The sequence below is a fragment of the Antechinus flavipes genome, chromosome 1, assembly GCF_016432865.1.
Source record: "Antechinus flavipes isolate AdamAnt ecotype Samford, QLD, Australia chromosome 1, AdamAnt_v2, whole genome shotgun sequence".
NCBI lineage: Eukaryota > Metazoa > Chordata > Mammalia > Dasyuromorphia > Dasyuridae > Antechinus > Antechinus flavipes.
The window spans coordinates 634987445-635131623 of NC_067398.1; positions in this window are offsets into that span (position 1 = coordinate 634987445).

Here is a 144179-nt window from a genome sequence, read left to right on the forward strand (position 1 = left end):
TAGAACATTCTTCAGCCAAAAGCAACTTAGGAGCTTAGCAAAAAATATTTGTGACACCATGGTGGTGTCCAGCCTTGGACCCAGTCCCAGCCCTGTCCTGGCCCAATCTCTGAATTGGGGGCAGTGCTGGTGACTTCCAGAAATCTCAGTCCAGAAATTCCAAACAGGGCCTGGAAGGTCAGCAGAAAAGGTCTGTGGAGCCAGAGTGGGAACCCTGTGCACAGTCCAGGAGCAGGCTGGCCCTGGCCGGAGCTCTGACCCCAGCATCAGAGAGGCAGGCCCTCTGAATCAGCAGCAGTGCTGGAGGCTTCTGACCTCTCAGCCCAGGAGCACCAGAGAGGACTCAGACAGGGTCTGTGGCAATTGTCCTGGTGCAATCCAAGCCAGGGGAACCTCAGCCCTGGCTAGGACACTGGTTCTTACAGCTATAATGGGGTAGGGGAACACCTGAGGAAACTCTTTACAGCAAGCCAAGCGAATACTGCTTTGCAGTTTCCACTCTTAGAGATAACTGGATTATTGAGAAGGTAAGAAACTTGCTCAGGAAGCTTGGGGAGATTTCTATCCAGTTCTACCTGGTTTTAAACCTGGGTCTCCTTCCCCTCTGCTAGGTTGAATCTCTTTGGACATTTATATGCACTAGATTTCAGGTTTTAAATCTTCCCTTCAAGAAGCAATTACAGATCTGAGTTTGGGGAATAAAATCAGTTTATTATGGAAAAGAGATGACTGAGAAGTTTATTAAATATTAATTTAAATAAAGATTTAGAGAAATAATCATTGATCTTGATTTTATTGTTATAAGAAATTCCTTTTTTCTAGATAATTTATATATTTTAATACACATTATTTATAAAACTTGTTGAGAGAGAAAAATCAGAGCAAAAGGGAAAATTCATGGGGGAAGATTTAAAAAAAAACATAAAAAAGAAGTGAACATAGCATATGTTGACTTACATTTAGTCTCCTTAGTTATTTTTCTGGATGTAGGTGACATTTTCTTTCCAAAGTCTATTAGGATAGCTTTAGATCAAAGAGACATCTAGAAGAACCAAATTTTTCATTGTTGATCATTACTATTCAATGCTTGCTGGTGTACAATATATTGTTGTTGTTGCTTGTTTCATTTAGCATCAGTTCATGAAACTCTTTCCAGGTCTTTTTATACTCAGCTTGTTCATTATTTTTATATAATAATAATATCACACTATTTTCATATACCACACTTATTCAGCCATTCCCCAATTAATGGACTTCTATTCATTTTCCATTTTTTTGCTACCCCAAAGAGAGCTGGTACAAACATTTTTGCACATGTGGATCCTTTGCTCCCTATAAATAGATTTCTTTGAGATACAGACCCAGTAATGGCCTGCTGGGTTAAACTGTATGCACAGTTTTATACTCCTTTGCCCATAGTTCAAATTACTCTCCAGGAGCATTGGATTGTTTCACAATTCAACCAACAATGCAGTAGTGTTTCAGTTTTCCCACATCCCTTCCATCATTTACCATTATCTTTTCCAATCATCTTAAACAATCTGAAAGGTTGAGGTAGTACCTCAGAATTGTTTTAATTTACATTTCTCTAAACAATAGTGATCTAAAGCATTTTTTCATGTAACTATAAATTACTTTAATTTTGTCACCTGAAAATTGTCTGTTCATATTCTTAAACCATTTATCAATTGGGGAATGACTTGTATTCTTGTAAATTTGACAGTTATTTATATATTTTAGAAATGAGAACTTTATCAGAAATACTAGCTATAAATATCTTCCCCAACTTTGTACTTACTTCTATTTTAATTTTGTTTCTGTTGGTTTTATTTGTGCAAAAACTTTACAATGTAATTAAAGTTGTCCGTTTTGCCTTTCATAATGTTCTTGAGTTCTTTGGTCATAAATTTCTCCCTTCCCCAAAGACCTCATAGGTAAATTGTTCTCCTAATTTATTTATGTTATCATCCTGTATGCCCAAGTCACATGCCCATTTTGACTTTATTTTGGTATGGAATGTGAGATGTGAGTTTCTCACATATTATTTTCCAGTTTTCTCATTAATTTTTGTCAAATAGTTCTTATTCCAGAAGCTGAAGTATAGTTTTTAATCAAATAACTAAGTTGTTATAGGACTTGATTATTGTGTCATATATAGATTATATATACTATATATATGTATATATAATCTATATATGTTATATATATAGATTCTATGCCACTGAAATATCACTCTATTTCTTAGCCAGTACCAAATGGCTTTGATGACTGCTGCTTTATAGTATAGTTTTATAGCTTCTTTATAGAATTAATTACATTTCTATACTTTACTTATTTTATTTTACCAAATGATTAAATTATTTCCTCTTAGAACAAAAATTGATGAGATCAAACTTTAGACAAAGCTCATTCCACTCGCTTTTTCCCTCAATTGTCATGTCTTTTGTCCCCTCATGTGAATTAATTATCCTATTATATATTTTATTTCCTCTTTCTCAAGTACAGACCATTTCCAGTACCTTTATGTCTTTTTATTTGATGTCGTAACATCAAAGAACATTCAGAATCACACGTTCAGTCCATGTGATGCCTCATTTTGTTTGCCTCAATTACAAATACAATTCTCAAGAGTTACAAATATTGGTTTCCTTTTTAGGGATGCAAACAATTTACCCGTTCATAGGTGTGTGTGTGTGTGTGTGTGTGTGTGTGTGTGTGTGTGTGTGTGTGTGTGTTTTCTCCATTTACTTTTCTATGTCTCTCTTGAGTCTTTTGTTTATAGATTAAATTTTCTGTTTAGTTCTAGTTTTTTTGTTTTTTTTTTTTTAATAGAAATAATTGAAAGTGTCTTACTTTGGACCTTCATCACCTCCCTTGAATGATTACGCTCAGTTTAGCTGGATAGTTAATTCTTGTTTGTAATTCCAAGTCCTTTGCCTTCTGGAATATGGCATTCCAGACCCTCTGATTCTTTATTGTAGAAACTGCCAGATCCTGGGTACTTTTGACTGGTGCTCTTTTATATATGAATTGTTTTGTCTGGCAGCTTACATGATTTTTTCCTTGAGATTTAGTTCTGCAGTTTCACAAGAATGATCCTTGGGTTTTCCTTGTGGTGTCTCTTTCCAAAGGTGATCAGTAGATTTTTAAAAAGATATTTCCTCCTCAGTTTCTAGAAAACTGGTATGGTTCTCCTTAATGAACTCTTGTAGAATGCTATCCAGGCTCTTTTTTTTTTTTTTTTTTTTTTGTCATAGCCTTCGTGTAGTACAATAATTTTTTTTTTAATTTTTATTTAATAATTACTTTATATTGACACTCGTTTCTGTTCCAATTTTTTTCCCCTCCCTCCCTCCACCCACTCCCCTAGATGGCAAGCAGTCCTTTATATGTTGGATATGTTGCAGTATATCCTAGATACAATATATGTTTGCAGAACCGAACAGTTCTCTTGTTGCATAGGGAGAATTGGATTCAGAAGGTATAAATAACCCGGGAAGAAAAACAAAAATGTAGATAGTTCACATTCGTTTCCCAGTGTTCTTTCTTTGGGTGTAGCTGCTTTTGTCCGTCATTTATCAATTGAAACTCAGATCTCTTTGTCAAAGAAATCCCCTTCCATCAAAATATGTCCTCATACAATATCGTTGTCGAAGTGTATAATGATCTCCTGGTTCTGCTCATTTCACTTAGCATCAGTTCATGTAAGTCTCGCCAGTCCTCTCTGTATTCATCCTGCTGGTCATTTCTTACAGAACAATAATATTCCATAACATTCATATACCATAATTTACCCAGCCATTCTCCAATTGATGGGCATCCATTCATTTTCCAGTTTCTAGCCACTACAAACAGGGCTGCTACAAACATTTTGGCACATACAGGTCCCTTTCCCTTCTTTAGTATTTCTTTGGGATATAAGCCCAATAGAAACACTGCTGGATCAAAGGGTATGCACAATTTGATAATTTTTTGGGCATAATTCCAGATTGCTCTCCAGAATGGTTGGATTCGTTCACAACTCCACCAACAATGCAATAGTGTCCCAGTTTTCCCGCATCCCCTCCAACATTCATCATTATTTTTTCCTGTCATCTTAGCCAATCTGACAGGTGTGTAGTGGTATCTCAGAGTTGTCTTAATTTGCATTTCTCTGATCAATAATGATTTGGAACACTCTTTCATATGAGTGGTAATAGTTTCAATTTCATCCTCTGAAAATTGTCTGTTCATATCCTTTGACCATTTATCAATTGGAGAATGGCTTGATTTCTTATAAATTTGAGTCAGTTCTCTATATATTTTGGAAATGAGGCCTTTATCAGAACCTTTAACTGTGAAAATGTTTTCCCAGTTTGTTGCTTCCCTTCTAATCTTGTTTGCATTAGTTTTATTTGTACAAAGGCTTTTTAATTTGATGTAATCGAAATTTTCTATTTTGTGATCAGTAATGGTCTCTAGTTCATCTTTGGTCACAAATTTCTTTCTCCTCCACAAGTCTGAGAGATAAACTATTCTATGTTCCTCTAATTTATTTATAATCTCGTTCTTTATGCCTAGGTCATAGACCCATTTTGATCTTATCTTGGTATATGGTGTTAAGTGTGGGTCCATGCCTAATTTCTGCCATACTAATTTCCAATTATCCCAGCAGTTTTTATCAAATAATGAATTCTTTTCCCAGAAGTTAGGGGCTTTGGGTTTGTCAAACACTAGATTGCTATAATTGACTATTCTGTCTTGTGAACCTAGCCTTTTCCACTGATCCACTAATCTATTTCTTAGCCAATACCAAATGGTTTTGGTGACTGCTGCTTTATAATATAATTTTAGATCAGGTACAGCTAGGCCACCTTCATTTGATTTTTTTTTTCATTAATTCCCTTGAGATTCTCGACTTTTTATTGTTCCATATGAATTTTGTTGTTATTTTTTCTAGATCAATAAAATATTTTCTTGGAAGTCTGATTGGTATAGCACTAAATAAATAGATTAGTTTAGGGAGTATTGTCATCTTTATTATGTTCGCTCGGCCTATCCAAGAGCACTTAATATTTTTCCAATTACTTAAGTCTGACTTTATTTGTGTGGAGACTTTTTTATAATTTTGCTCATATAATTCCTGACTTTCCTTTGGTAGATAGATTCCCAAATATTTTATGGTATCAACAGTTATTCTGAATGGAATTTCTCTTTGTATCTCTTGCTGTTGGGTTTTGTTGGTGATGTATAAAAATGCTGAGGATTTATGGGGATTTATTTTGTAGCCAGCTACTTTGCTAAAATTTTGAATTATTTCCAATAGCTTTTTAGTAGAATCTCTGGGGTTCTCTAGGTATATCATCATATCATCTGCAAAGAGTGATAGTTTGGTTTCCTCATTGCCTACTCTAATTCCTTTAATTTCTTTCTCGACTCTTATTGCCGAGGCTAGTGTTTCTAATATGATATTAAATAATAATGGTGATAGTGGGCAACCTTGCTTCACTCCAGATCTTACTGGGAAAGGTTCCAGTTTTTCCCCATTGCATATGATGCTTACTGATGGTTTTAAATATATGCTCCTGACTATTTTAAGGAAAAGTCCATTTATTCCTATGCTCTCAAGTGTTTTTATTAGGAATGGATGTTGGATTTTATCAAATGCTTTTTCTGCATCTATTGAGATGATCATATGGTTTTTGTTTGTTTGGTTATTGATATAGTCAATTATGCTAATAGTTTTCCTAATATTGAACCAGCCCTGCATTCCTGGTATAAATCCTACTTGGTCATAGTGTATTATCCTGGGGATGATTTTCTGTAATCTTTTTGCTAATATTTTATTTAAGATTTTAGCATCAATATTCATTAGGGAGATTGGTCTATAATTTTCTTTCTCTGTTTTCAGCCTACCTGGTTTAGGTATCAATACCATGTCTGTGTCATAAAAGGAGTTTGGTAGGACTCCTTCAATCCCTATTTTTTCAAATAGTTTATATAACATTGGAGTTAATTGTTCTTTAAATGTTTGGTAGAATTCACATGTAAATCCATCTGGTCCTGGGGATTTTTTCTTAGGGAGTTGATTGATAGTTTGTTCTATTTCTTTTTCTGAGATGGGACTGTTTAGGATATTTACTTCTTCCTCTGTTAGTATGGGCAAGCTATATTTTTGGAGGTATTTTTCTATTTCATTTAAGTTGTCGAATTTATTGGCATAAAGTTGGGCAAAGTAACTCCTAATTATTGCTCTAATTTCCTCTTCGTTAGTGGCGAGTTCTCCCTTTTCATTTTTAAGACTAACAATTTGATTTTCCTCTTTCCTTTTTTTAATCAGATTTACTAAGGGTTTGTCTATTTTGTTGGTTTTTTCATAGAACCAACTCTTAGTTTTATTAATCAATTCAATAGTTTTTTTACTTTCAATTTTATTGATCTCACCTTTTATTTTTAGAATTTCAAGTTTAGTGTTTGACTGGGGGTTTTTAATTTGTTCCTTTTCTAGCATTTTTAATTGCAAACCCAATTCATTGATCTTCTCTTTCTCTATTTTATACAAATAGGCCTCTAGAGATATGAAATTTCCCCTTATTACCGCTTTGGCTGCATCCCATACATTTTGTTATGATGTCTCATTATTATCGTTTTCTTGGGTGAAGTTATTAATTATGTCTATGATTTGCTGTTTCACCCAATCATTCTTTAGTATGAGATTATTTAGTTTCCAATTATTTTTTGGTCTACTTCCCCCTGGTTTTTTGTTGAATGTAATTTTCATTGCATCGTGGTCTGAAAAGGATGCATTTACTATTTCTGCCTTACTGCATTTGAGTTTGAGGTTTTTATGTCCTAATATATGGTCAATTTTTGTATAGGTTCCATGAACTGCTGAAAAGAAAGTGTATTCCTTTCTGTCTCCATTACATTTTCTCCAGAGATCTATCATATCTAACTTTTCTAGTATTCTATTTACCTCTTTGACTTCTTTCTTATTTATTTTGTGGTTTGATTTATCTAATTCTGAGAGTGCAAGGTTGAGATCTCCCACTATTATAGTTTTACTGTCTATTTCTTCTTGCAGCTCTCTTAGTTTCTCTTTTAAGAATTTAGATGCTACCCCACTTGGTGCATATATGTTTAATATAGATAGTGCTTCATTATCCATGCTACCCTTAGCAAGATATAGTGTCCTTCCTTATCTCTTTTAATTAGGTCAATTTTTGCTTTAGCTTGATCTGAGATCAGGATGGCTACCCCTGCTTTTTTGACTTCACCTGAAGCATAGTAGATTTTGCTCCAACCTTTTACCTTTAACCTGCATGTATCTCCCCGCTTCAGGTGTGTTTCCTGTAAACAACATATTGTAGGATTCTGGCTTTTAATCCATTCTGCTAACCGCTTCCTCTTTATGGGGGAGTTTACCCCATTCACATTTATGGTTAGAATGACCAATTCTGTATTACTTGCCATCTTGTTAACCCCGGTTTATGCTTTCCTCCCTTCTTTCCCCTTTCCCCCCCTTCCCAGTATTAAGCTTGTGAGCACCACTTGCTTCTCACAGCTCTCCCTTTTTAGTATCCCTCCCCCCACCTTAGAGTTCCTCCCCCTATCTTACCCCTTTCCCTCCCAGTTCCCGTATTCCCTTCCGCTTAGCTTATTCCTTCCCTTTTCACTTTTCCCTTCTCACTTTTCAATGAGGTGGGAGAAGTTTTACCATAGATTGAATATGTCTTAAGATTTTTCACTTAAAGCCAATTCTGAAGGCAGTAAGATACCCACTATATTCATCCCCCTCCATTCTTTCTCTCAGATATAATAGGTTTCCTATGCCTCTTCATGAGATGTACTACCCCCACTTTACCCTTTTTCTGATACAATGTCCTTTCCACATCAATTTCTAGAACAAGGTATACATGTATTCTTTATACATCTATATAGTCCAAATATAGTTCCCAAGATTAATCTTTACCTTTTTAGATTTCTCTTGAGTTCTATATTTGTAGATCAAACTTTTTGTTAAGTTCTGGTTTTTTCATCAGAAATAGATGAAATTCGCTTACTTCGTTGAATGTCCATCTTCTTCCCTGGAAAAAGATGCTCATTCTCGCTGGGTAAGTTATTTTTGGTTGCATACCAAGTTCCTTAGCCTTTCAGAATATCATATTCCAGGCCCTTCGATCTTTTAATGTGGATGCTGCCAGATCCTGGGTGATCCTTATTGTGGCTCCTTGATACTTGAATTGGGTTTTTCTAGCCACTTGCAATATTTTTTCCTTCATCTGAGGGTTCTGGCATTTGGCCACTATATTCCTTGGTGTTTTGATTTTAGGATCCCTTTCAGTGGGTGATCGATGAATCCTTTCAATGTTTATTTTTTCCTCTGTTCCTATGACTTCTGGGCAGTTCTCTTTGATAATTTCCTGGAAAATAGTGTCCAGGCTCTTTTTTTCATCATGTTTTTCTGGGAGTCCAATGATTCTCAGATTGTCTCTCCTGGATCTGTTTTCCAGGTCTGTTGTCTTCCCCAGAAGGTATTTCACATTTTTCTCCATTGTTTGATTTTTTTGGATTTGCTTGACTGATTCTTCTTCTCTCCTCGAGTCATTCAATTCCACTTGTTCAAGTCTGATTTTCAGTGAAGTGTTCTCTTCACTCACTTTTTTAAGATCTTTTTCTAATTGTCCAATTGAGTTCTTTTGTTCTGTGGAATTTTTTTCCATTTTGCCAATTTTGTTTTTTAGAGAGCTGTTTTCTGTTTCCAGTTCACTAATCCTATTTTTCAAGGATTTTACTTCTTTATCCACTCTCTCTTTAACTTTCTCCAGGCTCTTTTGCCAAGCCTCCCTCTCCTTTTCCCAAGCTTCTCTCTCCTTTTGCCAAGCCTCACTCTGCTTTCCCCATTTTTCTTCTAGCTCCCTTGTGAGAGCCTTTTTAATCACTTCTATGAGGTTCATCTGTGCTGAGGAACAGATGGTCTCCTCCTTTGGGGATTCACCTGGGGACTGACTGTTTTTAGTCTCCTCAGGATTTAGAGTCTGCTCTCTATCTGTGTAGAAGCTGTCAAGGGTTAAAGTCCTCTTCAGCTTCTTGCTCATTCTGTCTAATAATCAGAGACAAACTAGCAAAGAAAAACAGAAAAAACTGGAGTCTTTCTTTGGGGGAGGGGTTGGGTATGTTATCGAGCTTCCTCTACAGACTGCAGGGGGCAGCAGTGAGACACTAGCAGGACTGTGCTGCGCCTGCGCTCTGAGATCCCAGAGCGTGCTGAGTCACTGTGGGGGGGGGGGGGGGGGGAAGGGGGGGGGCGGCCAGGTCCCGAGAGACTCCAGCTGTTTGGGGTTGTGTTCTTCAGCCCCGGTGTTTTTAGCTTCTCTGCTGGGCTGCTGACTTGCTGCTGGAGTAAAGTATCCAAACCTGTAGCGAAGCTCTCCCCGCAGAGACGGCTGCGATCACTCCCCACCCCCTCTCAGCTCTGCTCCCGTGCTCTCACTGCCGCTGCCCTCAGCCTGCGCCCGATCTAAAACCGCCCCAGCCCTCCAGTAAAGACAGACCTTTCTTGGCGGATCTCAATGATGGCTTCTCTTGGTAACTATATGTGGGTTTTTTTCAGTCAAGCATTGATTCAGAGGCTTGTAATGAAGTGGATAGTGAGAGAAAGCGCGGAGCTTATGCAACTGTGAGACTCCTCTCCGCCATCTTAACCGGAAGTCAGTACAATAATTTTTAAATTGTCTCTTCTGGATCTATTTTCCAGGTCAGCTTTTTTCCAATGAAATATTTCACATTTTGTTCCATTTTTTTTCATTCTTTTTAGTTTGTTTGACTGATTTTTGCTGTCTCACAAAGTCTTTAGCTTCTATTTGCCCTGCTTTAGTTTTTAATGAATCATTTTCTTTGGTTAGCATTTGTGTCTCTTTTTCCATTTGGTTAATTTTTTCCCTGTTCTTTTCCATGCTGTTGACTCTTTCATGCATACTTTCATCCAAGTTTGTGTTTTGGTCTTCCTTGTCACCATAGTAGTTTTCTATGATCAAGTTTCTTTTATGGTTTTCCTGATTTTCTTTCCTTTTCTTTTGGTATTTCCTCTTTACGGATGAGCTCTGCTCCTAAACTTCCTAAGCATCTCTGAGTCTTGGCTGTGAGCACAAGGGATCCCTTCTGTTTACAGCAGTAGCTTTGCCTGCTCTTTACAGGACAGCCTGGTTTCCCAGAGTTTGCTTTCTGAGATGGGACTAGAAACTGCCCCACTGATTTGCTCCTCTACTGCACAAGAACTGTGGGTCTTAGTTGCTGATTTACTGTGGTTTAGACTCTCTCACCAGCTTTCCCAAGGTCTTTCTAACATGGGTTAAACACCCTTTTCACCCCAGTGAGATTGATCTTTCTTGATGTTTTTCTAGTCTATCTTAACCTGAAGAATGGCTTCATTCAGTCAGACTGTGTTCAGAGGTTTGGTTTCAAGGGAATCTGGGGAAGCTCAAGCAGCTTCCTGGCTTCATTCCACCATCTTGACTCCCCCTGTTTTTTGTTTGTTTGTTTTTTAACATAGAAGTGTATACCATATGTTTGTGATTGATATCAATAATTGGGTAGCACAAAAGAAAGACTGGGATAGAGTTGAGTATGATTTTGATTCTAAAACTCAAAAAGTCTAGGAAAAGGTAAAAGTAATCATTAAATTATATAAATAAGGTTCAGAGAACAAAAGACATAGAAGCATTAGAGGGGATGTGGGCTAATTATTCTGAAAACCTACTCGCATCAGGAATGGATTGAATGACAGCACTACATATATACTATGAAGAGTATGGCATCATCCAAAATATATAAACAAATAATAGGAGAAAGATGCAATGATGGAAAAGGATAAAGTGGGATATAGAAGAATGTATAGATTTATGGCAGGTGGGAAATTTTTGTAGATCAATGGGCAAAGAATATGGTGGAGGATAGAAGAGTGTGTGGTAACGAGACAAGGTAAGTAGATTAATGGGAGAATGATAAAGAGAAGGGACAGGGTAGCGTCAGATATAGTGGAGATACAGGAGGGTTTTACATCAACTGGAGTAGGGTAAGGTATGAAGTAGATTAATGGGAACAGGATAAAGAAGGAAGAAAAGAGGGGTGGATGCAAGGAAATTAAGTAATAGCAAGGCAAGGTAAGGAGCAGAATTAAAGTAGAAGAGTTGGCAGAAATAGGAAATAAAAAGATAGAGAAATGTTATAACACAGAGCAGGAGTACTAGAAAAAAGTAGAGCTTGTAATCACTAATCTTAGACAGTCAAACTTAAATATTTAATCAAGAGAGAATCTACATTTTATGTCAACCATATTATTGTGGTTTTAGGAGAATGTTTACATATGGCTAAAGGCATATGCATATATGTGTGTGGGTATGTGTGGACATAAGTCTATGTATGTATTTATGTATAGATATACACATATATATATATATATGTTGGTTTGTGGGTAGGTGTGAAAGTGTTTATGCACATGTATATATACATATATGTGTGTGTGTGTATATATGATTTGTATGTATGTATATATGTGTATATAAACATATCTGTGCTTAACTATAGCCTGCTTGGAGGAGATGAAGAGGATGAAAGGAAAAAAAATAAAAAAATAAAAAGTGCTCAGCAGAGAACAAAATAATAACCTACAAGAAAGCAAAAAAAAAAAAGATAAATACCCACTAATATAATTTATTCTATTATTACATATGATTTCTTGAAATGGAAATTTATTGTTATATATTTTGCATCCTTCCCAGTGTTCTGCTGGGCACATGACAATGTTTTTTGTTTGTTTGTTTTGATTTTCCTCATCTCTTTGTTTTTCTATAATGTTTTTTTCTTATTTTATATTTAGTTCAATTAAAAAATGGGGGAAAAGAAATTCTAAGAGGTGAAGAAACAATTGAAAGCATTTTAGGCATAACAGACGGATCATAGAAAAGCATATAGAAAAGTTATAGAATGTTATGTGTGGAGTATCAAATAGTAGGAAATCTGATTTAATATGAACCCAAATGACATCAAAAATCTATTCAGAGACAAATCTAGCAGATTTTCTACCTAAAGTAAGTGGTACAAGGTAGGAAAAAAGTCTAAAGAGCAGCTTACTTTAGATAATTATATAATTTCCTATTTTAAAATACCTACATATATATAAGTATATAAATATGTCTATGTAAATATATGCATACATAAATATATCTAAATATATATATATATTTATATATATGTTTCCTTAAGGATCTTCATATATATATGTGTGTGTGTGTGTATGTATATAGATAGACAGATACACATAGATATATATATAGATACATATGCATATATAAACAATGCAATATGTTTATATTAACATGCATATACACACATATACACACACACACACATATACACACAAATATTTACCTAGCGATTTAATCACACAGTAAAAATATACTGGAATATATGTGGGGGAGTGTATGTATATATACATACATATACATTTATATATGTAAAAATATATTGTGACATATTATTCCTGAAGTATGTTATAACACTCAAAGTATGACAATATACAAAAGTATTTGCATTTTAACAAGTTCCAGTGTTATTTTTTAAGTATGATGATGACTACCACCGTCATCATATAAAGCAATGTTATTAGGGACAGTAAATTGTTAAAGAAAATAGGTTTTAAAAAAACAACATTTCTTTTCTAAAAATAGCTTCTATTCCTATTAATATAAGCCAAAGAAACAAGGTATTTTTGATGCTCATTTTTTTGCTGAATTATTTGTCTAATATGAAAGATAATGCAAGGTATAGAGACTCACCCACATTATAATTAATTCATTTTTAAATGAGAAATCAAAAATTGTAAAGAACACCAGCATGCAGACTTATACCTATAGATGACTTGACTTTTTCCACCCAAGGTAGGTTATCATTAAACTATCAGAAAAATGCAGCAACAATAAATCATAAAAAAAAACCCATGGTGACACTGGAAATGACAAGATTTCCTGTGCATGTAAATATTTCAATTTACCTTTTGTCTTTGCCAGGCCCTCAGAAAGACATATTTTCAACTATATAAAAATTGGTATTTGATACTTAGAAATATAGACATTGGACATAAATTTTACAAAAAAAAAAAAAAAAATTACTCCAAGCAGGAAAGTGAATCTGCCATCAGTTCCTCTGTCAAGGATGGGTGAGAAAGGAGAATTAGAACTAGAACTATTACTAAAAACTATAACTAATACATAGTATAATAACAGGAACACTGGATCTGAGAGGATCTGGGTTCCTCTGCCACTTAGTATTTGTGTAACAAGTCAATTTTCCTCATTCAGCCTAATTTTATTCATCCCTAAAAAGAAAGAGTTTTGGTAGATGATCTGTAAATTTCTTTCGAGCTCCAGATGTACATCCCCTAGGATCTTTGATTTCCTTGATTGTGGGCTTCTAATTTTTAAATGAGGGAACTGAGGCCAAAAGAGAGAAGTCTCTTCTCTCATGAACTGAGAGAAGATTCAAATTCAAGATCTCTGACTTCAAATCCAGTGCTTCATTTGGCAAATATACAGTTAATGACCTACTGTTATTTCCTGAGATAAAGCAAATCAGTTATAAGTTGGAGGCAAAGCTTGGAAAAATTAGAATGAACAAAAGAGGTTTTCTAGTTTAGACAATTGTAATATCTTAATAATTATCAAATCCCTTTCTAAAACCAATAAATATAAAATAAAACTTCGAACTAAAAAGTATATCACCACCTACAGTTTACAGGTGAGAAAACAGCCTCATAATGGAGACATGGTTTAGCAAAGCAATTTGGAAATTTATTACATTTGCTGATGTATTCAGTAAGGGTGTGTCAAAGAAATGGCAAACCACTCCAATATTTTTGCCAAGAAAATTCCATGGACAGCATTAGCATACTACGGTACACATGGTCACAAAGAATTGGACATGATTAAATGAATAAACAACAAAAATATGTCAAGGTGAAGGATTGAGCCCAGATCATTTGATGTGAAAACTGAACCTCATCTCTAAACATTTCATTGTTGGCTCTCTTTTTTATTTGTTGGCATCAGACCTTGGCTGCTCTCTAGTGGATTTGATTTCTTTCTTTCTTTTTTTTTTTTTTTTTTAATTTTTACTGTTGCCAAGGTAGACAAACTCCTTGTTTTCCATAATTCACTTAAAACAACATTTAGAATTAAAAAAAATAAAAGAACTTTCCAAAAACCAAATTTGTTATGTTTAAAATGAAACATCTTTTCATTTAATAATTGGAACAAAATATATTAAAATAATATGAATTTAAATTATGTGAAATACTTTATATTATTATATTTCAAATTGACAATAAATCCTTGATATAAATATTATAGATACTCTTATTCTCAATTTATAGATAGGAAAATTCTGACACCCAGAAAATCTCATGCATTAAAGTCTACATACATAGAATACTAGCATTCAACATAAGAGAGGATATTTCTGCCATTAACTTTGTTTTGATCAAACATCAATTGGAGTATTGATTTCCATTTCAATGCATTATCTAAAGTATTATTTTCAGCTCTGGGCACTAAATTTTAGGAAGGCCATTGCCAAGCTGAAACTTGGCAGCAGTTGGTAACCACAATGAAGTAAAAAGTTGAAATTAGGTCATATGAGAATCAATTAACTGAGTACCTCAGTATGTTTAATTTGGGAAAGAGAATGCTTAAGGAGAACATGAATCTAAAAAAGGCACTGACTCTCATATTTGGATATTCATATACTAGTTCTGGTTCAGTTGCTATTTTTCCAAATGATGTAGGTAGATAATTTTATTTCTCTATTTACTCATCTAGAAAGTAAAGGTATTAATAGAATTAATGAATCTTAAGATTCTTTTCACAATCTATATTCCTTGTTTTTATGTAGAAAAAATCTGTAATATAGATAAGGAATTAGATTTATTCTAGATTTGTTTGGGGGAAAGATTAGGACAAATAGAAGCTATATAGCATCAATTCCATTTAAGCATAAGAAGTGATTCCCAAAATTTGAATTTTTTTTCCCCAAAAACAGAATTGGATTCATTAGATAGCATTCTCTATCAGAAAAGTTTTCAAAGTGTTCAATCAGTGTCTGGGTGACAACTATTTGGGAATTTTGGGAGGATATTTCCTCAATGAGAAATCAGCTGGGAACTCTGAGGACTTTTCCCATTCTAGAGTTCTATGTAAATAGAAAAATACAAATCAGCAGTACACCTAAAGATTTCCACTACCTTATATAACCTGCCAAGCATCCCTGCTGCTGCCCTGCTGGAAAGAGGAAACAAACTAGGTATGTCCAGGTTGTCAGCCAGTCAGCCAGAGTAGGAGGGTCATCCACCAGAAGATCATAAAAAACAAGAACTCGAAAGCCAAGCAACATGTTGTGGATTGATTTTATTCCCAGCAAGTATCTGACCTTTGAATAGATGAATAGATAAGGCCACAATCAAAACATACCTTTCTTACTTCATCTTCTCTCTTTTAACAAACTCTGTCCTAGTAGTTTCTGCTCAAAAGTGTTTTCTTTTTCTTTTTTCATTTGATCAAACCTCCATGGAAATCTATCTTCAGTAACCATAATTCTGGTTTCTTGGCCAGCTCCCTAATTACTGTAACTAACTTGGCCCTCTATTTCCTCTTTTATGTTACATTCCATTAGAGAGGAAGATCATATTTTCTGAACTGATGAAATTAAACTCTCCCATATTTCCCAGTCATCATAATTTTTATAAAGAGCCCATCTAATCAATTTTTGGCAAGGAGAACGACAATGCAACACGAGATATCACCATTAAGATGACATAGTCATGCAGTGGAATTAGAGATAGTTAAATTAGGTAGACTAAAATTTAGCTGGTCTTTTATTGTCTTCATTCTTCTAATCCTTAAATATGTGTTTTGCAATATGAGCCATTTAACTCCCATCAATATTTCTTTCATTGTGAACCAAGAAAATTTCATTCTGGAAACTTGAAAAGTGTGATAAAACCAAATTTCTAAACCTAATGAAATGTGTTGCAAAACTAGCTAATGGGATGTAATGAGAAAGCTATCCTTGCCTCAGCAGACTGTTCCAACTGGAGTCAATAAACATTTTGCAAAATTCAGAACAGACCTAGAGAGTAGGAGTGGGAGGTTGGGGAATCTACATGTACTACTACATTTCTTTCAGAGGCTTAACTTGCCAGGCATTTCTGAATTAATCAGAAAGAAAAGAAAAAAAAAAAAAAAACAAGGCACAAAAACATGTAGAGTGGGCCAACTTTTAATATGCTTCCAGAGTCACTATCTAAGAGAATGATTACAATTTAGGTGAGTGTTTTATTGCACTGAAAGCATAGGAAAAATGTCACCAGGAGCTTGGAACAAAAATTACTCCTTTTCTTAAAGTCAAAAGACCTGAGAACTTGAACCCTAGATTTGTCACTGATAAGCTTGATGAGTCTAGTCAAATCACTGTACTGCCTTGCAAATTGGTTTCCTGAGTTTTAGAGTGACTGACAGTAATTCAGTATTTGCCCAAGGTCACACACATAATTTGTGACACAAATGGGATTTCAGGTGGAGCATTGTAAATTTAAATCCAAACATAAGTTTGGTCCAGACATAAGCTCTACCATTTTCCCAAAGATGTTTTGTTAAATTTTGTGTTGCATAAAATTTGTAGTATATATATACACATATACATGTACATATACATATATATATATATATATACACAAACATATTATTTCTCCATATATTGATGCTGAGAATTGGAGAAATTAGAGAAAATTTTAATTCTAGGGAAAAGATACATAAAATTTGGAAAGAACTTCAGTACTCAATAAATATTCATTATTGTTCATAGGAAGTTTGGTTAATATGTATAAATATACATGCCCAACTAAATATAAAATATACTTTTATAAGTACATACACATATATATATGTACATATAAATATGTAAAATGATTTGCCTATATAGACATGTACATATATTTTTGGATATACATATATGCATATTAACGAAAATCTAAGAGTTTTAAAAAGCACAATTCATTTGAAATTTCACAATAAAAAGCCCACAGAAGACTGGTCCAGAGACCTCCAGAAAACCAACCAAGAACACACACCCATATGTGTGCACACACATATGCATGTATATGTATCAATATTATATGTACACACACACACACACACACACACACACACCCCTATATATGAAATTTTGTCTTTTTTATTTCTTTTATTTTTTCTGGTTACATAAATTAAAAAAAATAAATAATAAATATGGTTACACAAATAAATACACAAATAAGCATCTCTTTACAAATCATGTTGGAGGAGAAAAATCAGTACAAAAAGGAAAAAATATATAAGAGAGGGAAAAAGTAGAAAAAAGAAGTGAATATAATTTATGTTGATTTATATTCAATTGACATAATTTTTTTTTCTGGATGCATATGGTGTCTTCTATCCAAAGTTTATTAAGATGATTTTGGATCACTGAATTACTGAGAAGATCCAAGTCTTTCATAGTTGATCATCATACAATCTTGTTGTTACTGGTTCTGTTTGTTTTGTTCAGCAGCAGTCTTTCTAAAATCAGTTTGTTCATTTTTTATAGAACGATATTATTCCATTAACTTCATATACCATAACTTATTCAGTCCTTTCTCATTTGATGGGCATCTATTCATTTTCCAATTCTTTGTTACCGCAAAAGGACTGCACATATGGGTCCTTTCTCCTCCTTTAAGATTTCCTTGGGATACAGATCCAGTAATGGCACTACTCAGTCAAAAGGTATGCACAGTTTTATAACCCTTTGGGCATAGTTCCAAATGGCTCTCCAGAAAGGTTGGATGATTTCACAACTCCACCAATAATGCATTAGTGTTCCAGTTTTTCTATATTCCCTCCAACATTTATCATTAACTTTTCCTGTCATCATAGCCAACTGAGAGATGTGCAGTGGTACCTCAGAATTGTTTTAATTTGAATTTCTATAATCAATAGAGTATTTTTTCACATAATTATTGATGACTTTAATTTGATCCTCTGAAAATTATCTATTAATATCCTTTGCCCATTTCTCAATTGAGGAATGACTTGTATTCTTATAAATTTGAACAATTCTTTAAATATATTTTAGAAAGGCGATTTTTATCAGAAAAAAAGCTGGCTGTAAAAATTTTCCCCTAGCTTTGTACTTCCCTTTTTAATTTTGTTTTTGTTGGTTTTCTTTGTGCAAAACCTTTTTTGATTTAGTACAATCAAAATTGTTCATTTTGCCTTTCATATGTTCTACAATTATTCTCTAATCATAAGTTCCTCTCTTCTCCAAAGGTCTGAAAAATAAATTATTCCTTTCTCTCCTAATTTGCTTTCAGTATCATCTATTATACTCAAATCACATACCTATTTTGATCTTATTTTGTATAGCTTATGAGATGTAAGTCTATGCCAATTTTCTGACATATTATTTCCCAGTTTTCCCAGCAATTTTTTTCTAATACTGAGTTTTTAATCCCAGAAGCTGAAGTTTGGAAGTTTATAAAATACTAGTTTATTGTAATGACTGATTATTGTGTCATATGTATTTCATTTATTTCACTGATTCATCACTTATTTCTTAGCCAGTATCAAATGATTTTGATGGCTGATGCTTTATATTATACTTTTAGTTCTGATACTGCTAAGTTACCATCCTCTGTATTTTTTTTATTAATTCCATTGATATTGTTAATCTTTTGTTCTTTAAGATGAAATTCTTTATTATTTATTCATGTTATATAAAATATTTTTTGGCAGTTTGGTGTGACATTGATCAAAAAGATATATAAATATATACTTTCTATCTCTTGCTTATGGGCTTTGTCAGTAATATATAAAAATGCTAATGATTTGTGTGGATTTATTTTATATCGTGCCATTTTGCTTAAGTTGTTAATTGATTAGAGTAGGTGTTTGGATGGTTTTATAGTGTTCTCTAAGTATATCATCATATCATCTGCAAAGAGTGATAGTTTTTTTTTTTTTCAGAATTGCTTATTCTAATTAATTCCTTTTGTTTTTCCTTGTGGAAAAAGCCAACATTTCTAGTACAATCTTGAATAATAGTGGTGATAATGTACATCTTTATTTCATCCCTGATCTTACGGGGATTGGATCCTGCTTTTCCCCATTACAAATATTATTTGCTGTTGGTTATAGATACTGCTTTTTATTTTAAGGAAAACTTCCTTTATTCCTCTAGTTTTTATAATAGGAATGTTTTTTTCTTCCAAAACCTTTTTCTGCATTTATTGAGATTATCATATGATTTCTGTTGTTTGTTTGTTTTTTTTTTTTCTTAAATTGAAATGGTCTATTATGGCAAAAGTTTTCTTGATATTGAATCAGCCCTGCATTCCTGGTATAAACTCTACTTGGTCATTGTGTATTATACTACTGATAAGTTGCTGTAATCTCTTTGCTAATATTCTATTAAAGTTTTTTTGCATCAACATTCATTAGGGAGATTGGTCTGTAATTTTCTTTCTATGGTTTGGCCCTTCATGAGTTAGTACCATATTTGTGTCATAGAAGGAATTTTGCAGAACACTTTCTTTACCTATTTTTATAAATAATTCACATAGTATTGGAATTAATTATTCTTTAAACATTTGGTAGAATTCACTTGTAAATCAATCAATCTACCATGGAGATTTTTCTTAGGGAGTTCATTAATGGCTTGTTCAATTTCTTTTTCTAAAATGGGATTATTTAAATAATTTTTTTCCTCTTCTGTTAGTCTAGGCAATTCATAATTTTTTGTAAATATTCATCCATTTCCTTTATATTGTCTGATTTGCTGTCATATAATTGGGCAACATATTTCTTAATTATTCTTTCCCATTGGTGGTAAATTCACCCTCTTAATTGTTGATACTGGTATTTTGTTTTGTTTTTTCCTTTTTCTAATCAAATTTTAAATATTTTGGCTATTTTGTTGTTTTTTTTTTCACAAACCAATTGTTAGTTTTATTAATTAATTGAATAGTTTTTTTTTTTAATTTCAATTTTATTAATCCCTTTTTTGAGTTTCAGAATTTCTAATTTGATTTTTAATTGGGAGTTTAAAATTTGTTCTTTTTTCTGGCTTTTCTAACTCTTTGGTCGCTTCTTTCTCTATTTTATTCATGTAGTTATTTAAAGAAATACAATTTTTCCTACGAACTGCTTTGGCTGCATCCCATAGGTTTTGGTATGTTGTCTCATTATTGTCAATCACTTGGATGGAATTATCTATTGTTTCTGTAATTTGTTATTTGACCCAATCATTATTTAGAATTGTTTAATTTCTAATTGGTTTTTAGTTTATCTTTCCCTGCCCCTTTATTGAATATTATTTTTATTGATCTGAAAAGGAAGCATTTACTATTTCTATCTTTCTGCATTTGATTGTGAGGTTTTTGTCCTAATATATGATCAATTTTTGTGTCTGTGCCATGTACTGCTGAGAAACAGGTGTATTCCTTTCTGTCCCTCTTCAATTTTCTCCAGAGGTCTATCATATGTAGATTTTCTAGGATTCTATTAACCTCCTTAGTTTCTTTCTTCATTATTTTGTGGCTAGATTTGTCTGATTGTGAGAGGAGAAGTTGAGGTCTCCCATTTATAAGTTTTTGTTGACTATGTTTTCCTATAACTGGCTTAAAATCTTCTCCAGCAATTTGGCTGCTCTTGCAGTGTGATGTATACACATTTAGTATCATTACTACTTCATTGTCTTCAGTAACCTTTATCAACATGTACTTTCCTTCTTTATCTCTTTTAGTTAGATCTATTTTTAATTTTGCTTTATCTAAGATAACAATTGCTTTTTTTTGCTTCAGCTGAAACATAATGAATTCTGCTCCAGTCTTTTACCTTTACTTGGTATGCATCTCTGTGTCAAATATGTTTCTTTTAAACAACATATTGTATCATTCTGTTTCTTAATCCACTCTGCTGCTACTTGCTTCCATTTCATGGAAGAGTTCTTTTCATTCATATTCACAATTATGATTATCAGTTCTCTATTTCGCTCCATTTTTATTTTCTCCTCTGTATATATTTTTGTTCTTCCTTTTAGTAGTGTTTTGTTTTTAATCTATTCCATGCATTACTTGCCCTATCTTCTCTCATCTCTTCCCCCTTCTCTTACCCTTTCTCCTGGTATTTTTGCCTTCCTTTCCATTCCATCCTTCCCTTTTCTTTCTTCTTTTTCCTCCTACATTTTTATAGGGTTATATACATTTCTATAACCAACTGAATGATTGTTATTCCCTCTTCAAACCAAAACTGATGAGATCAAGCTTCTGACAATGCTCATCCCTTTCCTTTCTTTCCCTCCAGTGTTATCAATCTTTTGTGACTCTTCATACTATCAAATTTATCCCATGATACCTTCCCTTTCCTCTTCTCCCTTTTTCTACTCTTTAATGTCTTTTTCTTTGATAGCATTGCATTGGAGTCCATTCACATCCACACTCTCTATTCATGTGATGCTCCCCTTTAACTGTCCCAATAACAGATACAGTTCTTAAGAGTTACAGATATTTTCCCATATAGTGATGTAAACAGTTTAATCTTTAAATTATATATATTTTTTCCCTTGTTTACCTTTCTATGCTTCTCCTGAGTCCTGTGTTTGAATATCAGATTTTCAATTTAATTTTAGTTTTTTTCAATAGACATGATTGAATTTCTCATTTCATTGAAGATCTATCACTTCCCCTAAAAGATGATAGACAGTGTTGATAGGGAGTTAATTCTTGGTTATAACACCAGGTTCTTTGCCTGCTGGAAGATGGTATTTCAGGCCCTCTGATCCTTCACTATAGATGTTGCTAGATCCTGGGTAATTAAGACTGTTGTTCCTTGATACTTAAATTGCTTTTATCTGTCAGCTTACAGTATATTTTTGCTTAAGATTGAAGTTTGACAACAATGTTCTTTGGGATTTTCCTTGTGGGATCCCTTTCCAAATATAATTGATGGATTCTTTCAATGACTCACTGAAAGTCATTTTCTAGTGTATTTCTAGTATATTGGGGGAGTTTCCTTAATGATCTCTTGAAAAATGCTATCCAAGCTCTGTTTTTTTTTTTTTTGGTTATGGTCTTTAGGTAGGCCTAATTTGTCTTTTCTGGATCTATTTTCCAGGTCTACCATTTTTCCAACGAGGTATTTCACATTTTCTTCCATTTTTTCATTCTTTTTAGTTTGTTTGACTGAGTATTGATATCTCATAGAGCCATTAGCTTCCATTTGCCCTATTTGAATTGTAAATGTGTCATTTTCTTTAGTCAGCTTTTGTATCTCTTTTTCTATCTGATTAATTTTACTTTTGATGGTGGTGTTTTCTTCAGTGGATTTTTTTTTTTAATTTGGCCAATTGTATTTTTTAAGAAATTGTCTTCCTTTTCTAAGCTGTTGACTCTCTCTTGCATACCTCTTATTTCTTTTCTCATTTTTTTCTATCCCTCTACTTTGCCTTTTAAATTCTTCTATAAGCACTTCCAAGAAGCCTATTTGGGCTTTATACTAATTCATATCATTCTTTAAAATTTCCTCTGTGGGCATTTTGTCCTCATTTGAGCTGGTGTTTTGCTCTTCCCTGTCACCTTATTAACTTTCTGTGGTCAAGATTCTTTTCTGTTTCTTGCTTGTTTTCTTTTTTTTTCCTTTTGCATTTCTTCTTTTGTTACTTTTATGGTTGAGCAATGCTCCTGAGGTAAAGGAGGTGCTATTCCAACATTTCTGTGCAGTTCTGAGTCCTAGCTTTAAGCATAGGGACACCTTTTGTTTTGTGTTTTGCTCACAGCTTTACTGCTCTTTCTAGGAAATAGCCTAATTTCTTAGAATTTGTCTTTGGAGCTGGTGCTTGGGGCTGCCTTACTGGTCTGCCCTTCTATTGAGCCAAGACTGAGGGTCTTTGTTGTTTATCTTCTATGTTTAAGACTCTTTCACTAGTTTTCCAAGAATCCTTCTGAGCTGGAATAAACACCATTTTTTTCCCTAGTAAGTCTGACCTTTCTTGAAGTTCTTCCAATCTATTTTGAATTGGAAAGTGGTTTCATTCCAATAGACTTTTCAATGATTTTGTTTCAGGGCAAATTGGGAGAGCTTAAGCAGCTTCCTGGCTTCACTTTGCCATCTTGGCTCTGCCCCCAGAAGTTGAGTTTTGTCTTTTACATGGATAATCTGTATGCCATTGAATGATATTAATAAGATCTATCAAGTCTATGTATTAGAATCTACCTTAGTTACAAAAGATGCAAGGTAGATTCACTTTTCTTTTCAGCCATAATAAAACCACAGTCTAGAAGAGTATTGTGACTCATGTAATGAGTTAAAAAGGGGAATTTTCTGATGTGTTTGCTAAGTTTTCCTGAGGACATTTGCCTGACACTCTAATCAAATTGGAATCAGATCAATTTCTTGGGCTATTATGGAACAACTGGAACTCATTATGGGCTATCTTGATGAAGTGGTTAGAACAGCAGATTTTGAAATCATGAATTTGGCATTTTCATATTGAATAACATTGAGTGAGTATTTTAACTGCTCTGGGATTCATTTCCTCATTTATAAAATGAGGAGATTGAATTCAGTGACCTGATCTTATAAAAAGAAATCCTGGAGAGTTGTTTAAGTACTGTGGATGGAGCCAGAATTGAAAGCTAACTAGATTCCTGAATTCCAGGTTTAAATTCCTGATGCTAAGACCATTGTGTGTCACTTCATAATGATTCTATAGAAGGGGCTATAATATAGTTTATTCCTGGTTGGCCTTTTTCCTTTATTAAATGAAATTGTCTGAGAACAACAGAGCTAAGAATAAAAGCTAGTTCAGTGAGGTGTGGGAAAAGGTAGTCTGTATATTTACACAGTTCTTCAAAAAAAAAAAACCTCTTTGCTTTGCCAATTCCCTTCTCCCCTCTCCAAAAATTGATTCACTAATGTCTTCTTTAGACAGAAGCACAAGGAAATTACATGCTCTACTTCAACATGAACCAAGAGGAGAATTTCCCAAGTTTTGAAAACTAAACTCCTGGAAAGAATTCCTGGATTCAAATTTTGATCCTTAACCTGCTAATAATCTTGAGCAAGTGATTTTCCCCTCTGTGATTCTCTGTCCAGACCCATCTAAAATGCGAAGAAAATAAAATAAAAGGAGCAAGCAACACAATTGGTGACTTCATACAATGGGAGCTTTTCTCAATTTTTGATGTAATATAGACATGTGTATGTATATATGCATGTGTGTATATATATACATATATATACATGTACATATGTGTAAAATTTTTCTAGATATACATATGTGCATGTAAATAGGACTTTTCTTTTCTTTCTTTTTTGGCAAGGCAATCAAACTTAAGTGACCTTCTCAGGGTCACACAGTAAGCATCAAGTTTCTAAAACCAGATTTGAACTCAGGTCCTTCTGACTCCAAGACCAATGCTTTATCTACTATGACATTTAGCTGCCCCTTGTAGGATCTTTAAAAAGCACAATTCAGTTCAAGTTCAAAAACTCTTGGGAAACTGAAATTCCCATTTCCTAATACCTTGAAAATCTAAAATATGTGCATATATGTGTACATTTATAATTATATGTATATATAAATATGCACATGCATACATATATGTCTATGTATACTTATACATAGACATATATGTTTGTTTTCCAAAGATTTATATTCTAGGAGTGTTGTCAGTGTTGTCTGTGTTCAGAATGGCTTACAGTCAAATCAGTTAGTTTAGTGTAATTATAGCTAGGAAATGGCTACCACCAAAGAACACATATGCTGGCATACAAGAGGGACCCTACACATGTTGAGGCTCCAGACTTCCAAGGCGTCTTAAAAGAATCTGCAGGCTTTGACCCATCTCCAAGCCAAGAGGCAAAGTTTATTATAAGTATAATGACAATTACATCCAACTAAATTCCAAAAGAAGTTAGCAAAAGAGCCAAGAGCAAAAAGGTAAATTTACAAGGAAAAATAAGAGAAATAGCACTTCATGTCACTGATGTGCTAATTCTATGGCTTAGAGATAGACTTGAGGAGTAATCTCATACTGACTTTGTGCACAAGTGCTGTACCCATAGTTCCCTGGGCACAGTTGGGGGAGAGACTGAGAGATGGCCTTCTGGAGTGGTTTTAGTCCTGAAACGTCATTAGGTCAAGCAGCATGCATGTTATCTGACAACCAGCATTTTTGGGGGGCTTACCATCCTGGCTGTAAATAGTAAACTAAGGCAAGATAGTTTAAGAGAAGAAATGCATTGTTCCTAACTCTATCATTCCCAAGGCCCGGTAGAATTGGAATTATTACTAAGGATTATACCACATTTCATAAGGGCTTAGAAAATGAAATATTAATATTATATATAGGTAATTGGTTTGGTACAGTTGTTAAATATTTTCTAATTACATTTTAATCAGGTTTTAACTTATAAGTGTTGTGGACTGCTTGTGGGACTCACATTTAACCCCTCTGCTTTGGTAACTAAGGCACTGGCCTAAAAGCCAGGAAGAATTGGGTTCAAGTCTTCAACTTTGATATGGATAATGCATAAGTCTGGGCAAGTCACTTAAACTCTCAATGTTCTAGACCATTCTCAGTGATTATAATTTTAGAAAACATGGTGTTTTTCTCTAACAGAGAGAGCATACTTATCTGGACATATTTTTAAATCAATTAAAATTACAAATGCTCTCCCTCCCCTTACAGATAGTTTTCATTTTCTACAAGACAGTACATTAGCATATAAAGAAGTTGGGATAGGAAGTCTAGGAATTGCTGTGACCTTTTCTACAAAGAGGCACAATAGATAAGATGTGAGAGAAGGAAAACAGAGCCTTTATTTCACCTGGACCATTCTCTTGTCTGCCCTTTTTCAGGTCTTTCTTGTGCCAAATTCTGGGGCTGCCTTTCTCTCCCTTTGCCCTGAGGAATCCCAGCCTGATCATTCTCTCCCAAGTATAGCAATTGTTTCATGCAAATGCCTCCTCTGAAAGTCAGGGAATCTTACTGGAACAGGTCAGAGTTCAAGGAGATTCAGTATCATGAGGTTTAATTATAGAAAATCAATAAGTTCATTAAAGCCCTCCCTCCTCATTGTAACTCTAAAAAATATACTATAATAGAGAAGCACTGGCTTCCTTGATATTCTTCTCACAAGATCCTGGGTCTCTTGACTCTTACCCTTTTTACTGCCTGCAATACCTGTAGTTGTTCTCCCTGCTTGATTTTTCTTGCATTCTCAAATCAAATCTTACCTTTTGCAAGAATCTTTTTGATGTTTAATTTATTGTTATTATGATTATTAAATATTATTCTGAGGAAATTGTGGTTAAGTGACTTAATCCCGGTTAGGTAGTGTTAAGTGTCTGAGGCCAAATTTGAACTCAGGTCCTCCTGACTTCAGACCTGGTGCTCTACTGTGCTACCTAGCTGCCCTCTTTATTTATTATTATTATTATTACAAGAGCACTTTATTCATTCTTATAAATAAATGTTTGTTGTTAAACCTCCCCTGGGAGATTTTCACCATTTCATTATGTCTGTGGGAATATATATATATATATATATATGTATATATGTATACACACACACACACACACACACACATACATACATATATGTGTCTCTCTCTCTCTCTCTTTCTCTCTCTCTCTCTCTATATATATATATGTATATATATATATATATGTGACCTATCAATTTATGTTGTCTTCTAGGTTCATAGTTCTTTGCATATCATCTCTTCCATTAGACTGTAAGCTCTTTGAAGACAGAATTTTTTTTTTCTTCTTTCTTGGTATCCCCATACTTAGTACACTGCCTGCCATATAGTTAATTCTTAATAAATATTAATAAATGTGGACTGGGCTTCTTCTAAGACTCTAAGAATTAATTTCCATCTTCCTTCTTTGTATTTTGAATGGTTAAGATTATTTTTATGCCTTCTTCTCCATTAGATTGTAATGTCTCAGATGTGAAAGATTATTTTACTTTGGACTTTCTCTATATATCCAGTACTTAGTATATAGTATCTGACACATAAGTTCTTAGTAAATGCTTTTTGTTTGATTGATTAAAGTAGAGCTTGCTTTTAAGCCTAATTGCACAGTGCCTCAAAATGATACCCTTTTCTGATAAATGCTGACTCACCCTGTTAGCTGAATTGTGCTCTGCCTTCCCTTCTGAATTGTATATTCCTGCAGACCCTTTAGAAGCTATTCACAGAATTCAGTTCTCCTCGTAAAAGATATTAAGCAGGTTTTAGACTTCCCAGAATTCTCCTCTTCTTCTTTAATCTAAATGTGAAAACTTGGTCATTAGGAGGTAGAATGTTGTTTCCTGGTACCTATTCTGCCATTTGGAGCAGGATAGAATGGAGTGAATCATATTTTATGGTTAAAGTTCTCTTCAATTGCCTCAACAAGACAGGTTTATGACATGCATATACTGGAAGAAAGAATTAGGCTGATTGTCTTGACAACACAGAGTATGTACCTGGAATGCCAAACTGGAGCAGAACTGTGGTCACAAAATCCAGAGCTTCCGGATTTCTCCATTAGATAAGCTATATTTCTAAAAAGAGTTTCAAAATCCTTTCCCATCCACTGCAGGCTCCTACTAACAATGTGTCAATTGTTTCCAACTGTTTTAGATGAGCACAAGGGAAGAGTCTTATACATGCCTTACAAAGTTTATCCCAACTGTCTTTTAAAATCAAAATTTATGATTTCAATTATAAGGAGAACTTTTTCTATAGAAAAGTTTCTGGGACTAGTCTATCTATAGTTTAAAGTCTAGAAAAGTTGTCTGGTTCACGTGAAATTAAGTGCCCTGACTTGTTCAAAAGTCTATTCAGAGCCATTTTACTGGAGCCTAGGTGGTACTGACCCCAAATCTGACCCTTAAGTCATTATTTCATTTTGCTCTCCTTCATACTTCATGTTTAATTCAATTCTGTGGTGAATTAGAATGAACAATATGGAAATCAAAAGTCCTAGGTTCACATCCCTAGTGTGCGACTTCCTTGCTGGTTACTTTGAGTTAGGACTTCATTTCTCTTATCACTTATCTGTGAAATAAGGAAGACAATACTTGATAGCTCTTAGTTAAGATAATGAGATTGTCCAGAGACTCAATGGAAAAGATGTATCTGTTATTTAGGACATTCTGTCTCTTCATCAGAGAATGTCCTTTTCTCACCACTGCCCCTACTTTCCAGTCTCTAAACATTAAAATTCTACCTATCCTTCAGTATTTAATTCCAATGTCACCTTCTTCAGTGATTTTTGTCAGATTTTTCACAACCCTATCTTCCAGGCTTTTCTTTTATCCTTGCTAGACAAGATATGATCCTTGTTAAGTAATGTGTTTCATTTTACTTTATGTTATAATTATTATTCAATATTACAACAAATATTATTTGTTTCTCTATTATACCATAAGCCCTTTAAGGGAAGGTGCCATAAGCTATTTGTCTTTTCATCTCTACAACCCTCAGACCATATTGATTCTCAGTACACAGGAGTTATTTATGAGAATAGGCAAAGGATGTGGGAATTCAGGTGTAGGAGCTCCTTCTACCTAATCTGTTAGCAAGTAGCCTCTGACTTCATCCTAGGGAGTTAACTGAGAATCTGATCATTTAAGTGACTCTAATGGAGCACATTTCTAGTAAGTATAAGAAGTAGTATTTGGGGAAAAAAAAAAAAAAAAAAGAAGTAGTATTTGAACAAAGAACTCTAGGCTGAGGCATTTGAGCCATAAGAGTGATGTAAGCATTGGACCTAAACTTGAGTTCAACCTACTATCTGTGGAATTGTGGACCAGGCACTTCAGACTTCCTCATTTTTGTCACTCTAAAATAAGTGTAGTAAATAGCACATACTTTAGAGGGTTGTTGTAAGGATCCAATGGGAGAGAATTTATAAAGTACTTGGCAAAACTTCTGGTATATGAGATATATTTAATAAATGCTTGTACTCTATTCTCTTTTTGAACCCCAAATCAGCACTCTAGCCAGTAAATATGTTGCCTCCAGTAGGTATTGAATACTATCAATATGGGATGTACATATGGGAAAGTACTTTACAATTGTGAAGCATTCTACATAACATATTATAAATAAATATACATATATATAATACATGTTATTTGTAGTACTACTTTTCACTAAAAAAAATTGATGAATACTTATCGAACTCATCACATTTTAAATCAATTAACAGAACTGTTTTTTTCACTAGAATTAATGTTTTCCAATAATTTTTCTAGATATTAATATTCATATTTTGGCAATTTTCCTTCTGCATGTCTTTCTCCACATGGGATCCAATTTTATGGTTTCCAACTTGTATTTCAAACCTGTTTCGATCACCTTCTATTATTTGTCTTCCTTGGTGGGCATAATTCTTTCAAATTAAATACCATCGACACATTTAATTTAGAAGGTAGCTCCTTTATTCTTAGTATAGTCTATGTAGTAGAAAAGAAATGTCCATTTATTCTCAAAGCCAGAATAAATAGCACATTAATGAAATCTGCAAATTATCCTAAAATGGGAGATGCTGCAAGCAACAGTGAATGAAGACATAATATAAATGGACTTTGAAGGGTTATAATCTTTGAAAGAAAATAACAAAATGAGATTCAATTGAAAACAAATAAGTAGAGAAACTGTAAACAGATAAATGTTCTGATAATACTCTCAGGATGGGGGGGGGGGGTTGGGAGTGGGAAGAGATAAAGAGTAGGAATCTAAGACAATAGCAACCTTACAAAAAGGATTTGGGGATTTGAGAAAAACTAAGAAACCAGGAAATAAGATAATGTAGATAAAGACATAAAAGGTTAGAATTAGAAGGGACCTTAAATTTTTTAAAATAGCTTTTTATTTACAAGTTATATGGGTGGGTAATTTTACAGCATTGACAATTGCCAAACCTAGATGGCAAGATGATCAATACATGTTAAATATGTTAAAGTATAAGTTAAATACAAAATAAGTATACATGGGACCTTAAAATTAAAAAAAAAGTTAGATTATTAAAAAAGAAGAAATTTTATTACACAGATCATAGGCCCACAGAACATAGAATCTTTGAGCACTGAAGAAAATCTTGAAGCATACTTTCTCAAAATTGGATATTTGGAAGATACTATAGCACCCCGGTATAGGATGGTTGCCAAATGAATTCTCCCAACACTTCCCTCCAAACAGCATTAACATAATGCCTCAGGGGCAGCTAAATGGTATAATCAACTGGCCTGGAGTCAGGAGAACCTAAGTTCAAATCCAAGCCCAAAACATTTAACACTTATTAGCTATGTGATCCTGGGTAAGCCACTTAACACCAATTGCCTTGCCAAAAAAACAAACAAAATAAAATTTTGGAGTTTCAGAACCAACAAAAGATCAAAGAGAGACATTTGTGCAGTCTAAGTGGAATCTGTAATAGCAGAGTGGAATCAGGCCCAGAAAGCAGTAGAAGCCCCAGTGTGAACCTTGGAGACACCTGAATACCACCATAGCAGCAACTTAGGGAGCTTTCAGTCCAGAGACAATGGCCAGTTGGGCAATTGCTCAGAAAGCAATTATAGGAAACTTATTGAAGCCACTAGGTACAGTTTGCACTAATTAGCAAATATACTGTTCATAAGCAGTTCTGGGCTGGTCCAAGAAAAAGAATACTGTAATTAGTCCCAAGGGAAGAGGGGCTTTGGCCACAGTTTCAGGACCAAGAGAAGTTCTAGCACTTGCAAATGCAGGGAAGGAAAATACTCTAGGATAAAGAGCAAAATTCAGATCAGGAAAACAGTGACCACATCTCTCCTAAGATAACCCAATATTGAAAGCACTGAAAACTATTGAGAAATATTTCTGAAAATATCAGCACAAAAAAGCCTAAAACTGAGGACAAAACTTCCTCAACCCCAGGTGAGAAAAGCCCAATTTTAACTAAAAAGTTCAAAATGAAGAAATAATCTAGGAAAATGAGCAAGTAGCAGCAACCACCAAAAAAAAAAAAAAAAAAAAAAAAAAGATTTAACCTTAAAAATTTACTGTGATGGCAGGGAAGACCATGACATAAACTTAAAACAATGTGAAAACAGCCACAAGCAAAGCATAAAAGAAAAACACAAATTAAATTCAAGACCAGTAAGAATTCATGTAAGAGATTTACTAGGGAAAATAAGAATGGGACAGGAAAAAACAAAAACAAGAAATGAATAATACAAGAAAATTAAAGTAAAAGAGGCAAAAAAAAAATATTGGGAAAAATTAACCTTAAAAACAGAATTGGGTAATGGCAAAAGGCCCAAAAAATTATTGAATAACTCCTTAAAGATCAGAACAGATCAAATAGAAAAGTATACAACTCAATAAATGTAAATTAGATTATGCAATTAGGAGATCCATGAAATGATAACAAAATGATATTGAAATTGAAAAAAATAAGGAAAAAACCAAATATCTCATTAGGAAAACAATGGACCTAGAAAATACATCAATGGGAAATCATTTAAATATTACTGGACTACTTGAAAGCCATGATCAAAAAATAAAATATCATTCAATATCAAAAGACATTCAATAAAATAATCAAGAAAAAATGACCTGATATCTTAGATCCAGAGGGTAAAATTAGAAATTGAAAGAATTCACTGATCATTTCCCTGAAAGAGATTCCAAAATGAAAACTTCCAGGAATATTACAAACAAACTCCAGAGTTTTCAGTTCAAGGACAAAATATTGCAACCAGACAGAAAGAAACAGTTCAAATATCGTGGAGGCATAAATCAGTATTTCAAAAGATAAAGCTGCTTCCCTGTGGGGAAAAACAAAACTAGAGGATTTAGTATATGAAATTTTGGAAGGCAAAATGACCTAAGATTACAATGAAGAATAATCTAGGATTATTCCCTTCATAGGGAATTATAATCCTTCATAGGAAAAATGACCATTTAAAAAAAATAGAGAGTTTCCAAGCATTCCTGATGAAAAAGCACACAAACAACAATACCTAAAGCATAACAGAAAATATGACATTCAAACAGAAATCTTAAAGGCTCAAGGTAAACATAAAAAAAGTAAACATAAAATAATAATCATAAAGAGATTCAATAACATCAAATGTTTTATGTTCTTACCTATAACTCCTAAGAATTTTATGACAACTAGGACAGTTGGGCATGAAGGTAAGTTAATTATGTTAGAATTATCTCCAAAAAACCATGTATTGTTATGCCACAGTTTTCTTTAACTGTCCTGACTCAGTTTCCTTGTATAAGTTTCCCTTGTCTCAGTCTTCCTAATTACTCCTCTAAGCAGTAAATCTCCCTCTGGTCCATGAAGGCTGAGGACCAATTAGTCTAAGGATATAAATTGTTAGCCCAAGTAAGATAAACAAGAGAGTAGACTTCCTGATTATCTTCTGTCCTTGAGAAATTTACAACATCCCTTAAAGTATTCCAAGATATTTCACTTTCATCTTTATCATAGCTTTTTCCAGCTGGGCTTTTCCTGCTCTTTTCCCCTCTTCTTTGTCTCTAAAAGGTATATAAAGGTTAGAGATTCTCCATTCATTGCTGGAGAATGGCGGCTGGCTGTGGATGCTGGACGCTGGATTCTTTGAGATGATAGTCTCCTCCAGACCTGGGACCAACATGAATTCCTTGGTCCCAGTATATCTTTATCTCTGTCTGGCTGGACAATTTGAGACGAGAGTCCTGTCCAGTCAATCTTACTCTCCCATTAATAAAATATTAAAAACTCTCTAATCTCTCTCCTGCCTCAGTTTCTCTGGCATTACAGTATGAATGAGAAAGAATAATGCACTAGGAAAAAATAAAAAGGAAGGGAGAAGAAGAATGGGAGGAAAGTTCTCATATAAAAGAAGTAATCATAGAATTTATAGTGGAGGGGGATATGGGGTTTGGGCAGGCAAGGCTTAAAGTTCATTCTCATCATAATGGGTTCAAAGAAGGAGGAAAAGGAGTATGTGTATGTGTGTGTGTGTGTGTGTGTGTGTGTGTGTGTGTGTGTGTGTGTATGTGTATTTTACTCAATAAGAAAATTAGAGGGGAAGAGGATAAATGATATGTGGAAGGGGATGAGGTAAAAAGGGAGGCCAGATTAAGGGAGGCAATAATGAGAACCAAAAGAGACTTTTGAAGAGAGACAAGGATAAAAATAAATACATAAATAAACAGAGTGGAAGATAAATAGAACAAAATAAAATGGAGGAAAATAGACTATGTCTGGGATTAGCTAACCCATGAAATAGAAGTGGCTAGCGGAATGAATTAGAAAACAGATTCAACAATATGTTGGAATAAAAGAAGAGACATACCTGAAACAGAAAAATACACAGAGTTAAAATAAAGTGTTGTGACAAGATCTATTATACTTCAACTGAAATTTTTTTTAAAAAAAGGCAGAGGTAGTAATCATAACGTCAGATAAAGCTAATGCAAAAATAGATCTAATTAAGAGAAAATCAGGAAAACTACAATTTATCAAATGATATAAACAATTCAGAAACACCTAAAGAAAATTTACAGTAAGTTTCTCTGATAAAAGCTTTATTTCCCAAATATGTAGAGAAATAAGTCAAATTTATTAAAAAAATAAGTGCCACTCCATAATTTATAAATGGTAAAAGACATGACCAGGTAGTTTTCAGAAGAAGAAATCAAAGCTATCTATAGCCAAATGAAAAAATGTTATATATTATGATTGATTAAAGAATTGCAAGTTGAAAAAAGTCTGAGGTAGCACATTAAAGCTTTTGGAAATGACAGATGCTAGAGGGTATAAGAAAAAACAAAAGGTATATTGATAAAATATTGATGTAGTGACTAGTCTAATCCTTCTGGAGAATAATGAAGAATTATGTCCAAAAAGCTGTTAAACTGTAAATAACCTGTGATCCCCCAGTACTATTACCAAGTTTATACCCAGGTTTATACATAAAAAAGGATAAAGAAAAGGTTTTTTTGTTTGTTTGTTTGGGTTTTGTGGATTAAATACTTATAGTATCTTTTTTTGGGGGGGCAAAGATTTGGAAATTGATGGGATGCTTATTAATTAGAGATTGATTGAATAAACTATGTCATATGATCATGATGGAGAACTACTGAGTTATAAAAATACAGAGAGGGTTGATTTCACACACACACAAAAATTGTGAGATTTATATTAACTGATACCAAGTAAAGTCAGGAGGAACATCATTTTGCATACTAACAGCAATGTTGTAGTAATGATCAACTATGAAAGACTTGGCTACTTTAATTAATACAATGATCTGAGACAATTTCAAAATTGATCATGATGAAGAAATTCTATCCAATTCCAGAGAGAACTGATGAACTCTGAATGCAAATTGAATGGTGTTATTATTTTTTGCTTGGTTTTGTAATTTTGCTAAAATGGAAATATATTGGCATGAATTTATATTTATAATTCATATCATATTATTTACTTTTTTGGAGGGGAGGGCAGGGAGTATGGAAGGGAGAGAATCTAGAACTCAAATTTTAAAATGAAAAGAATGTGAAATAATAAAGTGTATGGGTACGCATATGTGCATGTGTATTTGTGTGTGTACATATCAATCAAATTAAACTGTCAATGTAATTTAACCTAACAATCTATTTTACAGATGGAATAACTGGAGTATATAAAAGTTTGGTAAACTTCTTGAAGTTACAGAGCTCTTTAGCTTTTTAACTTTAACACATCAAGAAACCAAAAATTAAAACCTTAATAAAAATTGTATTCAAGTATATAAAGCCAGAAGCTTATAATTAAAAGTATTATCAGAAATTATCTTGTATGCCTCCCTTCTTTTACAGATGAAGAAACCAAGGCTTTGGAATAATACTAAATGACTTTTCCCAAGATCACAGTTGTCAAAAGACTCAAAGAAGAACGTAATTCCCAATTATCTGATTCCAGGTTCAATACTTTTTTTATTGTAAAAATATGCCTGTTTAAAAAAAAATAGCAATACAATTAGCTACCTAGCTAATTTGTAAATTGTTTATTATATGCCATGCAATTCAGCAAGTGAAATGAAAGCAAAGGCAAACAAACAAAACTAGCCCTATCCTCAAACAGCTCACATTTCAACAGGGGAAATGAACACATAAATGCAAGCTAGAAATGGAGGTGATGGAAAGTGTCTACATAATATATAGGTGGCAAATAAGAAGAATAGAGAACTGGTCAAGGCAAAATAAGTCCAGTGATGGAGGGGGAGATGAGGATGATGGCCAGGGTACAGAAAGCATGATATGGTTAGAGATTGTCAGGAAGATTTGAGAATCTTGTTTGATCTGATTCAGCATATTTTAATATGCTTTCCCTTTTCTTTCTTGCCTCATTCTCATCAATTTCACACTATTCAATGACTTCTATAATTTTATGTCAATTATTATTTTATTATAGTTTAATCTCATTATATAGGGGCCTACTTCCCATCCATATTAGGAAATGCTGTCTAATAAACTGAGTTATGAAGATGATTATCAAAGCTTCATTAAATTAGGCTATATTTAAAACATCAATTTATAACAATTTATAAGTTAGCATTCAAATGAAACTAGAATAATTTCAATGGTATTAAAAGGATAATCCATATTTTAGGTCTTCAAGGTCACACTTCTGCTCTTCCAAGAAGACTTCTTTAAATTCTGCAGATAATACCGATCCCTTCTCTAAATTTGCCAAGTCTGAACCTTCTAGTTTAGCCATGCATTATATAGTGTCTTGTGAGTGCTTGCTATTCATATTATATGTTTTGGCCTCAACTTTCAAAAAATGTCCTCGGATCATTAAAAAATTACAACTGCTTTTTCTTTTTAATTACAATTAGAGTCCAGAAAGAGTACTTTGGTGAAAACAGCTTCAAACTTTAATTTAGGAAACCAAATTTCCATCTACATCTCTTTCACCTTTGGCTAGTCACTTCAAATCTTTGAAACTCAGTGTTGCTTATCTCTAATTTGGTAGTGATAAGTGCAACTATACTTTTATCACAAGACGGCTATAGTTTTCAAAAGAATACAAATAAAAGTACTTTCTAAATATACTATATATAAATGCAAGGCATATAAATGCAGGATAACTGCATGTATTTGTGTCAATATATTTTCCATGAAAAAAAATATATATGTATATATATATATATATATATATATATTTAATATCATCTTTCTTTTATTCTTAATGAATTAGAGGATAGCTGAGAAAGATAGAATTCACAATGGAAAATTAAAATGTAAAATATAAATAAAATGAAAAATAAACATGTATGTAGGTATGGAGAAGAAGCTCAGAAGAATTTGTTGACCAGTAATATGAACTTATACAGCATAATACTTTGTAGTATCAGAAAGGTCTCATTCCATATTGAGTATAGTTCAGTAAGAGGACAAAGAATTCTCTCTGATTGGTTTCAGGTGCTAAAGTTTCTCCCAAGGTGACTTGTTGGGAAATTTTTTCCCTTTAGTAAGATCAAGTGAGTCCTCCATCAAAGAAGTCAAGATAATATACACCATGGGAAAATTAGCTGGCTCTAAAAACCTATGTAGTGTCCCAGAAGTTAACCCTTTAGGAAGAATTTGAATGAGGTACCAAAATCTACAAAGGAAAAAAAAAAAGATTAAATATTGTTTTGTTTCCATTAAATGTTGAATGTTTCCAACATTCCAAAATGTTGTTTGCCCCCAGCTCAGGGGGTTGTAAATCCCTAAGGGCTGGGTGTAAATTCAAAGAAGGCTTTAATACTGAGGGAGAATGGCTGTGCAGGCTTGTGATTACAGAGGACAAGACAAAGCTCCCCAAGTCAGCTGGATGGTATGGTTGCAGCTCCAGAATTCCCCTCCTTACTTCTATTCCAAGAAGGAGAAGAGATTGGGAGCTTGATTGATTCATAAAAAAAGTGTGTGTGTGTGTGTGTGTGTGTGTGTGTGTGTGTGTGTGAGAGAGAGAGAGAGAGAGAGAGAAGAGAGAGAGAGAAAGGTATGTTTGTGTCTTCTATATTTTTCTAAGTCAAATGAATTAGAAAGGAAAAGATCTGTCCATGGGGATTTAAAAGCACTTGTTTTGTACATAATTAGACTTATGCAAGTAGCTTTTAGCTAGAGAGAGGAAGAACTAGTTCTGAAATAGGAAAAGTTTTTAACTGCTACATCCAAAAGAAAAAACTGAAATGTTTCTGTGGACCTAGACCTGCAATTTGGATTTGCAGAAATAGTTATAGAACTGCTAAAACATTATAGCACATTCTGAGGGTTTGGGGATTAATCATAAAGTTGCTTAGCACTGTCCCTCTATCAGTTAACTTAGCCTATTGTACTTTAAAGTAGGCCTAATTTAATTAACTAGAATCCTTCTCAAGGTCTGAACCTGAGTTTTAAAACTGAAAAAACAAAAACAAACAAACAAACAAAAAAAACTGTACTCTTTGAGATTTTCTGTTTTTCTCTCCTTTGGAGAGGCTTGTGGAATGTGTCTGGCTAGGCTGGCATCTTTAATTGTCCTGGATTCTTCTGGAGTTTGCACAAGTGTCCCAACATTTTCAATATGCTGTCTCCTTGGCATTTCTGGCATGGAGGTTGAATGAATCACTTGTCCATAGACTCCCAGTCTGACATCTAGGTCCAAAATCCTCCTACCATCTCCCCCAGAGTCCTAAAGTCCACCAATTTCTTTACGGCCTTTGTCAGAAGTGGGAACTCTTCATGTTTCCCTGGATCATTATTATTAACTAGTGCATGCTAAAGTTATGATTTTATTTATTCTGGTATAAGATTTTAGAAATATGTGAGCATTAATATTGAAGTATTGCAACTAGAAGTTTAAATCTTTATTTGACTTAATTTTGAGTTAAAAACATTTGGGTATTAAAACAAAGTTCTCTGGTAACTTACCTAAACAGGTCACATGTTTGTATCTCCTAATTACATGAAATATATTTAAGGTACTATGTTGCTTTCTAAATTGTATATTGGTCAATTTGTAAAAATTGTATGAACTGTATGTTAACATTTTGTCAGCCTTACTGAATATGTGGTAAAAATTTAAAATTTTATCCAAAGTAATTTAGATCTTACCTATATTCTAAATCTTAAGGTTTGCATTGCTTTCTCCCTTTAACAAAAAAATAAAAGCAAGAAAATTTGGTGCATAAAGATATATATATTTGCAAAGCAAAAAGTAAATATAAAACTGTGTGATGTGTCTAAAGATAAATAAGAGGGTATTGACAAGACTTCTGTCCGGAGGGAGGGAGCCTGATTCCAGAATATTCAAATTAGTTTTACTGAAAACTGAGATATTTACTGTTTAAAATAGACCATTTAATAGGTTGGGTGGAAGCTTTTGCCTGAGCTCTGCTGCCTGAAGAGGGGGTAGTGGAATAACATCGGAACAAATTGTATCAAAAGTATGGATTGGTAGAGACTAATAATGCTAATAATGGAACATACTTTACTTCTAAGATTTTATAAGAAATAATGGGGAGGCATTGAAAATTGAGTGGCAATTCCAAAAACCTGGGCATATGCCCATCATTTTCTTCAAAATGGAATCAATCAGATTCTTAAGAAACAGATTACTAAATCAATGTTAGAGACTAAATTGCCTTGGACCAAATGTTTGGCTATTGCTTTATTAAAGAATCAGAACTGTCCCCAGAAGTGATCTGGGATTTTCCCCATATGAGATGCTATTTGGTTTACTTTATTTAGGAGGGAAAAGGGAAATACCCTCTTTTGAAACAAAGGATAAGTTTTAGAAAATTTAAAGGGTATCCTCATACCCTTTAGCCTTTAGGAAGCAAGAATTGCTGGCCCAGATAACATCATTGGAGTTTGCAGTTCCAAGAGAGGGAATACTTACTAAGACCTGACAAAAGCAGAATGGAAAGAACATTACCAGATTATAGATGACTGACACTGCAACCTGGAGGCTGAGAACACCAGGGCTAAAGACCTGTGAAGACCCTCAGGAATGGACTATTAAGGACAATTTATAACATATAAAATTGACTTTGCAACAGGGCAATTAGAAAGGTTTTAATGGGAGGGGAGATTAATTGTGTTTAGAGGACCTTCTAACAATATTGGTGTTGTACCTGTTTTTTGTAGGTATTGTTCTATTGGAAGAAGTTGAATAACCTTTTTATGAATAAATTATTAATGTTAATTCTGATAAGATTCTTTAATGTGAAAGCAGGGCAATCTCACCCATTTCCACTATATATATATATATATATATATATATATATATATGTAATGTATATATAAATAATATATATGTGTGTGTATACATATCCTATATATATGTATGTGTGTATGTGTGTATTCTATTTTCTATTTGAGTTTTACTTGAATGTTTTGAGTTATCTGAAAACTGTTCCTATTGTTTAGAGAGATTCTGAGAACAGTGGTCTATTTCTTTGTCCCTTTGAACATGGTTATTATCAGAACATGTTTTGATCTAAATTGATTATTGTGAATCTTAAAGTAAAATAATTTGTTAAATGTTGAATTTAAAACCATCTACTTAGATATGAAGATAAACTATAAACTTTGTATGATGAATATCTTAATGTTATCAATGTAAGATTATAGTCAATACTTATTTAGGGTATATGACCCTTGAGATCAAAATTCACCTGATCAATGAGATTTGCTATTTGTGGTAAAATCTCTTGGAACAGTAGCTGATATTATTTGGAGTTTTGAACTCAGATACAATTATCTCATGGATCATCAAGCCAGTAATCCAGCATCTGAAAGGAATATGCCACAAGCTACTCAGAGGAATGTGATCCTGAATTGTGACAAAAAGAAGTTAGAATCTGGATCAAATTTGGGAGTATAACATAGGCCTCTGCTTAAGGTGGGATCCTTCTGACTCAATTTCTCAGTGGTTTTCCTTTGAATAAGAACTCATCTAATAATTCCTGATTCTGGCTATACATTTACCTAAAATGAAGCTGAGCTAAGGATGTTTTATCCTATCATGTATGTGCTCTCAGGTAGTCTTGAAGGATCAGTTTTTGATTGTTATCTTGTCCCTGCTTTTTCCCATTATAACAAATTTCTGTAATCAGAGCAAGTGGTCAGTAGAAACCAAGAGCACAATTTAAATATGTAAGGTCTCGCTGTTTTCAAGCTGAAAATATGTGGTCATTATATCATCAATAAATAGATAAATAAGTATTTGCCTAGTCATCTATGTGTTGCTAGATGTATATATCTGTTCCTTTTAGAATTTCTTTAGAATTGCTGACTTTCATGATAGGCATCTTTATTTATGAGGAGTTATCTACTCCATTGACTGGGGACACAAATGGTTGGAGTGATAGATGGTTCAAAATGAGAGTTGGGGTAAAGAAACCCAATTTGTATGCTAAATAGGCTCATTAGACTGCAGGCTTTGGTTGAAATAATTACTAACCAGATAACAAAGGTACTGGATTTGTTGTCAGACTAAGTCATTCTGACTAGAGAAGCAGCACTCTAGCATAGATTGGTATTAGACTACTTATTAGCAGAAGAAAGTGGATTTTGTAGAAAATTATATCTATCCATTTGCTGTGTAGAAATTGTTGGTGATGTTCAGGTAGTGAAGGAAATTACTAAAGACATTATAAAATTGGTCCATGTCCCATTCCAGACCTGGTTCTCACCATTTAATACCTCTTGGTAGTCTTGGTCTGGAGGCAGTTAGTGGAAACAGGTTCTTTGGTTCCTGCTGATAGTTTTAAGTGTGGTCATACTATCCCTTTCTGCCTCCTCTGTGTAACACAGCTTACCATGAGGGTAGTACAGACATCATTGGCCAAGATGAGAAAGATGCAACAACCTGGAGGGGGAGGTCCATTTAGACTTGGAGTATTAAAAGTTTTAGGATGGACCCCAGTAGAGCAAAAGGACAAACCATACCTGGAGAGATTGGAGATTGAGGATGAGATGGTTGAGGAAATGTATCAAGAATGATGAGAGAGCTCTTCCAAGATTAACAAATAAGAAGTGGGATTGAATGGAATAATCTGAAGACCTCTCATAAGCATGTGATCTGAGCTAATTGTGATTTGAGACTTTGCAATAACAAATTGAGGTATAGCTAAAAGCTGTTTACATTCCTATCCTATTTCCCACTTCCACAACTTTTCTTTAGCATTTAAGTACCTAATAAAAAGAGTGTGTAATTTAATAGTATTCTTTGTCTCTGGGGTAGATTTCTGAGTTAGGATGTAGTCTGGATTCCACTTGCCAATGAGTGAAAAAGCCAGAAGGGAGTAGAAACTTCTGTATTAGGCTTTATATAATCTTGTTTTTTTTGGATTTTTTTTCCTTCAGTTTGACCTTTTCATTCCTCTACTGACTGTACTTGAAGGCCTTTTGGAAATTGTCCTTTCTGACTTTCTTGTGAGAAAGGACTTTTTTGCTTTTTAACTCACGAGTCTCATTTTAATTTGGATAGGAGTCAGAGCTGTTCCAAAAAACATGTAAAAGAAAAATAGATAATAATATAAATCCTCTCAGTACAACAATTCCAAAATTGAGCATTATAAAAAAAAAAAAAAAAAAAAAAAAAAAAGAAGGGAAGTTTCACAGACAATACCAAAATAAACGGTTGCTTTTAGAGTAAGCACAAGTTTGAGAAAACAATCATTTTATGAAGAGAAAGGGTTTCTTGAGCAGCCAGTTTGCTGGAGAAGACTGATGTCAGAGCGTCAGCAAGAGATACAGTGACTACATGAGGAAACAAAGTCTCCCAAATTTTGCATGATTAGCATACAGACAGTTACACTGGCTGCTTTACAAAGTGTATATCTGATGGGAAAGCATTATTTGTAGAATCAAGAAATGATTGCTAAATCATTTAATTAATCAACAAGCTTTTATTAAGTATCTATCAGCAGCAACTGAAAGAAGAGGAGGTGGTTCTGAAGTTACAAAAACAAAAATTAAGAAAAATAACTTATGACCATAATAGCTAACATAATATGTATTCAAAATAATTTATCACAGTGGCAGTAGGTGGAAAGGGAAGTGAAAAAAAAAAGCTGGGATGATAAGAAAGGAGGAAGTGATACATAAGCTGAGCTCCAAAGGAAAATAGGGATCTTAAGAAGTAGGGATGAGTTGAGAGGGTCTTCCAGGAATGAAGCTGGATGTGATGAACTGTTTTGGGAAAGAGCGAGTGGTCATTTTGCCTGGATCAAATACTTTGTGAAAGGGAGTAATATGCAATAAGTCTAAAAAAGTTAAATTATAAAGGCCTTTAAATGCTAAAGTGAGGAATTTACTTTTGTTCTGTGAGCAATAAAGAGTCAATAATACTTTTTGAGCAGCAGAGTAAAATGCTAAGATTTATGCTTGAGGAATATCCCTGAAAAAGCCATAGGATGGATTAAAAGATGGAAAAACTAGAGGATAAAAATGACTAACTAGAATATTACAGTAATAATGAATGAAAAGTGACTAGGATCTGATCTATGATTGTGACTGTAAGAAAAGAAAAAGATAGAGATGTGGAGGTAGGTAGATTTTTTAAAGTAAAAAAAAATTTTAAAATTGCCTTTGTCATTGAGTAGATATACTGAATGGTAGTGTGGAGAAAGACAGACAACTAGGTTAAGAACATGTGTGACTGGAAGGATCAATAGTACACTTAGCAGAAAAAGGGTGGTAAATAAGTAGGATAATTTTAGAAGAAAGCTGATTACTGTTTTGAAATGAATGTGAGATTTGTAGTTCAAAATGACAAATAGATAGCTAATTGGTGATTGTAACTTGAAGTTCACAAGGCTATCTACATAAATATGCAAGTCATCTGCATAAGAAATTATATTTGAAAACAGGAACTGATGAGATCACCAAGAGAATGTGGAAAGAAAAGAAAAGAGGATCAGGATAGAATCTTGAAGAAGGTTCACAGTAAATGAGAGCAAAGAATATGGTATAATGCAGAAAAGGAGCCAAAAAGAGCAGTCAGCTAAGAAAAGAAAAGATAGAATAATGTTATAAAAATATCAGAAGGAAAAAGTATACAGGAGGGGAGTGTGGGTAACCTTGTTAAAAACCACACAGAGATTTAAAAAAAAAGAAAAAAGGCTGTGAAAGGGGCTTTGAATGAGAGAAAGACCACTGGCAACTTTTGAAAACTCTAATTTTAAAGTACAATAAATAAGATCATAATTCAGATTGAAAGCCATTGAAAAATGATAAAGAGGAGAGCAAATCATAACAATGAAATAGGTTTCTCCAATAGTTTGAAGAATAAAGGAAAAAGATAAGATGATTACTTGAGTTCGTAGGGGTGTGTGTGTGTGTGTGTGTGTGTGTGTATTTTAAGAATCTGGAGAAGCAAAATATGTTTTTAGAAAGTGGAAAAGGAGCCACTGGTTAGAGAGATATTGAAGTTGAGAAAAAGGGAGGCAATGATTATGAGGTTAATCTGTCAGAACAGATAGAAGGAATAAGGATCAAGATAAGAGTAGAGTTGGATCTTTAGATAAGACTCAATCCATATCAACCCTGTTCTTGGGGATCGGTGAGTAATAAAGTTATAATACATATATATATATATATATATAAAATCTCACACTATATGTGTCTTCACACTCCAAAGTCACTATTATAAGGAAAAAATAATAATTTATATAATGTTTTAAGGTTGATAATTGTTTTCCATACTTATCTCACCATGGAATTTTAAAGATGGGAGGGAACTTTATAAGATCATCTAGTCAAATACATCCTTTATTCTTCCATTGAGGAAATTGAGATTTGGTGAGAAGTGATTTGACCCAGGATTATCAGCAATATTATGATAAAGCTTCAATTATTATCTAGCTCTCCTTACTTCCAGTTCATGGTTTATAGGTTAAATATAGATTTCTAGATGAAAGGAACCTTATAAACTATATAATTCAAGTCTTTCTGTTCACAGATGAGAAAACTTTGGCCCAGAGATGCATACATCATAATACCAGGATTTGATCACAAATCCTGATTTTGAATCTGATTTTTAGGATTTTTACTCATAACTATTTTTGTTGTGATGCTGTAATAGTTATTGTTATGATTTTAAGCTTTCTGACTAATTATGACTAAAAAATAGTAGAATTTAGTGATAGGACTTTAGAGATTAGCTCATCACAAACATTTATGTTAGAACTGAGAAAATTAAAATTCATTTATGTTTCTTTATTGATAAACTCAAGTTAGTAATATACCAAGTTTTAAACTTTTTCTTTGACTCTCAACCTAGTTTTCCTTCCACCCTATAATACCCATAAATTATAGGATATAATTTTCAATCTTTGTTCTTATTGTTAGGTATAGCTCATGACTAGAATAGTTGATGAAAATTGTTGTGAAAGTTATCCATAGGGAGCAGTTAGGTGGCATAGAATGGATAGAGCACCAGCCCTGAAGTCAGAAATACCTGAGTTCAAATCTGATCTCAGACACTTAACACTTCCTAACTGTGTGACTATAGGCAAGTCACTTAACCCCAATTGCCTCAGCAAAGAAAAAAAAAAAAAAAAGAAAGGAAGAAAAGAAAAAAAGTACTCTAAATCATTATTGATTAAAGAAATGCAAATTAAAACACTTCTGAGGTACCACCTCACACCTCTCAGATTGTCTAAGTTGACAGGAAAAGGTAATGATAAATGTTAGAGGGGATGTAGGAAAACTGGGACACTAATGCATTATTGGTGGAGTTGTGGAGCAATTCTGGAAAGCAATCTGGAATTATGCCCAAAAGTTTATAAAACTGTTCATACCTTTTCACCCAGCAGTATCATTACTAGATCAGTAACCCAAGAAAATTATAAAGGAGAGAAAAGGACTAACATGTGCAGAGAAGTTTGTAGCAGATCTTTTTTATGGAAGCAAAGAATTGGAAAGTGAGTAGATGCCTCCCAATTTGGGAATGGCTGAACAAGTTATGGTATATGAAGGTCATAGAAGATTAGTGTTCTACAAAAATGATGAACAAGCTGACTTTAGAAAGGCCTGGAAAGATTTAGATGAACTGATGCTGAGCAAAATAAGCAGAACCAGGAATACATTGTACACAATAAGAGCAAAAATGTGCAATGATCAACTATAAAAGATTAGGGTCTTCTGAGTAGTTCAGTGATCTAAAGCAATCTCAAAAGACTTTGGACAGAACATGCCAACTGTATCCAGAAAAATAATTATGGAAACTGAATGTAAATAAACACATGCTACTTCTTTTCTCTTTCTTTTTTTTTTTTTAATCTCTCCCATGGTTTTGCTGTTTTGAAGTGATTTTTTTCTCCCAACATGATTCATAAACATTTCTGTGTTAAAAATAAATAAATAAAAATGGGAAAAAATAAGAAAATTTTTTGATGTGAAACAATGAGGTTGAAATTACAGAACTTCAGAAACAGAAATTATTTCAGGGGTAATATAGTCCAATTTATATCCAATCAAATATTGCTTCTAAAGTATTTATCATAAAATCATTTTCTAGTGTCTCTAATCAAAGGCTGTTGTCAAAGGATTCCATTGCCTATCCAAACCATTCATTTTCATTTTTACAATTTGTCTTACACAGAAAGAATATTTCTTGTAAAATTAGAGGACCTAGACTCCAATCATTCTTCCTATTATTGCTAGGATGACCTCTGGCTCTAATAGGTTTCAACCTTCTAAGTCCCCATGTTCTCTCACTGCAGGACAAGAGGGTTGAATGAAATCGTCTCTGAAGTATCTTTGATATCTATTGCAGATCTGAGTTTACCTTTTTATAACTTTCAACTCTGCTTCCTAGTTGTACCTTTTGGGGCAAAGTTGAAAAAACATAATCTCTTTTTCAGATGACAGCCTTTTTAGATGCTAGATGACAACAGAAATGGCTGCATCCTATATCTTCTATTATTTAGCCTATCTATCACCCTCATTTTTAAGATCTATTTTCTAAACTCCACAGCATCCTAATTTCTCTCCTCTAAATGTGTCAATATTATTTCTAAAGTGTGATGCCTAGAACTGACCACAATATTTAAAAGATATTTGTTCAGGTGTTGTAATATAAAGAAGAAGGGCAAACTATGTTTTCTTCAGGATTGGTGTACATTCATCTATAGTCTTTGTGACCCATATCCATTTGCTCCCATTCTCCCATATTGTCCTTGAATCTTCCAAATCTGTAAAATTCTAGGAGAAAAACTTGTAAGTTTTTAGCCAATGAAAATTCTCTACTTTTAGTTTTTGATGAAGGATACAATTTTTTTCTCTTGGATGAGCTATTTCTTTGGAATAATGCATATTTTTGGAGAGTCATACTCAACTATGCGCTTCAGCCTAGGGGGTTACAGTCATTTTTGTAAACTTGAACCTTTTTACCTTATGATATCTTGTTTATCTTATTTAATACATGTAAATTGTACATTTGTATATGGACAAGTAATTAGAAGACAGTAAGTGCTTAATACATTGCTTATTGATTGGAAAGCAGTAAGATATGGTAGGAAAAACACAACCTCTAGAGAAAGAAAATCCAAGTTTAAATAATGTTTCTGAAGTTGATTATCTGTTTGACCTTAGGCAAGTAATTTAACCTCTTCAGATATCAGCTTAACATCTGTAAAATGATGAGACTGGAATAAATCTGAGATCCCATCCACATCTAAATGTAAGGTGATTGGAATGATGAATAAATAGATAGGGCTTTTGGATTTTACTAATCCTATCAGAAATATGACTTTTAAACACTAAGGTCAATCCCAAAGTTGAGCCATCTCAGATGAGTTGACTATCATTGTCTTCATATTGTAAAAACAATTGAAAAATAATTCCTATTTGGAGTTAAAAGTACTGTCTTGACTGTACCATTCAACATAATCTATAGTTCTAAGAAGTGGGATTTGGAGAATTATTAGGCACAGAATCCTCTTAGAAGGGCATAGAATGTCACACCTTAATTTGTGGCATTTAATAAATATGAGAGTACTTTATAGCTATAGACTAGAACCCAAGAAAATATTTGTTCTGTGCAGAGCACTATTCTAGGTATTGGGAAAGATATTAACAATAGATAATTAACATCCTGCTTTTTTAAGAATGTACAAGCTAATAGTTGAGAATCATTATCCACACAAATAACAATAAAGAAAAACACAAAAATAATTTAAACTTCAGGAAATAAATAAAACAAATAACAACAACAACAACAACAACAAAAAACACCATCCTTTCACAATTTCTTTACTATTCTGAATTTTAAATCTTATTGAGAACTTCTCAGAACTAATGTCTCTTTGCATAACCTGATCATTAACATTATTTTAATTTTTAACAGTAGGGAGACTTCCCAGAAACTCAGCTTCCCAATCTGCAAAATGAAAACAATAATAATATATGTGTGGCTCTCTATCAGTATTGTTAAAAGGATGTCACAGGATATAGTAAAAGTGCTTAGTGGCCAAAGTGCTCTTTGGCAATGAAGACACATGTAAATATAATCTCTCCTCACATTTGTTTGGAAAATAATTTATTTCTGCAACAGATTTCTGTTTTTTTTTGTCATATTTTTATTTTTGTTTGTTTTCTTTGCTCCTGGCATATAGAAGGTATGTGCTTTTCATGTTAAAGTGGTTCTCTGGGATTGGAGCTAGGGTCTGACAAGTTTGTCTGGAGTACACAGAAGTTTCTTTAAGTGGAAAATCAAGCATCAGAGACACAAACTCATTACTTTAAACTGGTTCTTTTTCAATCTTTCAAAACTTCCTGGAAAAGCAGTTAATATTCCACCTCTGTGTTTCTTGTTTTTTTTTTTTTTTTTTTTTTTTTCTTTTTCTCTCTTTTTCACTTCATTAATTTAAGCTGTGATCTTATCCATTTTGGCACTGAGCTACTATCATGCACTGTCTGGGTGAAATATTATTAAGCTAATAAATCCAATAAAATCATTTTACTTAGTCTAGGACTTTTTTCAATTGCAAGCATCAAGAAAATCCCCCTACCTTCCAGTGAGCAAAGGTTTAGCTGATGATGGAGAGGAAATCTGACAGAGACATGAAGTTAATTTTATCTTTCTTAAATTACTTTTAATATAACCCAGAAAGACCATTTTTTATGTGCAAAGTCTTATAGTCTAGAAGGAGAGATGAGACCTTTTCACAAAAGAAGTAGAAATTCTCCTCAGTAGGATTAAGGTGTTAAAGATATTCATGAAGGTAGAAATAAAATGATTTGTCTAAAATTGAGAATGAGTCAAGGATGGCACTGATGTTGAGAGTGCCCTCAGCAGAAATGTGGGAATTTAGGGGAAAAAACGAATATTGGGAAAAGAGAATGTATTCTATTTGTGGCATGTTGAGACTGAGACATCTACAGGATACTCAGTTTAAGACATTCAAGAGATAGTTTGTTTTGTAAGACTGGAAGTCAGGAAGAAGGTGGTGAATGAATATATAGATTAGGAAATCATTTGCATAGAAATGATCATTGAACACATAGGTGGTGATGAGATCACTGAACCCTAAAGTATAGAAGAAAAAGGGAAGTTTTGAGGCAGATCCTTGAGGTATACTCATGATTAGTAGACTACCTTGAAGGAATAGCCAGCAAAAAATTTTTGAAAAGGAATATTCAGAGGAGAACAGAGCCATCACACACACACACACACATACACACACACACACACACACACACCCCTATAAAGAAAAGACTACTCAGAAAAACAATGTCAAAACTTCATCTAGCTCAAGAAAGAAAGAGAAGTTGAGAAAAAATCCAATATTTGGTGATCCAAAAATCATTGGTAACATTGGAGAGAGAATTTCAATTAAATGATGAAGTTGGAAATTAGGTTCCAGATGAGTAAGAGGAAATGGAAATAATATGTATATAATATATTCTTGGGAAACTTTGCTATGAAAAGTTGGAGAAATATTAGGCGATTATAAATGGAACTAGCTTTGTCAGTAGAGATCTTTTTGTTATTACTTTTTGGACTTGTTTGTAGACAACAAGGAATTAGTCAATTGATAGTTGAAGATCAGAGTGTGAGAATAGTCAGGATGCTGGAGAGAAAGTTCAATGAGATCATTTTCATAGATGTAGAGAAGTTTGTCTAGAGAGTAGAAGAGCTACTTTATTATGTGAGACAGAGGTAATAGAATCACAGTCTCTAGAATCTGGAAGTGGTATATAAAGAGCTTTTAGTCCAAGTTCTAGCAGAAGAATTTCCTATATAACATCAATAGGTGATGGTATATCATCTGTTCCAAGTTGTCCATTTAAGAAGAATTGGTGACTCATTCTGATGCAACACATACCACGTTTCAGCAGTGATCCTTGAAAACAATGCTGTAGCTTGAAACAAAACCATGATGTTTTGAACTTTCACCTTCTACTCTTTGCTCTTCTTCTGTTGGACAGACATGATTAATACTCATCATATACTTGCAGGTAGCTAGCGTGGTCTCCTTAGATTTTCTCTTCTCAAGAAAAAAAAATCTCAATTTTTCAAAATAATTTCATGCAACATGGTTTACCAACACTACCCCTAAACTCAAGACTATCATCTTCTGCATAAGCTCTGGCATAGTAATAGCTTCCCTTAAGATATGTCACTGGGAACCAAACCCAGGACTCTAGATGCCATTTGATCACATGAAATTCCAGCAGTACTATAACCATCCTCATCTATGGAAAGGAGTGAGAGAGAAAGGAAAGAAAGGAGGAAGGAAGGAGGAAAGAAAAAAAGAATCAAAGGAAAGAAGGGAAATAATTCATTATTGATGTCATTTATGCAAAGCACTAGGAATACATACAGAAAATCAAGATAGCCTCAATATGAAGGAGCTCAAATTCTGATTGAGGAGACAATAAATATAGGAGGCTATGTGTCAAAATGGTGTCAAAGTATAAAGAAGTTATACTTCTTTTTTTATATACTTTTTTAAAGTTGACAATATCAAGTCTTTTGGTAGTAAGTAATTTTCTTTTGAGTCTTTAATAATTGGGACAGATGAGGAGGCAGAGTTGTACCATCTCCATAAATGGTAGTTGGGTCTCATTTTCCCAAGCACTGAGTCTGCACTGAAAGTAGTTCAAGATTATTTCATGAGTCTACTAACTATTTCATAAACACTGACTCTTGAACTTTTTCCATAGAGGTCTGAAGAGTATTCTGGGATTAGAAAAATCTGAGCCAAATTTTGCTCTTATCACTCAGTGACCATATATGATTCTATTCTAGACCTTTAAGTTCTTAGCAGTTTGAAACAACTTTGTAATGATACATGATAGAAAAATTGCTGATTCCTATTGATAGAAGACATAGATTCCCTATGACCTCTTTACATCAATGAAATCATAGCAAAGGATGAAAAACACACCAAAAATATTAAATATATACAAAATAGGTTGTAGACTTTGAGGGCAAAAACTATGCTAAACTGTATGTTTATATCTTCAAATCTCTGTTTCCTAAGAGTGTGCATAGAATAAATACCTATTTATAGTGATAAATCTTCATGGAATTAAAAGAGAATTAGTTTGAATTCAATTTAACAAATGTGAAACAGAGAAATTATTGTAGTAGGTCCTGAGGGTAGAGAGTAACAGAGTAAATCATTTTGGGTAGTTATAGGATTTTCTGCTGAGGATTCTCACATCTACTTTTCCTTCCTCAAACTCTCAGCTGATCTCCAATCTTGTATTTCCAATTGATTTTCAAATATCTCAAACTGGAATTTCCTCCTAAATCCTCCACTTTTCCTCTACTAAGGCATCTTAGTATCTACTGATACTTTGAAAGGCAACGCTATCCTCCTAGTTCCTCAGATTCCCAATCTATGAGTCATTGCAGGTTCTTTACTATCAATTTTACCTTTTCAGAATTATTTCATCTTTCATTGCAGCATGTATGTCACCTTCTCTCCTCTGACACTACCATCTCTCTAGTGCAGGCCCTCATCATCCCATGTCTATGTTATAGCAACAAACTGCTGGTGGATCTACCTGACACAAATCTCTTTCCACTTTCATTCATTCTCCATTCAGTCACTCAAGTGGTTTTCCTGAACTTCAGGGCTAATCAAGATATATTCCTGATATCCTATTCCAACTCAAAAAACTCAATTACCTCTGGGTATTTAAAGTTTTGCATAACTATGTCTCTTTTTGCTTTTCCAGTCTTTATACACTTTACTCCTCATATGGACTCTTTAACCTGGTGTCAATGATCTCCTGGATTTTCCAATTAAAAACAAAAAACACTACTTCTCCCCAACTTGGGCATTTTCTCTAGCTGTCCCCCATGTCAGAAATGCTTTCTCTCCTTCGATCTGATGACTGACTTCCCTGATCTTCCCACTTATAGTTCCCATGTTTTATGGAAACCTTTTGTCAACTACTTTCAGTTCAGTGTCTTCATTCTGTTATTTCCTATTTTATCATGTCTGTAGTTTGGTTTATATATATTTGTTTGCATGCTGTCTTTCTCATTAAATTGTAAGCTCTGTGAGGATAGGGACTTTCTTTTGTTTCTTTTCTTATCTCCAGAGTTTTGCACAGTGCCTGGAACACAGAAGGCACTTAATAAATGTTTATTGCTTGAGTGCTAAAAGATGGGATGAATCTGCTGAGATCTAATGAATGTGTAGGAAACACAGATGCATTAAAAAAAATGAGATCAGAGAATACTTCAGATATAAGAGATACTATCATAAGCAAAATTTCCCAGGCGTTTTCTTCTCCCTCTTATGACACATCATTATTGTTGTCTCTGTTTTCAAGGTGGCCTAGCAAAACTGATTTCTCTAGGCAACCAGTTTGTACTTTCTTTACTCTGATTGCAATTAATGAGATTAATTGTTTATCTCCTTCCCCATTATGCTCCAATGAAGCCCACGCCAGTGTATGTCTCCAGAATATATGCATTCAGTATTCTTGTTCTGTTATTGTCAAAGCCATGTTATTATACTGCTTCATTAATGCCTATACATGTGGTTCAATTAGGATTTACAAATTAGGTTTAATTAAGGTTTAGAAGCAGTGAGGTGAACCCACGGTTAAGATGATCTTGTTGATTCCATTTATTTTTTTACTTAGCATTTCTTATATCTAGGAAATGAGAACAGATGCTGAAATTGGAGACATGTCTTCTCTACAGGCTTGGTCCCATTTACTGCCCTTATCCTTCAGCAAATCATCTGCCATTCATTGGATTTGAAATATTGAATAGTTCTTGTTATGGTAAATATTCTTCCTTGAAAAATTAGAAATAATTATAATATTGCATGTAATGAAAGAGATCCATAGATCAGAATTCTAGTAACCATATAATAAATACCTAGTGTTTGCAAAGAGAAAACTCTTAGGCTCAGACTGTTGCTGTTTGTCCATTCTTCTGGAAGAGGACCATGCCATCTGGAAGAGGATGCCATAACTTGAAAATAATTGGATTTAAGTAAGGGAGGGACTGTACAAAGTCACCAGCCTCACTCTTTTTTCTGGAGCCAAGCAGGTCCAATGGAAAACTACAGATTAGGATTACTAGAGATACCCCTTTAGCCTTTGGCAAGATCAAGATCAGATTTTTATTGATGTTTTGTTTTTACTCGTGAACTTTTCATGAGAAAAAAAATTATCTCCCAAAGTGTTATTGAAATGGGAAGAAAAATCCCTATTAACATGATTCCTAAGGGATTCAAACATGAATATGAATGTTTTTGAGTTATAATTAGTTACAAAAAGGTAAGAGATCTAGCTAATAATCCTCTTTAAGTAGCAAATCTCTCCTTACATATAGGAAGAATAAATATTAGCTCATGCTATCACATATCTTCTTTTGAAACAGACAGTAACTAGGCACTTACTATAGTCTCACTTTTACATGTGATCAAAGTATGTAACTCAGATCGGGACCCTCAGATCGGGAAGTTTATAGTAGCAGAATACAAACTCTGTTAAGTTCTCGCAAGATCAAAAAGTTTCAAATATGAGTCCATAACTTGTAAATTAGATAATTTTTTGGGGGGAGAAGGAAGCAGTAACCCATAAAACATTACAAAAATGTGAGGGAATGATCTGTGACAGTATAGGGACAATCAAGGTTCAGGGAAATTGAATTACTTTCTTGGGTTACAGAGGATGGATGACAAATCTAAAATGAAAATCTGAATCCAGTGGCTCCCTGAACAGGATTCTTTTCACTAAAGAAGTCTCATTGGCAATTCATCTAACACTGTAAGGGAAACACATTAAAATAATTGCAAAAACATAATCAGGGAAATGATGAACACAACAGTACTAAGTACACCTAAAAGTGTGTGTGTGTGTGTGTGTGTGTGTGTGTGTGTGTGTGTGTGTGTATGTGAGAGAGAGACAGAGACAGAGACAGAGAGACAGAAAGAGAGCAACAGAGAGACAGAGACAGAAAGACAGAGAGAGAGAGACAGAGACAGAGAGAGAGACAGAAAGAGACAGAGACAGAGAGGCACAGAGAGAGACAGAGAGAGAGAGAGACAAAGAGAGAGAGACAGAAAGAGAGACAGAGAGAGAGGAGTGGGAACTCCCTGTTTGAATTAAAGAAATAGAAAGGGAAGGAAGGAAGGAATGAATGAAGGAAAGAAGGAAGGAAGAAAGAAAAAAGAAAGGCAATTATTAAGAAGCTACTATAGACAAGGAACTGTGCTAAATTCTTTACAGACATTGTCTCTCTTGATCCCCACTACAATGCTAGGAGGTAGGTGCATTATTACCCATTCTACTCCCATTTACAGTTAAGAAAACTGAGGCAAATAAGAAGTTAAGTGACTTGATTAAGTCACAGAGTTAAGTATATATTTGTTGCCTGATTTGAAATTCTGTCTTTTTGACAGAAATCTATCCACTGAGCAAACCTGCTAATATTTAATCCCAGTTCCATCAACAACTTATGAACCTAAATGGATTCATTCAGCTTCCTAAACTTTAGTTTCCTCATCTGTAAGATGATGGAAAGTAATGATCACAATTTAGTCCCTGTCTATGCCATGGATACTTGTGAGAATCACTTAAGGTAATTGGTTAGAAAGTCTTTGAAAGCTATAAGATGCTGTTCACATGCAAGATATCACTATCATCATCATCATCATCATCATCATTGCCATTATCCTTGATGAAGGAAGGAGTAAATTGCTAATTAAATCAATAAAATGCACATGCAAATGCATTGCCCTGATATCTCAAGGAGAGGCTTTATGTCCTCCCAAAAAGAGCTATTACAAGCCTAGTGCATCCTTTTTTATTAGAACAGCTATAACTGTTCTATGTAATATTAATAATAATAATAAAAATGTAAACCACCATTATATCATTTTCTGAGTGGGGGTAGAGAGAGAAAGTGGTAAATGCTGGTAATATTGTATGCAAAAGCATTTAACAATTAATCCATTTTCCTGAAAGTACTCTCAGCTTTCTGGACTCCAAGTAGTACATCTTTCTGTTCCTTCCAAATGTAATGCCTTGTTCCAAGAATGTCACACCTATCTTTCCTTCTAAAAATAGTATTCTTGCTTCCAAATCTAGATTACATGTCAACTACTTCATGAAATCTTTCATAATTTTCCACACCACCACAATTTAGCAATGATCTATCTCTCCTCTGATAATTAATATTCAGCATTTTTCTTTTCTGCTTTTCCTGGTAATAAGTTCAAACTTGCATTACATTTATTTGAATATGTTAACAACCCCATCCTAACTGAATGGTATGTCTAACCAAGATCAGGGACCAAATTTTATTTGAGTTTGTTCTCTGTAAAATACAGACTTGATACTTCACAATAAGTGCTCAATAATGTAAGTGCACGCATGTTGTGGGATGATGAGGTGGAGAATGGGTCCTAGAATCGCTGTAGTTGGGATTACTCAAATCTTCTCTACAACATCTCATACAAGTGACCATTCCACTTTTGTTGAAACACATCCAGTGAAGGAGGAGTAGCTACTTTATCAAAGCATCCCATTCACATTTGGAAAGATTCAATGTTAGGTTGAACAAAAATATGTCTCTTTAAATGTTCATCCATTCTTACGTCTCCTCTTCCAGCCCAGTAAAGCTGAGCATAGGGTTTCTCACTCAGATGCTATCATTAGATTCATGCAACATTGCAAAGTATTCATCTCTTTATGACCAAAAACAAATTTAATGTCCTTTTTACGTGTCAACCCCTTAATGAAATATTTTTTTTACAGCCTATATTATAATGAGTTCCCTTTTCATACATCTCCTCTTATACATATCCACACTATCTCCCATTTGGTGATATCTCATGCAACTCATTCATTGTGGGTTTTTCTTAATTAAAGAATGAGTTGAAGACAAGCCCTCCAGGTTCTCTGAGCTACTCTTAATGATATTCACCTACATTGCTCTCACACTTGCTCAATAACATTTGTCATTGCCATTAAATAAAAATCCTAAGATCAATTTGTATTCTAAGTAAAATAGTTCATTTTTAAAGTTTTTTTTCTACTTGGATCGCATATTCACATTGAAAATTGTAGTAAACTTTGTATAAGCCATTTTACATGTTTATAGAGTCTTTTAGTTAGAAGGAAGCTAAGAGATTATCTAGTTCAAACTGTATTTGGATTCATCCCATGACATTTAAGGAACATCCCATCCACCAAAAGTATTTTCCATTTGAACATTTTCTGTCGCAGGAAAGTCATAATTTATAATTGTGGAGCAATACCATTGGTTATTGTGGACATCTCTAATTTTTTAATAATTATTTTTCTTTAAGTATTCAAATTGGGTATATTGTATGGGAGACGTTATCTGAAGAATGGAATAGAACAATATTACTGAGTCCCAATAACCATCCTTTGGGGGTGATTATTGTGAACAAACACAATGTTCCACTCTCACTATTACTGGCTTGTTTTCATTATTTGTCTGGGTTCAAACCAAATTGAGGTATAGATATTTAAAATATTAGCATCACTGGAGATATTATATCTCTAATTGAGCTTGTATCTCAGTCTAAACTGAGGATACTCTCTCCCTTTTGGGTTAGATTCCTTTCTCAAAATTTCAAATGTCCATTTGCTTTATTAGAAGCTTCAGGTAACACTGAAAGTCAAGCACTTAAAGAAATAAGTTCCCCATCAGGTCAAGATTGCTTCAGAGTATTTTGTTTTTTATTTAGTGAGAAAACATGAAGTCAAATAGTTAAATGGATAATAGGAATATGAGTTTTCTTCCTGGACAGTGTTCGTGGTAGGTTGGGGGAACAAAGACTATATTAAGACTGCATTCTGGTGGTTTCACAAATCTCATCTCTTTCACTTATTTTTGTTTTAATCTTTTTCCACCATCTTGAAAATGATATATCAGTCCTACATGATTTTTCTTTTTTATTTTCCCTCATGAGGTAGCACTGAGACCTCTACTCTACTGGATTAGTAGAAGAAGGATTTCATGGCTCACAGTCCTCTCTCTCCTTCACCATTCCCTGTATCTTTTCTTCATTTCTTTAGCACATATTCTCTATTCAAGAGAATTTCTCCTAAGTTCAAAAGTTCCAGAAATTTGAAACACTTTGACTAATGGTCAGGAATTAGTGCTCTTAAGCCTTGACTAATCACCTAAGTAGGGATTACACTTACAGAACAATGTTTTCTTCTCTAAAATATCTGCCCATTTATACTGACAGAGTATAAGTTCTTTGATAATAAGAAACTATTTCATTCATGTCTTTCTATCCCAGTTCCTACAACAGTTAAGTGGATGTAGCAGAGCCAAAGGCACCTAATTATAAACTTGAGTAGGACCATACAGGTGTAGATTGGATATTTTTCTGGATGCCATTTAATTAAAGTGGAACAAAAATACTTAAATGTTTTAATTTTATTGGACTCTACCACATTCCATGCTGAAGCTAGAAAAAGTCTTTCACTAAACTGCATGTCTCAAATGTGAGATGAAATGATCATTCTACTCAACTGGGTAAAACTAAGTAGAGGATTGCTCTTGTCTTCCTAATATAAATGTCACAGTATCACATCTCCTCACCAACTTACTTTTCCCCCTATTAATGCTTTCCGGCTTATCAATGTCCTTTGCAGAATTTGACTCCCAAGACCAATTCAGCTATAACCACAGTAGAACACAAAACATAATCACTTCCCTTTTCCTTGACAATATGCTTCTTACAAGATTGTATCAGATTACATTAAATTTTATGTCTGCCATATCACACTGACACAATTTGCCACCATTTTTGTTCTAAGTCTGATACTCTGACTGCCTTCCCATCTGATGAAGAGCGTACATGACCATATGACATAGCTCTATCTTCCTCTTCCTCAGATCACATTTTAGACCACTTCAAAGGGGTGTGAGACAAAATCAATGTACAGTGGAGGTCATTCATATTTTCTTAAATATCTATATCTTCCACTACTCTGGACCTCTCTGCACTGTTGAACATTAATATAAAGAACTCTCTCCAGTGTCTTGCCCAGCAGGCTAAAAGACTGATTACCTCCAGTGATCTTCAATTTAATTCAACAAGAATGTACTACTAAGTACCCATGATGTGCCAAAGATCATAATAGCAGGCAGACTCCTCCCATGATCACCTCCCCCCAAAAAGAATACCTACCATCTTGATATTTATATTATTTTCAAATGACACAGTTGAATTAATAAAAAAAATTAAAAAAAAAAACACAAAGTGGGCTCTTTTTCCTTATATTTTGAAGGTGTAGGAGACAGGAGAGAGAAATTGCCTAACTGCTCAAGAAAAAGATCATGGGATAGTTTACAAAGAGGTCAGCTACTATCCCTTCATTGCGCATTATTTTTCATCCTCACTCTCAGCCCAGGAAATTACTTTGCACCATCTCCTGAATTATCAACATTTCAATTCCTCTTTCCAAGCCATCCACAACTGTAGTGTTGTACATCCTGTCAGAGAGCAGCATTCAGATATTAAAGATTCTACATTTAATCAATCAATACAACAATTCAATTCAATACAACAAACACAGCATTTCTTATATATCTTCCGTGTTCAAAGTACTGTCACAGACCCAGAGGAAGATAAAAGCTTATATAAAAACAGAGTCGCTGCCCTTAGAGAACAATAATCTAGTAAGGAGTTAACACTCAATCATAGAGAACAGCAACTTAGAGAAAAAAAAAAACACATGAGAAGAGTGTGAGGGATGTGTAAAACAAAGTATGAACACTAAGAGGTCATTATCAGTCGGAGGATGCTGTGACGGCTATCTGGAGTATATAGCACTTTATAGTTAGACATTGAAGAGTAGACTAGAATCCAAAAGATCATAGAGAAAAGGATTCAACAAACACATATTGAATGCCTATTTTTTGAAAGTTATTTTGGGTAATGATAGTGTGAATATAGTATCATCCCTGCCCTTAAGAAGTTTATAGTTCCATAGAGGAGATATGCTATAGACTTGGATAATGATGATACAAGTCATAATTTAATAGCATCAAAATAGGAGTAAAAGTTGTAAAAGGTTCAAGATGGAAGAGTATGCTGGGAAAGAGAGAGGAAGCAGGTGACATCGGAATTAAGTTTTAAAGGAATCAATCAACTAACTTTTATTAAGGGAATACTGTATGCCAGACATGAGACCCTTATGTCATAGTAGATAGATAGCTCAATCCAGGGGAATCTACATTCAAGTCCCGATTCTGACATACTGGCTATGAGACTCTGGGTAAATCAGTGCTCTCAGACAACACACTAAGATGATAAGTTACAAAGAAGGTGTCAGTTTGTATGAATAGTAAGAGTTTCCTATCTAGCAGGATTGTATATCAATGAAATCATATGTCCATTCTGTATACTTTTCTCTATGTTCCAGGCAGTGTAAGAGGGACTGGGGAGAGAAGGCAGAGGGGATAGGTAATGATTGGGACAAGATTATTTGATTTATATTATCTATAGCTAGAAAGGACTTCAAAGGTTGTATAATTCACTCTTCTGAAAGAAAATGGTCAATTCATGTTGAAAAAAAGAGGTACTGAGAGGGTGACTAACTCACCATTTAACTATATAGTAGTAGAAACTGAACTCAGAAACTCTGACCCTAAAACTAGTGCTTTTCCCAATATAGTGTCATAGAGGAGACATTATGAGCAGAGGGATAGATAGGTAAAATTTAGAAAGATCCCAGTTCGGCTGAACTTGATTTTCTACTTTCTCTGACTAGGTGCTATGTAGAAAAATTCAATATAGAAAACATGGTATCCAGCCTCAAAAACAATGAAATCTACTATGGGTTGTGGGGAGGAATGGATCCTTTCAGGTCAATTCAGCAAGCATTTATTTTTTATCTATTATATGTCTGACACTAGTGCAATTGATATGCTAGATACAATGACAATAATGATAAAGTCTCTTCTTTTAATGAACTTATATTCTACTGCAGGAAGGAGGTGGGGCAAGGTTCTTTGCACAACAAATAATAAACCTGAATAAATGCAAAGAAAGACAAATTGGGTTGGGAGGAATTGGGGCAGAGAGAAACAAAGAAAAAGAGAGAGCAGGGAAGAAGAGAGAGGTAAACAAGACAGACAGACAACAGAAACAAAGACAGAAGGACTGAAATGCAAGGCTGAGGTTATTGAGTTTTTGTTTCCCCAGTATCTAACCTTGCACACAATGCGAGAGGCTATTACTGTTTTATTTGTTACACAGAGTTTTATTAAATTCAGTAGAGAGTCACAGGAAAAAATTTCAATTCCTATTATAAATTAAATTATATGATCAGATTTGTTCAATAAACTTTTGCAAAACAAAACAAAATGCAGAAAGTAAGTTTACATTTGTTTCTAAATGCATTTAGACACTCAGTCTTCCAAAATTTCAAAGAGCATGTTAATTTCAGTGTTAATTATGATCATCAAAGGAGGTTTTCTGGAGAAAGTGATACTTGAGCTTCAGAGAGAAAAAAAAAAGAATTTTAAACAGAAGAGTAATGTCATAACTTTAGTCTTATAATTTTCAATTCTTATCATTGTCTTATTTAGGATGTTGCTATTTAATTGCTGCAGTTTTTGTTTTTAATTTTGAAATAAAAAGCAAGGATCATGTGTAAAAGTATAATCTAATTTTATTTTTTACATACCTAAAGTACAAGTTTCTTTTCTGACATCCTTGCTTCTATTTTTTAAATAGAATGCCTTGTCTGTCCTCCTAAGAGGAAACAAATCAATGGACCATCAATAATTAAGCAAGAAATATCAGTTTCACAACTGTCTTCTTGGCAAATTGAGAGATTGAAAAACAGCTCCCAAACACAGTCCTTTGAACAATGTTCATGAATAATTAACCATGTACATGCATATACCACAAGGTATAAATAAAACTCCTGCTAATGGGGTCTTACTTGGTGTGTTATTTCAATGTTCAGTCATTGGTCTACTTCAGAGACAAATGAATATTTATACCCAATGACATATTTACATCAAATTGGCTGTGTGACCATTAGGAAGGCACTTAACCTCTCAATGCCCTGGCTAGATATCTAAGATTATCAGTTATAGAAGACTTGCTGGTCAATTCCTGCAGAGGAAGTTATACTGATGAAATGGCAGGACCAAAGTGGATGGAGATTGGGGAGAGTTGAAAGCAGTCAGTTAGGCAGCAAACATTTATTAAGCTCTTACTATATGTAGACATTATGCTAAATTCTAGAGATACAAAGAAAAGTAAAATGGAAATATAATTCCTGTAATTAAAAAGATGATAGTCTAATCAGAATTAAGAATACATATAAGGGAGTTGAAATGGTGGAGAGAGACAGAATGCACCTGCATGGGGGTGTGATATCCAAACTCAATCAGAAACAGTAAGAGGGGAGTATAAACAGTTTGGGTTTGTCACCTAAATGAAGCCCTAATAAAGAACTCCTTTATAGGAAAAATGTGTCTAGCTTGATGATGCAATATTCCTAAGTGAAGAGACCCCAGATCCTGAGCAATTTTCTTAGATAGAATGCAAAGGAAGGACAGGTTTGGAAAATTAGGTCTCCTCCTCTTATAATTATCCTTGTCATCAAAGGACATATGAATGTATGTGGTATATGTCTACATCATATCTTATTTACAGAGACTGTGCCAGAATAGGTTTTGAATGAAGATGAAGGTTTGGTAGCAAACACAATCTAGTAATGCACATCTGAATGATAATCAGCTAAGCTTGTACCATCTTTTAGTCCTTACTGCAAGGCACTATGATTACCAACAGTTTTGAAGATTGTTGGGATACTAAAGCATCAAGAGATTATCATCTGCCTCAGTGTCCATATGACATCTCTTAATCATGGCAAGAACACTAGCAGAGAGAAACATATGTTGGAAGACTAATATGAAAAATATGTTTAAAATGATTGTACAAAAAATCCTAAATAAAATGATTGTACTTATATAAACTATATTTGATTGCTTACTGTCTTAGGGAGGAAAAAAGTAAGGGAAGGAGCTAAAAGAGAAAATTTGTAACTCAAAATCTTACAAAAATGAATGTTGAAAGCTATCTTTACATGTAATTAGAAAAATAAAATAATATAAATAATTTTTGTTGAAAGGTTATTGAGTGATATCAAAGAGTGAGTGGCCACACTGACAGACCTTATTCATGGAGATATGATAAAAATGTCAAGAATATTATGCTTACAGTCCAGAGAGAAATCTTGATTTGAAACCTAACTCTGACATTTGATAGTTATGAGACCATAAGGAAGTGACATCATTACTTGAGTCCAAGTTTCCTCCTCTGAAAAATGCAAAAAAAAAAAAAAATACCTGAACTTGCTAGTGTTTAGAGTTATTATGAGGAAACAAGCTAGTAAGAAAAGAATTTGTCAAAAACATTTGATATGTTTGACTATGATATTTAGAGTAGCATAATTTTTGAAGAATCAAATTTGCAAGCTATCCAAAGGACTTGTCTAGAATAAGAAAACCTCAATCTTACCAGAAATGTACAATCAAGAAATAAAAGTGGCTATTTATTTAGCAAGAGTGAGAGATAATAGCACAATTCTTCTCTAATATCCATAATCTTAAAGGAAAGTCTCTAGGATATTAGGTAGATACTATGTTATGGATTTTTTTGGAGGGGAGACTTAGTCAAGGAGAGGTCATGAATAATTTTTCATTTGCCTTATAAGCAACTGAATCCATATTGAGAAAATTATGGATTCATTGACATACTGAAGAATTAAACTTCTTTATCAAAACATAAATTCTGTAAATTCAGGAAATATATTTCATCTATTCCTGTATCTGTAATGTCTAGCACAATGTTCTATGGTAAATACTTATTAAATGTTTATTACATGGAAGGTTTCCTCAGTTTTCCTTTTCCTATTGCCTATGAAGACAAGGACAAACTTGATTGACTTTCTGAAAGTCATTGAATTTTGAAATATCAGATTTCACTAGATTAATGTAATTGTATATTCCTAGAAAACTTTTTTTTGTTTTACATTAAAAAAAAGATGAAACAATGAACTTTTATTATAACATATATTCACAGAGATTAAGTTTAATTAGTTCATATTTCAAAGACTTTCCTAAATTTTAATTAGAAAGAGCTGCACAGCTTTTCAACCCTGGATGTAATTAAGTGAATAAAGAATGAAAATTAATGTCTCTCCATTACCCATTATGACATCATAGGTGTTAATGATTTGTTTATTGCTCCTTTGCTGATGGGTCAATATCAATTAAAATGAGTCCTCACTTGAGAAAAGGAAAGCCAGAAAGCATCCTTTGCATTTTGGGTGATTTAATTTTTATATTTGTATAGCAAAGCCTTAGAGACTCTATCTTGGCTTCAAAAAAAAGTCAGGAAGAGACCTAGTACTTTGTACCAGGTACATGTTATCTAGGTAAAATTTAATGTAGAAAATTAAATTAAAATTAAAATACAACAAACAAACAAACAAAAAAAATGAAAACAAAGTGGTATGGAATAACTGAATAAATTATGTTATGAATATTATTGTGTCATAACAAATTATAGCAAAGGGAGTTTCAGGGAGTCCTGTGAAAAACATATACTGATTAAGTGTTTCATATGTATCAGGCATTGTGCTAAAATATTGGGATATTGATATATTAAAAAAAAGAAAAACATCTCTTCCCTTTAAATATTTTTATAAATACAATACACAAAATAAAACTGAAAAAGTTTTTTTATTAGCTTTTTATTTTCAACAACATGAATAATTTTACAACGTTAACTCTCGCAAAACCTTATGTTCCAATTTTCCCTCTCCTTTCCCCATCCCCTTCCATAAATGGCAAGTAATACAATATATGTTAAATCCAATATATGCATACATATTTATACAATTATCTTGCTGGACAAGAAAAATCAAATTAAACAGGAAAAAAGAGAAAGAAAATAAAATGCAAGCAAATAACAAAAAAGAGTTAAAATGCTATGTCGTGAATCACCCTAGTTCCTATTCAGTTCCTACCCTCCTCTCTCTGGGTGTAGATAGATGGCTCTCTTCATAACAAGATCATTGGAACTGGGCTATCTCATTGTTGAAGAGAGCAAAATCCATCAGAACTGATCATCTTATAATCTTGTTGTTGCCATGTACAATATTCTCCTGGTTCTGTTCATTTCATTTAGCATCAGTTCATGTGAGTCTCCAATCCTCTCTCAAATCATCCTGTTGGTTGTTTCTTACAGAACAATAATATTCCATAGCATTCATATACCATAAATAGCCATTCTCCAATTGATGGGCATCCACTCAGTTTCTAGTTTCTTGCCACTACAAAGAGGGCTGCCACAAACATTTTTGCACATGTGGGTCCTTTTCCCTCCTTTAAGATCTCTTTGGGATACAAACCCAGCAGTGTTCTGGGTCAAAAGGTATGCACAGTTTGATAACTCTTTGGACACAGTTCCATATTGCTTTCCAGAATAGTTGGATCATTCACAATTCCACCAACAATGTATTAATGTCCCAGAGAAACTGGAAAAGTTGAGGGATAGTGCCAGAGTACCAAGTAGAGTGACTTGATGAACGTGTGGGTGGAATAAAAACCAAACAGATTAGTGGATGGCTATAAAGTGATGTTATGGGAGGAGTTTTCTCTTCTACATTCCACCCCTTCAATTAGAGAGGTAGCATCATCTGAGGATACTGATAAAGTGTCAGTAGCAAAGGTGAAACAATTTCCATGATGAGTTTCCTGCTGATGAGATTATCTGGTAATGAGTTGATCCTGGGTAGGACATGCTGTTAAAGTAAAAACCAAATAAAGTACATGGTATCAAATGAACACATAAATGATGTAGAGCCAGAAAAAATATGCAGAATGACTACAATAATATGAACAAAAACAAGATTGAAAAGTAGCTATACCTTAAAGTAAATTTAATGGCTCATCTTGTTCCTAAAAATCAGATCATAAATCACTTTCCTTCTTTGGGATTTTGAGGTTGGGAAAAATGGGTTTGTGATGTGTTGTACAATTTCTGTTCTGGTTTCTTTAACTTTACTTTTTATGACTAAAAATTTTCCATTACAGATCCATACTGCCACATGAAAATAATATAAAACAAAAATCTTGTAAAGACATCAACAAAACTGAAAATAGAAGTCATTTAAATTTAATTAACTGCAAAAAGATCATTTATATTCTGAATTCCATCAATTCTACCCTTGAATTTGCCTACACCCATCACACTACTCCAAATGCCTAGAAGTTGAGATTCATAATTTGTTTTGAATATTTCTCAGCCTGTTTCTAAAATACAAATATGCCCAAGATATATCATAACTTTAAGCTAAGAATTAGAAGACATCAGAGTAAAAATGGATTTAAAGTGCTCATCTAATCCATTAGGACCAAAGAAACTGCACTAAGAATTAAGCTTTAACATAAAATCACAACTGAGACTTATTTCAGATCACCTAACTGCACCCCATCCCCAACTCAGTGTCCTTTCTGCCTCAAAGACTACTTTGGTATGAGTATCATTATATCATATAGAAGCTGAATAATTAAACATCAGCAGAGCTCTTCCTATCTTATTTAATTTTACTTAAACTTAGTCTTCATATACTTTCATGTTAATGACTAAAAGTGGACTTATATATTTCTAGAATGTTATTCAAGAACAACAGTTTTGGTGGTGCAGTGGATTGATTGACCATCATGCTTGAATTCAGGAAGAAGTGCCTGCAAATCCTGCCTCAGATATTAACTAGTTGTGTGATCTTAAGCAAAGCACTTGATCTCTGTTTGCCTCATTTTACTAGCTGATTAAAATTCAATAATAATAATCCCTATATTTCAGGGATTTTGTGAGAATAGCATGAGGCACTATTTGTCAAAGCCCTTAACACAGTGCCTGGCACATAGTAAGCCTATATGAGTCAACAATAAGACTCTGCAACCAAAAAATACTGAAACGATCTTGGACAGAGAGATGATGGATAGTTCTATTGAACTATCCCCACCTCAGGATCATCTAAAGTATTATCTTCAAGTTTAGATTGTGTGATTTAATTAGGATACTAAAAACTAGAGAGTGTCTATTGAAGAATGGCACCATGGGAAAAAAAAATGACAACAAAGCTTTGGTCCATGACATGATTGTTTGTTCTCAAAGGAAACCAAAATGACATCTCTCTATTAGGCTCAAGTACAATGTGTCTGCCTGTGGCTGAGCAGACCAATAGGAGTGTAAAAAGATCTGTCTATTACAGATCAGGCACTAAAACTTGGAATATATGAACACTTGAAATGGAAATGTCTCTAAATTTCTGCACATTTTGTTTCTTTTGAGCTACTACAATTTTGTTTTGCTTGAAGAGCACAGTACCTTCTTTGATGAGGGTATATCATACTGGGTGATCCTATGCCAATGTTTCCTATGTCTCATTCTGTGACACTATGTCACAATCAATTCAAAAGTTCTTAAGGGAGACCTTGAGTGCCCTTGGATCACTTTTTCTGATCTCCATGAGAATACTTGCTTTATGTGAGCTCTCTATAAAATAGTCCTTTAGCCAAACATACTTTTAACATGATTTTTGTTTTATACGTATTAAAAGTATTAACAATACTTTTAACAAATATGTCAGTGCTTTCTGCAGTAGAATCTGAATGTTTGGCAGATTCGGCTTGAGAAACCTTAGTGTCTGGTTCTTTGTTTTGCCAGGTGATCTTCAAAATCTTCCTAAGACAATCCAAATGGAAATGATTCCCTTTCCTGAGGTGGTACTGGTATATTGTCCAGGTTTTACAGGAACCTAATAGTGAGGTCAGCACTATGACTCAGACGTTCAGTTTGGAAGGTAATCTAATATGTTGTCTCTTCCACATATTACTTCACAACTTTCTAAACACAGAATAATTCTGGCCATTGTGTGTCCATCTCACCCTCTTTGTGTACACTCCTGGAAAATATAAAGCCAAGTTATGTGAACTTATCCACAACATTTAAAATTTCTCCATTTGCTGCAACTGATGATTCCATGTATGGGTGATGTGGTGCTGGCTGCTAGAGAAATTATGTTTTCTCTAGTGTTAATTGTTACACCAAAATTAGCACAAATAGCAGAGAATTGAATTATAATTTGATGCATCAAAGCCTTAAAGGCTGCATTGAGTCTACAATCATGTGCAAAGAAAAAATCATGCACCAATTTAACCTTGACTGGTATCCCTTTTACCATCAGGGTGGTAGCTGACTGATGTCATTTTTGTCCTAGCTGAAGGAATTCAACAATGTCACATAAAATGTCATGCTAAAAAGCATGGAAGCCAGCACACAAGCCTGATTCACTCCATCAGTGACTGGGAACACTCAAGAGCAATATCCATTATCCAGAACCCAGGCAAGGATGCCATAATGAAACTGACATACAGTACTGCTGAACTTCTCTAGGCGATGAAACGTTGTGACCATTTTTCACAAGCTCTCATAACTGAAAGTATCAAAGGCCATTCTTCCATCAATGAACATTGCATACAGTCTTCTGTTCTGCTCCTGGATGTTCTCCTAGAATCATCAGGCAGCAAACACCATATCAACCATTACCTGGTCCTTTCTGAAATCACACTGGCTCTCACTAAGATGAACATCTTCCAGTTGAAATATCAGTCTCACATGCTGCACCTTCATCATTCTCACAGGCTGTCTCTTACAGTGATGCAATCTATTAAATGTCAGTGTTTGCTTTGAGGGTGTATCTAGTCCTGACTTTTGTAAACTGGCATTCATTTGCATGTCTTGTTTCACTCAGCGTTACCTTTGTCAGTTATCCCTACTTAGTTATCTTATAACAAGAACTATTCATCTTTCACATCTACTGAATTATAGTATCCATAAGTGTGTGCATATTCCATCTGCTGATGGTGAGTGAAAGCATCCTTGCAAAACTTTTGGTACATTTGTTGTTTTGCATATCTATCCTATTGACATCACCTATCATGGCAGGCAGACCAGAGCTGGCTGAAGCAAACAATTTTTAGGACATCTTTCCTATAGTCTTCTTCATTCCAGAAGATGAGCAGTGTGGTCCTTTAAAAAGTCTGTTTATATACTCAGAGGGCTGTCTACTGTTCCTTCAATCCTGTGAGAAGACCTTACACTATGGACCAACTGTGAACAGAATTGTGACTACAATTTCCATTATATCTGCACCTGCTGTTTCATCATTTATATGTCATCACAGGATTTTGAGATAAGTAAATATGGAAGGTATTGGTGATATCGTTTGATTCTTTCATAAACTGGACTTTTGTGAGGCAGAGTTATTTGAAGATATTAGTCTCACTCTCTCTTCCATAATCATCAAAGTTCAGGGGCAAGCCAAATGTCAAGGCAATTGATGGTAACTAAAAATGAAATGAATGATCTTGGCATCTTTAATGTCTAAGCCCTTCATAGCACCTGTTAAAATCACTTTTATGGCTTTTAGAACAACTTCTTTTCATCCTCCTATTCTGCCCTGGGAAATATTCATATATTTGGGGTAGACACTGTTCAACTCACTGATGACTCCTCAGATAACCTCAAACTACTTTAACTCATTTGGCCAAACAATTTACTATTCTATGAATACTGAGTATATTATAATCTTTTAAAATATAGGTAAGAGATAAATTATGTAGACAACTAAAATTGAAAGACCTGAAAAAGACACAGCAGCCCTCATACCAGAAGTACTACTCTTTCCTGAATAGTCTACAACCACATATAAGAATCCACTGAAGGAACTTGGAAGATTAAGAATAGGAAATTCTCAAGGCTGTGTGAAAGGATAATGAAAGCTGTTTTCATATATCACAAGATATACAGAGGATAAATTGTAGTTGTTTCATTTGGCTCCAAAAGATTATAACATGGGCAAATTGTGAGACATAGGTGAAATTCATCCTACTATGGATTTTGTATTATCAAAGGGTAAAATTATTTCATAGACAATATAAAAAGAGGTAATGGGCTGCATATGGTCCTGAGGAATTAATTGGCCAACACATAGTGTAGACCAAGTACTTGACTTGCTTAGTTTAGGTTCAGAGGCTAAAACTTGAATTAATGAATAGAAATTGCAAAGATAAATTTAAGTAGGATGTTAAGAAAAAAATTGAAAATAACTGGGATTCTCACTCTTTAGAAGTGGCAGATTCTCTTTCCTTGGAAGACTTCAAGCAAAGGTTAGTGATCACTTTTCAGATATACAGAAGTAGGGTTTCCATTTCTGTATGAATAGGATTAGATGGCTGCCTTCTACACAAAGTCCCTTCCAACTCCGAAAATCTGTGATTTTGTGGTTATTGTATGGATAAAAGAAAATTACTTATATGAAAGCACTTCATAAGCATTAAACAATAAGCAAATTCAACAAATTATAAACAATTTCTATGAGAATCATCACCATCATAGTCAATATGTTGTGGAGATTATCCTCACAATAAGGTTTGAGAAGAGAAAATAGGATTTGGGGAGAGAGAGAGAATTAGTATGGGCAGTTAGATGGCGCAGTGGATAGAATACTGGGACAGAGCCAGGGAGACTCATCTTCCTCTGTTCCAATCTGGCCTCAGACATTTACTATTTGACCCTGAGCAAATATGTACTTCAGCTTCCTCATCTGTAAAATGAGCTGGAAAAGGAAATAGCAAACCATCCCACTATCTCCAGAAAGCCCCAAATAGAGTCATGAATAGTCAGGTAAGACTAAACAGTGACTAAACAAGGGAAACAGTTAAGGCCTTTGTCATGAGGTAGAAGAGAGAGCAGGATTTGGAGTTGAATGACATTTTCAAATGCCAAATCTCCTATTGTCTCTGTGAATTGAGAGAAATTAGTTCTGTACTCTAAGACTTCATTTCATCATTATACTTTCCAGGGATGTCTACATTGAAAATGAGGTTGACACACACAATACCATAGCTAACTCACTGTTTGGGAGGCTCTGACGGAAATTGTGGGAGAGAACAGGTATTAGAACTGACTACCAAACTACAGAGCTATTGTGCTGACCTCATTGTTATATGTCTATGAAACCTGGATAGTATATTAGCATCACGTGAGGAAACTGAATCACTTACATTTGAATTGTTTTAGGCAAATTCTGAAGATCACCTGGCAGGGTAAGATATCAGACACTGAGACCTTTTTTTTTTTTTTTTTCCGAATTAGACTGTCAAGCAATCCAATTGTACTGCAAAAAGCACAACTCCATTGGGCTAATCACATTGTTCGAATACCAAAATGCCCCAAATATTATTTTTTGGAGAACTCACACAGGGAAAGTGCTCACAAGGTGGTCAAAAATGCAATACAAGAACACTCTCAAGGTCTCTCCAAAGAACTTTAGATTTGATGGTGCAAAATGTGAGACATAGGCACAGCATGCCCTTATCAGAGAAGATGCTGAATTCTTTGAGCAAAGGAGAATTAAATTAGTTCAAAGGAAACAGTAGATGTGCAAAGTTAGAGAAGTCATCCCAAAAAAATTCATAGGGATTATTTTTGTCTGACCAGGGGCAGAGCATTCCAAGCTCATATTGGTCTAATCAGCCACAGTTAGACACACTGTAACTTGGTTCTACATAGTGATATCATTTTGGTCGTCTTCAAGAATAAAGCACAATAACCAATCAACCATTATCTATTTAAAAAAAAAAAGACCATACCTTAGTCTACCTTAGACTAAATTATCTCTAATTTCTTCTGTATCTAATAATCTATAAATTTTGTTCTTCAGGTCAGGAGTGAGATAGTTCATGAAGAAGGATGAGAAAAAAAGGCAATTTTTATGACCTTTTTTTATGGCATAAGTCCCATGAAGGATTGGTAGAAACTTTTTCCAAGTGAATGTTGAATCTTGCTTAAATTGTTTTCAGCCTCTGAGCCAAAGTAGCTTGGTTAAAATCTGAGTCTTCCACCCCATCCATTTCTAATTTTGTTATATGGTGATTACATGGGCCGTGTAAGGAAAATGAGGCAAAGAATTCCTGCCATGTAATTATATTTTAAAAGCCAAGTAATAGCGCTACTTTTATTAGCAATAACAATTATCAGGCCTCTTAACATTGCCTCGGATAAAGAAATTCTATGTAATGATTTGATAGTGACAGTTTTACACTCATGTCATATTAACATGAATAATTGATCTTATGTCAAGGGGAAATGATGTACACTTGCTTTATTAAAAAGCCATATACTGCGAGAATAGAAACACAAATCTGGGAAGAAAGGGAAAAAACAAACCTTGCTGAGTTTTTGGGAATATTTCCCTACAATGCCACAATGATGGGTTAAATAAATACTTGTTTACTAACAGATAAGTCTTGTGGGTAGGAAGCATACGTTAGCTTTACAATCTTGATTGGAAGAGATTTTATTTATATATATTTTTTAATTTAACTGTCATTAGAAATCTTCTCATTCAATGTTTTAGGAAGTTGAGGCCCAAATTGGGAAAGCAACTTGGCTGCGGTTACTACACAAAACATCTTCAGACAGTTCTTAGTATTGACAAGGTCTTCATAACAATGAAATTCTGAAATGCCTTTCCTTAAAACATCTACTCATTATTTTTATTCTATATCTCAAACCATGTAGAACCACTCTAAAATCTCTCCTATACGACAATGATTCAATTACAAAAATGACAGCTATTTTTTAATCTAAACTTTACTCTAGGATATCCTTATAGAACCTGGTTTTAAATCCCTTTACTAACCTTCTCCTCTGGATTTCTTCTAGTTGATCAATGACACTTTAATTAAAGCATCTAGAATGAATGGGACACAAACTCCAGAAGTAATCAGATATGAGTACTATATAACAGGGGAAAGTAAGGTAGAAGAGCATTGACTTTCCAGGTACAGGAGTAAATAAAAACACCTTTAATTTATTCTACTGCTTTTGTTCCATCTATATATTTATATTTTCTTCTATGTCTCTTGAATTACCAAGAAGCCATAAGTGCATGGCCTGATTTATTTGTATCTTCTCTTCCATAGTTTGTTTTCAGGGCACCTTTTCAGTGTGACCTGAGTCGGGGCTATGACTTTCAATGAGTAAATAACTTAGCTTTCTATTCACATCTATTGTCCATGTGGGAAATACTGTCAAGAGTGGGGTGTCTCTACGACTGAAGTTTAAAGCTCAAAGAGGAATGAAGTTCAATTCAATAGAGATAGAGCAAGCACTGATTATGCTAAAGAAACTATAATAGTTTGAAGATATGAAGATGAAAAAAAATGACCCAGTACCTCATAATGGTTTCATAATTTAATATTATATTGTTTTTAATATTAGAAGTATATCAATAATTATTAATTATTATTATGTATTATGCATTAATATGTATTATGTAATTATGTATTAATTAATACATCATGTTACATCATATTAGTTCATAATTATATTTGATATATTATTAAGCATATATTAATTATTAACTTCTCATTATTTTATTATTTAATATATATGTGGAGGCAGATAAGTAGATATAATATATAAACAAAAGAATAAGATATAATGTAAAATGTGATGGCCCTTTATTAAACATATTTTTTAATTCTTTAAATTCAAATCCAGCTCCAGATGTGTTCTGTGTGACCCTTTCATATAACTTAATATGTGTGTTATGGAGTACACCTAAATGTGAAGGGGCAGGTTGATTCTCTGAAAGCCTCCATAGCTGTGAATCATAACACACTTGAAGAAATTGCAAATTAGTCTTTACTGACATGAATGTTGCTTGTGAATTGGGAATAAAATAAATTGGAGGCAAGAGGGAAGAGGAGAAAGGTCAGAGAATGCAACTGCCTCTCAGTCTCCTTGTATCATTATCATCCTCTCACATGAAAGGATCTATTCTGCTCGTCAGAATTAGATCCCCAGCAACCACTAGCAGGTGGTCTCATAACATCCAGCAACAACTAGCAGGTGGCTCCCATAACACATTTGCCTCATTTTCTTCACCTGTTAAAAAGGGGAAGCATCTCTAACACCTATGAGTAAAAATGAGATATCTGTAGAGTCCTCATAACCCTATGTAAATTCTAAATGTAGTGATTTTTATTATCATTGATATTAACATCATTGTCATTATCTACTCAAATTCCTCTTTATCTTCTCTGAATGTGTATATTCATGCCAGTTCTTCTTCTGGAATCTCAATCCACATAATATTTATCAATACAGCTTCTTTACTTCCTTCATTATTAAGCTGAAGAAAAGTCCCCTTTCTATGACAAAGCTAAGATTCCTGACCTCTCCTCCTCTCTCTTTCCCAATGATATTTGAACTTAGCTTTTCTTTAATTATCCTAGATCATGTTCAGCCATATCATCACTTATCTTAGTAATTTTATGGTGAAATATTTGCTTGAAAGATGGATAGATTTGTCTAGCAGATGAGAAAATACTGGAAACTATCATAGTGTAGTGGAAAGTGCTCCAATTCAACTTAATTTAAAGCTAAGCCCACAAATCAGACATTTTAGTAAACTTGCTTAGGCATGTAATTTGTCCACTTCATTAAACCTTCAAACGATTCCATATGGAATTATTAGGCTCCAGTTCCCAGATTTGTAAGAATAAGCACTGAAGGTATTCCCCAGCAGAGTTGAATCAGCTTGACAACTGGATTTTAAAGGGGAAAAACCCCTACTAATGACCAGATGCAAACCAGTGTTTTTGTTTTCCCCTTTCTCTCTGATGCTTTGGGTTTTATGCTCTCTTTGTCTCTATTTTCTTTCTTATGTTTCTCCATCTTTTGTTCCCAACCCTATCTTTCTTCCTCTGTTTCTGTTTCTCCCAATTCTTTCCCTCTCCCATCAATTTCTCCTTTTTCACTATATATTCTTAATCCCCTTTTCTCTATTATTTCTCTCCTTTTCATTCTTCTTTCCTACTTTTTCTATCTGTTTCTTATTTATGAGAACTTTGGACCTTCCTCTTTTCTCTCACACTTGTCTCTGTCTTTGTCTATGTCTCTCCCTCAATCTCTTTCCTCTTCTCTTTTCTTTTTCTCATATCTAGGGTCTTTCCTACTTTTCCCCTATGTTTTGTTCTCCTCTTCTTTTCCTTCTGTGCCTCTCTCCTTTCTTGCTAAACCTCATACCCACATATGTTCACATATTTAAGCTATAAGATAAAATTGTATAACTTACTTAGGTCATGACATCATTTTCTTTTGCTCACCCTGACCTTGATGCTCCCTCCCTTTGAAGAATAGAAAAAAAGTGCTGATCCATTTTCATTCATTCATGTCCCTACTGATTTTATGGTTTTGCTCAGAATGTCACTTCCTTCTGCTCTCTCATATCTCAAACTCTATGAATATCATTCTCAGAAGGCTATAATATTTCTTTTCAACTTAATCAGTAATGAAAATACTGTTACTTAGCAAAAACAGGTAAGTACTTGGCTAATTAACAAAGAGTAAGTCAAGAATTGTGGGGAACAAGAGGCAGTTTGCTGGTACAATGCATAAAACACAAGACTTGGAGTCAGAAAGACCTTAGTTGAAATCCTGATTTTGATATTGGCTGCCCCCAAGCAAATCAAATAAATCCTCTGTGCCTCAGTTTCCTTATCAATAAGGGTAGTAACACTAACATTTAACTCTCATTTATTTTTTTTTAAAGATCAAATAAGTTAATACAGGGAAAGTACAAACTTTAAAATTATCTACATATGTTAGCTCTATGATTGTTAAGGACAAATTTTTTGGATAATGTCTCATTTGCTCATTGTTTTCTTAAATACTTCCTTATGCTAATTATTTTTAGTATATGCTTAGGCAGAAGACAATAAACATTATGTTTGTACATATTTTTCCTGATCAGGATGCTCCTAGGAAAACCTCCATGAACTTAAGTTCTTCATGAACTTAAGCAAATGTCCCATGTTAAAGTAGCAACGTTGTAGGATGATCAGCTCTAAATGACAGCTATTCTTAGCAATACAATGATCCAAGACTATCCTGAAAGACATTTAATAAAAAATGTTATCCATATCCAGAGAAATAACTAGTTGTTTCTGAATACAGACTGAAGCACACTTTTCGTATTTCCTTTTTGGGAGTAGGATGGCAGACAAAGCTATGTTTTTTTTGTTTGTTTGTTTTGTTTTTTTCCCACAACATGATTTTTATGCACATGTTTTGTGTAACTTCACACATGCTTGTTCAATGTAGGGGAGAGGAAAGAGAGAATCTGTAAGTAAAAGTGATTTAAAAAAAACTAATGTAAACATTGTTTTACATATAACTGGGGAAAATAAAATATTTTTTAAAAATAAAAGAATATTATATATACATATATGCATATATGTGTAAGTTTGTGTATGTATATGTATGTATATATGTATATATTTCCTACTTTTCCTTATGCCGATCCTCTTTTTTCACATCTTCTCCTGTTCTATTGTTTCCTTTCCTTTCTCTCCTTTCCATTTTCTCCTCTCCTTCATCTTATTTCCTTTCCTTTTCTCCCTTCTTTCAGGAGTCATTTGTTGAGCATGTATGATGTTTAAAATTTCACAATTAAAATCCTTTACATCATCAGTTCCAATTGAATAATTTTGGAGTATCTATATTAACCCTGAAATTCTCATAAAAAGTCAGATTACAGTGGGAACCCTCTAGAACATATGATCATCCAGTAGAGAGATAGTCCTTAATCTCACTCCCTACACCCTTACCACTGTAAAGCAGCTTCAACAGAGAATAGCAATAAAAATAAACTTGGATAAATTTTCATGAATAATCTCCATCCTAGAGGACTAATAAAGAAACACAGCTTCCTTCTATTAGCAGATACCTGGAGACTACAAATGCTGAATGGATATAGTATACATTATCAAAAGTGCTTGATGTTTCATCTCACACCAGCATGGTGGCAGGGCTCCCCTCCTTAGCTTTGCCACTGAAACCAAGACTCCTGAAAGCCTCTAAGAAAGCTGGCCCAGGCCCCAGGCAAGGAAACTAGACTGTGAAGGAAATAATAAAAAATTTGAACTTTAACACCTGGCTATTCTTGTGGTGATTAATCTGCTGAAACCAAGGTTGCTCCAAGACCTCCAGAAAACCAACAAGAACATTACAGGAATTGTGTTAATTTTTTAGCTAACTCTGTTCAGGGACACAGGTGATATATGAGAGATTGTGCCCTCAGAGTATTTCAGAGAAGGTAATGTTTATAATCCTCTTCTTGCTATATCTTCCTACTAGATATTTCCTTGTGAAAGTTAATTGTTTCTAATTGGCAAAATTGAACTCAGTATTAGTCATTTAATAATGTGGAATATGTGTGCAACATATTGCGGGTTTGAGCTAATATCATTACAAAAACACACACACACACACACACACACACACACACACACACCAGAAATCATGAATGGAGAAATTAGTCAGTTTTTCTGTGGGAAAGTAAGACTAGGGTGTTTGTTAGACATCATCATCATCAACAAAATAAAACATATTGTATAGAATAAAAAAGTCAATATTGATAGTTTGCATCTTCACCACTTACTTGATAATTATCTTCAGGAGAAACAAAGTTTTGTCTTATCCACGTTTCTAGTCATCCCAGTTCCTGAAAGAACCTTTCAAGAGCCACCATCAGTGTTTGCTTAATTAATAAATGAATTTGGAAAAGCTACTTAACCCTTGGGAAATTAATCGATCAGGAAATAAGCATTCATTCAACTCCTAATATGTACCATGCTCTGGACTAAGTGATGGGGATTTAAAGAAAGCCAAAAGACAGTCCCTTTTATCAAGAAACTCACAGTCTAATTGGGCAATAACATCCAATATGTTATGGACAAATAAACTATTTAATAAATTGGTGGTATGCCCTCAACAGAGGGACAATACTAGAATTAAAAGAAATCAGAAATAATTTATTGTAGAAGGTAAAGTTTTATCTGTGCCTTGAAGTTGGTCAGAAAAACCAGGAGGCAGATGTGAGCAGGGACAGAATTACAGATAAGAGAGAGTGGTCAGCCAGTGAAAATGAATGGAGTTATGAGTTGGAGCATTGTGTGTGAGGAAAAATAAGAAGGCTAGTGTCACTGGATTGAAGAAAATGTGATATACAATGAGTGTAAGATAGAAAGGTAGAAGTTATTCTTATTTGAATATCAAACAAGAATGTAGTTTTGATGCTAGAAGTGATTGAGAGTTACTGGAATTTATTGAGTAGATACTTTCAGAAGATCAATATTACAAGAAAGTAGGAATGATGGATAGTATTGGGAAGAAATTTGAGGCAAGGAGAGCAAACAGAAAGCTTTTAAGATTACAATCAGTATGGGGTGGGACAATCTGTGAATTTCATTTAATTTTTTAAATATTTTTTTTAATTTAAAAGCATTTATCTTCCTCCCTTGGAGAAAGAAACCTGTACAAATATGTCTCACTCCACACCTTGAGCCCTATACTTCAATGGCATGAAGTGGTTTATATGAATGATCATCCATACCTGGTATCATGGTTGTTTATTCCCATTAGTTACAGTTCTTAAGTATTTTAATGCTGTAATTTTTTAGAATGTTCTTGGTATTTTATGAATTATTCTCTTGTCTCTCTTAAATATCCCTTTAATTGTTTCTCTTAGTACAATAAAGTTTCATTAATTTCATAAACCATAATTGTTCAGCCATTCACCAACTGACAAATAACACCTTAGTTTCCAATTTTTACCACCTCAAAATACTGCTATACATATTTTTGGTATGCGTATGATCTTTTCCTTTGTTTTCCTTCATCAATTTACAGTTTAGATTGACTACAGTTAAATAACTTTAAAGATATAATTGTAAATTACTTTCCTGAATGGCCAATCATTTATTCTTTTCATTTCTTGTGGGCATGAGATGCAGCGCTTAGCTTGTACTTTCCTTCTCTCTCACTCAGTATATGACCCGATACTTCCCTTTACGGTCATAAGTATACTTGGTAATGATTTCTATACCACTTCTCAAATGCCAATCATTATTGACCATATGATAAATCCTCCTGCCCTGCTACTGTATGTCTTTTCATTGCTTTTTGAATCACTTTCAATATTTATTCTGAGATTGAAATTGGGTGGATCACTACTGGTGAATTTATGAAAGCATATAAGACAATTTCTCTGGAGTGACTATGATCTACATCATACTTGTAGATGGAATTATAGACCTCTTGGGTTATGGAAATATATACTAAAATGTTCCATACTCATGGTTCATATGAACAAGATTTAGGGATAAGCTGAAATGAGTTTACTGAAGAGCATATTCAGTCTAATACTATCTTTGGTTTTAGAAGAAAAAAAAATAACTCCAATTTCAGTAGCCATATTCATAGGGAGTTTCTGGATTATGAAGCTGCCCCCAAAAAATGCTCTCCTCTCTTTGAAATTAGGTTTTCTTGAAATATATAGAAACAGAGAAAATGCTGGGATAGAAAATGACTCAGCATATGGAAACCAATATAATAATATTGGTTAAAATCCTGCTCTAGATACTCACTAACTTTGTACTTTTTAATATTATGAATTCTTTTGATAACTATAGTAAAATCTTAAGTAATATTGACTGTCCAAATGAGCCTTAGAGATCATGTAGCCCATTTCCAATATTTCATATATAAAGGAATTGAATTCCAAAGAGAAAGAATTAGTCAAAGTCAGAAAATCATCTTAAAGTTGTGATTTGAATTATGTCTCCTGACCACAAACTCATTGATCTTTCCATTACACCATGTGTTGCAGGCCAGGCCTGACTAAATTTGGTAGTTCAAGTTTGAAATTAGATCTAAATTACATATTCATAAAACATTTAACCATTAAGAAAGAAGTGCTGCTTAGCCATAGGAGAAAAAGGATGTTCAATAAAGATAAAGTATTGATTAGTTGAATTTTGCTTCCTTGCATCTCTGTTGGCCATGATGGTTTGCTACTCTGAAGCATGGGGGAGATTCTGCTGATTTCTCAGGCTCTGACTTTTCATACTTAGGAAACCAGAAGATTGTGTCAATGACCCAAGTCATCATGCATTGACCCTTTTAAGATTTCATCATGCTTTTCAATGTCTTTGATAGAAAATCTGGACATTGCATATATGTCACGTTTCTACCACAAAGAAAGGATCCAGATGTGATAAAGTATAAAACATACTGCATGAATGATTAATCCCCCTTTGTTGAGACTATACAGTAATGTTAGCTATGTATCATGAACTGATAGATTTAGAGATAGAATGTATCTTGGAGGTCATCTACTCTAAGATCTGATTTTAAAAGAGAAAAAAAAAAAAAACACCTAAGTAACAGAAGTTGGATGATTTGCCTAAAAGTACATACATAATAAGTGGAAGAATTGGGATTTGAATCCCTGTCCTCTTATTCTAATCAGTCAGTAAGCATTTATTAAGCATTCTAATAAGTTGATAAGCAACACTTTGATGTCAATAAATTTAGAAACAATAAAGACAAAATCAGTTCTTCCCCTCAAGTAGATAATATACTAGTGGGATGACAATATGTGTATATACATATGTATATATATATGCATATATATACATATATACACATGTGTACATATAAAAGATAGATATGTGTATGACTATATTCTTATATGTATGTACTATGCATACATAGATAATGCATTTATAAAATACCACAAAACTGATGAGGCATCTAGAGGAATTGGGAGGGTAGGCATTTACCATTTCTTTCAGTAAGATACCTTTTATTTTTTTTTTAATTTTTATTTAATAATTACTTTATATTGACAGAATCCATGCCAGGGTAATTTTTTTTACAACATTATCCCTTGCACTCATTTCTGTTCCAATTTTTTTCCCTCCCTCCCTCCACCCCCTCCCCTAGATGGCAAGCAGTCCTTTATATGTTAGATATGTTGCAGTATATCCTAGATACAATATATGTTTGCAGAACCAAACAGTTCTCTTGTTGCATAGGGAGAATTGGATTCAGAAGGTATAAATAACCCGGGAAGAAAAACAAAAATGCAAATAGTTCACATTTGTTTCCCAGTGTTCTTTCTTTGGGTGTAGCTGTTTTTGTCCGTCATTTATCAATTGAAACTCAGTTAGGTCTCTTTGTCAAAGAAATCCACTTCCATCAAAATATGTTCTCATACAATATCGTTGTCGAAGTGTATAATGATCTCCTGGTTCTGCTCATTTCACTTAGCATCAGTTCATGTAAGTCTCGCCAGTCCTCTCTGTATTCATCCTGCTGGTCATTTCTTATGGAACAATAATATTCCATAACATTCATATACCACAATTTACCCAGCCATTCTCCAATTGATGGGCATCCATTCATTTTCCAGTTTCTAGCCACTACAAATAGGGCTGTTACAAACATTTTGGCACATACAGGTCCCTTTCCCTTCTTTAGTATTTCTTTGGGATATAAGCCCAATAGAAACACTGCTGGATCAAAGGGTATGCACAGTTTGATAATTTTTTGGGCATAATTCCAGATTGCTCTCCAGAATGGTTGGATTCGTTCACAACTCCACCAACAATGCATTAGTGTTCCAGTTTTCCCGCATCCCCTCCAACATTCATCATTATTTTTTCCTTAAGATACCTTTTAGATTTGCAGTTCAGCTTCAATTTCAAGAGAAACTATCCCCTGAAGAAAGAAACCAGATTCTTTCTCCTCTAATTATTAGATATTATTTTTATTAAATTATTAAAATAATTATTAGAATAATTCCACATTCTCACTTCATCCCTTAACTTAAATGAAAGTTCAAATTTGATTCATGTTTTAGTTTCCACTAATATTTTCATTTTTCTTAGCAGCCTAATACTTAAAACACAAAAAAATCAAATGAGTCCATTAATTATGAGGTAAATGTGAAGTAGTTTTTTACAACTAATATTATTTTCTAAAAATACAAAAAGCATAAAATTCCCTCTTGGTTCCTCAAAGTAGGGAGCCCCAGTCCCAATTATACCAAGCACCCCAGTTGTTGGTCCAAGCCCTCTAGATTCAATAAGGCATACTCCTCCCTTCCATATCTTTTCCATTCTTCAGCTTATCAGGACACTCATAGCCAAGTTTCAGGTTTGACTACTCCTTTCCCCTCATCCCTCTCTTAATATCAAGCTCATGGCATTGGTACATAATGACCTATGTCATAGTTACGATCCTATTGCCAATGGCCTGAGCCAATAGGACAGTCCTGGAATTGTTTCAAAATATTAAAGTAAAGAACTGTTAAAGAGAAGGAGCATTGCTATTAAATAGAAAGTGGAAGTAGTGGGAAAGAAATTGAATATATTGACTTCCCTGCATGAGGGGCCTACATGATTTGCACCTAAAGCAAAATCTAAATGATGAAAAATTTATTAAACTCCTAGTATCAGCCAGGAATTGTACTAAGTCATACAAAGAAAAAAGAAACTTAAACGGTTTCTGCTCTATTCTAATGGAAGGTAAGCAAGAGACAATAACTATGTATATAGAAAAATACATATGTGTGTAACTGAAAGGCAATTAGAAAAAGAAGGCACTGGTGGTGGCAGTTGTAGGTAATGACACTGGGAAAAGTTTCTTACAGAGAAAGAAATTTATCAGAGACTTGAAGAAAGCTAGCAAACTAGGAGGGAGAGAATTCCAGGCATGGAGGAAGAGTCAAGAAATGGAATTTCTGATTCAAGAAATAGCAAAAATATGAGTCCCAGGAAGTACAGCTATTCTGTAAACCATGTAAAACCTATTCACAAGGTCAAGAAAATATGATGATACCTATAAAAATAACTATCTTTAATGTTTTTCTACTGCACTATGTTCATCCAGTGAAGAATCTTGAAGAGTTGACTCATTTTTTTCTTTTCTGGTAAATTTATTTATTTTTAATATATATTACTTTATGAATCATTTTGGTAGAGAAAAATCAGAACAGAAGGGAAAAACCTTGGAAGAGATAAAGAAAAAAAAGAAAAAAGAAGTGAATACAACATATGTTGAATTGGTATGGCACTAAACAAGTAGACTAAATTAGGCAGAATTGTAATTTTTATTATATTAGCTCAGTCTACCCATGAGTAATTGATATTTTTCCAATTGTTTAGATCTGACTTTATTTGTGTAAGAAGTGTTTAGTAACTGTGTTCATATACTTCTTGGATTTGTTTTGGCAGGTAGACATGCAACTATTTTATTTTATCTATAGTAATTTTAAATGGAATCTCTTTAGTTCTTGCTAAAGAGCTTTGTAAGTAATATATTAAAAAGCTGGTGATTTGTGCAGGTTTATTTTATATCTGGCATACTTTGCTAAAACTGTCAATAGTTTCCAATAGATTTTTAGATGATTTTCCAGGATTCTTTAAGTATATCATTATATCATCTCCAAAGAGCGATAGTTTTATTTCCTCATTGCCTACTGTAATTCCTTTCCTTTATTTTTCTTTATTGCTAAAGCCAACATTTCTAGTATAATGTTGAATTGATAATGAGCATCCTTGTTTCATTCCTGATCTTAATGGGAACGTATCCAGCTTCTCTGCATTACAAAAAATGGTTGTTGTTGGTTTTAGATAGATACTGCTTATTATTTTAAGGAAATCTCCCTTTATCCCAATGCTTTCTAGTGTTTTTTAATAGAAGTGGGTGCTGTTCTCTGTCAAAAGCAATTTCTCCATCTATTGAGATTGTCATATGATTTCTGTTGATTTTGTTATTGATACGGTCAATTATAGCAATAGTTTTCCTAATAATGAATCAGTTCTACATTCTTGGTATAAATTCCACTCGATCATAGTGTATTATCTTGCTAAAAAGTTGCTTGTTAATATTTTATTTAAATTTTTTGCATCATTATTCATGAGGAAGATTGGTCTGTCAATTTATTTTTTCTGTTTTGGCTCTTCCTAGTTTATGTTTTAATGTCATATTTGTGTCAAAGAAAGAATATGGCACTACTCCTCTTCTACTTTTTTTTTTCCAAATAGTTTACATAGTATTGGAATAAATTGTTACTTGAATGCTTGATAGAATTCACTTGTGAATTCATCTGGCCCTAGAAATTTTTTCTTAAGGAGTTCATTTGTGTCGTTTCAGTTTTTTTTCCTAAAATGGTGCTATTTAATTTTTTCACCTTCTGTTAATCTGGACAATTTATATTTTTGCAAATATTCATACATTTCAACTAGATTGTCACACTTGCTGCCCTAGAATTGGGCAAAATAGCTCCTACTTATTGCTTTAATTTCTTTGTCATTAGTGGTGAGTTCATTCTTTTTATTTTAATGTTAATGATTTTTTTTTCTGTTCTTTTTCTGGTTAAATTAACTAAAGGTTTATTTATTTTCCCCCATAAGACCAATTCTTAGGTTTATTTATCAGTTCAATAGTTTTCTTAGTTTTAATTTTATTTATTTCTCCTTTGAGTTTCAAAATTTCTAATTTGGTGTCTAATTAGAGGTTTTTCATTTGTTCTTTTCAAAGGTTTTTTTTTTTTAATGCATGCACAATTCATTAATCTCTTCTTTCTCTATTCTATTTATGTAGCTATTTAGAGATGTAAAATTTCCCCTAAGATCTGCTTTGGCTGCATCCCATAGGTTTTGCTATGTGTTCTCATTATTATCAGTCTCTTGGATGAAATTAAGGATTATTCTGTGATTTATTGTTTGAGGAGCTTATTTTTTAGAATTAGATTATTTAATTTCCACTTGGTTTTTAATCTATCTTTCCCCGCCCCTTTATTGAATATGCTTTATTACCTTCTTGTCTGAAAAGGAAATATTTACTATGTCTGTCTTTTTGCATTTGATTCTGAAGTTTTTGTGCCCTAATACATGACCAATTTTTATATAGGTGCCAAGTATGGCTGAGGAAAAAGTGTATTCTTTTTTGTCTCTATTTAATTTTCTCCAGAAGTCTATCATATCAAGTATTTCTAGGATCCTATTATTTTTCTTAGTTTTTTCTTGTTTATTTTGAGGTTAAAATAGTCTAATTTTGAGAGGGGAAGGTTGAGATTCTCTACTAGCATAGTCTTGCTTTCTTTTTTTTCCTGTAACTGACTTAAAAATCTTCTCTAGGAATTTGGTTGTTTTACTAGTTGGTGTATACACTTTTAATATCATTATTACTTCATTGTTTATGATACTCTTGATAAGGATATACTTCCCTTCCTTATATCTTTTAATAAGATATGTTTTTACTTTTGGTTTATCTATCAGAATGCTACCCTCTTCTTTTTTTATTTCAGCTGAAACATAATAAATTCTCTTTCAGTCTTTTACCTTTATTCTGTATATGTCTTTCTATGTCAAATGTGTTTATGTTTATTGTAAACAAGATATTGTAGAATTCTGTTGTTTAATCCACTCAACTATTCATTTCTGTTTTATGAAAGCGGTCATCCCATTCCCATTCACAGTTATGACTGCCAGATCTGTATTTTCCTATATCCTATTTTCACACACACACACACACACACACACACACACACACACACACATTTATTCTCTCATTTCACCCTGTCTTTAGTCATGTATTTTTTACATACTCCATCCACCCTTATTTCCTATCAGCTCTTATACCCTTCTCTTACCTTATCTATACTGTTTCTGGCTTCCTTTGTATCCTGCTCTTCCTTTTTTCCCCTCTTTCTCCTTGTACTTCTTTATTGGGTTAGATAAAATTTCTATACCCAACTAAATTAGTAACTTATTCCCTCTTTGAGCCATAACTGATGAGATCAAACTTCAGACGATGCTCATGAATGTAGAATAAGTTTTCTATTTAATTCTGATTTTTTCAATAGAAATGGAATTTCATTTCCATAAATATGGAAGACAATTTCATTGCCTTCTGGAATATGGTATTCCAGGCTTTCTGATCCTTTATTGTAGAAGCTGCCATATCCTGGGTACTCCTGACTGTTGCTCCTTGATATATATTAATCTGGAAGTTTGCAGTATTTTTTCCTTGAGATTGTAGTTCCAGGATTTTGCAACAATGTTCATTGGGGCTTTGGGGATTTCTTTCCAAAGATGTTTGAAGCATTCTTTCAATCAGTATTTTCCTCTCTGTTTCTAGAATATTGGAGTAGTTTTTCTTAATGATCTATTGATGAATACTATCCAGGGTTTTTTATGGTTATGAATTTCAGATAGGCCAATAATTTTTAAATTGTCTCCTCTGTATCTATTTTCCAATTTAGCTAGTTTTTTTTCCCCCAGTGAGTTATTTCACATTTTTTTCCATTCTTTCATCCTTTTTAGTTTGTTTGATAGATTCTTGCTGTCTCATAGAGTCATTAGTCTCCTGTCCTGTTCTAATTTTTAATATTCGATTTTCTTTAGTTAGTTTTTGTATCTCTTTTTCCATTTGGTTAATTCTCCTTTTTTAGTAGTTATTTTCTTCAGACAATTTTTGTCCCTTCCTTTTCCAAGTTGTTTACTATTTCATGACCTCACATTTTCTTTCTCATTTTTTCTTCTATCTCTCTTATTTGTCTTTTTGAATCTTTAATGAGCACTTTCAAGAACTTTCTTTAGGCTTGAGGCCAATTCATATCTCTCATTGAGATTTCTTCTATGCACATTTTGTCCTTGTCTGAGTTTGTATTTTGGTCTGCCCTGTCATAGTAACTTTCTATAGTCAGGCTTCCTTTTGTTTTCTTGCTCATTTTCTTTTATTTTCTTTAGGTATTTCCTTTTTTTTTTTTTTTTTTTTTTTTTAATTTTATGGCTGAGCTCTATTCCTCTGGTAAAGAGGGTGCTGTCTAAGCTACTTGTGCTACTCTGAGCCTTGGCTACAAGGGGCACCTTGTATCTGCAGGAATAGCTTTGCCTGCTCTTTTTAGGAAACAGCCAAGTTTCCTTGGGTTTGTCTTCTGAGGTGGGAATGGAAGCTGCCTCACTTATTTGATCCTCTCCTGAGCCAGAACTGAAGGTGTTAGAGGCTGATTTGCTGTGAATAAGAAAGCCTTACCAACTTCAGAATCTTGTCTGAATTCTTTAAAAAGCTGATATATATATATATATATATATATATATATATATATATATATATATATATTAGAGGCTTCAAATTTTATTTCGACTGTGGCAATTCTTTGTAACACACGTACTGAATAAGCCAAATCAGATATTATATTTATATCTCCTGGATAATAAGTAAAAGCTAATATAATTGCATACAATTCATTCTGTTGAGTGGACTGGAAGGAAGTTCTGAATATTCTTTTTATAGCTAAGTCAGGAGAATATACAGCACAAATATTATGTTTGGATGCATCTGTTAAGATGGTTGGTCCTTGAAGAGGAACCTTAGAAAGCTTTTCTTCAAAAATCCATGGCCAATTATATGATTAATTTTTAGGAAGACCCATGTGTAAAATTTGGAGCAGTGGCCAATTAAATTTTCCACTCTGGGATAGTTTCACATTAATTTGTGCAATGGTATAGAAAGTGTCTATCTTGAAAAGGTTCTATCCCAAATAATTGAATTATTTGCTTAATGGCCTTTAATAAGATTCTAGTCACAAGCACTAGGTAAAGAGTAAGCTTTATTCTGGTTGTGCTGGGAGGTTCACTGATTCTATCACACTGTCTCCTTGATGAAGGACTGCTGTGGGTGCCTCTTATATAGCAAAAACTGACATTTCCAAGGGTTTTTGAGTGACTTTTTCAACCATATTGGATAAAGCCAGTTCAACTTCTCTCAAAGTCTCTTGGGCTTCTTTTGTAAACTGGTGTGGTGAGTCTAAAGTGGTGTCTCCACTTAAAATGCCATACAATGATTGTAATTGATAAGTAGTTAAGCCTAACACTGGATGCATCCATTGGATATCTCCTATCAATTTCTGAAAGTCATTTAAGGTATTCAACTTCTCTGTTCTCAAAGAAAGCTTTTGTACTCTAAGTATCTTGGAATATCCTTCATATACTAAATAAAGGAGCATGCCTTTGAATTTTTTCAGAGGCTATATACAATTGGTAACTCCTCAGTGTTTCTATACTCTTTTGTAGGCATGCTTCTAACATTTGCTCCTTAGGTGCACATCTTTAGATATCATCCATGTAATGTAATAACATAACTTTTGGAAATGCTTTTCTTATTGGAGCAAGAGCAGCAGCAACATACATTTGACACATAGTGGGGCTATTTTTCATTCTTTGTGGCAAAACTGACCATTCAAATCTTTTATAAGGCTCAGCTCAATTAATGCTGGGCACTGAAAAGGCAAATTTTTTCACATCCTCCTTATCTAGAGGGATAGAATAGAAACAATCCTTAATGTCTATAACCCAAAGAGGCCATTCTCTAGACAATTGCGTAGGAGATGGAAGTCCAGGCTGAAGAGTTCCCATAGTTTCCATCTGTTCATTTACTTTTCTCAAGTCAGTCAACATCTTCCATTTTCCAGATTTCTTTCTTTACAACAAATACAGGGGAATTCCAAGGACTTAGAGAAGGTTCTAAGTGTCCTTGGTCAAATTGCTCTTGTGCTATAACTAATAGAGCCTGAATATTTTCATTGGTTAAGGTCCACTTTTCCACCCACACTGGTGTATTGCCCTGACTAAAAAGCAGAAATGCTCAATAGTAATCCAAATTGCAGTAAAATGTATTTTTTCTTTTGCCTTGCCTGGGGACATAGGAAGACAAAACTGTGCTGGAGGGGCTGATGGTGTCACTGCCCTTCACACTCCTCTTCCTCTCCCACATAAGAAGATGGAGTTGAAGGAGGCAGATCTAGAAGCAGAGGATACCCCAAGGACACATGCACAGGCTTAGGGGGAAGTAAAGGTAGGCTGAGAAATCCACCTCAGACCTTCCAGAGCAGTCTTTATATCCCTTCCTGCCCAACTGGCTATGCCCCTCAAATTTCCTAGAGCCCCAACAAACAATACAAATAAACAAAACACTAAAAAAGACTTCCTTAGCTTGATCCCAAGAATTGTACTTTCCTGGACCATGAGCACTAACCCTCTGCTTATATTTTCTCCTGATACTTCCTTGTTTGACACCCCACGCTAAAAGCTTTCTTTTTCTTTTTCTTTTATGTGGGATTTCTTAAAGCCAATTTTATCCCATTGTATTCAGCTAGTTGTTCTCCCACTACCTTCCATTTTTCTGGCTCCACACTCTCCTCCCCAGAGGTGCACTCCACAACATCTGAGAACTCAGTGATCTGCTTCTGAGCTACCAACAAACCTTGTTTCTCTATTAACCTTTCTAAGCCTGCTTCATTCTTCCCTCTGGAGGGAAGCTCTTTGGTTAGCACTTGCCTCATTTTGGCTGAAAAACAAAAGTGACTAGATTAGCCCTTATCGAATCTTCCTACTTGCCTGTCTTTATACTTAGTCTATGTGGATCACAGGGACTCCTCCACCGAACTCACCAATTGGGTCAGTAGGGCTGCTTTGTGCCCTGCTTTGCAAGGCCCCAAGTTGACCACCAAATGTTGTGTTCGGACTAGCTTTCCGGAGGATCTTGGGACCAGCCCGAGATCTTGGTCTTAGAAGAAAAGTGAAGAAGCAGGACTCACATGGATGGTCAAATATAGTCTCATACCCTTATATAACCAAAGCACACTGCACATAATGTGGTTTGAGTGGTCTCAATTCCTGGTGGTCAAGAGGTTAGTGGCTATAAGAGAGTTTTAAGAATCCCCTTTAAATCGGCCACAGGTTTTAGGAGTGAAAGAATTCACTCATTCCCGAATTATTAGTTGCAAATTGAAAGCTTATTGTTGGATAGAAATCAGTTTATCAAGAGCCTGAATTCTATAGTGGCAGATCTATTGGAAAATGGAGTTTTGCACTGAGAGAATGCAATTCTCTATGGACAGAAGGGTCCTGATAGCTGAGTAAGCTATCTAGGTCTATCTGCAAAAGACCTTCTTTGAAGGAAGCTGTTATATTGGGTCTTAGTGGGGGCTGGCACAGCCCAAGCAGGTCAGACACAGTGGGGGCTGGGACAGCCAGGATCTCCCATTGGAATTAACAATACTTCAAAGGGGTGCTTTTTGCCCAGGATTTCTAATTGAATCAAAGGCCCTGGCATCCTGGAAAGATAACTTTTCTGGGGAGGATATGCTTTCCCTAGAAATGATTGAAACTCTGAAAGGAATCACAGATCAAAAGGAAATACAGTTTCTTAAAGGGACCACAACCTGCTTCATTCCCCCACAAGCAGTTACAATCCAAATTCATTTGGGGAAAAAGGACGAAGATCACAATTTCATATAACAGCTTCAAGCTGACAAGGGTGGTAGAGATTTTGTGGGGTCCAAGCCAGGAAGGGGTGTGAGAACTAAGACAGTAGCAGAGAATCTGATTATGTGTAGTGTGCCCCAATCAGTCCCCATGTGCAGGCTGGAGGGGTTGAAAATTCACAGCTAGAAGCCTAGAGAAAACAGATCTCAGTAGCAGATTAAAAGTGGGGTGTCCCCCAGGCTTGAAATGATGACGTTTAGGAATGGAGCCTTTTTGCAGAAAAATGCATCAGGTCCCATCTGTGGGCTGCATTAAGAATGCTGATAGCCCACCTAACAATCCTGAATGCCCCCAGAGCTCCCTAGCTGAAAGTAACAATTTAATTGAACTGCTTTGGAATTTTATTCCCCAGCCATTATTCCAAAGGACTTTCCTAAAACTGCAACTTTGGCCAGGGTTGGAGCCTATAGAAAAGAAACCTTTATTTGCTGGCAGGTATATAGAATGCCAATCCAGAAAACAGGAGAGAATATGGTAGGAGTAAAACGTTCTTTGGAGTGAGAAAGTTAGGAGAGTGGGAGAAAGGACATAGCCTGCTTTACACAGAGTGCTCATTTTGAAAGCTAGGCTGTTCATCTCTCCACAAAAAGGATTTTTCGGGGCAGAGGTGTTTTGTCTCATTGTGGACAGGTAAAAAATTTTAGTTTTCTCCCAAATTCTTGTAGCATCTCTCACATGTCTAGACGTCTCTAGAAACAGAGGTTAAAGCCACAGCAATTCCCATAGGGTGTCCCCCAAGAATTGTGCTCAAGTGTAGAACTCTAACAAGACAACCCAAGCCTAACCGGGTGGCTTGGGTGTCCACCACAGAATAAGGGAAGAAAAAAATGTTTTTTACCTTGTCCAGATTTTTGGTATTCCTGGTCCCACTATCTCTAGAAATAGAGTGTGACAAAAGGAGGCCTTTTGTCAGAAAATGCAGATATTCTCCCTGGGAAAATACTGCTCCAACAGCTTAAAACCCAATGTGGTTCTGAGTATCCAGATTTTCGGGATTCCCAGTCAAGGAACCATAAATATGATGCAGTTTGAGAGGTCGAGATTCCAGTGGTCTAGAGGTTAGTGGCTATAAAAGAGTTGTTAAGAATCCCCTTTAAATTGGCCGCAGGTTTTCGGAGCGAAAGAATTCACTCATTCCTGAATTATTAGTTGCAAAATGAAAGTTTATTGTTGGATAGAAATCAGTTTACCAAGAGGCTGACTTCTACAGTGGCAGATCTATTGGAAAATGGAGTTTTGCACTGAGAGAAAATGCAATTCTCTGTGGACAGAGGGGTCCTGATAGCTGAGTAAGCTATCTAGGTCCATATACAAAAGACCTTCATTGAAGGAAGTTGTTATATTGGATATTAGTTGGGGCTGGGACAGCCCAAGCAGGTCAGACCTAGTTGGGGCTAGGACAGCCCAGATCTCCTATTGGAATTAACAACACTTCAAAAAGATGCTTTTTGCCCAGGATTTCTAATTGAATCAAAGGCTCTGGCATCCTGGAAAAATAAGTTATCTTAGGGGATATGCCTTTCCTAGGAATGTTTGAGACTCTGAAAGGAATCACAGATCAAAAGGAAATACAATTTCTTAAAGGGGCCACAACTTGCTTCACACATGCACTAACTGTACTGCACATGAGGGACCACATAAACAACTTGCTATTGTACGTAGTTTGCCACCTGGTATCACTCTGCTTTAATTACAACACAGGTTGTCACAACCTCCTGACTTCGCAGGAAGGCTGAGAACCCTTAGGGAAGATGGGGAGCTGAACCAAACATTGTTAGCAGGTTCCCTCTGGGCTGAAGGGTCTTATACCTCACCCAGAGTTCACCTACTATCCGTGGCCCCTTACAGAAATGTTCTTGGAAAAAGAAAAAGGGCTGAATATGAAGAGGGGGAAACTCCAATGTACAAATAATTTGGTGAAAATATAACTAGGCCCAACAATCCAGAGAAGTTTTCTTAATTGTGGCAGTACTGTTCAGAATAATCATGACAGGTAGAAGAGATATGCTCATGTGACTGAAGCTTAGGCAGGCTAACTGACCCCTTCAATGTATCAGAAAAAATCAGGTCATGAAATCATGGGTATTGACCAAGAATATATCTTGGGGGCCATTAAGTTCAATTACATCATTTCAGAGATAAAAATCACAAGTCCTAAGTAGGTGAAGAAAATCACTGAGGGTGTATCAGTAAAGGAGTATAGATTCAAACGCTTATATTCCACAGTCAGTTAAAGACTCTATCCACTATACCACCTTGCGATTTCAATAGGGGGTAATAGAAAAAAAAATAAGATTCTGAGCCAATCTAGGAAGTAAATATTTCTTTATTACTCCAACAAGTCCATTTCTGGTCCTTTTGATTTTTGTTTGTTTCTTTGTTTTTAAAATGTTCTTGTCTTCCCATTTAGGAACCAATAAACCTAATGGGTGCTTTGTCTTCTGCTTTCTAGTACCACTTTCTGGAAATACTTTATTATCATTCTAGCCAGGTTCCAATAGGTAATATAAGAAAAATCTGTTTAAAAAATTAACAATAATCCACAAGAAGAGGATGACACCATGTGGAATAAAGTGTTCAATAAGGATGGGCACTCAGAATAACTGGTTCAAATCCAGTATCTGATGCAGTCTTCCTAATGGCTTATTGTAAATCACTTAACCTTTCTTTCCTTACAAATTGTGATTAACAATATTTTTCTATCAAATTTCTTTTTTTATTGTAAATGATTTTTTTTTGTTTTATTATAGCTTTTTATTTACAAGATATATGCATGGGTAATTTTTTAGCATTGACAATTGCAAAACCTTTTGTTCCAACTTTTCCCCTCCTTCCCCCCACCCCTTCCTCTAAATGGCAGGTTGACCAATACATGTTAACTATGTTAAAGTAGAAGTTAACTATAATATATGTATACATGTCCAAACCATTATTTTGCTGTACAAAAAGAATCAGACTCTGAAATATTGTACAATTAGCCTGTGAAGGAAATAAAAAATGCAGGTGGACAAAAATAGAGGGATTGGGAATTCTATCTAGCGGTTCATAGTCATCTCCCAGAGTTCTTTGCTGGGTGTAGCTGGTTCAGTTCATTACTGCTCTATTGGAACTGATTTGATTCATCTCATTGTTGAAGAGGGCCATGTCCGTCAGAATTGTCTATCAAATTTCTTATGAGAAAAATGCTTTTCCAGATATAAAACATGAAAAGAATACGTGGTAAGAATTGCTGTGTTCCTTGCAATCAAGTAACTTCTTTAAGAGTACTCATCTCAAATCTCACACATCAGAACCATCTAGATAAAGTAAAAAGAAAACAATAATAATCATGGAACTTGATGTACAAAGACAGATTGTAATCTAGACTCTGTCCCTTAGTAGCTGAGTAATCTGATCATATCATCTAGGTTACACAGTGAAATATCAGACTCTGGGACAAGAAGATTTGAGTTCAAATCCATCCTCAGACACTCAGTAAGTCACTTCTCTCTGTCTCAGCTTTCCCATTTGTAAAACCTTCCTAGATTTACTATGAAGATAAAATGAGATAACTTTCACAAAGGGTTTTGGAAACCTTAAAGTCCCATATAAATTCTAGTTACCAAGAAGATGATGAGAATAATGTCATTTCATTTACTTAAGCCTCAGTTTCCTCATCTGTAAAATATGGAAATAATTCACCAACCATTTCTAGGGTTACAACGAAGTAAACACTTGGCAAATGGAATGTGATTTCATTTTCCAAGAATGAATAAGACTGCCTGTCACCATTAGCTGCTGAAACACTAGATTGAATCCCAGCCTGAGTGTCACCAACCTAGATTGCATACAGAGGTTCTGTAGAGGACACCAAGCAATATATGAATAAGTCTCCATGAATCATAGCTCAGGCAGCCACTAGGGAATCTGCTCAATTGCTTTTTATCCCAATCAGCCTCACACTCTGACAGTTATTTGAACATTGGCTATGCCAAGGGAAAAAGACCTATTTGTGACCTTTTCTCCATACTTATTCTTGGATTTCAGTCTCAGCTTTATTTATATTGGGAAAAGGTAAGAAAAACAAACCAGGGTATAGAGTAATGAAATTTTCTCTTCATCCAAATGAAAACAATTGGACTGAAATCTGACACCTCCTCACGCTTGACCAAGAATGTTGTGTAGCACACGTTCTATATTTACTCTCTCAATCCTTAATCACACATAAGGCTGAGTCTATACATGACAGTTACTTTATTCCCTCAGGGTTCTGATCCAAGATGAACCTTGAAGGGGCAAGAATCTGTTTTTTCTAATACTATAACTTGAGTCCCCACTTGTGTACTCTTCACATATCCCATAATCAAAAGTTAGCATCATTTAGTCAAACTGACTTAATTAGCTCTTAATAAATTATATTTTATAAAAATAGGTTTACGAAATCCCCCCAAAAGTCTGTCACAAAAGATTTTCCTACCAGTATATCTGGACTTTGAGGAGAAAAATCTCAGGCTTAGAAAACACACATGTCAAAGAAATGCCTCAAAAAGATTTTAAAATAAGGGCAGCAAAAAACGCAAATTCAATATGACACAGAAAAGGCAAGGATTTGTTGGAGCTCTCCCACAATCACTTCTAAATATTTTAAAATAATGACTATAAACAAATCTGGAATGGCAGGGTCCATAAAAAGGCTAATTGAAATAATTTTTCAGCCCAAGACAACTTAGGAGGTCAGTAGTAAAAGTCTCTTGTGCCAGAATGAGAATGGAGGACAATCTATTGCAGGGTTTGACAGCACAGTCCGAGCTGCAGCAAACCAGGAATGGGCCTTGGGAGCCACAGAATCAGCAGCTACAATAGTGACTTCCCGAGCTCTCAGCCCATGGATTGTAAAAGGGTCTGATATCTTGTCAAAAATAAAATACAAAGTCTCTTTGCCAGTTCTGAGGCAGGATTCTGTTGCTTTACCCAGATTAAAATCTGAGGTGTAGTCCTGGATAATACTCCCAGAGTGAAATGAAGCACTTGCATATCAGAGCTTGCAAGCACAATGGAGCAGAGACCCTCCTCATAGTTCTAGGGCAGAGAAGTGGGCTTGTGGTCACTCCAGAGCAGAGATCAGGAGAGCAATAAACACCTCTCCTTAGATCATACCACTTCGGAAGAACTGAAAACTTATAGGTCCCTAAAAGTATCTACAAAAACAACTGCACAAAACCGCTAAAGCTAGGAATGGTGCACCTTCCACCCTGGAAGTAGAGACTTACTTTAAGTCAAATAACAAGCTGGGAGCATTAGCAAACAACTCAAAAAAAATTGGCCATAAAAATTTACTATAATGATATGGAAGATCGAAACACATATTCAAAATAATATAACAAAGTCAAAACCCCTACATCCAAAATCTCTAAAAAAAAATACAAATTTATCTGAGGTCATGAAAGAGCTCAAAAAAAGATTTTTTAAAAATCAAGTAATAAAAGTAGAGAAAAAATTGGTAAGAGAAATTGATACAAGAAAATCCTGAAAAGCAAGGCAACAGTTTGGTAAAGGACATATATACATAATATTGAAGAAAACAACATTTTTAAAAAATAAACTACATCGATTGGTAAGGGATATACAAAAAGCCAGTGAGCCAAAGAATGCTTTAATAAGCAGAACCAGTCAAGTGGAAAGAGAAGCACAAAAGTTCACTGAAGAAAAACATTCACCAAAGTATAATTGGGCAAATGGGAAAGGAGGTACAAAAGGCCACTGAAGAAAATGATTCCTTAAAAATTAAAATTGAATGGACAGCTAGGTGGTACAGTGGATAGAACCCCAGCCCTGAAATGAGAAGGACATGAGTTCAAATCTGGCCTCAGACACTTAACACTTCCTATCTGTGTGACACTGGACAAGTCACTTAAGCCCAGAGAGAGAGAGAGAGAGAGAGAGAGAGAGAGAGAGAGAGAAAGAGAGAGACAGACAGACAGACAAACAAAGAATATGAAAATAAATGGGTAGTATATAGCAACTAAAAAAAAAAGCTTTGATAAAAGCTGCATTTCTCAAAAAGAAAATTGAGTACAATTTATAAAAAATAAGTCATTCCCTAATTGATAAATGATCAAAAGACAAAAAGTTTTCAGATGAAGTAATCAAAGTTATCTTTAAGCCCATGGAAAAAAAAATCTAACTCATTATTGATTGGAGAAATGCAAATTCAAATAATTCTGAGATGCTGCCTCATATCTATTAAATTAGCTAGTAGTATTGAAAAGGAAAATGACAAATGATGAAGGAGATGTGGGAAAAATGTGACATTAATCCACTATTGGTGAAGTTGTAAACTGATTCAAGCATTCTGGAGGGCAATAAAACCACACATACCTCTTAATTTAGTAATACCACTACTAGCTCTATATTCCGGAAGACATTTTAAAAAGTAAAAGGAACTATATCTACAAAGTATATTTATTATGGCTCTTTTCTGGGAACAAAGAATTGGAAATGGAGAAAATGCCCATCAATTGAAGAATGGCTAACTAAAATGCGATATATGATGATTGTGTCAGAATATGCTATAAGAAACAATGAGAAGATAGCTTTCAGAAAATCTGGAAAGACTTGTCTGAGTTGATGCAAAGTGAAAAGTATTGCATGCAAAGCAACAGCAATATTGTAAGATGATCATCTGTGAATGACTTAGTATTCTCAGCAAAACAATGATCCAAAATAACTCTGAAGTGATTATGATGAAAAAATGTTGTGTATCCCTAGAGAAAGAACGAGTGGTTTCTGGATACAAATTGAAATATACATTTTTCAAACTTTATTTTTCTTGAGGATTTTTTTTCTTTATATTTTCTTTCACAGCATGACTATTATGGAAATATATTGCATGATCACACAGGTATGAACTACATCAAATTGTTCATATTGCTTCTCAGTGGGGGGAGGAAAGAAATAGAGCAATAATTTGTAACTTTTTTTTGGAAAATTTTTTAAATGAACATTAAAATTGTTTTTATATATAACTGCAAAAAATATTAAATTGATATTTTAAAAAAGAACTCAAAAAAGGTTTTGGAAGCTGAGGGCCATTCACTAGCTGAGAAGTGCTTGTTTTTTGTTGTAAAAGAACTGCTTGAACCTGAGAATATCCTCCTGGAATAGAGAGGAATTTCAGATCCAAGATTAATGAAATAAAGAAAAATAACCTTTTTTAAAAGAAGAAAGGAAGGAAACATTTTAATAGATGAATATAATCAAAATGAAGCATGATAAAACAGAATGTGAAGCAATTGGCAAAGGTAGAGTACTACAGTTGGAGTCAGGAAGTTCTGTGGTTGACTATTGCTGCAATTACTAACTATGTGACCCAAGTAACTAAATCTCTCTGTTGTTGTTATTATTTCAGATATAAAATGAGGCAGCTGGACTCAATGGTATGTAGAGCTCTTTTAATTTTAAATCTATGATCCTATGATTGCTTTTCCTGTAGAGAGGGCAATTCAATATAAGTAAATGTACTAACATGAGAGAAAATATAATGACATAATAGATCAATGAGTAATTTAGTTTGGTTAGATCATAAAGTAAATGAAAAGAATGAATATCAGTCACTTAACAGGTACTGTTAAGCTATCAGACACCGTGCTAAGCACTAGAGATACAAATACAAAGAATAAAGGTTTTCCCACTCCCAAAACTTTTATAGTTTATCAAGGACATTAAATTTAAGAATCAGTTTATGATTATTATTCTAAAGGCAATGGAGAGTCACTAAAGCCTTTTTTGAGCATTTTTATAGCAGTATATATTATGGATCAGAAAATGGTGATTGATGGATAGTGGATGTCAAAATGGAGCCAAGGAGATTAAACTGTGATTCAGTTGCAATTGTCCAAATCAGGAGATGAAAAGAAACTAGTGATTCCATGAGTAGAGAAGTGGAATCAAATATGAAGAGAAAGCACTTGATACTAAAGTCTAAGAGAAAAAAAGAAAAACACTGTTGACTCTAAATATCTCTTTTATGTTGGGGATATAAAGATAAAAACAAATTGTATGACATTTAATTGGGCAAGTCAACCTTTGCTTTGGAAAGCAAGGAAGTCAGGCTCTAAGATCTGAGACGACTATTTTAGTTGAAAACCCATGAATTTGTGAATCTTCAGTGTCTTTCGACTTTGGGAATTGGTGGGGAAAGATGGTTAGAATGGGGACTGGAGATGGATTTCTTATAGGAAAAATTTGTTTGGTACTCATGCCTTCTGGAATCACTTAACAACAAATATGGGAGACCACTGTAACACACAGACACACACACACGTACATATACATACATATATATGTGTGTGTATACATATATTATATATGGATATGCATAGATATATATACACAGATGGGTAGCAAATATATACACTGTACATACATATATATATGCATACACACATATAAATACATGTATATACATCCACAGACTTAGATGGATATAGATATATTTATATCTATCTATGTTTCTATATATACATATAAAATGACTGAGAAGACGTTGGGTCTTTGCAATGGGGGGGAATTGATTCAACATATTCATGATCAGAAATGAAAGATATTAATAAAACAGAATGAGAAGCTATAGAGCAGAAATATCCTCCTTGCCATTACTCGGGGAGAACTATTAAAAAAAAGACAGACTACCTGAGTTAAACTGTAACAGAAAAGAAATTGGATTTTTAATAATCAAAAAGAAAGCTAGAGCTACTTGATTAAAACTTACCCAGTTGTTAGATTTAGGGGACAGAACTCTCCAAACTTTCATCATTTTTTGAAATCAGTGAGCACATTGCTATGTCCCAGTATCCCCTCGTCTGGTGAAACTCTCCCAAAGAGTATCACTCATAATGCAGCTTGCAGATACCAGCAAATTATTTGCCCCAGCAAATGAAAATCCAATGCAGGCTCCAATAAGTGTAACTCATAAATGTTTAATCCACTCAGAAGAAAACAAATTTTATTTGATTTAAGAAGAAACCTCATTTTGCCCAGCACAGCAATCTCCAGGCAAGAACAATAAGATTCATTGTTAGCAAGTATGCATTTTCATAAATTCTTTGAGCAATTGGTAAAGCATTATTGCTATTTGTAAGTTATTGAGCTAGAATTCTCCCCACCCTTGTGTGTCTGGTCCTTTTGATTCAGGACAACTAGATTTCTTCTTTTAGCCATGAGGAAGACCCACAGATCTTAGGATTCTAGAACTGGAAGAAGACACAGACGCTACCTGTAATATTTTTTTAAATAGTTAGCATTCACTTTCTGCTTAAATGTCCTCACTGGCAGAAAACTCACTCTCCCCTTAATGTAGACCATGCTACTAAGGAATAGAACTCAGTGCAGCTTCCTATCACTGTACTGGATAGGGCAGAAAGAGACTCTGTGGATCAATAGGGATCTGTACCAAAGATTATTTCATGCATGTGAATAATTTTAGCCATAGTCAGAGATGAAAGCAACAGAAATTCCTCCAAGAAGACATATTCATAAAACCTTAGAGTTAAGAGGTCACCTAGTCCAAACTACACAGGTGGTGAAGTAGAAAGAACACTTAATTCAAAGTCAAATTGATATAATTTTTCAAATATTACTTAGTAGAAACTGATTTTTTAATCCCAAGTCCTCTGACTGGCAAATAGAGTTCCCCCCCCCCCCCAAAGCACTGTTCTATTCTTGCTTTTTAAATCTCTTCTTCCCAGAACATTGCCTCTTACACAGACACAGTAGGCACTTTAAAATGCTATTTGATTAAATTAGCAACAAAGACAATGAGGTGGTAATAAATGTTTAACAATGAGTTTTCTGTGGGGAGCTTAATCTACATTTTTAACATTTTCTCCATCACCCCCTTAAATCTATACAATCAACTGACAACAAATCAAGTCTTTATTTGTACCATTTTTTTTTTCTGGGATATAAAATGTTAGCACTGAAAATTTAACTAACCAGTTCAAGTGATCTTGAGCTAACTTCATACATCTGTGGGTGGAAAGTTTATGTGAAAATGGTCCTATTTACTTTTCTAACTTTGGGTAACTCAGGATCTAATAGGCTCAGAAGATCATAGCTTTGGGAATGGAAAGGACCTCAGAGTTCATCAAGTCCAACACCCTCATTTCACAGATTATTTTGTATAGATAATCTTTATATTGTTTGTGAGTTCTTCCCCATTAGACTAAAAAAGGCTTGATATCAACAGCAGTTTTTTTTTTTGTCTTTGTTTCCCTAAAAGTTAGCATAGTGGATGGCACATGATAAGATCTTAATGAATGCTGGTTTGTGGAGATAGGAAAGTTTAGTTGCCTGCCTAGATCACATAGATAATTGAGTATGGAGGTGTGATTTGAACACAATCTAGAACTATCCAGCTGTTATGCCTTTAACTTGCATTGATACTTTGGATGTCTAGGAGACTTGCTAAAGCCACATTCAAGGTACCTTTTGGGTTTGCACTGCTAAAACTATAGCTCATGAACCATTGCCAGTGAGTTTACAATTAGAAGTTAGCTAGTAGATATACTTATCTAAAAATAGACATTTACTGCAATAGTAATAACTAAACATAGACATGAGGGAACATCCACCCACAATAACACAGCATCAGTGGGGACAATGGACATACTACATTGGATCTACTAGTAAAGAGACAAGCAAATAAGGCATGTGGGAGCAGAGCCAAGATGGCAGAGAGGACACACATTTCTTCTGACCTTCTCCCCAAACCCTCAGACTAACCATCAAATCCAGCCTCTGAATTAGCTCAGGACAGGCAGAAACCACAAGTACTGGGAGTGCAACAAATTATCAGCAGTAGATAATTTCAAAGTTCTCCAGAAAAGTTCTGTTTCAATTGGGCACGGAAGGAGGTAGTCCAAGCACAAGCAAGCACAGACCGCAGCATAGATAGCACAGACCTGAGGAGGTGAGGAGAATCTACAGGGAGAAATCTACCGCAGTGTTGGCTACTCTGCCCTGGCTGCAAGCCAGCAGATCAGCAAAGAAGTTAGAAAACATCCAACACAAACACAAAGGTAAATAGTAAACCTCAAAATGCCAGAATCTCATGGGACCAGGACATGCCCACCCAGCAACTGAAGTCAGTCAGCACATCCACTGCTGCTTGTGGAGAAGCTTGGACAATCTCCCTTGCCCTAAAAGCAGATCTCAACTTTTTCTAAAAAATGAATAAAGAACAAAAAGAACTCTGACCATAAGGTAGCTTTTAAGGTGAAAGAGAAGAACAGATTTCAAGCCCTGAGCAGACTAATAGTAGATTGTCTCCAGATGAAGCCCCAAAAGGTGATATAACCTGATCCCCATCACACAAAGCTCTCCCAGAAGAAACTATAAAAGATCTTAAAAGAGAGCTAGAAGAAAAATGGAGGTAAATATGAATGAATCCTTGGACAATTTTTATGCCACTTGACTGTATACTAATGAATGAATAAATAATTTAATGAGTCACAGGCCCTGGTCACCTCTTCTTAATAATTGCCTTTCTCAGGATCATTTTAACTACATAAATGATCTCCCCACAACTTGGTGTCAAAATTGATCTGATATTTATTTGACAACTTAATTACCTAGTATTACCAACATTTACTAAAGAGAATCACTGTTTTAAAAATATATACTTCATACCACTAATACCTGTATTTTAAAATGATTTTCTCCATCCTAAATTCAAAGACTTGACTGAAAATAAAACAAGTTTGAAGACTTAGCTTTGCAGTCTTTGGATTTGTTTAATTAGAACAATTATTTAAAAAAAAAATGTGCCTACTCATGTGCCAGAGTTGTAAAAGATCCTTGGGGTTCTAAGAAATAAAATAGAATTTCTGCCCTTTGGAAGTTTATGTTTTAACAGGATAAGAAGTGAGGGGGACCAATGCAAAACTATTTAGATAAAAATATCAAAAAAGTTCGTGGGGTGTTAAGGATATTTTTGATTTCTTTTTATTCTTTCTGCAACTTTTGGTTAATATTATCTTTACCTTATCTATTAATTTGTAAATAAAAAAGAGATAAGCAGAATGAGAAATAAATGAATAATTTAATTTCATTATATTTAAAGGGTTTGTGAAAATAAAACAAATGTAAACAAAATCAAAAGGAAAGCAGTAAATTGAGGGAAAATATTATAGATATTTTTCCAGATAAAAATCTCCTATCTTAAATAAAGAACTTTGTAAAATTGATGAGAATATGAGCCATTCTCCAATTGATAAGAAATCAAATGATATGAACAATTTTATGATAAAGAAATCAAAATAATTTATAATCATATGATAAATATTCTTGATCATTATTGATGAGAGAAATGCAAATTAAAGCAATCTTCAAAAATCAGTTTCTACCTATTAAATTGGCTAAAATGATTGAAATAAAAAGTGGCAAATGTTGAAGGGGATGTGGAAAAGTTGGGACACAAATTCAATTTTGGTGGTAATGTAAACTGATCTAACTAACCATTTTGGAGAGCAATCTGGAATTATGCCCAAGGAGTTATTAAGTTGCCTACATCCGTTGTCCTAGCAATACCTTTACTACATCTATTTCCAAAGATGATTAGGGAAAAATACAGGATAAACCTATATATTCTAAAATATTTATAGCAATTCACTTTGTGATGATAAAGAACTGAAATTGTAAAGATGCCCATCAATTGGGAGATAATTAGACAAGTTGTGGTACATGATTGTGATGGAATACTATTGTGCTATAAGAAATGATGAGCTTGATGATCTTAGAAAAACAAGGCTAAATTTATACAAAACAATGAAGAGTGAAATGAGCAGGACCAAGAGAACAATGTATATAGTAACAACAATATTGTTTTAATAACTACTTTCAATGAAAAATTCATTTTGATTATTTTAATAGCCATATTAACTGCAAAGGACATGTAAAAGAAAAGGTTATCTATATCTACAGAATAAATTGATAAAAATGTTATAGAATATCTGTGTGTGTGTGTGTGTGTGTGTGTGTGTGTGTGTGTACATATTTGTAATTAATGGTTCCATTTCTAGGATAGGGGAAGGAAGAGAGAAAAAGGAAAACAAAGAAATTTATATGACAATTTTATTATATATTAAAAAGGAATAGTAAGTTATTTGCAGTTTCATGTACAATTACAGTTTTATATTATACCATGTTATGGAAATGATTGTTTTATTTCACAAATTAAAAATTATATAACTTATCTTACCACAACCTGTTCCATAAGATATGAAATTTTATTAAAACCTTAAACATTCCTTAAATAAGAAGTCACTGGAAGAATCTCAACTACCCCTGACTCCTTGATATATAAATATTTACTCTTTTTCACTTAACTAATTCATGGACTCTCTAAATGTAGTTTGTAACCTGACTTAATTTACCTAAGAGTTTGTCTACAGAGGTTGCTTACTTAGAGTATGCATAAGATGATAACTATGTTTAACTAAATTTATTCAACATTTAAAATATTGAAAGAAGTTTGAGATTATAGCTCTATCTTTCTTTAACTTTTAAAGCTTAAGAAAAATTTACAAAATTGAAATATTAAGTGAATTATTTTCTGTAACTCTGAGATAATTTTTCTTCTAATAAGACTTGTTAGAACTCTAATTATTGTTCAGATTTTCTTTGAGGCATGAACCCTATGCTTGAGCAAAGCAATAAAAACTAAGTTTTTACCTCTGAAATTTCTGCTTTGTAGTGTGTGAGTGTGTGTGTGTGTGTGTGTGTATGTGTGTATTTGACAGCAGTTATCTACCACATGAACTCAGGAAAGAAGATATTTTTCCCTTAATAATATTTTTTCAGGGAGATAATTCCAGTGATTTTATCTGTAGGAAATTCCACAAGGGGAAACACTGTTAGCCAGTGATAATTGGGACTTTTTACATATAAATGCCTGAGAATTGAGAAGTTGAAGAATTTCCCCACAGCTTCTCAGAAAGTATGTATTGGTAGGAGGATTCGAAATCAGATTTTTCTGATTCTATTTTAGGCTTTCTACCTGCTATGCTATTCTGCTAGTCAAACATCTTCTATATGTCCTCTTTAATCATGCATTAATCAGATTCTCATTTCAGCTGTACTAATGGCCATCTCTAGATGTAAAGAAATTTGGGACACTGTTTTAGAAACATTTGGAAACTGATCTCTGATTAGGCTATCAGACCTATCACTAACAGCAATTAATTATCTTAAGAAGGATATTAGAAACAGGCAGAAGAGGTAGAGATATGATGACATATTAGAATTTGCTTTGGGCCAAGGAATATTAGCACAATGTTCTTCCCCTATAACCTTATTCTTTGGTATCTTCAAGGATTGCTTTTCAAATAGAAAATACTCCTCTAGGTTTGAAAAATCTTTACCTGAAGCCTTAGTCTTCAGTTTACACTTTGTTCTTTAACATTTAACAGTTTGCTATCTACTAACACTTTACTTCGCAACTTAGATGTCATTTAACACCTTTCTTTTAAGTTGAAGTAGAAAGTTTATTGAAAATAAGACCCTATAGGAATTAAAGAGGATATGTGTAAGGGAGAGAAAAAAAGCCACAGGGTAATATTTAGAATCCAGTTTTCTAAGGCAAGAGACAAATTGAATAGAAATATTCAACTATAATCCAATAAGTTGGCCTGGATATGAATGGCTGCTATTTCTAGCTATTGTTATAATAATGGAATAATTCCTAGAAGAATAAGGCTAGAAGTAAGGAAGAAAGAGAAGAAATGACAAAGCAAAGAAGGAAGTAAGAGAGAGAGAAACCAAAGGAAGAAGAAAGAAAAGGAGAGAGGAAGGCTGGAAGAAGGAAAGGAATGTTATGGAAGAATTATCTCTTCTCTGAGTTCAAGTGGTAAGTAATTTTTGTCAAAATATATTTATCACTACACAGAAATTTTAGAGGTAAGAACAAACCTATTTGTTTGTTTGTTTATTTATTTATTTATTGTTCAAGTTCAGATATTAAAGAAATTGAAACAATCATTAGCATTATAACAAACTTTTCATGGACAAAATTACATCAGTAATAGAGAAATAGATTATTTACATATTGCAATATTGTATATACCTGTTAGGTCACAAGGGTTTAAAAAAAAAAAAAAAGATAAATCCACAACCACAGTGCTTTTTTTTTCAATGACATAAAAGTCAAACCAAGCTAAATAAGCAGTCATAATTTTGTACATAGATAAATCTAGTCAAATGATTATAGGTAAACTATAGGTTATAGTTTAAATGACAGAGCTTTCAAAATGGGTTAATTGGGAAGGAAAATTTACATTTCATCATCAGGACAGTTGAGATGCTTCTTATCTAAGGAATATTTAAAGTTTTAAGTAAATTTTCAAATCCTGTTCAACAAGTTTGGATAAATTTAACAACCTCTCCACTAGAAAAAATGGCCTCAGATCTCCACATAACATAGTTATTCCCTAAGATAGGTTATGGTCAGGTATAAAAATACAGGGTTTTAATTACCCAAAAGTTATATAATGCTTACCCCTAAATAATGAAAATTAATTTTAAAAAGAATAAAAATACCTATTATATGTGGATAGAAAGACAACTTGAAAAAAATGGAAGAAAGAAGGATGGAAGTAAGAAAGGAGGGAGAGAGGAAAGGAAATGGGGAAGAAAAGATGGAAACAGTGAAGAAAGGTAGGATGGATATAAGGAAGTTATAGAAGAATGGACAGAAATAGAAAGAAAGAAGAGAAGAAACAAGGAAACAATTAGGAACAAAAATGGATGGACAGGGAAGGAAATTCAAGAAGTACAGGAGGAAGACCCAACATGGTAGAAAGAAAAGAAGAGAAAGAGTAGAAGAAGAAATAGAGGAAGGGAACATATTTACTAAGTGATTCAAATGTGCAAGATATAAAAGAAAAAAAAATATTTCAATCCTCACAACAACCTCAGGAGATAGGTGTTATTATGATACCCACTTTACAATTGAGGAAACTGAAAGCATCAGAGGTTAAGTTAATCTTACTGAAACTAAGAATTTGAAGACAATTTGCACTCAGTTCTTCCTGTTTACTAAAACCCTGAAAGTATATTACTGAAATTTCTTTCCTTTTTCTCCAGGAACTGGAGGCAGAATGTAAATGACCCCTTCTTTTCCTTCTAGGCAGTTGAGTATCTACTACCTCTTTGTGTACTTTTGCAGTATGAATTTTACGGAATTATCTACAACTCTATTTACCTATAAATCTAGTTAGAGGTACAATGTCATGATTGTACATGATTATTATTAAGAGTGTGCAAATGGGGAGTAATGTGACCCATCTGAGTCCAATGGCAAGACAGAGATCAGAACGACTAGATATGGTCTCAGATGACTGTGTAGATGATGTGTGGGACAGAGAAGAGACTTGATGACCATATAGGAGAGTATTGCCATGGTTTAGATGAGAAGTGATAGCAAGTTGAGTTAGAATTGGCCAATTGCACGAGAAGAGTAAATGGATTTGTGAAATTTGTTGAAGCAGAATCAACGGTATTTGGCAACAAATTATGAATGAGGGAACAGAGAGATAGAGTGAAGATTGAGTAACTCTGAAATTGTGAGCAGATAATCAGAAAGGATAATGGTATTCTTAAGAGAAATGTAGATTTTCAAGACAAGAAATTTGGTTTGGGGAAAAGAAAATGTTTTTATTTTTTGCTTTAGATATATAAATATTAAGATTCCTGTAGTGGATTTACTTATTTATATCCAATATGAAATAGTGCTATGACTGACATCAGAAGAAGTAACACTCACACAGATGAAATCAAAACTTAAAATAAAAAATAAACATTTATATGACATTATTTTCCAGGTGTCACACAAAATTCTTTACAAACATCTCATTTGATCCTCACAGTACTTTGGGAGGTGTGTGCTATTATTATATCCACTTTACAGGAAACTGAGTTTTAAGGAGTGACTTTGCTCAGGATCACAAAACTGCTAAGTGTCTGAGGATGGAATTGTGCTCTGGTTTTCCTTACTCTAGTCACTGTGATGGCTCCCCCATATGATCTATATCCCAGCTTCTTAAAACTGTAGGACACAATTCTGTGTGGGGGTCTTGAAAATGAATGGAAGGATCACAAAATTATGGTTGTCATAAATGTTTGTATGTATACCTACATACCAGGGGTCACATAAAAACTTCTTTGGCAAAAAGAGATCATTCATGGAAAAAGTTTAAGAAGCCTTGGTCTATGATAGTAGACTCTTTGTAAAGAAAAACACTTAGGGTAATAAACAGTTGTTGCTGCTCTTGTTATTATTGAGGAGAAGAAACAAAAGAACTAAGGAAAGAAATGTCTTTTCTAGAGCTATTTATAAACAAGAAAGACAACAATTTGACAGGGAAGTCAGAGGCATGATTGATATATCTGGGTCTACATGTATATGTATGTATATGTATATATTTATGTATCTGCATATAAATGTGTGTATGAATAACAATTATGTTGAAAACATTTGCCTTGTTGAGTGTAACACCAGAAGACAAAATTAGAAATAAAAATATAAGTTACATAGGGAATAGATTTTAACACTATATAAAGAAAGAAAGAATGAATTTTCTAATGTGTAAAGTTGTCAGTCCTATGGAAAAGACTGATGTTTATCATACTGAGCTACATATCACTAAGAATATTCCTGTAAAATCTTGGGGATCAATGAAGAATGTTACAGGGGCAATTCCTAACACTGTTAGAGGATAAACTAGATAACAGGGTCAGAAAACTACAACTTCCATATAGTGGATCAGCCTACACACTATATTTTGCTGATCCCTGAACTTAATTCTCCACAATTCCCTCAAATTCTAAGGTTATATAATTCTGTAACATTTTAGTTCAGGGTTTCTTAGGGGTTCTGTGATTTTGCTCGAGTTCTTAAGGGTTTTGTCTATTTTGTCAGGCTGGAAGTTGAGTGGCTGCTCCTGTTGATTTACTCTATTTCTGATACAGGCCAGTTCTACTCTCAATAGTCAATCTAGTGACTTTTTGTTCTTAAATAATCACCATATTGATGAGAGGTTGATCAAGGACATTTAATATGCTTTAGCCATACTAAGCTCAGAACTTCAGCTTCAACCTACCCAGTAGTAGAGATTATACTATGCTATACCATGATAGCCTATTTCAATATAATTGCCTTTTTTAAAATCATGTTTATTTTGTTTTATTCAATTAAAAAGATTATTCTTAGAGAAGATCCATAGCTCTCACCAAACTGAAAAAGGAATCCATGAGGGAAGAAAAAAAAATTTTAAGAACCCCTGCTCTACTTATTATTTGGTACCATAACCTGAACCAGAAGACATTACATTTAATCAGAAGGAGGTAGCAGCAAAAAATTTTAGTTTTGATATATATATATATTCATGTTGAATATGAATGCCTAGAATCTCAAATGTATAGAAAAAAATTCTCAGAAGATTCTGCTGTGAATCTTTGACTGAGGTAGATTGGTGAAATTGAAAACTCATCATAGTAAATACCCATTTTCAAATCTTAGCATTCAAATGTGACTTATGCAAAGTGATTTCTTTTTTTTTTCTTTTGTTTTTGAATCGTATCATTTGCTAAATGGTATAAACCATTCATACTGTCTATATCAAAGAGATTGTTTTCATAATAAATTTAGATAATGTTTTCATTTTGTCCAATGTATTAAGCAGTACATAAATATCAGCCATAATTATTAAAGAATTTTAAAATTAGAAAAATAGAAATATAAAACATAGGATATTAGAAGTCACATGTAACACTTTGATTCTTTCAGTAATATGAAAGAAAAAAAATCATTTCTCTTTTGGCCTTATCATGGCATAGTGGATAGAATCAAACCTGTCAATTCTAAAATATTTTAAATTTCATGTTTAGAAGAATTGCACATGTTTAAACCTATATTGGATTGCTTTGCTGTCTTGGAGAGAAAGGAGGAGAAAGAAATTTTTGGAATATAAGGTTTTGCAAAGATGAATGTTGAAAACTAATTTTTCTTGTATTCGGAAAAATAAAAACTATTATAAAATGTCTAAAAATCAAATTTCAGATAATCATTAATTTATACTAATGAAAATATCTGTATTTGCACAAATATAATTCCAAACTTTATTAAGTTCAATGCAGAGATCAACTCCTTTACTAATCCCCCCTAAATATGCACACAACATTCCTATCTATACACATATATACTTATACATGCACACAAAATAATTGCAAATCTCATTGAAAACTTGAAATCAACTAGTTAATTAGTTTGGGGCCAGATTATTAGCCTGCCTTTAATTTTATTTTTTATTTCCCTCTTCTGGCAAATACAATCCAACTCCCTGGAGACTCAGTGCCTCATGCTCCTTAATGGAGTGATCTCTCACAGATGACTTTCCTGTAGAGACCCCTAATTTTCCAAAGTGTAATGGCTTACATATTCTAATCAAAATTTCTAATTCCTGGAGTAATGCGGTTTTATTTAATTTTTAAATTGGAAAGTAAAATGAACTTTCAACTTATAATTAATGTGATAATGTCTTAACATGTTACTTTTATATAGATTTGAATTTTAAACAGAGCAGAAAAATATCAATGACCCAAAATACATAATTAGTGCCCCAACAAAGGAAATTATTTCCAGTGGTAGAATTTCACGAATTATAGTTCCTTTTGGATGAATGCCTATCTTATATAGAACATGGCACCAGCTTTGAGTAACTTGTCAATTCATTGCCATAAATGGGTTAATCAGGTAATTCCTTGAAGCTTAGCTGCAGGGAAATTCCTAAAGAACCTAATTCTAGGTCTTTAGGCAATTCTATATTATAATTTTTTGAAACTCACAAGATTACAGCCGTCATCATTACTTCTTCATCTAGCAGCAAGACAGGAAAAACACAAGAGAGAAAATCAGCTGTACCATATTAATGGCCATAGCAAGTGCAATGAAAACATGTTGTCCTTATTGGAATGAGTAGTCCTCTAGTACCATCTCTCTTTCTTATTTAAAGTTTAAAACTATCCTTTGCTTGATCATCACCAAGAAAGATAGAGACCTATTTAACCAGTTAATACTTTTTCTATATATACTCACTTCTGGCTCAGCAGAGGATCAAAATTTCTTAGCAATATATAGAAAACATACAAGAAGAGTATGCCTTTGTAATTCTAGTCCCAGAGCCCAGTGGTATGGGATATTCTTCTCATTGGTAGAGATAAATGGGCAGCTCTAAATGAGATATAAAAAAGAGTTCATGAGAGCAGGAAAAAAGAGTTTTGGGGTTTTCTTTGGATTGCTGAGTCTCTTTGGACATAGGTAACAATTAGCTTTCAGAATCAAGAGAGAATAAGGCAGATGTCAATACCATTTTAGGTTAGTGAAGGTAAAAACTCTGGGAAGATGCTGACATGAGAGGAACTGGCAATTTCCATCATATCCCTGGCCATAGCCTGATATACTAGAAACTTTGAGGAGCTTGCCCTTGTATGAGATCTAGGTCCATCTATATTGTTTGAGTTCAATTTTTTCACTCCCAATCAGAGAGTTCCTATAATCTAATAGATATTTTCCTGTGCTTACTTCCTCTAATTTTCATTTTTCTATTGAATTTGATAATATGTTTCTGTGAAAATTGTTATTTGTGCTCACTGTGGAACTGATATTTGCTGGAGAGGGAATTAAACCTTGTATATAAAGGTTAGGATCTTCTTCATACCTAATAATGAAGTGATCAGAAGTTTGCTTGAACCTGAAAGTCATATCTCCTAGATCCATAAATTTTAGTGGCGCAAATAAATAGATATGACTTTATACTTACTCACTTTGAGAAGAGCAGAGAGGGCAACCTCTGGTCTAAACTTTCTGCTTCTCTTCCTGATCAGAATTAAAGTCTTCTTTGAAGAAATGAAATGAAAGGGAGAAATGACAAATATTGGAGGGGAATGGAAAAATTGAAACATTAATATACTGTTTGTGGAACTGTGAACTGATCCTACCATTTTGAAGAACAATGTGGAATTATGACAAAAGAACTATTAAATTGTTTATATCCTATGACACAGCAATATCTCTGGTAGTCTGTTTACCAAAGTGATTAGGAAAATGGAAAAGGAACTATATGTTCTAAAATATTTTTAGTAGCTCTCTTTGTGGTGGCAAAGGACTGAAAATTGAAATGATGTCCATAAATTAAATGACTAAATAAGTTTTGGCATGTGATTGTGATTCTATATTGCTAAAGAAATGATGAACAGGTTAACTTTAGAAACAAACATGGAAACACTTGTATGGAATAATATCGTTTACAATAGTATCAATATTGCTCAGTGCAACTGTGAATTACTAAGTTATACTAATTATGAACCCATTTTAACTTGTTCAGTAGTCTAACTTTTAGTAAGCTCATTTAGGGTTTTCTTGGTAAAGACACTGGAGTGGTTTTCCATTTCCTTCTCCAGCTCATTTTACAAATTAGGAAACCAGAACAAATGGTGTTAAGTGATTTGCTCAGAGACTCACAATTAGTAAATATCTGAGATTGCATTTGAACTCATTGATTATTCTTGATTCCAAGCCCAATGCTATAATGTATATATTCATATACAGAATGCCATGTATACCTTCCTCATCCCTGCTTGCTCAAATTGTTCTAATCTTACCAGCAACATTCATGTCCCCTTGATGGTGGAGCCAAGGTGATGGAGTAAAGACAAAAACTCACTCAAACTTTCCCCAAAAAACATTTCAAATTCTTTTAAATAATGACTCTAAATAAACTTTAGAGTGTCAGAATACCCAAAAAGACAGAGTAAAACATTTTCTAGTCTAAAAGAACTTAGAATGTCAGCAGAAAGTCAGAGCAAACACAAGGATGGGAGTTCAGCTTCCATATAACTAAAGCCTCCAAGAAAAATCAAAATCAGGTTCAACCATGGAAGAGCTCAAAAGGAATTTTGAAAATCATGTAATAGGGATCAAGAAAAAATTAGGAAGACAATTGAGAGTGATACAAAAGGAATGCAAAAAGCTGATGAGGAGAATGCCTCAACAAGCAAAATTGGCCAATTGGAAAAGGAGATACAAAAGTTCACTGAGGAGAATTATTCCTTTAAAAATAGAATTGAGCAAATGAAAGCTAATAACTTTATGAGAAATCAAGATACAATAAAGCAAAATAAAAAATGAAAATAAATAGAAAATATGTGAAATATTTCATTGGAAAAACAACTGACATAGAAAATAGATCCAGGAGAGAGAATTTTAAAATTATTGGTCTATCTGAAAGCCATGATCAAAAAAGACTGGGCATCCTATTTTAAGAAATTATCAAAGAAAACAAACTTGATATTGTAGAAACAGGGAGTAAAATAGTGATCATCTCTTGAAAGAAATCCCAAAATAAAAACATGCAGGAATGTTATAGCCACATTCTAGAACTTCCAGGTAAAGGGAAAAAATATTGCAAGCATCTGGAAAGAAATAATTCAAGTATAATGGAGTCACAGTCAGAATAATACAAGATTTAGCAGTTTCTAGATGAAAGGACCAAAGCACTTGGAACAACAGAGCTAGGATTACAACCAAGAATCACTTATTCAGCAAAAATGAATATAATCCTTCAGAGGTAAAGATGGTCATTCAATGATATAGAGGATTTTCATACATTTGTGCTAAAAAGACCCGAACTGAATAGAAAATTAGATTTTCAGATACAGAACTCTGGAGAAGCATAAAGAGATAATTATAAAGGACTTAATAAGATTTATCTATTTACATTCCTACATGAGAGAGTGATACTTATAACTCATTAGAATTTTCTTATTATTGTGAAATTTAGGAGTATATATAAACAGAGGACATAGATCTGAGTTGAATGTAAAGGGTTAATATCTTTTTTAATGTTGAAATTAAGGGATAAGAGAAGAATGTACTGGGAAAAGGGGAAAACAAAAAGAGGAATGGTGCAGATTATATGCCCTAAAAAAGAAACAAGAAAAAAGCTTTTATATTAGAAGGGAGCAAGATGAGGAAAGGATGAAAGATTGAACCTTACTTTTCTCAGAATTGGCTCAAAAATTAATAACATATCTACTGAAGAGAGATATAGAAATCTATCTTTGCAGATAGATTTTTGCAGGATCTTTGCAGGAAAATAGGAGAGGAAAGGGATATGGAATGGTGGGCGGGTAATAAAAAAGCATATTCAGGGATGGAGTGGTCAGTAGCAAAATTGAGGGATGGGGTGAAAGGAGAGAGTGAATATACAGTTAGCAATTGTAATTGTAAAAAGAATTTTGAAGCTAACTTCTCTGAGAAAGCTTTATTTCTCAAACACAGAGACAACTGAGTAAAATTTATAAAAAATAAGAGCCATGTCCCAATTGATAAATAATAAAAACTATGATCTGTGGTCAAAGGGTTTTCAATTAATGCATATCCTTTGACCTAATAACACCACTATTTGTCATGAATACCAAAAAAGATTCAGAAAAAAAAGGAAAATGACCTATATGTACAAAAATATTAATAGCAACTCTCTTCTCAAAGTAAAAATATTGAAAATTGAGGAGATACCCATCAATTGGGGAATGACTCACCAAATTGTGGTGTATGTTTATGATGGAATATTGTTGTTCTATGGGAAATGATGAGCAGAACTCTCAAGACAAAAAGAAAATCTTAAAAATCCTCCACGAACTTGAGCAACTTGACCAAAGTGAAAATTACCATTTACAAAGTAATAACAATATTCTGGGATGACCAGCTGTGAAAGACTTTGCTATTCCCAGTAGTACAGTCATCCATGACTATGAAGGAGTTATGATGAAAAATCCTATTCGTACCCAGAGAAGAAGCTGATTGTGTCTGAATGCAGGTTGAAGCATTTTCTCTCTCTCTAACTCTCTCTCTCTCCAATTCTCTCTCTCTCAATTTAATTTTCTTGAGGGTTTTATGTTCTTTAGGTGGGATATCTCTGTTTTTTCCTACAACTTGACTTTTATGGAAATCTTTTGTATAACTTCATATGTATTTTCTTAATTGTGAGTAGGAATAAGGGAGAGAACTTAGAACTAAAAAAATTAAAAACAAATGTTTGAAACTAAGGATTTGAACCTAACTCAGGAAAGATATTAAATAAATAAAATAAATTTTCAAATTAAATAAACATGATTTTCCACATCATAAAAAATATTCCAAAGAACTTTTTTCTAGATCATTTTTGCATCCCTGTCACATTGTCCCCTTCATTATACTAATATTTTGCAAATTACTATATAGTACCAATGTATTGGAGACTATGCTGTTTCATCTTTGCATTTCAATAACTATATAGAGTTACTAACTCATGGTAGACACTGTAATGGTCTCTCTAAAATATAATGTTCTCTTGTTGGGTTTTCTTGGGGTCTCTGGGAGCAGCCTTCATTTCAGTTCAGTAATCACTACATGAGTAGCCAGGGGTTAAAGTCCAAATCCTTTATGTCTCTTTCAAAGTTTTATCTCCTTCACTTGGGGCTCAGCTAGCTTTCTGGAGGCCTTCCTCTCTCCTTGGTTCTGAGAGCTTGAGCTCTTGCCCCCTTCTTTGCCCTCTGAATCTCTCCGAATATCCACAGGTTTGTGCTTCAGCCTCCAGCCACCACAAAGATGGATGATGGAATGAATCTGTCTCAGCCTCTGAGAACTTCTAGTGCACTTGTCTTTTCTGGTCCTGAGAGCTTCTTGCTTATATGCTGCACACTGAGTACAAACCAATCATTATATCACTAGAAAACCATTATTTGTTGTAAGATTAAATCAATGCTAACCTAGATTTAACCATTGGCTCCTCCATTCCACTTAGTACCTTGTTTCAAGTCCTGGCCCATAACATCTCCTTGTAGGATTAAATCAATCATACTGAACCATGCTAAATCAGATAACTATTGTCTTTCAATTCCACTGACTTAGCACCTTGTAAGAATCCTTTGTTTCAAGTTCAGAGTTCTGGCCCATAATAACATATAAAACAAGTATTTGTTGAATTGATCTGAAATGAATCTTTTACCTCTTAATTAAAATTCTCTTGTTTCTCTTCCTGTTGCAGACTGCATCACTCATGGTCCTTCTTCTTCACCAGTCCTTAAAAGACAATACTTGGACCAACATTGTTACAACTCAATATTGTCAAATTCACAAACAGATTGATTGAATCACAACAAAAATGACTGAAATTTTTATAGCTTCAGTGTTGTATAGTTAGTAGAACACCAGACTTAGAGCCAGGAAGACTTGGGTTCAAATTCTACATCATATACTTACTAGTTGTGTGACCTTTGCCAAGTCACTTAATTTATCTAAGCATCTATTTCCTTATCTATAAAATATGTCTATATATCTATATCTTTATATAAATCCACAGACTCATATATAATGTCTCTTTCCATATATGCATCTACCTAGTAAGTTTGTTTTATTCTAAAATGAAATAATATATACAGAGTGACTCACAAATTGAAGTGTTTTATAATCACCATCTATGACACCTTAACATCTGCACACAGATCCTTAATAGGATCTCATTTTGAAACTTGCAATGATTTTATAATAAAAGCATTATTATCGTGATTTTACAAATACAAAAAAGGTTAACTGGTAATATTTGGATTTGTTCTTGGTCATAAAATTAGTAAGCCCTGGAACAATGTCAGAATCCAGATCTTTTTGACTACAAATCTTCCACTACATTAGTAATCAGGAAAATATTCACAAACATCATCTTACAGAGAAATACAATTCGGGCTAATTATGAAAGGGAAATGAATTTATTTAAAACATTCTTTTTTAAGTGCTGGCTTGCAGACACCTAAAGGTCAGAACAATGGTTAAGTAAGAGTGAAAGCTCTTGTATAAGTCCAGCTCTACATCATTATTTTAAATAACTAGAAATGAATAAAATGATCTAAAAAGTAACTATTAATGGATAAAGAAGCAAATACTTGAAAGGTAATTTCAATTGGTGGTGCAGGATTAAGCAGTACACACACACACACACACACAAACACTCTGAGGAAATGAGCAAGCAAATCTCTTAGAAAAATGGAAATATGACCATAGAACAATGGCTAGATAGATAAGCACATAGATAGAAGAAAGACATATGGATAGATGGATAAATGAATAGATATTTGAAAATATACATATATATGTGTATATATATATATATGTATATATATATATATATATATATACATACATATATATATACACACCTTTATACATACATACAGATACATTATTTATTAAGTTCCTACTCATTATTAAGTAGTGGGAAAAAATAAAAGAAATCAAGGTAACTTGGCCAAGTAGTGTTACATTTGATACATCATGTGGCAAATTTTATGTGGATTTTTCTGCTTTGAAATTACCTCTTTCATTAATTTTCCTTTCTTAGAATTCTTGGAAGTCCTCTGAATATCAAAGGGCCAATCTTTTGATGGTAAGAAGTTGTAGATGGGAAACAAAAACCAGCTCAAGATTTTCTGGTCCCTTACAAATCTCCATTTATTCTCTTCAGGTAATAGCTATCTTGTTCCACAAGATATTATAGCCCACATATTACTCACTCTATAAGATGGGTGGTTAAAAGAACAGACTATTATTCTGCCAGAAGTTACAAGCTGAAAACTCTTGTCGTCTTTTACAATTTCCAAGCCAAAATCCTTTAAACTCAAAGTCAAGAGACTTAGTGACAAATCCCACTTGCAACAATGTTTTGTGTTTTACCCAGTCTCCAAAATTACATTGCTATCTTCAAAGATGTAGTTATTCAGAGTAGGCTTAAAAATTGTCATTTTTAATTAACTAATATTGTTTTTCTAGAGGGTTATAGGATTTTGAATAGTCACAGATTGTTATGCAATGAATAATAAATTCAACATCATAGTAAGAGCTACAGAGCTACTTTTTGGTTCCTGTGTAATTGTAGTTTAAAGCTCTTTGTATAAACTTGATAAGGACAGATACCTATATAATTAAAACAATCATACAAAGGAAGTGACAGTGCAACAATTTGAGCCTATATTAAACTACATGAGAAAATCCAAGTGGACTTAGAAAAGCTTTTTTTTTTTTTTTAATTAATTTATTTCAACTATAAAATCATTGAACCAGGGAATAGATGACCAGAACAACACAAATGAATCTCCAGGAAACTTTGGGGGGGGGGGGAGTCCAAATGTCATACATCAAAATATTCAAGGCAAAACTCAAGACCATTTGTTTACATATATAAGATTCATCATGCAATTTCTTCTTTGTTAGAGACACAATGGTATGGCAAAAGAAATCTTGGAAGGGAAGATAAAAGACTGTACTTTTAGTCTTGGTTTTGTAATGAATTTAAACAAATCATATCTCCTCTCTAGGGCTCAGTTTCTTCATTTGTAAAAACATATGGGTTGGATTATATGATTTCTGAGACCTTTGTAGGTTCTCTATGGAATTCATAAAGACGGCAGGAAGTCAAATTTGTATTGGAAGATGGAGACTCTAGATAAATGGAATGGAAGAGAAAATAAGAGCACATTTAGTTTAATAGTTCTTTTTAAATATTTAAAAGGTTGTCTTGAGGGAAAAGGTCTGTACTTTTTCTGCTTGGTCTTAGAGAATTAAGGTAAACTGATGGATTTCAGAGAGATAGAATTTGTAGCAATTTACGTTATCCAGTATGAAAATAGCTTGCCCTGGACATTAGTAGGTGACTCCTCCTTAGAGTTCATCCAGGGGAAATTTAATGAGTCTTTATTAAAATTGATGTAGAAAAGATTCTTTGTCTATCAGCATGGCACTCAATGAACTCTGATATGCATTCTATCTCTGAAATTCTCCTTGCCCAGCTAAGATTGGATCTAGAGTCTTTAATTTAAATCAAGGCGAGGCACTTCAGAAGGGTCTTTTAACAAGTAAACACCTTGAGTGGCAGAAAAGAACTCCTTTCAGTTGTTAATGGTCTATGATTCTAAAAAGACAATCGAGACAGAGGGAAGAGTCTGAGACAAACAATTTACTTCCTAATGGAAGCTAGACCCCTTTTGAAAAGTACCCTCATCCCTCCTCTTCTCTACTTTACTCTTTTCCCCACCTTATTTCCCCTTCCCTCTTCTTTTCTCTTCTCTTCCGTTCTCTTCTCTTTTCTCTTTTTTTCCCTTCTCTTCTCTACTCTTCTCTCTTCTTTTCTCTCAACTAAACTCTATATACTTTCATTTTGTGACTACCTTTAAAAATAAAATAAAAGAAAAGGTGATTCTAAAAGAAATTCATTTCTCTGAGATTTAATGGAACTGTTTGTTTATGTACCTATGGAGGCCTGTGGCAAAAAAAAAAAAAGAAAGGCTATCCTTATTTGTTTGAATATTTTTTTTTTTTTACTTGTGGGGTTGTGATGTTTGTTATTAATTATTCTTTTGAAAATGGTAAAAAAAAAAAGTGTCAACATTTGTCCTTAGTTATTTCAAAGCACCAGTTGACAAATTTTGGCTAAATCTTTATAAAATTTGTTGAATACAGCTTTTCTTGGTCCTCTGAGTTATTTCATATTTCACAATAAGCTTTTTTCTTTTTCCTTCCCTCACTTTTCCTGGGGAAGATTCAAGGTGTATGTTCTGACAAAGAAACAGATAGATTTGGCAAAGTGAGCTCACCGGGCTCCCAAGCTCTGAGAAATAGGTGGTTACAACTTGGCCTCTTGTGGATGGCTCAGGAAAAAAGTCAACTGGTGGGGAGTGAAAATTGGTAGTTTCAGGACTGATGGAAATTTCATTAGGAGAGTGTGAGAAGATAAATATGGTTTTTAAATGTTTCTTTGCTATCTGCCAAATGGCCACAAGCTGATTCCTCACTACATCCATTTTGATGTAAGAGATATTTCAATCTACAAACCGGAAAAATGTTACTAAAAATATGAAATATAAAAATATCTCCTATGCTTTCTGTTCTCTCCAGGCTGTGTCTAAATTAGACCTCATTATAATAGTAGTTGGCTCACCCCACTTTTCAGGTTTTTGCTCTTAAGCACTTGCTTTGCCCTGCATGGTGCTTTGGACATGGTTAGCTCATAATTAATGCTTCAAAAATGAATGAATAAGTGTGTGGATGAATAATGAACAAAATTTATAAAAGAAAATATTCAGTATGACACAAAACAAAAGATTTTGTGCTTGCAATGGAAAAGGCTCTAGACGTGGAGTCTAAATACTTGTGTTTACATCCTTTTGTTTGATACACTAGATGTGTGATATCAAACAGGTAATTACCTGTTTTTTTACCTCTCTTGGGTTCAGTTTTTCATCTGCAAAATCAAGGATTTATTCCTTCATTCAGTTAGCAATCATTCAGTCCATAAACATTTACAAAATACTTATTGTGAGTCAAGAGCAAGAAGAGCAAATGGTGATCGTAACTATATGGAGGAAAATGAGATTTAAGACAAGTAAAAAGAGATAGTAAGAAAGAGAAGTAAATAAGATCTATGGACACCAAGAAAACTTTATTTCTTACCCTAGAGATAATAAAGAACCACTAAACTGGGAAGGGAGAAGATAGGGGAAGTATGCTTGAAATTCATGAATTTATGTATAGATCTACCATCGGATCTATGCATTAGAAAAAGGAGAAATTATCCTGGCTGATAAATGGAGGAAAGATTAGACTGCCAACTCTCTTAAAGTTGAGAGACCAATTAAAAGGCTACTACATTTTTCAAGGTGAAAGTGATAAGGTTATATGAGTAGAGAAGGAGTCAAATAGGAAGGTAGGTTTGGGAAGGTAAAAGAAATCTTGCAATATCTTGAATATGTGGAGTGAATGAGTTTGAAGAGTTAATAGTTACAATAATGGAAAGTTGGAAAGACATAAGGAAGTAAAAAATTGAGTATGGTAAAGATTTGTACATCAGTATCTGGGAGTTTAGAATCAGTGGAATGATTCTCTCTCTATATATATATGGGAATTATGTATATATAAACCATGTAGCCAAATAGGGTATCAGTGGATAGAAGAGTGTTCAATAAGGGACAAAATTCGAGATCCTCCTATGAGGTTATACCTCCTAAAAATAAAGATGTTGGTTCCTGTGAGATCCAAGGAAGCCTACATCATAGTAGGCAAGACATGATGGAGCTATGGGAACATGGTTAATGAGTTTGCTTGATTTAGAAAAGAAAGTCAATATGAAGTTATTTCTATAATAGGAGAGTCCCAAAGTAATTGTCAGTACATGGAGAAGAGAATGGTTTTGAGCTATGTTATAATTAATTTTTATTCAGTTTTAAAAATTATTTCCAAGCAGAGAGGTGGGGGGAAGAGGAAGGGAGAGGCAGAGAGAAAGAGAGAAAGACACAGAGAAATAGAGAGAGATAGACAGAGACATACAAACACAGAATTGTTATCAACTTTATATGCTAATCTCTGAAAAACGTCTTATGTTATAATCTTAAGATTTTGTATCCTTAGCTTTGATATTGAATTTGGTTATTGGTCAACAAGCTTAACAAAGATTCTGTGCCAGTAGAGGGATCATCAGGATTAGTCTAGTCTTTACAGAACTTTAGAGAAAGAAAGGACCAACCTCTTTTATTATTCATGAGTAAACCAAGGTCCTAAATAGGAAAACAAATAAATGGTCACATTAGCTAGTATTTGACAAAAAAGAATTTTGAACACAGGTTTTCTACCTTTGAGGCTTATTCTCTTTATAATTATAATATCTATTAAAATACAATAAGGAAAGGAGGATCTCTACCCCAATTAATTATAGGAAATTTCATCAAAATATACTCAATAAAAATAAGTAAGTGTAAATATCCTTAAAAAAAGATTAGAGAGTCTTTGATTCATTAGATTCATTACATACCACATAGGATATATATTGTAATTAACAGAAATAGTAGGAGACAGTTAGTTGAGAGGTAGTTGAATTCAGTGGATAAAACCTGAAGACAAAATTGTCTTTAGGGAAGTGAATGTTTATAATTTTTTTCTCTCTTTTCACTCCCTTCCCTTTGATCAAAAATGACCTTGTTCAAAAGATAGAAGGTTAGATTAGAAAATATGAATTTCCTATCTGATTCAGTAGCAATGTATATGAGAGCCAGTAGCAGTGTCCTTGGAGTAAAAAGAGTATCTTTATCAAGAGCTGAGAGGCATACCAAGGAAAGGTATGTCGGAATTCTTTGAGAACATTTGGCTCTTGAAATTTGACAGAGATCTATACATAAAGGAATGTTTCATAAAGACTTTTCAAATAGATAAAAGGACTTGCAGGAACTAGAAGTTGTTTTCACTCTTTTAAAATGAGTCTTTTTGAAACAAAGACTGATTCATGCTAGGGAAAAGTTTACCCCTTAGTTTAGAGGGATTTTTTTTTTTTAATAATAAATGTCCTTGCTGAATCTGTTTAATATAAAACCTTTCTAAAAATAAAAATAAAAACATTAATTAATTCAGGCTATTAATCAGGGGGCTAGACACTGATAAAAATTCATACTAAACAATGTGAGAGAATTTCCAGCTTTACATACTTACAATAGAAGACCAACAGGAGAAGTAGACATAGACCACCAGTGCAAATGTTGAGTTGAGAGAGTAACCCCAGTGCAGTAGTACTTTATCTGAGTATTTATATTTATATTTATATAGAATTTTCAAGATTTACAAAGTATTTTCATGGAAGTATGCTTAATTAATTTGGATAGTAGTTATTCCCATTTTATAGATTAAAAACCTGAGACTTGGACCGCTTAAGTGAGTTGTCCATGTTCATAGAGCTAATAAGTTGAAGCAGAATATGATCACAGATCTAATAATTCTATGTTCATTGTTGTGCCTTGAGATACAATTAAAATATCACATACGCTTTTATATTTACATCTCACTACTTCCTTATTTGAGCCCTACCTCTGGTCATTTTGGTCTATTACTGATCATTAATATTTCCTGTACCTTATCATTTCTGATTATTTGTTCATGCTATTTCTTTAGACTAGAATGTATTTTTCTACATCATTTCCCATTATATTCTCCTTCTTTATAAAACTCATCATCATCTCTATCATAAATGCTACAATTATCTTTTATCATTGGCCAAAAGGAACTTTTACCTTCTCTGTGCTACAATAACACCTTGGTTGTACATCTCTGTTGGTTATCAAAAGTACTTACTGCTGGAACCAAGATAGCAGAGAATAGATAGCTCTTTGTCTGAGTTCTTCCTGGCTTCCCTCAGATCATTACCAGATAAGGCCTCTGAATGAGTTTTGGACTGACAGAACTCACAAATTTCCAGCAGAAGGTATTTTGGAAAAATTCAGGAAAGGTCTTTCTCAATCAGGCAGTCCCCACTGTCCAGGGTTGCAGGTCAGTTCAAGCAAACATGAGCACAGGGCAGTGCAGGGAGACCCAGGGTGAAGAGGCTTCCACACACTGAGAGAATCTTGTGGGAGGCTTGTAGCCAAAATACATCAGTATTGGCTCCTCTGTCCTGGTTCAGAAGTCAGTGGAGCAGCAGATTAGCTGTAAGACTTCAAATAAGAAGGAAGCCAGCAGCCCTGGCCCCAGGGCAGCATGAAGCCACTGTATATGTAGAGAAAGCTTGAGACAATCTCCCCTTGTCCATAAAAGATACCTCAGCTTTTAAAAATGAGCAAAAAAAGAAAAAAAAAAAAGCTCTGACCATTGATAGCTTTTATGGAGACAGGGAAAAATAGACCTCAAATCCTGAGCACACTAAAGATAAAACATCTTCAGATAAAGCCCAAAAGAGCGATAAGAGTTGGTCTCCATCTCACAAGGCTATCTTGGAAAAATTCAAAGAAGATCTTAAAAGAGAGTTAGAATTAAAATGGGAAAAGGAAATGAGAGCTCTGGAAAAGGAAACACAGAAATTATTTCTTAAATTTCTTAAATAAAAGAAAACCATTCCTTAAAAGTCTTGACAAAATAGAGAAAGCAAAAAACTCCTTGAAAAATGGAATTTGTGAAATGGGAAAAAAAAACCCAATGAACAAAAAAAAATTCATTTAAAAGTTTAATTGGGCAAATACAAATAGGAGATAAAAAAGCTAAGTGAAGAAAATAATTCACTGAGAATTAGAATTGAACAAGTAGAAGTGAATGACTCAATGAGACATCAAAAATCAGTCAAACAAAACTAAAAAAAAAAAAAAAAATAGAAAAAAAGAAGAAAATGTGGAAAAACAACTGACCTGGAAAATAGATCTAGGAGAGATTATCTAAGAATTATTGGACTTTCTAAAAACTATAATGAAAAAAAAAAGAGCCTAGACATCATCTTTTAGAAAAATCATCAAAGAAAACTGCCCAAATGTCCTAGAATCAAAGAATAAAATAGCTATTGAAAGAATCCACTAATCACCTCCTGAAAGAGAGCCCGAAATGAAAATTCCAAGGAATATTATAGATAAATACAAGAATTATAAAATCAAGGAGAAAATACTTCAAACAACCCCAAAGAAACAATTCAAATATGAAGAAACTATACCCAGAACCTTCAACTTCCACTGTCAAGGGTCAAAGGGCCTGGAATTTGATAATCCATGGGGCAAAGGGACTTGGACTGCAGCCAAGAATCATCCATTCAGCAAAATCAAGCATTGTCTTTCAGGAGAAACGATGGACATTCAGTGAAATAGGGGATTTTCATTTTTTTTTTTTTTGAAGAAAAGACCATAGCTGAACAACAAATTTGATCTTTAAATACAAAACTCAAGAGAAGCATAAAAAGGTAAAAAAGAGAAGAAAAATCCATGTTTTTTAAAAGTTAAAATTTTTACACCCTATATGAAAAAAGAACATGTTCAGCTCTTGAGAACTGTTTTTCTGTTATAGGTATACTTAGAAGATGCAGGCATAATTTGACTTTTTTGTGATGAAATAAAAAGGAAGCTATGGGTGGAAAAGGGATTATATTGGAAGACTAGGGAAGAGAAGGTAAAATGGGATAATTACATCACATGAAGAATTATGTATGTGTAACCATTACATCACATGTGTAACCATTATATCACATGAAGAATCATGTATGTGTAACCTTGTGATCAAAATGACATATTTCAAAGGGATCTGATGTCAACATTGATCAGTAAGTCAGTAGAATTTCTGTGAAAGTGTAGTCAGTACAACAGTGGTAGAAGAGAAGAAAACCATGGCTGAAGAGTTATTTTATTACAAAGGTTAGTTAGTTACATAAAATATCAAAAACAAAGCAACATATGCAATTTAAGTATATTTATATTATGATAACAGTTCTGATGATGAACCAGAAGAAAGGAAAATATTTTAAGTAGTAATTCATTTTGTTGATTGGTTCTAATCTCAATGATTATAGATTGGTTAGGTGGTTAAAAATAAACAAAATAAAAAGAATTTCCATTTGACAAAAAGAAAACTTGTGTAATGCTGAGCACAGTGCCTGACACATAGTAGGTGCTTTATAAATACTAATTTATTGATTGATTATTCTACTTTTTACAGAATAAAGTTGATGTGCATCCAAATTTAAGACTGTATTTGGTAGTGAGCCAAGAATTAAAAACCTTAGTCTAAATTTGAACTTAAATTTATATATGATTATGTTACATTAAACATAATTGGACCATACTCTATTAATATATAAGCTTGGAGAAAGAATGGCCCCTCCCACTCTTTGTGCAAGTCCTAATGTGTTGTATAGGAAATGATGGTTTTGGTGGGTGGAGGCAGGGGAGTGAAAAAGGAAGGGGAAAGAAAGACTGTTTGCATTGCCATTGCGACGGTTTTCTCAGCTCAGATCTTCCTCTGTTAGCTGGCTTCCTGTCGCAGCTGCCCATATTGCTATCGCAATCTTTCTTGCCCATACTGTTATTGCAATCTTTATTCATCTCTTCACTACAATAAAGATTGAAGATTTTTCCCTTAACCTGAATTCCTGACTCTGGCTGATTTTAAATATGTGGTCATTACAATATAATATATAACACAAAATTTATAAAATAAAGAAATTTAAAATGAAATCTTGGAGATGATAGCATATGAGGTATTACTGTATTTCTTAATTTAATTCTTATAGAATGATATATATAAAATATTTCTAATTATTTTATAGTTATACTTTTATAATTTTATGTTTAAGAATTTTTACAATTATATGTAAAATATATTTTATAAATATAATTATATTTAATTTAGATCCTTTTGGGGAGAAATGGAAAAATGTTTCCACAGCAGATATTGTAAACACCACACATATGTTCATATATATGAATATCATTAGAAGTATATTAAATTATTAGGAGGTTTCACAATACTTTTTTTTCTGTAAAACTAAAAGAATAATAAAAAACATTGGAAATGACTGCAGTTGAGGAAAGAGACAATATTGTCAAAAATAATGATTGTTTATCAAAGTATGGAATGATGACACTGAATCTAGATAATGAAGAAAAAATGGTAAAGACTTACCACAAACAGATCCATTAATTTTTCTTCTCATTTTCTCACTTGAAATTCATTCTCAAAAGTTCATTGTGCCAACATTTTAAGCTGGGTAGGACATACAACAATAAAGAGGACAGAACACTTTTATACATTTTAAAGTAAGAGTTGAACATTTTTTTCTGTTCTTTCTTTTACAACTATAATGAACTAAATTGCTCAAGGATGAGTGAAAAGACAATCATTTCAATGGCATAGGGTAACACTCAGATGAAAAAATTCCTCCTACCAATGCAAATCAATACTTTCTCTATAACTTCAATCTTAAATCAAAAGTTATTTCTATTTTGTGTGTAAATCATGGACTACTTTGACAGCCTTGTGAAGCCTATGAGATGCTTCACAGAATAAGGATTTTAAATATTTGAGTTAAATTAAAAACATTATTTAGTGATTAACAAAAATAAATATAAAAATTTCCCCTTACATGTTAACAGACTACTTTAAATCCATCCATGGATAATGTGTATATATATATATAATGTATAAATATATTGATGGACCCCAGATTGAGAAAGCCTTATTTAAAAAAATAATAATTCCTTCCTTTGAAGAAATATCTAAAGCACTGAGTGGTTAAAGTCCTTGAATAGGACCATATAGTCAGTGTATTTGAGAGGTTGAAATTGAAACCAGGTATACCAGACCATGTTGTCTATCAGATAAAAATCAAATAACTAGATGTCATTTCTAAAGGTCTTTAAATTTTGCAGAATACCTTAAATGCATTGTTTTCATTGGACTTAGAAGGATTATATTAACCATTATTATCTAAATTGTACAAAAAATTGAGACTGTGAAAGTTAAATTAATCTCTTCATAATTAAATGGTAATTAAATATATATTGAGGCAGAATTTGAATTTGGGTTTTCTTGACTCTAGTATCAGGGTTCCATGACAAGAAGAGAAGAAAATTAATGGTTTCTCTAGCAAATTAGAAAGACTACACTGGTTTGTTGTTCATCTCTAGGTTAAATAAAATCCTAACTAAATATGAAATTGAAAACAGGGTCATATAAGATTTCCAGTTTCTCTTGTCAGAAAGTAACTCATGACTTAGAGACCTGTATTTACTGCTCTAAAATGAGTTCAATATAGCTAAAGGAAACACAGTGATCATGTAGTTCTATTCATAGGTAGTGGAGGACAGAGAAGATAAGCTGTGAAGCTCCAATTAATTCCTAGAGCAAAGCTGTCAGGTAAATAGATGGAGGGATAGATAGACAGATAGATACATGGATAGATAGATGGATATAGATAATGTTATTTTTCAGTCATTTAAGTTCTCTCTGACTCTGTAACCCCATTTAGGTACTTTATTAGCAAAGAAACTGAAGTGGTTTGCAATTTCCTTCTCTTACTCACTTTATACTTGATAAAACTGAGGCAAATATTGTAAGTGACTTGTCCAGGGCCACACAGCTAGTAAATGTCTGAGGTCAAATTTGAAGTCAGATCCCTTTAATTCCACGTCCAGTACTCTATCCAATTGCAATGGGCTGAGGCTTGAGTTGATGCACCGAGGTCCCAAGCACATGAGGCTAAATAGTAATTGGACCATACTCTATTAATATATAAGCTTGGAGAAAGAATGGCCCCCGCCTACTCTTTGTGCAAGTCCTGATGTGTTGTATAGGAAATGACGATTCTGGTGGGTGGAGGCAGGGGAGTGAAAATCCAATACTCCAGAGATAGATTTAAATATACATATAGATAGATAGTATGTAGCTTTGTACAACAAAGATAGAAATACGTTTTTTCTTTTGTAATTATCATTATTTTTCCACTCACTTTGTGACTTCGTTGCTTTATCTCTTTAGAATAAGACTTTATAACCTTTTGGGTGTCATGGATTTCTTTGGCAACCTAATAAAGCCTATAGACATCTTTTCAAAATAATATTTTAAATGCATGAAATAAAATATGTGAGATTATAAAGGGTAATAATTATATTGAAATGTCATCAAAGTATAAGAGGCAGAAAAGTTGACACTCCAGGTAAAGAACCAAGCAAAGAGATCATATTTTTCTAAAAAATCATGTGGAACAATTTGTACTTTTGAGTATCTCATTCCTAGTGTGAAACTTCCAAAAAAAAAAAACCAAGAAGGGCCCACATTATTCACATTAGCAAAAAAAAAAAAAAAAAAAAAACTATATTTATATAATACATTTATATAATACATGATGACTTACAAGACACACAGAATGCAGTTTTTAGTGTTACAAAATTCCTGTCAGACCAAAAATGAGAATGGTTATTCCCATTTCATGAAGCAAAAACTTAAATCCACAAAGTCAAAGTGATTTGCTCACATTTACTCTAGAAATTTATGACAAAACTGAAAACACAAGCCTTCTGTACACAAATTCATTGATATTTCCCCTAGACAACAACCTAAACATCAATAGTTATAAAATTCAGGATATTTATCATAAAAGTAGAAAATGAATTATTCTGATTCAATAGTAAAGTTATTTTAGTTATTATTGCTAATCTTAAGTAAATGTCAGTTATCACTATCATCATTTCATTTTTGTCATATTGTTTAGATGATTTCATACAGAAATAGGGAAAAAGACAAATTACTATCCTATTATTATTTGTATATCATCAATAATCAATCAATGATGAAGCATTTATTAAGTATTAATATGTCAAATACTGTCAATTAGCAGAACATAAAGGTTGATTTGCTTTTCTTATTATATGTTATTTCTATTGCAATATAGTTTGGCTAGTTTTTTTTTCTGAAAATAATCTATGCATTTCTTTTGTCTTGCAATATTTATTGTTAGACACTTTTAAATGTTTTACTTGAGCCAGAGGTCATATTTCCTTCTATTTCTTTTTTTTTATTCTCCCAATTTTTAATTGAATTTTCTTCCTCTTGAGATCTTTTGTAATTTATCTTTCCCCCTATTTTCTCTTATAATTGACTTTCTGAATTTCTCCCCATTGATTATAGTTTCTCAAGGGGGTTGATCTCAAACCTGTCTTAACATCTTCTGAATTAAGCAATTCATAATCATCAGTCTCAGACTTTTTTCCTTTCAATGGCTTATAGGGAATACTGGTCCTATCAAGATGAAGCATTCTTTCATTCATGCTTAGTGCCACTCAGTTATACACAAGTATCTTACTCCTGTTCATTCTATTTTTCTGTTTATTGGCTAAATTTATTAAAGTACATAGTGCTTTGGGAACCTAGTGTGATGCTGAAATGCTTTTTCTTCACTGCTGCTGCAATATGAGCAAATTAAGGCATGGAAGGAATAGCAATAAATTAAGAGTTAAGTTTGATTGTAAACCTCTGAATTGCCTTGTACTGACATACCATCTCACTGTATTGGGAAGTGGGGGAGGAAGTTCTATAATTTGTTAGATGTTAGGCATGTATTGCATTGAATTTTTATCCCCTTTTGGTTGTTGATGTCCTAAACCATGAAAATAGCTGGTTTCCTTTTTGTCTCTTGCAAATAAATCTTGGAGGGGCTGGATAGGTTGTAAATATTGAAGAAAAGGTATAGACCAAAATCTATTTGTCACAACACCTGGAAGCCAGTGCTTGATGTTAATTCTTAAGTGTCCTAACTATGCTGAAAAAGTTATCAAGCTGTGCATACCCTTTGATCCAGCAGTGTTACTACTGGGCTAATACCCAAAGAGATCTTAAAGAAGGGAAAGGGACCTGTATGTGCAAGAATGTTTATGGCAGCCCTGTTTGTAGTGGCCAGAAATTGGAAACTGAGTGGATGCCCATCAATTGGAGAATGGCTGAATAAATTGTGGTATATGAATATTATGGAATATTATTGTTCAGTAAGAAATGACCAGCAGGAAGATTTCAGAACGGCTTGGAGAGACTTACACGAACTGATGGTGAGTGAAATGAGCAGGGCCAGGAGATCATTATATACTTCAACAACGATACTATGATGATCAATTCTGATGGACCTGGCCATCCTCAGCAATGAGATATACCAAATCAGTTACAATGGAGCAGTAATGAACTGAACTAACTATGCCCAGCGAAAGAACTCTGGGAGATGACTAAGAACTATTACATTGAATTCCCAATCTCTATATTTTTGCCTGCCTGCATTTTGGATTTCTTTCACAGGCTAATTGTACAATATTTCAGAGTCCGATTCTTTTTGTACAGCAAAATAATGGTTTGGTCATGTATACTTATTTTGTATCTAATCTATACTTTAATATATTTAACATTTGCAGGTCATCCTGCCATCTAGGGGAGGGGATAGGGGGAAGGAGGGGAAAAATTGAAATAAAAGGTTTGGCAATTGTCAATACTGTAAAATTACCCATACATATTACTTGTAAATAAAAAGCTATTTAAAAAAAATTCTTAAGTGTCCTTATTTTTCCCCAACTAGTCTCCAATTAGTTTATATTAAGAATCTTAAATACTATTTATTAAAGATGTTGTTCTTACCTTTTTATGGATTAATGGGTTTTGGGGATTGGGTGTAGACAATGATTCTATCTGTAATGGTGATTGTGTAATGATAGAATTTTGGGTATTTAACTTGTAGTGTTGTGATTAATTATTCATTACTTTCAAAGAATGAGCAAAGTAGATACCCATCAATAGAATGGCTAAACAACTTCCCACACATGAATATTATAGATTATTACTGAAGTATGTAATGGATAGAGAGAATACAAATTAAGTTTGTAATGAATATATAGAAACAAGAGACTGTTAATATGAATTTTTACAAGGTAAAATAAACAGAGCTAAGAAAATTATATATGCAGTAATGATAACAATGTAAATGAAAATAACAATACTTCAATAAATCAAAAGCAAAAACAATTATAATGATCTAGAAGTACTCAAATGAAGAGATATGAAAATAAAAATTCAATCTATTCCTTTATGAAAGTGGTAGGTTCATCGATGTTACCTTTTGAATGTATCAAAAAGCTGTACTGATTATTTTCTCTTTAAAAAATATATATATAAAAAACCCTAAAATGGGAAAGGATACTTAGAATAATTATTGTGATCTATTAAACGGAAAATATCACTAAAATCAATTGTTTTTTAAAGAATAGTGAGATTCTGGTGTATAATTTAGGCACCTCATATCTTTCCATGTATGTAGTAAATGGTCATTTTTTTTCCACTCTATTACTACATGTTGTACATTTTCCAACATTTCATGGCATAGTCTACATTGGTCAATAGATCAAGAAGTTAGGAACTATTAAGGGTAACATTCTTTTTTAAAATTTTATTTTATTAAAAAAATAGAAAAAAATAAAAACAGAAAAGGAAAAAAATAAACAAAACATTGTCAAGTGTCCAGCAGAACATCAGGGAGGATTTAAAATATATAACAATAAATTACCAGTTCAAGAAAAGTTATATAATAGTAGAAGAAATTTTATTCATGAGTGTTCATCTTTTTTTTCATCCTTGAAGGTTATTTTTTTTTTTTGCTCTCTGCTGTGCACTTTTTTCTTTATTCTTGTTTTCCCCCTTTCACTCTCCTCATCTCTTCTAAGAGTAAGGTATTGTTAATCATAGATACATGTTATATACATAAACACACATATACCCCCATTCATCTCCACCATAGATGCATACATGTGTGTATGTGTATGTATATATATATATGTGTGTGTGTGTGTGTATGTGTATGTATATATATATATATGTGTGTGTGTGTGTGTGTGTGTGTGTGTATACATTCACACTTACCTACAGACCTACTCACACATACACATGTGTATATACACATACATATAGCAACATGCATAAATATCTGTATATACTTCTTCCATGCTTCCAGCTACATGCAAATTTGTATCTAAAGCAATGTCAGTTGTTTCCTATATCACATTCCTATAATGGAGACTTCCTTTATTCTTATGATGCTTATTATTATTCTTGGATCTTTGTCCTCATAATTTATAATGCGATTCAAAGAGACATGGTATGGGGAAAAATTCTTATCCTTGTGTTATCCCTTTATAATTAATTTACAAAATATAAAACAGGTATTTAAAATAGTTGCTATTTGCAGTTCAGTAAAATCATATGGTATCATCCTATTGCTTTGTTCAACAATATTTTAAGTATCTCTATTTTCAGATATTTACAAGGGGGAGGATATTTGTATTGCCCTATTCCCACATCATTTTGATCTCTTTGTACAGATTTCTATATTTTGTAGCCTGGAAATTATTTCATATAATGACAGTCATCCAAATGTTGGCTTCATACTTTTTATGTTTTTTTTTAAATGAACCAATGCAACATCTAGATTATTATTATTAACAATTCAGTCTATGATACTGGTCCACTTCCAATAAAGGTTAAAGTCTTTAGGATATTTTGAGGTCAATTATTTGTGGACTAGAAAACTATTTCATCATGACTTCTTGTGCTTTTTTTCACTGATCCACTAATAGCACTAAAGGAATAGAGGACCAGATAGGACTATTAAGAACTTTACCTTTTTGTTTTCCATATTCTATGTCTTGAAAGGATCATTTTTTGCTTCCAATTACTTTTCAAACTTCCACAATGTTTTTTTTTTTATCTATATTAAAATATCTCCTTTTTTGTTACTTTGATTTCTTAAGTCATTTCCACTTTTTAACTTTTTCTTTTAAATGAAGACAATCTAGATTTACTGATAGTCATTTTTTTATCTGGGTTCTTTTCTGAAAGTTTCTTTTTTGTTGCCTTTAATTGGGCCACATGACATTCAAGTTTTCTACTGTGTGTAATAGCTAGATATTAATGTAATCATCTAATACCTTTTAGGAGATCTTCAAGCTCTCTCAAACTGATTCTGCCATTGAGACATTTGATGTCTCTCCTTAGGATTATTACCTAATAACTCAATCTTTCCTGAGAGAGGGAAACAACATGTATGCTGGTAAGTAATTACGATGTTTTGAGGGAGAGCAGCAAAAAAGCTTCCTATGAGAAGCAGGCCCTGGGATATGCTGTGAATGAAATTAAGGACTCTAAGAAGTAGAGCTGGGAAGAGAATATAGTGTACTGTAAGAATGAAGAAGGGCCTGTTTCCAGATATAAAGATAAGAATGAAAGACTATAAGCTAAAAGCATGTTAACATGAGATTGGCAATGTGAAATAAATCAAGAAAGTTTGGAATCACTGAATGAAAGATTCTAAATGCTAAATACAAGGTTTTTTTTTTTGGGGGGGGGTTGTTTTGTTTTGTTTTGTTTTTATCAAAGACACAATTGACATCACTGAAGTTTCTTGAGTCTGGGAATGACATAGTCAGTATAAGCATTAGAAATATAATATTGAAAAAAAACTTTAAAGGAAATATAATTTTGTTATTATTTAGCAATTGTTATGAAAATAAAGAGGACAGGGTCTATATATAGATTGTAAGATATTAGGAGGTTTAAATGATTTCTAAAGCCTTTTCTAACTCTAAAATCCATAGAAATTTACCCAAACTATGTGTTTCAAATTTATTTAATTGAACTGAAAATCATCTTTTTCTTATATGATGAATGGTGATTTTCTATTCCAAGTAATTTTCCATGGGTTAGATTCCAGTAAATTTTGCATTAGACAATTAAGAAATCCATTCAGAAAACAGATTTTAATTCTAACTATTTGAACTCCTGTTATTCCAAGTAACTTATCCTGTCTAACTCAAAGATTGGCTCTGAAAGTAGTACTTTCCCCTGAGTTTTAAAATAAAATTGTATGACCACTGTTGTGGATCTCATAAAGGATATTCTTATGTGCTGTTCTGTGTTGAATCAGAAATATTTCTAGATTCATTCTCACTTGAAAACTTTATAATGTTCTGCTCTGGTTAGAACTTATCTAGAGCATTATGTTCAATCAGCAAATCAATCAAATGATAAATTTTGTACATCATGACTTAAGAAAGACTTTGAAAAGCTGGAGGATGTCCAAAAGAATGAAACCAGTTATTAGAGCAACTGGGAAATTTGCAGTGAAAATCAGGTAAGGATTAAGTAAAGAAGTTGGGGAGATTTAGGATGGAAAAAGAGAAAAATTAAAGTAATGTATGTCTTGTCTTTAGGTATCTGAAGAGGTATCAAATGAAATAAGGATTATTCTTGATTCATATTTTTCCAAAGAAAAAGATGAAGACAAGAACTAGAAGATAAAGAAGAAGGTATCATTTCAAGATAAGGAAAATCTTCACAACAATATAAAATATTCTAACCTAAAATGGGATGCCTCAGCAGTTGCTGATGTTGAAGTAAAGGCTATATCGTCCTATGTTAGGTGGACTCATGCTCAGGGACAGGTATGACTATGCTGCCGAGCTCCCTTCAAATTCTAAGAGTCTATATATAGTTTGTAGAAAGTGCACACAAAACCATGACAAAAAAGGGCTGCTTAACTGAGAGAGAAGACCATGAAGAGGGATAATTGGTTTCCTTAAAAGTCTGCTCTGTGGATAATGCAATAATATTTTCCTTTACCTTATATTGCAGAAGTGATCAAAATGCTTAACCATATACTCAGAGAATTTCTTATTTGGAAGGGCTCTTGGAGACTAGATATTCCAAGCAACATCCCTTTCCACCCAATAATTTTCAATACAATATACTTAGCTGGTCATCTTGTCTCTGCTTTACCTATCCTAAAACCGAATGACTAAGAATGGACTATATCTGGATAAAATCTATTTTATCATTCCATTGTAAGATTACTTTAAATTTTAGAACATTGTTTCCTCTATAAGCTTAAATTTATCTCTTGTGTCTTCCACCCATTAATTCTACTTCTGATTCCTGAGGCCAAAGAAAACAATTCTAATATCTCTGCTACATGACATACTAACAAATGCTTAGTGACTGCGATTTATGTCAGTCTTTTCTTTTGTAGGCTAAATATCCCCTTTCCTTCAACAGACACTTATACATAATGTCTTTTATCACTCTTTTTGCCTTCCAAGATATGTGTTCCAACTTATAATGGCCTTCTTAAACTGTGGATTTCATCAATTTACATAATACTTCAGATGTCATCTTAATGTTGATTCATACTGAATTTGAAATCCAATAAAAACTCATGCTTTGTTTAGACGAATTGCTGTCTAATCTGGCCTTCTGTATCTTGTACTTACAAAGGATTTTTTAAACCAATTATAAGACAAGATTTATACTTATTAAATTTAACCTTATTAGATTTGGCCCACTTTTCTAGTCTATCGAAATCTTTTTGACCCTGATCCTGTCATCCATTTTGGTAGTTATCTTCCTAGATTGTGTCATCTGAAAAGCTGACAAGTATACTGTCTACACCTTTTTCAAAGTCATTAATAAAAATATTAAGTACCCAAGCCTTGCACTAGATGTTTGGGCTCAAGCCGACATCAAACTCTTAATGATTATTCCTTGAGTTTGACTATTTAAAGAGTTAACGATCTATTTAATTTTACTATCATCTAGGCCACATGTATCTATCTTTTCTCCTAGAAAAACAGGAAAATCTTTGGTGAAATTTTTAATAAAATCTTCAAAAAAGAAAAGAAATGTCTTAAGTGGCCTATTCTTATTGAAGTCATAATATCTCTTCACCAGAGTCAGAAAGACCTGGGTAGAGTTATCAAGTATATAAATTGAAAAGTAGTTATGGATCTAACCATTCTGGAGAGCAATCTGGAACTATGCCCAAAGGGTATCAAATTGTGCATACCCTTTGACCCAATAGTGCCATTACTGGATCTATATTCCAAGGAAATCATAAAGGAGGGGAAAAGAACCATATGTGTAAAAATGTTTGTAGTAGCTCTTTTTATGTTAGCAAAAAATTTTAAAAGTAAGTAGATGCTCATCAATTGGAGAACAGGAAAAAAAATAAAAAATGCTAAAAATAAAGAAAAGCAGTTATAAATCTATGTAGGTAGAAGAAAGGTGTATCTCTACAATGAGCCCGCTATACTTATAAAACTTTTAAGACATAAAAATGTAATAAGTTTATTATTAAAAAAATATTTAGGAGCAGAAGCTGTGTAAATACTTGCCATGAATTGACTGGATTGGATAAGTATGTAGGGCTCTTCTATGTTTAATATTTACCTTGAGTTTTTATATATTTATTTTATTAATTTTATATAAATCTTAATGTCTTGGCAAAGTCTATCAGTCAATTGTTTTCTTTAGGAATGGGATGGAGGACATGATAATATAAGTTTCCATACCCATCTGTTTTCTTTTCCCTTCAAGGGCAGAGTAAACAGATTCTTAAAATGTGGTTGTAAAACACATATAGGAACTCTGTGAACATATACATAAAGCATTTCAGTCATATCTAAATTACTGAAATTATATTTATTGTTCATGGATAAAAATGATAATTTTACCTAATCTATTTATTTAATGCCATACCAATAAATTACTGGAAAAAAATCTTACTGAATTAAAAATAATAATAACAAAGTTCATTTGCAAGAACAAAAGGTCAGGATTCTCAAAACAATAAGAGGGAAAAAAGATGTAAAAGAATAAGGTTCAGTAGTATCAGACTTTAAACTATATTATGAGATGAGAGCATTGTTGAAGCACAAAGTGGGTAATTTTGATTACTCTATATTAAAATGTACTTGTATAAATAAAACTTTTGCAGCCAAGAATATAAAGAATATAGAAAATTGGGGAAACTTTTTCATAGACAAGCTCTCAGATAGGATAAGATAGGATAAGTTTGGGTTGGGATATTTGCTATGATAGAGAAAATGATATGCTGGGTAACTAAGAAAAACAGGAAAATATTTGGTCTTATAAACAAAGATACTGTCCACCTTCAGAGAAACCTTCAGAGAAACTTCTTTGGGGTAGGGTGGGAAAAAAAAGGGAAAAAATAAAGCAATAAGTGCACAGTAATTAAAAAAACAAAACCCACAAGGAAGCAAAGAAAAGCTATGCTTTTGTGAAATGGAAATTTATTGTTTTATATTTAATCCCCTCATGTTCAGCTGTATACAGGGTAATTCCCTGCTCATTTTTGTATTTAAGTCTTTAAAAATAGCTAGCAACAACAATGATGTGATTGTGAAATAAAAATTGTCCTATGAGTAGGGAACAATATTTCATTTGCTCCTGAAGTCTAAATGACACTTTGTCAAAATTCTCAAAGTAATTGGAGATACTTTACCAAAACTATAGCTATATAGTGGGGTGAGAATACATATCACAATAGATTTGTTAGAATACTTTGAAATGAAAAATACTTGGAAAAAATATGGCTGAAAAATTATTCTGTTCTAGATTTATTCTTTCTTTAAAGAATAATATACTAAGCATCAATTATATGCAGATAACTGGAAGAAATTCTGAAATAAATAGTTCTCTAAGTAGAGATTTCATTTTGATGGAAAGTATGAAAGTCAATTAAAGAACTACAGAATTTCAGAATCATAGAGAACCTTAATCACATCTATTCAATCCATATCCAAAAACAGAATAGCTTCTGTAATAAATCTTACTAGTGCTTGCAGAGTTTACCTAAAAACCTCTAATTGAAGAGAAAATATTAGCATAATTCCCATATTCTGGTGTAACTCACTTTCATTCCAGAAACCTGCATTCACATACACACACACACACACACACACACACACACACACACACATATATATATATGATATAATTATATATAGTTGGATTTACTACAGAAACCCTCAAAAACAACCAAAATAGATTCATGATTATTTTGAGAAATCTCTTCCTTCTCACTGGATCTTGACTTTCTGATTAGCTATCAGAAATCAAATCTAGCCAAGAAGCACTTATTAAGCACCTTCTATGTGAAAGGTACTATGTTAAGTTCTGGAGATAAGGAAAAAGTTTAAAAAAAGTTCCTTTTCTCAAGTAGCCCTTTGTAATCTGAAAGTTAAGAAAATGAAAGATGGATGGGGAAGAGAAATATAGTGTAATGAGTTCACGTTCTGAAAAACTTTGTTGAGTTTAACATGTGTATATACAACAGGTAGAAGGAGATAAAACAAGATATTAAGATTAGTTAAGTACATTTTGAGGTTATTATTTATAGAGATGATAATTGAATCCATGGAAGCTGATCAGATTAACAGAAAAATAATATATAGGAATAAGATGGGCACTAACGATATACTCTTGTAGATATGTACCATTAGGAAGAATAACCTAGATAACCACCTAGCAAAGTAGACTGAAAACTATTTCTCAGAATGATAGGAGAAGAATTAGAAGAGTGTCACAGAAAACTAGGGAGAAGAGAGCATCTGGGAAAAGAAGGTAAGCAACAATGTTGAATGCTACACAGAGATCAAGAAGGAAGAAGACTAAGGAATATTTATTAGATTTGACAAGTAACATCATTATTAAATTTGGATAGCGCCATTTCAATTGAATATGAGTTTAGAAGGCAGAGCTTAGAGAATTAAGAAGAGATCAAGAGAGCAGGAAGCATAGGTAGATTTAGATTAGGTTAGTTATAAATACTAGAAATATATGTTAGGTTAGCTGTAGATATTATAGATATTTATAAGTAGATTTATCAAGCAATATTCTATTAGAAATACTAGCTTTGGCAATAAAAGAAGAAAAAGAGAATAAAGGAATTAGAGTAGATCATGAGGAAATCAAATTATCACTCTTTGCAGATGATATGATGGTATACTTAGAGAACTTTAAAGAATCAACTAAAAAACTATTAGAAGTAATTGACAACTTTAGCAAAGTTGCAGGATACAAAATAAATGCACATCAATCATCAGCATTTTTATATATCACTAACAAAACTCGATAGCAAGAGATTTAAAGAGAAATTCCATTTAAAATAACTGTCAATAAGATAAACTATTTGTGAATCTATCTGCCAAGAGAAGGTCAAGACCTATATGAGTGAAACTACAAAACACTTTCCACATAAGTAAAATCAGGTCTAAGCAATTGAAAAAATATTAAGTGCTCAGGATAGATAGAGAAAATATAATAAAGATGACAATACTCCCTAAACTAATCTATTTATTTAGTACTATACCCATCAGCCTTCCAAGAAATTATTTTACTGATCTAGGAAAAAAACAACAAAAGTCATCTGGAAGAACAAAAGGTCAAGAATTTCAAGGAAATCAATGAAAAAAAAAAAGCAAATGAAGATGGCTACCTGAACCAGATCTAAAACTATATTATAAAGCAGCAGTCATCAAAACTATTTGGTACTAGCTAAGAAACAGGTTATCAGTGGAATAAGTTAGGTACACAGGACAAAAAAGCCAATGACTATAATAATTTCGTGTTTGACAAACACAAAGACCCCTTTTTGGGATATGAATTTACTATTTGACAAAAACTATAGGGAAAATTAGAAACTAATATGGCAGAAACTAGGCATTAACCCACACCTAACACTTTATACCAAGATAAAGTTGAAATGAGTTCATGATCTGGACATAAAGAATGCTATTATAAACAAATTAGAAGAACATAGGAGAGTATATCTCTTAAATCTATGGAGGAGGATGAAATTTGTGACCAAAGAAGAACTAGACATCATTACTGATCACAAAATAGATAATTTTGATTATATTAAACAAAAAATGTTTTTTCACAAACAAAACTAATGCAGACAAGATTAGAAGGGAAACAATAAACTGGGAAACATTTGTACATTCAAAGGTTCTGATAAAGCCCTCATATCTAAAATAAAGAAGCGATTCAAAATTATAAGAATTCAAGCAATTCATCAATTGATAAATGGTCAAAGATATGAACAGACAATTTTCAGATGAAGAAATTGAAACTATTTCTAGGCATATGAAACAATGCTCCAAATCACTATTGATCAGAGAAATGCAAATTAAGACAACTCTGAAATACCACTAAAAACCTGTCAGATTGGTTAAGATGACAGGAAACAATAATGAACAATGTTGGAGGGGATGTGGAAAAACAGAGACACTGATACATTGTTGGTGGGATTGTGAATGAATCCAGCCATTCTGGAGAGTAATTTGAAACTATGCTCAAAAAGTTATCAAACTGTGCATTCCCTTTGATCCAGCAGTGTTTCTACTGGGCTTATATCCCAAAGAGATCTTAAAGGAGGGAAAGGGACCCACATGTGCAAAAATGTTTGTGGCAGCCCTGTTTGTAATGGCAAGAAGCTGGAAAATGAATGGATGCCCATTATTTGGAGAATGGCTGAATAAAGTATAATATATGAATGTTATGGAATATTATTGTATTGTAATAAATGACCAGTAGATGATTTCAGGGAGTCCTGGAGAGACTTACATGAACTGATGCTCAGTGAAATGAGCAGAACCAGGATATCATAGTACACAGCAACAACAAGATTATACAATGATCAGTTCTGATGATTGTGGCTCTCTTCAACAATGAGATGATTCAAACCAGTGCCACTTGTTCAGTGATGAAGAGAGCCATCTGCACCCAGAGAGAGAAGTGTGGGAACAGAGAGTGGACCATAACATAGCATTCTCACTCTCTCTGTTGTTGTTTGCTTGCATTTTGTTTTCTTTCTCAGTTTTTTCTTCTTCCTTCTTGATCTGATTTTTCTTCTGCAGCAAGATAACTTTATAAATATATATACATATATTGGATTTAACATATATTTTAACATATTTTACATATATTGGATTACATCTAGAGGAGGGGTTAGGGGGAAGGAGAGAAAAATTTAGAACAGAAAGTTTTTCGAGAGACAATGTTGAAAAAATTACCCATGCATATGTTTTGTAAATAAAAAGCTTTAATTAAAAAAGGAGAAAAAGAAAAAGAAAAAAGAAAATAAGTGTTTCTAATCAACTAAGTCATTACCAATTGATAAGATATAAACAAAATAAAAAAACACAATACCTTCAAAACTCATCAATTTTCTGAAGGAACTCCACTTTTTCTGTGCTCATTTTGTTTATTGATATTACATTTAATATTCTCAAATTATAAAGGCTGTGTCATTTGTTTATCACTGTTTCCCCTGGACTGAGCACTGTGCCTCGATCAGAGAATGTGTTTGATATCTAAGTATTGCATTATATTAATTTTATATTAAATTCATTTTGTATGTTGTTGTTGTTTTTTTTTTTTTTTTCCAAAATCAGGAAAGGTTTGTGTTTGTTTTGAATAGGCAATATTTAATGTAGAACTTCATCTATAGACCTTGTCAATCAAATATAGTAGTGATACATATTCTAGAAAAGGGGGAGTATATCAAAAAAAGTCAAAAGGAAGAAATTATGGCATTTGTTCAGCTTCAGAACTTGGTTAGAATAAAAAAATTACCTAAGGGAGATAATCTGAGAGACAAACCAACGTATGTACATGTCTTGATGTTAAGTTATGGAATTTGAACTAAATTTTCATGACAATAGCATCAGTAGAATTATCAATAATATTAAAATGGAAGAGCCATACTATCATATAATAAGATCACTGAATTGACATTCTAAAAGATAGGTGTGAGACCCATTTAATCTAATTAACCCATCAAATAAAAAATATAATAATAATAATAAATTAAGGGGGATCGATGCAATTTTTAAAATTGAACATATTCCTAAGTATTAATATTGTAATTTCCATGATCAATCATAGTGGAGCCATGGGATTTGAATTTTAGCAGCTTAGTAAGCACTGCACTATATGAAAAAATGGAAAACACTTAAGAAGATCAAAATAAGAAGAGCAGCTGGATCATGTTAAGTACTTTATAATATGGACAATGGACTTCCTTTTTTGCTTTACTTAATAGCATTTTATTTTTTTCTTATAATATGTAAAGATAGTTCTCAACATTCATTTTTGTAAGATTTTGAGCTCCAAATTTTTATCTCTCCTTTCCTTTCTCCCCTAGACAGAAAACAATCTGATATAGGATATTATATGCAATCATGTTAAATATATTACCACAAAAGTCATGTTGAATCATCTGAAGAAGATTCAGATCAAAAAAGAAGATACCATAAAAAAGAAAAAAAGGGAAATAGTATACTTTGATTTGTATTCAGAATCTATAGTTCTTTCTCTGGATATGATCAGCATTTACCATCACAAGTCCCTTGGAGTTGTCTTGGATTATCACATTGTGGAGAAGATTTAATTCTATCATAGTTGATTATCACACAATCTTGTTGTTCCTGTGTATAATCTTCTCCTGATTCTGTTCATTCACTCAGCATCAGTTATGTAAGTCTTTTCAGGTTTTTCTGGAAAAGAATAAATTTCCAATTTTTTAAAAGATAGGAAAAAATAATTTTAAATTTCATTGTAAGAAAATTGCAATAAAACAATCCCTGTTTCCCTGCTGTACTAAGAGGCAACATGAAAACATGCAGCTGATACATATAATCAGGACATTTCAATGAAGGAACAAGTTTTATCTTTAATACTAAAAGATCACTATTATTATTTGATACACCAAAATTGATTTTACTGGGCCTGATCCAAGTTTGCTCTATCGATATCTTGATGTTGTTTGGACCTAACTCTTTTGATGATATTCTTGTCATGAGCTCCCTTCTATTTGTCTCATCTAGGGTCATGGTTTTTATTTGTTCCTTAGTGCATTATGTCTGCTTTGCACTTGTTTCCTTATCAGATTCTGGTCTTTTCTCTTCAGTGCCAAATTTGGGCATTGTCAATTTAGTTAAAATAGTGTCTTAATTATGTCTGTTGGAATCCTTTAATTGAGGACACTGAATTGATTGAGAAAAAAAATAATGGTGTCCTGGTATTTTGCTAGACAATGTTAGAGAAATTTGAGGCAAAATCTGAACTCAGGTCAGTGAATCACAATTAGCATTTCATAAGAGTTTTCTCTGTGAAAGGCAATGGGCTAATCCTGAAAGGTCAAATAATTCAAATAAATATGCAAATAATTACATGTCATCAAGATATATGAAGGATAATTTGAGGTTACAGAGGGAAGGCACTAAAATTAAAATGGACTGGAAAAAAATTTTAGTAAAAGGGCAAACTTTAGTTTGAGACATGAAGGAAGCCAATGAAGTTGGGAGCTTGAAAAGAAGAGGGAAGGTTTTCCAGGCATGAGGGACAGCCAATGAAAATGCATAGAATTCAGAGATGATGTCTCCTTCATCAGATCATCTGAGGAATAAAAATATGTAAACAAGAGCAAGGTGTAAAAAATTTAGAAAAGAGACTCCATAAGCATCTCATATGTTACCAGTAATTACAAAAGTAAAGGTTAATAGGAGGCAGCTGGGTGGCACAGTGGATAGAGTACCAGCCTTGAAGTCAGGAGGACCTGAGTTCAAATCAGACCTCAGACACTTAACACTTCCTGGCTGTGGGACCCTGGGCAAGTCACTTTACCCCAACTGTCTTATCAAAAACAAACAAAACAAAAGGATAGGTTAATTGACAAGTCAATCATAGTGTTGTATCTACAGAATGCTAAAAGATTTAGATAAAGGCTTCTATTTTGTTGGAGAAATTTCTCTGTAAAAGATTTTTAGGGAGAACATGTATAATATTCACCTAGATTTAGAAAGAACAACTACATTATGACCCACACCAATTCAGGAAATAACAACATTAAGGAAATTACAGATTTCCTGAAGCACACAGATATTAAATTATATCCAGAACCAGTTCCATCACCTTGTACATAACCAGGTCTCAAAGAATGTGTGCTGATTTTATGCTGCCTACTGGGCAGTGGAAACAAGGGGTTGAACCATGTGTCTTACGTGGTGTTTTGCATCTCTAAAGATTCTATGATTTTGTATTTCAGAAAATGTGACATTTCACAGTTATCAAATTACTTTGAACAAATAATAAAAGGAAACGACTTCTGTGTTTGAAGAGAGTGAATACCTTTCATTCAGATTCGATTATTCTCTACTCAGGCCTAAAATAAGAAGGATTCATTATTCTAAGCAAGATATTTAATAACATCCATCTCGTTCCTGATGGTGAATTGGTTGTATGGGTGTTCAAACGTTCCATATGTTTGTACTAAACTCTATCTCTGCCAAATTCAATTTGGAGGAAATTGACAATGCCGATGCAATTCTCTTACTTTATAACAATGTCCCATTATATCCTGAACTTCAGTGTCCAGAGAGTAATGGCGTATATCAAATACGATCATAGAGGCAAAGAAACTCTACTGAGCAGTTTAGAGAGGACCTAAATGGTTTTGAACTTTGTCTATCAGAACGAGCTATAGACTCGGAATGAATTCCCATAGCCACTACTTGTGCAAACTGCTGCATTTTCCTGCAATAATATGTCATCATTAACCATATGTCTCCTTCCCCCCATAATTTTTTTTTCCAGCAATACACCATCATTAATTTTTAGTACTATTTCCTGAAGACAGTTGGCTTCACTCCAAGCTTAATGAGTTTGAGATTCGTGAGATGCAATAATTGTAGGGGAAAGCATGTAAATGCAATAAAATGGGATTTTGGTGATTCTTCTTTCCAATCACAGATATTGCTTAATAATGACTAAGCATACTTATCAGTGTCTTTTCCAATGAAGATGTGTTCATCAGCGTTCCAAGGACTTCATCTAAAAAGCATTCATCATCTCTCATTCACTTTTTAAGAATGAGAAGACTACAATTAACTGGTCCAAGTAGAGGAAGCCAGTAAGCCATAACAACCAGAGAATTCCTTTCAGTGAAGAGAATTTCATAAATGCAAAGAGGGATGGCTTTTATGTTAAATCATCACATCATTATTGTATATTAACTGTATTCCAAACACATATTAAATTACCCTTTGAGAGGTGAGAAACTCCTCCTTAGAAGCATTTGAAGTCAGGTTGGGTGACTAATAACCAAAGATGCTATAAAAGCTATCTTTCACAATGTGATCCATTAGACTAGATGCTCTATATCAGGCCTTTTTCCTAAATCTGTTCTTGAGCCAAGAAAGAAGGAGAGAACTCACTCCAAAGTGAAATACTATGACAGTCATTCAGTTGGTTGAGTAGCATAGTAGTCTGCATTTTACTGCTAAGGTAGCATAATACATAGTTATATATTTAGAATCAGAAAACCTTGGCTGAAATTCACTTGTACATTAGTTATTCTAACCCTGGAAGTCATTTAAATACTGTGTCACCTATGTGGATCATAGTGAATAGGGCAATGAGCCCATAAGCTATCACAACCAATGATTTAAAAAGATCTGATCCAAACATATCAGCTGTGCTATGTCTGAGAAACGGACATATTTAACTTGTGTCTGCCTCAGTTTATTAAACTGTAAAATGGGGGTAAAAATAGAACCCACTTTCTAGGCTTGTTGTTAGGATCAGATGACATGAGATTAGTGAAGTGGTTAACACAGTGTCTGGCACCTAGTAGAGAATAAACATAACCCTCTGCCCCTTGAGTGTTAATTCCTTTTCTCTAAAAGGAAGGAATTACTACTAAGGTCCTTTCCAGATAAATCTATGATCTATGACATCATCATCCTAATTAATAAGATTAATTAATAATTAATGAAAATAAATAATAAATCCTCAAGTGAGTTACATGATTTCACCTAGTTTATACCAAGACCAGGACTCAAATATCAGGCTTCTAATTTTGGGTTAAATATTTTTTCTGCAATTACATGCCACTTTTTTAGGAAGAAAAAGGAAAACATCTTTAGGACTATATTTTGAGTAAATTGTCATGATATCTAGA